We start from the raw sequence: 142936 nt of genomic DNA on the forward strand, positions 1-142936 counted from the left end.
GACAAACTGGCTAAACCAACCGTTTGCTAGCTGTCTCACGTCACCAAAGTCAGCTAAATCCCAACACATAGAGACTCTTTCACCTAGATATTATCACATAGAGACTGTGTCTGTTCCCCGAATTAGTAAATACAAAAAAACATTGTGGCAAGGGGGGGTGTGGTTCAGCGAGGTCTGCAGCGGGAGAGAGAGCCGCGGTACGAGCGGTAAGTGAATGGGTTGGACGCAGATTGATAACACCTGTATCTCGTTTCAGTAATGGGCGCGGGGAGAATATAAAACGCCCGGGGAAACGGAAGCAGACGAGAGAGAGACGGACTGCTGACGCAACCCCTGACACTGAGAACCGAGTGCCCGGATACCGGAAGTATCGCAACCCGGAAGTGAAACCTGAGTTTATGAGAAAGATACACACTGGAGTGTGAACATTGTTTTGAGTAGAAAGATTAATAAAAGTCGTCAGCAGTCCTCCCGAACCCTGTGTCCTCTTCCTTCCTTACCTAAAGAACTTATTACAACCATCAAAACCATTCAACAGTAAAAATGTAATTGATGTCCAACAAATAAACAACAGATATAATACGGATGAACAATTGATAAAGCTTGGGTTGCTGAATATTCGATCCCTTTCTCCAAAAACTCTTATGTTAATGATATGATTATAGATTATAACTTAGATGTGCTTTGTTTGACAGAAACCTGGCTAAAACCTGGCGACTACATTACTTTAAATGAGTGCACCCCCCAAGACTATTGTTATAAACATGAGCCACTTCTGAAAGGTAAAAAAACATACCAATTCACAAGATTAAAGGAATGCATAGCTGATATAAAAAATTGGATGAATAGTAATTTCCTGCAACTTAATTCAGATAAAACTGAATTTTTAATTATTGGACAGAAAAGCTCCACAAGTAGTAACCGAGAATACTGTCTAACACTTGATGAGTGCTCTGTCAAGCCCTCGTCGTCACTGAGGAACCTGGGTGCCCTAATGAAAAAAAAGTATACTTTATTGTATTTCAAATTATATTCTCTTTTCCGATAGTACATTAGAAATATACTTACAAAAAATGTACCATTTCTAAATATATAAAAAATATATTAGCATCATATTTCACAATACAACTTTTAACACACTTTAAGATAATAGTATTTTAGTATATTTTTTAAAAATATATTTTAGAAAAATATACTTTAAATGAAAGTTCAGTCTTGTAAAGTGTACTTATTTGAACATTTCTTTAAAAATATATTTTTTATATATTTTAAACTTATGCTTAAAATTGTCATTGTTAACAATGCACTAAAAGCATATTTTAAAAATACAAAATTAATATCATTAAGCTGTATAAAAAGTTATAAATACTGTTTAAGGTTATTTATTCATGCTTAACTGTTCAAGCTTAAGCATGAATAAACAAGTGATGATAAATTATTATTATATAAATAAATTATTATATGGACTAAAAGCCCATTTTTAAATATATGCAGTGTATGCTATAAGCCCTACTTTAGTTGTGATTTAAGTGTAAATATGTTTATTAAGTTTACACGGGCAAAGAAGAATCCAACAGCACACTTAAAATACAACGCAAGAAAATATGGGTTAAATAGTTGTTTCTTATCGGAATTCAAATGTCTCTTCATCGATCTGTGACCAATCAGATTGTGTTGCTCAATGCCTGCAGCCAATCAGACGGAGAGCTGCTGACGGTCCTCGTCTGTATGACGCTCACTCGCGGGAGGTTTGCAGCCTTGCAGGTGAAGCATAATGTTTCGTTACATTATTTATTTAATAAAACATTGCGAGCGGAAAGTACATTGCTCATTCTTCGGACCAGTTCAATTACGCCACATCGCTGCCTGACCTTGATGGTGACGATAAACTGTTTTGAAATAAAATGGCCAAACGTTACGCGATCCCGAAAAGCACCGGAAAAAGTCCTTCTGTTTGGAGGTAAGTAGCCTAATATGTAATGTCACTAAACGTGATTAAAAAGTTGAATGAACATGCACTTGACCTTATCTCGTATATTCTGTTAACAGATTGGGTTCTTCACGAGTTTGCTGTCAGCTCCCTGATGATGTGTAAGCGGCCATCAGACGCAAGTGTAATGAGCAGCTCACCAGAAATTTCCATTTTCAGTATACTTGAAGTGTGTTAAAGACTAGTTAACTTGAAGTGTGCTATTTTGACACAACTAATTTTGTACTAAGTATATTTAAGTTGTAATTAAATTGTGTTAAAGCACAACTTTAAGTGTATTTAGTATACTTTTGTGTGCTAAATTGGAACAACTTTAAGTTGTACACTTTAAGCATAATGACTAATTACATGCTTTAGTGATATTAAATGTGCTTTATTTGTATTATAAGTATATTTTATTTGTGTTAAGTATATTTTATTTGTATTATAAGTATACTTTATTCGTGTTATAGTACACTTTATTTGTATTATAAGTACACTTTGTGTTATAGCATAATTTATTTGTGTTTTAATAAATTACAAATTAATTACCAGTATATTCAGAACACACAAGCAATGTACTATGAATATAATATATATTTTATTTACCTTGACTCATTCAAATGACTAAAAATATACACTTTGTAGTCCATAACAATACAATGTGTTATTACTTAGCTATACATTGTACAAAATACTTTGAATTACATAATGTCACACAATACAGTATTTTAAATGTGCTACATTACATTTTAATGAATTTCTTACTGACTTACTTTCTCAATGTTGAATGCATTTGTTTTCAAGGACATTACAATAAATGAAATCAAATCTAACACACATAACTAATGAAGAGACATTTCATTAAACAAGCCCAACGATTTTTATAAATGGTTTCACATGGTTTCAGCAAAGCTAAACAAAATTAACTTACTATTATTTTCATTAAATTAACACTGGAAGATGTAGGAAAACATATCATTGAACTAATTCCACTGACCATCTCTATACATAAGTATAAATTACACATTATATTCAAATTTCTGGTGAGCTGCTCATTACACTTGCGTCTGATGGCCGCTTACACATCATCAGAGAGCTGACAGCAAACTCGTGAAGAACCCAATCTGTTAACAGAATATACGAGATAAGGTCAAGTGCATGTTCATTCAACTTTTTAATCACGTTTAGTGACATTACATATTAGGCTACTTACCTCCAAACAGAAGGACTTTTTCCGGTGCTTTTCGGGATCGCGTAACGTTTGGCCATTTTATTTCAAAACAGTTTATCGTCACCATCAAGGTCAGGCAGCGATGTGGCGTAATTGATCTGGTCCGAAGAATGAGCAATGTACTTTCCGCTCGCAGTGTTTTATTAAATAAATAATGTAACGCAACATTGTGCTTCACCTGCAAGGCTGCAATCCTCCCGCGAGTGAGCGTCATACAGACGAGTACCAGCAGCTCTCCGTCTGATTGGCTGCAGGCATTGAGCAACACAATCTGATTGGTCACAGATCAATGAAGAGACATTTGAATTCCGATAAGAAACAACTATTTAACCCATATTTTCTTGCGTTGTATTTTAAGTGTGCTGTTGGATTCTTCTTTGCCAGTGTAAACTTAATAAACATATTTACACTTAAATCACAACTAAAGTAGGGCTTATAGCATACACTGCGTATATTGAAAAATGGGCTTTTAGTCCATATAATAATTTATTTATATAATAATAATTTATCATCACTTGTTTATTCATGCTTAAGCTTGAACAGTTAAGCATGAATAAATAACCTTAAACAGTATTTATAACTTTTTATACAGCTTAATGATATTAATTTTGTATTTTTAAAATATGCTTTTAGTGCATTGTTAACAATGACAATTTTAAGCATAAGTTTAAAATATATAAAAAATATATTTTAAAGTAATGTTCAAATCAGTGCACTTTACAAAAGTACACTGAACTTTCATTTAAAGTATATTTTTCTAAAATATATTTTTTTTAAATATACTAAAATACTATTATCTTAAAGTGTGTTAAAAGTTGTATTGTGAAATATGATGCTAATATATTTTTCATATATTTAGAAATGGTACATTTTTTGTAAGTATATTTCTAATGTACTATCGGAAAAGAGAATATATTTGAAATACAATAAAGTATACTTTTTTTTCACTAGGGCATTTCCATGCGTAAGGAGGGACACAGGCGTGTAGCCAACGCTGGAGGGGACGCATGTGTAACAGTCCCAGTCTGAGCACTAACGATGCCGAGGCCATAAGGCCAAGCATCCTCTGAAAATGTTTCAGGGGAACACGAGTCCCGGCTTTGAATGAAGCCGCCATGTTCTGGACGGATAGTTCTAGGATGGGCCTGAGCCCTCCGTCTTTCTTCGGAACGAGAAAGTATCGGCTGTAGAAGCCCGACTCGCTTCGGGATGGGGGAACGGGCTCCACCGCTCCCTTCTCTAACAGTTTCAAAATCTCGGTGCGAAGCACGTTACTGACGCTGCTTTTCACCGAGGTTTCGACTATGTTCACAACCCAATTCGATACACCGGGCATGGCTTGCCAGGCCTGAGCCCGACGCGATAGTGGCTGGAGCCGGCATGGATAAGGGTCGCCTACTAGAGGGAATTTGGTAGTGCTGCCATTTTGTGCTTGTGACATAGAGGGGGTAATGCTTATGTGTGGCGGCGTGCACTGTGGAGTGGGCGCCGGGACATTTGTAGCATGGGTGGGAGGGGTATATGAGTGTAGGAGTGCAGACTGATAAGTGGGCACATTTACTACAGAGAAAAAGCTCTTTTTGAGATTTATTTGGGTCGCCGTCATAACGGCGTTTGTGTGCAGAAGAGTGCGTTTGACAACGGGCTCATTGGCTGCGAAACTGAGGTCGGCAGTCACCTGGGTGCAGGGAACTGGGAGACCGGGAGGGAGAGATGGGGGTCCGGCCGAGGCGAGACCTGACCATCTCCTCTTTCTCCTTGCGGCTAGGACGGCTTCGGAGGCTCGGGGTTCAACACAAGCTTGGGTCGAGGTCCCCGGCGTTCAGGCTGCCTGCTGCGGTTCGTGGAGCGGGAGCGTTGGCGCGTTCCAGAAGAGGAGCCTGAAGAAGAGCTGGAGCGCTTGGGTAGGAAGTGCCTTATAGCCTGAGAAGCCTTTTGCGCTTCAGTGAAACGCTCTGCGAAGCCCACGACTGACGGACCGAAGAGACCGGTAGTAGAGATGGGGGCGTCCAAGAAGGAGGCTTTATCCGCGTCCTTCATCTCGGTCAAATTCAGCCAAAGGTGCCTCTCTAAGACCGTCAGGTTAGCCATATTATTTCCAATGGCTTGCGCGGTGGCTTTAGTAGCACGAAGGGCCAAGTCCATCGCGCTGCGAAGGTCCCTCAAAACTCGTCCAAAGAGCGGAGAAGTCTGGCCTGGAACACCTGAAGGACAGCCATGGTGTGAAGGGCCGCGGAAGCCTGGCCACGGAGGCATACGCTCGGCCAGCGAGAGCAGAGGTGGTGCGGCAGGGCTTGGAAGGGTGCTGCGCCCTGGCCTGCCATCCTCTGGAGGAGGGTGGGCAGAGGTGCACGGCGACAGCCTCTTCGAGGGGGGGAAGAGACTCGTAGCCTTTTTCCTTGGCGCCGTCGACGGTAGAGAGCGCTGAGGAAAAGGCGGATCTCGCGCGAGCAGAGTAGGGAGACTTCCAAGATTTAGTAAGCTTGTCGTGTACCTCAGGGAAGAAAGGCGCGGGCTTTCTAGGTACCACTCGTCCAGTCTGCTCCGTGTTGGCTCTTCGGGCTGGGACCACTCGAGTCCGAGGTCTTCCACGGCCTTAGAGAGCACGCGGATAAGCTCCGCGTCAGCATTGGTTTTGGAGCTCGTGGCGGTCTGCGTTGAAGCGGGGGGCTCCGAGACAGAAACTGACCACTCGCTACCCGAAGCGGCTGTGGAGAGGCTGTCCTTGTCTTCCTCTGGCGACGGGCCACCGAATGAAACCGAACAAGCCGCTGCATGAGAGGGGCGCTGTTCCTCCTGAGTGAAGGTGACCGGCGAAGGCGAGGCATGCAAATATAAGCACCTTTTACGGCGGGCTTTCTGGAACGCCCCCCATTGGTTCGTTCCTCTCAGCCGCATCACCATAGGCTCCTGCAGTTGCCGCGGCCCGGCCAATCAGAGCGCTCCTCGCGCTGGGCTATGGCCGTACAGCAGCACTACGCTTTACATGGATACCTTTATTAATAAAGTTTTGCTTCATATTCTCGAGAAAAGGAGTTTTCCCCATACGTAATACGAGGAACCTCTCTCGAAAGGGAACTAAAGCAGCGATGAAATGGCTTAGAAGAAACCTGCTGCACAAGTTGAGTCGTGCCATTTTTGTCATCGAGCAGAGAAAGGGTCATCATGAGACTCTCTTGCGGTTTCAGAAGACTTGCACACAATTTGGCATCAGATCCAGACTCAGTCACTGCAAGGAACATCACCATAAATCATCTGTGAAAACATGAGGAAAAAGAAAAAAGGAAAGGGAATCAGTTGTCGGATTTGGTTGGGGACTTTGACGTTGCAACTAGTGATGATACGTCTGACAATGCTCCGAAGCTTGCTTCAAACTCGAACGGTCCTTGAAATGAACCACTGCTCCGGAGCTTGTATCATTACGTCACTTGTCACGTGAAAATGCCTTCTGAGGCAAACACACTGCTTTACTCCTGCAGTGAACCACCTAACTGCTTTGACAGCCCAAATGTTGACAGGTTTGAAACCTGCTGGCTGTATTTCTTGTGTGCTTCCACACATGATACTGCCATGCTAAAAAATATATAAATAAATAAAACAAAAAATAAATAAATAAAAAACACTTTTACTGAAATTCTATTGCATGTAATGATTTTCATGGGAATTTTATTGGTTTACTGATATGTGTTGGGATCTATTGGTGGGGGCATCACATCCTAATGGAATATGTCCCACACACGAAGAAAAAAAAAATCTGTAGTGGTTTAAATGGTAAAAGCCAAAAGTAAAGTATTTTAATAGAAACCATTAGAATTTCTGTGATGGTTTCCAGCTTTTTAAAGCTGGTCTGATCTTCTGTCCTTGTCTAAAGAAATAATTACACACGCACACATCATTAATGTTTTATTATCAAGGTGAACACATGAAATTCATCAGTATCTGTAAAATGCACCGACATAAATGAGTTTCACAGCACTAACACTGTTGCAGCTTTGATCGCCTCGGTAAACACTTAACAAACGGGGCGTGAACATAATCCTACTTGCATTTTATGGTTGTCAGCTTTGTTGCATTACATTTACTAAAGGCACGGAAGATTGTGGCTCATTTCAAGTCTAGCACAACAGCAAGAGATAGATTATTGGTTTTACAAAATCAGATGGGCAAACCTACTCATAAGTTGATCCAGGAGGTGGATACTCGTTGGAACAGCACATATGCCATGTTAGAGCATCTCTTTGCTCAGAGGGAGCCAGTAGGTGCTGCTTTGAGAAGGGTATTCCTGCACAACTGGAGGCTGCAGTTTCAGGACCGCGGTTCTAGGACCCCAGGTCTAGGACCCTAGTTTTTTGTGACAGCGCCACCTACAGAACTGGATATCCATAAACACTTTTTAGGATGGACGACATGGACACCAATGAGACTGTGAGTACCGATAATCATAGTTTTATTTTATAACGTTTAAACGAAGCAAATTTACATAACCAAAGGTAGAGCTGCTAACTATGCCAACTAATAAATAATTCCAACTAATTAAGAATTCGTGCAATGATCTATAGATCTGTGAATTTGTGTGCTAGTTTTATTTATTAATTACTACGACGTACTTAATTCGTGGCCATGATTTAATAAATCATTGTTGATTTTTAATAACTATGGTAAGTAAATCTAGCCAGGACATAAATAAAACTTAAAAAGATGACGAAAGCATGTTGGTGTGAGGTTTACCTGTAGCTTACTGTATGGGAAAACTTGCTTAATATTCATTGTTTTACCATGTTAAATACATATAAAATATTTCAGAATTAAACTACACTGACTGCCTGATTGCACCAAATATGTGATATAGGCCTGTCCTTGGTGTTGTTTTACAATCGTGAATGAGACTTTTTTTTAATAGGCAGTTTTAATAGTTTGTTACAATTTGGCCTAATCTGCAGGTCATACAGTCCATGCTTATCATGTGTTATTTTCTGTCGTGTTCTGCATGGCCAATATGAAGAGATTTAATGGATTTGGTTTGGAGAGATGATTAAAATATTTTCATTGAGATGATCTCATAATATTCTAACAGTCAAGCTCTCTATTTTTCAAGATGCATATAACAATCCAAAAAGGGAGATCCTTGCCCGAATTGAAGAGATGCACCACATGCTGCAACGAATTTCACTGCCCATTCTGTAGTTCAGCTCTGTTCTGCTCAACAAAGTTGAGTAAGGTCAGAACCCATTTAGAGAGCCATTTCCATCGTGCAGTTCTCCATGAAGGTAAAGTTTTCAAACATTCCCTCAGGAAATGCAATGGCAGTTAAAAATGTGCATTAAAAGCAGCATGAATTTTATGATCAGTTCCATTTGAGCAATGATTTAAAACAACTGTCTCTCTGATTTTGTTTTTGGAAACCATACACCTAATTTAGATTTTGGGTACATAATTTCCACATTAAGTGATCGATAGTTATATGTTCTTGTTTAGGGTACACCATTCACAGATGTGGGTTACATTGCCGACCACAGTTGCATTACCATTGTATCCACTGCCAGTCAATGCTGTTACGTAAATCTGACTTCATTAAACACCTGTCTTTGTGCAAGAAGCACCCTGTCGTAACCAGCACAATCCCAGCTCCGACAAAGACCATGTTAGCAGTTCCAGCAACAGCAACCATCACTATCCCATCTCTAATACCAGCAACCATCACCATCCCAATCCCAGATCCGACTACAGACACCACCACCATCACATCTCAAAAAACAACAGCAACCACCTTCGTCCCATCTCTAAAAACAGCAACTACCACTATCCCAGATCCAACAACAAAAACCACCACCATCCCATCTCCAACAGCAACCACCACCACTCTCCCAACAACCCCAAGTGAACAGATGCGAAGGGTCCGTGTGAAGGAAATACTAAAGAAAAAGTGTCCCATATGCCACCTTCTCATGCACAAGACAAATTTAAAGAGGCACATTGAAAGGAAGCACACAAGCAAACATAAGGACATCACAGCATCCTCCCATCTTCAGAATGAATGTATCGATCTGGAGAATGGAATTTATACTGTCCACAAATCATTTCATGGTACCAGTATACCTCTGCATGTTCAAAATAAAATATGGGGGGAAAATAATCATGTGTTCTGTGAATCTACCGAGTGCCAGGTGAACATGGAGTTGGCGTGGAGAAGTGGGCTGAAAGCATATCAGTGCATACACCTTAAATCCATACCATACTGTTCATCTTATGCTTCCTCTCCTGTACTTTCTGAAGATACACTTACTGAGATGGTGAACAGCAAATGGTTTGGTGAGGATAAAAAGAAGGTTTGCGTTAATCTGCAAAAACTTGCCAACAGCAACCATGTACCTCTGTCTGTGAACTGCAAAATTGGAACCCCTCAGTCAGTGAAATATATCTCCATTTATGAGCCTACATTGTCATATAACAGTCGATTGGGAAGAGTCATTGTCTCCTATGACACCAAAAAAAATTCATGGCACTGTCCTTGTCATAGGACAAAGAGATCATGCTTACACAAATATATAGCAAAATGGCACTTATTTCAAACTCACCGTGAACTCTTCAGAAAAGTGCGGAGCACTGAGGAAGTGGAAGTCCTAACATCAGCAGGGGGTGAAAACAGACGTGATGAGACTGATCTGGGTGACATACTGTATCCACCAAAAGATGACCAAAAGTTTAAAGTCATGGTCGAGTATATTCTAAAGAACAAAAAGTTACCCGGTGTACCTCCTGAACATTTGCGGCTTCCATCAGTGGAAAAGGAGTACCCAAGGCATCTTATTCCAGAAGAAATGATGTGCCAGCACTGCCCTGGCAACACACCCCTGAGTGACCCAATCCTTATTACAGAAAAGGCGAAAATCCTCACCAGTTCACGTATTGTTCATGGTAGGTCCGTGATGTAGATTAATTAATATTTGTATTTTTTAAATAATAATCTAATATGGGATATTTGTTATTTACTTATAAAATTAATTCAATGTTTTGGAAACTGTACTGTGATCTGTTGAATCTTTCCAGATGTTTCTACCTACTGTAAGTCTTGTGATCAATGTGGAACCTACTTCCGGTACCAAGAGTGGAAAGACGGCATACACAATTTTAATGATCGGATACTCCTTGACCTCTCTTTATGTATAACCATAAGGAATATGATACAGGTAGTTTTAATTGAAGTAAAGTCTGTAATTCAGTCCAGTATATTTGGGTTTTCATTATTATGCTTCTCTAGGTCCATACTGCTGTCAGCAGAGTGGTGGAGTATTTGGAACGGACTTCAGGGGTGCAGTTTCCCTCAGCTGATACGATTCTGCAAGGATATCTTCACTTTGAAGCTCTTACAGAACATGACTATCAGTATTCGTGTGTGAACTGTGGGGACCATCCACCAGTGGTCATCATGGACCTCCATAAGAAGGGGGCCTTCAATTTGTCAGGTAAGCATTGAATAGAGTGTTACCATCTAGTATTAATTTTCCCCCTGAGTTTTTGAATTTCTTCATAGATTTTACTTTATTGTAAAGTTTTTACATTATTTCTTTAGTAAGTGACCTTTCACCGCCTCCAGAAGACTTCAACGGAGAGGTTGATATGCACATTTTTTGGGAGGCACTTTCAGTGGAGAGGATTGGTCGAGGATTTGTTACAAGTAATTCAAGCCAAGCAAACAATTTGTAAATATGTTAGACTTTTTTTAAATGAGTGCACAATTGTGTGGCAAACAAAGAAAGTAACATAGTAATAAATGTAAACATGTAATGGATCTATTTCCATGTAAATCTTAATCTATTTTAACAATTATTTGATGTGATATTTTCAAAGGTCAACAAAAAAATCCATTTACAGTTCCACCAAGTTTCCACTTTTGGGCACCATGGATAGGTCCAAAAACATGTAGATCAAACCATGTCCTTAATACAGAATACCAAAAAGTTCGTCCTCCAAAACCGACTGAGGTCTCTGAAATAACAATAACAGAAGATCACCTGAGAGAGGAACTATACAAGCAGAAGGTAAAAGCACAATTTATTCTATTTCCTATTTTTAGTAGCCTTTATTTTCTGAAACATGTGTCTCCTTATATTTTTTATTTGTTTTCTTTTATAGGTTCAAGTGGTTAGGAACTTGTGTAAGGAGTGTGGGTTAGATTCGTCTGGATCACGAGCGGACCTCCTTCTGAGATTGTCCAGTGAAATGAAGTCAAGGCAGACATACGACAAGGTTTTTCAAAAGATCTGGGCTGCTTCAGGTAGGCTACATTTTACATAGTTTACATAGAAGCACTTCAAAATTATCTGACATCTTATTTTCAGTGTACTCTGTACGGACGAAACCTTTTTAGTTGGTTAAACAACTTTTTTTCCCCATCTCAGGTGGTTGGGCTGTGATTATGTGCCCGTGTGGCATTGTGTACAGCATTAAGTGTCAGATTCGAGCAGAAAGCCCCCGTGACTTTGCAGACATGTTGCTTTCCTGGAAGCACATGCCAAACATTATCATATATGACTTTGCACGGGGGTTAGCAACCCACATGAACCTTAGAGAACCTGAAAGGTTGCCTTTCAAACCCTTTGAAGGACGATTAAGGCCGCCAACTCCAGACAACTTAGCCAAAGCCAAAGATGGGAAACTGAAGGTCTCACTACCCTGGCTGAATTGTAAAAAAATGATTCCAGACCCTGAAGGCCATCCAGTAACTGGTTCAGCAGAACATTATGCCCTGTATGACCGGTTCCACGAGGACAATACGAAAGATCCCCGTGATGTCCTGCGGAAACTTCACATTGTCCCACAACTGGCTGGAAAAGTAAACAGTCAAGTTGCAGAACAGCTATTTTCCAGAATGAAGAAAAATAATTACTTTTTGAACATGGCTTTACCTTCAACACATCTTTTCCTTATGAGGAATATTATACACCATCATAACATGTACAGAAATGAACAACGGCTAGGGAACATAAAAAGGGCTTTTGGAAATGTCACAATGAACAGGCACAGCCAGGCAGTGTTGGGTAATATATTTTTTTGGGGTAATTTAATGTTTTAAATGCAGCACATTTATTTCTCAATGTTGAAATAATTATTTTATTTTTAGTAAATGGAGTATCCCCAGAGAAGATCTCCACTGTTCCAATGGACATTGATGTACCAACTGGTAAGTAATGAGGGACTCATTCTGCTCTTCTCTTGTCAAGTTCTTAATTTAGTTTTTCTGTATGACCGAAGGTTTATGGAATATCAGTGCTAAGAACAACTTTAATTTTATGGATAAGCTTTTTTGAACATGAACTGACATGTATGAATGGGAACACATATTAATTTTCTGTTTAAGTTTCAGCAGAGCCAGTGCCCCTCGCTGCGCCCAAGCCAGCGCCCCTTGCAGTGCCCAAGCCAGGGCGACTCGCTGTGCCCAAGCCAGGGCCCAAGTCAGTGCCCCTCGCTGCGCCCAAGCCAGCGCTCAAGTCAGTGCCCCTCGCTGCGCCCAAGCCAGCGCTCAAGTCAGTGCCCCTCGCTGCGCCCAAGCCAGGGCCCAAGTCAGTGCCCCTCGCTGCGCCCAAGCCAGCGCTCAAGTCAGTGCCCCTCGCTGCGCCCAAGCCAGCGCTCAAGTCAGTGCCCCTTGCTGCGCCCAAGCCAGCGTCCAAGTCAGTGCCCCTCGCTGCGCCCAAGCCAGCGCCCAAGTCAGTGCCCCTCGCTGCGCCCAAGCCAGCGCCCAAGTCAGTGCCCCTCGCTGCACCCAAGCCAGCGCCTAAGGCAGTGCCCCTCGCTGTGCCCAAGCCAGCGCCCAAGTCAGTGCCCCTCGCTGCACCCAAGCCAGCGCCTAAGGCAGTGCCCCTCGCTGTGCCCAAGCCAGCGCCCAAGTCAGTGCCCCTCGCTGCACCCAAGCCAGCGCCCAAGGCAGTGCCCCTCGCTGCACCCAAGCCAGCATCCCTCTGCTTTTCAGAACAGTGTAAGCCCTGGGAAAAAGAACTCAATCCTATGCAGGACAAATTGGTAAGCTAATTATTAAAATGCGATTCGTTTGACATGTCTCACGCTATTATCTGACACTTAGTTATGAGTGTTACAGGCATATGATGTATGATCTGTATGGGCCACACCCCACAATGTGCATGTTACCCACTCTGTAATTGCATAGTGTAACCATGAAATAGTGAAAGTTTATCATCTACTTTTATCATTGTAATTTTAAGCCATCTGAATGCAAGAATATACAAAAAAGAACTTTTGAACTTACTTTTCTGTATATATTCCTCAGAGTTCAAATTTAGTTATTTTTCACATATTGCTGGACATCAACAATTAATATTGTATCACAATACCCATCTCAGTTAGTATTCTAGCAAAGACTGTCTGTGATCTTGAGTGAGTCTTATTTAAACATAAACATTTGAACAAACAAAAAATAAGAGAAATATTAGTATATTAGATCCCGACAGCAGTTAGTACACAAAGAGAAAACTGCTTTTGACTGAATAACCTTTAGGAGCTTTTAACAAAGATTACCTTTTTTTTGCTCCTGTACTAATAATAGTTATTTCAGCTCAGCTATGTTCTGGACCTGAGACGGCCTGGAGTGGAAATTATTATAAAAGAAGGACCCACATGTCTTATCCGTGAAGAGTTTTGGAGCCTAGGGTTACAAAGAGACATGGATTCCCAGGTGAGTAGTTGGAAGTTATTATTAAAAATAGGAGGGAGAAAGCCATGTTTGTATTAGTTTTTAATGATTGTTTTATATTTGCTTTGGTTGTTTGTTTGTAGATTGGGAATGTCTGCTTTAAATTGATTCAGGAAGCAGCTCAGCAACACGTCTGTATACATGTTATAACATCTCTATATATTATATATACACAAGACCAAAACATAATATATTTGTTACTCTATTCATTCATATTATTGTCTGCTTTCAAAGTAGTTATAAACATTCACAAAAAAATGTTTTTACTATAGGGAAAAGACATATATGTAGAGAACATGTACGTAATTCCTACATGGAAGGACACACCAGAAAACGTGGTTGTCAACTTTCCAGTGAGTACAAAATAAAATATGTATGTGGTTACAAAAATGTAGATCTCCATAATGACAAGACATTTGATTAATGTTAGGAGGATGTTGACATGAAAGACTTGTTGGTGTTTCCAGCATGGACCAAGTCAAATGGACCAGAACACTACGTTCTCTGTGTAAGGGATTGGTACTATTCCAAGATACTAGATAGTACATGTAGTGATAATTATGTTAAATCATGTAAAATCAAACTGTGAATTCCAGGTCTGCTTGTTATTCTAATGACTTCTAAAATGTTGTGTATCTTTTACCAAATACCACATTATAGATCATGAAGCCACTCATGAGAGAGATGGTCTTTTTAGACTCACAGTACGCTATGCATGAGTCTGGATTTGGTGATGCGGAGTACAGAGCAATTTTTAGGTTTCAAAAATGAGGCATACAGTTTGACATGTTCATATAGCAATTTATACTTTGGCTACGTTCTTATAGCCAGTACTGATATATTTTGGCTACGTTCTTATAGCCAGTACTGATATATTTTGGCTACGTTCTTATAGCCAGAACTGATACATTTTGGCTACGTTCTAATAGCCAGTACTGATATATTACGGCTATGTTCTTAAAGCCTTTACTGGTATATTTTGGCTACGTTCATATAGCCTGTATTAGTACATTTTTGCTATGTTTTTATAGCCTGTAATGCTGATATATTTTGGCTGCGTTCTTATTTTTTTAATTATTTTTCTGTAGAAATATTGCACAAAAGATTGATCCTGGGAGCTGGAGTGAAAAGACTGGACATGATATTGCGGTAATTAATAAATAAATATTAAGCTACTCCAAACAAATATTATTATAATATATTCTATATTCTGCATATCATGTAGATATCATAATGTAATCAAGATGGCAATGGCTTTCATCTATTTGACGTTACCTTTTTTGTTGCTTTTAGGAATTGCCACGCCAGAACTATGGAAACGACTGTGGGATTTTCATACTTATGGTAAGGTCTCAGGGTTTTTTGCCAAGTATATAAAAGTTTCTGTCAACATTGTGAATAAAAAAAAATTCTCTCTTTTCTATTGCAGTATACCCTTTGCATGGTGACAGGTGTGGGGTTTGACTTTCAGGAGGTTAGTTGATTTAAAAAAAATCTGTGTGCACACTCTTCATAATGAAGAAAATGGATTCATTATGAACTTAAGATTCTCCTCATCACCGTCACACGTTTCAGATGGACATGCCTTCCATTCGAAAGTGGTGGTGTCTGGTTCTGATGGAGCGCTTCAAAATAGATGGGTATGACACTACACAATATATGTATATTCATTTCTGTAACACTTGCTGGTACCATGGTCACAATTGTTTATAGGTAATGCATTCATTTTGGTGAACAAACAGAAACTATGGTGCTTTAAACGTTTTAAACCACACCTCCCAGTCAATTTGTGTATGCATTTGCCTATGCGGTACTTTTAGATTAATCTTCTTAATATTTGAAAGGCATGGTCAGCGGTTTGCCTTCTGGACTGATGAGGCCAGAAGCTTGCTCCAAGGAACTCTCCCGCCTGTCTACAGAGTGCCAAGACAGAGTGCCATCTCTGTGAAAGTCCCAGCCCACATTAAGGCAGCTGATGACCGCACCGCAGAGGAAACAAGACTGGTGGACTTTATTGTAAAGTCACAGGGATCTGAGGAGCATTTGGTGGTACTTTAACAATGTTCACATTTATTCATCTTTACAGACTTACTCTTAGTTAAGATTCACCAAGCTCCTTAATTATGGAAAACATAAACAAAAAAATAAACTATGCTGCAAATTATTGTATCTTTATCTTAAATGTATTAATTCCTTAAAAATAATTGTTTTTGTACCATGGTTTGCCCATAGGGTGTACTCAACGGGAAGCCCTCTAAATGGTTACGTAAGGTAACCTCTTCCAGAGTGCCTGTCTATCTCGAAAGCGAGGACCAACAGGACATCTTGTGCTCTTATCTGAGGGGAGTGCTGGATAGGACCCCAACACAATTGAGATTCTCAGATGAAGTGCAGTTTATCTGTGGAGTTCTTTTTCCAGAGGTATGCTGAACCATGTAATGTGTTTGTGTGTCCTGCACTTAACAAATGTACTGTATGAACTGCTTGCTAGCGCTACTCGTGCATGGACCCATTAGCATGGCTTGCTGCTCAGTAGTGGTATAATAGTATATTTATATTAATGTTTTTCATAGGCCATCATATATGCCCTGGCTGTCCTCCGGAATATCTCCTTGCAGGAGGCTGAGCTGGTCTTTCTTTCTGGTCCAATTTATCATTACAGGTCAGAGTAGATTATGAATTACTTTTGCATAATGCCCAGTGTACCCTTTTTTTTTACTGATATTTCTGTTAACAAAGCATTGATTATTCTCTGATAACTATTTAAGTGAGGTGGAAGAATTTAACCGAAAGATTGACCAGCAATTGAGGAAAGAAGGGAGACCATTCAATTGGTGGGTATTGCTCTTAGATACTTAATTTGGAGTTTGCAATTAGACACCTGTAACATGAATATTATGTTTGGCTTTCTCTTTCTACAACTCAAACAGTGCATATTTGTTAAATCAGATATATATATTTCATTGAACATGTTAAACACATGTTTCTTATTTAATCTCTCTCTCTCTCTCTCTCTCTCTCTCTCTCTTTCTCTCTCTCTCTCTCTCTATCTCTCTCTCTCTCTCTCTCTCTCTCTCTCTCAGAGTTGAAGCCCACAGCCATTCTGTCTGTGCAGCATCTGATTGTTCTTTTGTTCTGGTTATGTTGTTGCAAAAATGACATGTATATAAATTTACATTCTTGAATCACTCCTGAGTCTTGTCTTGCCTCTCTACAACCTTTAAAATATCTGGCTGTAATTCAATGACTGCATATGCTGATTCCATCTTTATTTTACCTGATAATGAGCTAATTAGATAAACTTGAGGTTAAACAATATACAGTATAAATCAAGAAACTAATACTTATAAGATACTCCACTTTTTCAGTTGTCTAAAGATTGGAATACATTTTTAATGTATATATTTTTTGTATATTAATTGTTTAAATTTTGTTATTATTTTGTAATTACATTAAATATATATATATATATATATATATATATATATATATATATATATATATATATATAATGTAATTTTTGATACAAAATGCTTCAGAGGTTAATTACAAAGTGTGTAATACCTGCTTTGAGTCATAATTTCAAATTTAAACAATTAATATACAGTATATATATATATATATATATATATATATATATATATATATATATATATATATATATATATATATATATATAAAGGTATTGATACAATGTACAAACGGGTCCTAGAACTGCGGTCCTGAAACTGCAGCCGTCGCTATATCATCCAGTTATGTAGGTGGCGCTGTCACAAAAAACTCGGGTACTAGAACTGGGGTCCTGAAACTGCAGCCGCCGCTACGTCATCCAGTTCTGTAGGTGGCGCTGTCACAAAAAACTAGGGTCCTAGACCTGGGGTCCTAGAAATGCGGTCCTGAAACTGCAGCCTCCGGTTGTGCAGGAATATACTACTGGCTGCTTTGGTAACTCTGAAGACAAACCTCACACCTTTGACTTCAGAAGAGTACCAGCAAGTAAATGAATGTCTTGGTGTAATGTGTCACTTCAATGAGGCTTCTACTGAACTGTCAGAAGAGAAGAGAGTGTCAGGGTCAAAGGTGATTCCTCTTGTAAGAATGCTGAGGCATGCAATCAGTACAAAGATCTCACAGGTTCATGATGAGACGGCCTTGCAACTGTGCAACAACCTCATGAGACTTCTTCTGAGAGGATGTCTACATATGAGACTATGAGTGTCATGACTCTTGCAACTCTGCTTGATCCACGCTTTAAAACTATAGGTTTCTGCAGCCAGTCAAATGCACAGACTGCTGTGAGACGTCTCACAGCAGAATGTGCTGCAATCATTAGAGCAGGCCAAAATACCCCATCCACATCCTCTCAAATCCCCTCACCACAACCAGAAACAGCAGAAGCCACAGGCAGCGATGTAACCCATTCAGGTACTGTTTGTTGTGTTGTATTGTGTGTGTGTGTGTGTGTATTTGGCATGCATCATGCATAGCTATTGCAGAGAAATAATTTACATTCCATCAAAGTTTTATTTTGTTCTGTCTATTAGGTCTGTGGGATCTACAGGACACTCATGTTGTGGAAACCAGGAAAATGAAAAATGCAACTGCAGATGCCACAGTTGAAGTGCAACGCTACCTCAGTGTTACAAACATTCCACGCACAGAAGATCCTCTGCATTTCTGGGCTACCCAGAAGGGTGTCTACCCACATCTTCATCATCTTGTCCTGGAATTTTTATGCACTCCTGCCTCCTCAGTCCCATGTGAGAGAATATTTTCAAAGGCAGGGGAAGTAGTAAATAAAAAAGAAATAGACTTAGCCCCTACACTGTTGAACAAGTTCTGTTCCTTAACTTAATAAAAATCTTTGATTTCTTCGATTACCCACAAAATTAAAACTCCCCAGTTCACAAGCACTTCACCATTCTACAATTATTTTCTTTTCTTTTGATTATATATGCCTACATGAGCCTTGCTTATGAATTCATAGGTTTAGGACTAAGGCTAAAGTTTCTTTAAATAAGGCTGCATGTGTTGATCAAAGCAGATTCACAAAAAAAAATTTCTATACATGTTAATTTGTCCCATTTATAAAAATAATAATTATAAATTCATTAATAGGCTCGTTTGTTCACATGTCATAAGTATTCTACTAAATTAACAAATAGAAGAATTTTTTTATTGCTTTTGTGGATTTCACAAAGTAAATTGTTACATGAAACAGTCAAAAAATGAATGGGTCCTCTGGCACAAGCAGCTCTTCAACTTATGACCACAAGATGTCGTTAGCGTGCACTGTGTTGAAAATCTTCGAGTAAAGAACCTTTTTACGATACAGTTGAGGGGAAAGCCTCGGTGCTTCACAAAGCTTCATTTCACCATCACTAAGATAAGCCCTTTCCAAACACAAATCTCCCTCACAGCCATGAGGAGCTATCATCCAAGACCACACAGAAGTCTTTCAAAAACCTGCAACGCTACTCTACAACTTAACTCTGAATCATCTGCACTCATGGCAGCATTATTGAAAGGCTCTTAATAATTGGGATCAGGTTGATTTAGCGCTCACAGGCAATCAGACCCTATTTAGGGGGGAGCCCCGGTAATTAGTCACACCAGGGTTGCCAAAGTGACATGTAACCTACAGGTATATGTAAACTAACGGATAATGTTTGGAATCGTACTATGATCAAGTTATTAATATCTAAACACCAAAAAGGGAATACCTATCCCATGAATTTGTACAATAGATAGATAGATAGATAGATAGATAGATAGATAGATAGATAGATAGATAGATAGATAGACAGATAGATAATGGATTGTAAGTAATTATGAATATATAGGCTAGATTACTTCAGAAAAATTACTAAAGAATTCATTTCAAATCGATTGATCCATCCATCCGACGACCCGGCAGTACAATCTTCTTATCAATTCTCAAAAAAAGTTTTTTCTTTCTATCAAATCTTCAGAAAGATTATTTCTCTGGCCATGGAGAATATCTTCCTGTTCTATTAGAGTATTTATTAACCCAGTCAACACGTGAGATCATGCTATGATCACAGTGCCATCACACCATTGTCATACGGTGACACTCACAGTGGCCCTCATTTATCAATCTTGCGTAGAAACGGGAGTATGTTGGCGTAAGATTATGCTTACACTCCTCTCACCGCCTGATTTATGAAACTGTGCGCACCTCTGCAATCCAGGTGTACGCAATACTTGCCCTTGATAAATGCGGCGGCTGAAAACGATCGTCATTAGAATAACACGCCCCTATATATTCAAGTCTCCGCCTCCCCCACGCCCTCATTTTACGCCATGGACAAACAGAAGACGGCAAAGAAGCAAAACTTCTCCGACGTGGAGATCGCAAAGAAGCGAAACTTCTCCGACGTGAGAGATCGGGCGCGCTCAATCATCTCACTAGTCCACTAGTCAGGGCACTGATTAGGACAGAAGTCAACGGGCTGACTCCCTGATCAGTGCCCTGACTACTGAACTATTGAGATGATTGAGACGCGCCCATCGGGACCATCACCAGGGAAGTGGAAAAAAACCCCGAAATTGTTTTATTTGGGAGTTTAAAGAGTGGGATTAAAGGCACCTACAAAAACAAAATATGGACACAAATAACGAGTACTGTTATAGTGTGGAGGTTGAGAAGCGCACTCCTTAAATAGCTGTTTGGATGATAAATTACCATCACAATGCATTATTTTACAGCACGTTTTGAAAAAAATAGCATTTAATTTCGTATCACGGCACATGTATTGGGGTGTACAATAGTGATGATGATGTGATGTGGAGTAAGATTCATTCTCATTAATAATTACATGACGATTTGTAAGATTCGTCTTATTATTATGATTATTATTCTTAATGACGCTTGTTATTCAGAAGAAGAGTGTCGTTTTTATTGATTTTATTATTAATTAAAAGAAGAAGGTCATTTTTATTATTTTGTCAGTCTGAATTATTTTAGTCCCAGTCCGTGCGCAGCTGCCGGGCCAGGCGGGCCTGAAACGTCAGATAAAGCGCACAGGCTCGCGACTGGAGGAATACATATGCCTAAAAATCAAACGCTTTGGTAAAGTCACACAAATTAAACATTGACGTTCATGTTGCACAAAAATAAACACTGAATGTTGTTGTTGTGGTTTTTAACAGTGGGTCATATAGCATATCTTGCCAGTGCGTTTTGTGGTGTTAGGAATTGTTTCTGCGCATTTTCCCACTAACTCAAACGTGCGTACACCACCTCCTGAGCTGGCGTAGGATTTGAGCGTGCCGTACGCCAACGTCCATATTGATAAATCTCAAAGTCACCGTGGGTTTGGGTGTACGCAAGGTGTACGCTGGAAATTTGGTGTACGCACTTTTGATAAATGAGGGCCAGTGAGAGTAACGTGAATTCAAAATGTTGAGCAGGTTGAGAGGAGGCGACTCAAATGTCAATCTCCGGGGGGCATTCTACTTCCTGTTCCTCAACACTATCACTGTAATATCACAATGGTCTACAGAAGCTCTTTTTGAAAATTAACAGAGGATTAGATGTTGATGTTGTATTAGTTTGTTATCATTATGGAGATCAGTGTTTGCTTTAGTTGGCCTCTTGAGACATCAAGAATCAACGTATGAATCTTAACATTGGTGACAATCAAAAGCTTCATGCGGCAATGCATGCTGGGTATTTTGAGCAGTGAGTTCACTTTGACCTCACATTGGCCCTCATTTATCAAAAGTGCGTACACCAAATTTCCAGCGTACACCTTGCGTACACCCAAACCCACGGTGACTTTGAGATTTATCAATATGGACGTTGGCGTACGGCACGCTCAAATCCTACGCCAGCTCAGGAGGTGGTGTACGCACGTTTGAGTTAGTGGGAAAATGCGCAGAAAAACAATTCCTAACACCACAAAACGCACTGACAAGATATGCTATATGACCCACTGTTAAAAACCACAACAACAACATTCAGTGTTTATTTTTGTGTAACATGAACGTCAATGTTTAATTTGTGTGACTTTACCAAAGTGTTTGATCTGTAGGCATATGTATTCCTCCAGTCGCGAGCCTGTGCGCTTTATCTGATGTTTCAGGCCCGCCTGGCCCGGCAGCTGCGCACGGACTGGGACTAAAATAATTCAGACTGACAAAATAATAAAAATGGCCTTCTTCTTTTAAATAATAATAAAATCAATAAAAACGACACTCTTCTTCTGAATAACAAGCGTCATTAAGAATAATAATCATAATAATAAGACGAATCTTACAAATTGTCATGTAATTATTAATGTAAATGAATCTTACTCCACATCACATCATCATCACTATTGTACACCCCAATACATGTGCCGTGATACGAAATTAAATGCTAATTGTTTCAAAACGTGCTGTAAAATAATGCATTGTGATGGTAATTTATCATCCAAACAGCTATTTAAACTGCTGGAGTGCGCTTCTCAACCCCCACACTAACAGTAGCTACTCGTAATTTGGGTCCATATTTTGTTTTTGTGAGCGCCTTTAATCCCACTCTTTAAACTCCCAAATAAAACAATTTCGGGTTTTTTCCCTGGTGATGGTCCCGATGGGCGCATCTCAATCATCTCAATAGTTCATTAGTCAGAGCACTGATCAGGGAGTCAGCCCGTTGACTTATGTCCTAATCAGTGCCCTGACTAAGTGGACTAGTGAGATGATTGAGCGCGCCCGATCTCCACGTCAGAGAAGTTTCGTTTCTTTGCCGTCTTCTGTGTCCATGGCGTAAAATGAGGGCGTGCGGGAGGCAGAGACTTGAATATACAGGGGCGTGTTATTCTAATGACGATCGTTTTCAGCCGCGGGATTTATCAAGGGCAAGTATTGCGTACACCTGGATTGCAGAGGTGCGCACAGTTTCATAAATCAGGCGGTGAGAGGAGTGTAAGCATAATCTTACGCCAACATATACACCCGTTTCTACGCAAGATTGATAAATGAGGGCCATTGAGACCATAGTATGAACACACAGTGAGAGGGCTGTGAGGATACACTTTTAGATCACTGAGGCCCTGTCCCAAAATTTAAAAAATCATCTGATGGAACAGTAGCAGAAGGTTGGTGGTGTACGTGGGTCTCACACAAACCCCTATCACCCAATGGGCAATGAACAAGTTGGAAGGTTCAACAGGATGCTCTTGTCCAAGAAAGTCCATGGTGTTGAGCTTAGGTTCCTGATTTATAACGGGGTTTTTGCGCAGGTTCTGGTGTATGCATGGTTTTATAAATCTTTTAGGATGAAATCTACGCAAAGTTTTATAAATGAGACCCCCGAACTTGATGCGAGCAGCGAGTGGTAGCCAATGCAGAGTCGAGTCGGTAATATGAAATGAGGATCATGCCATTTTGGCAATATAGAGGTGTTCAATATTTTAAAGACTATTTGATTGGTCTGAACAGTTTCTGCTCGGGCAAAATTACTCCTCAATGGATCGAGTCCAGACCGAATTGCCCTACCTCAAATTTTGTGGCTGCAGCTGGCATCCAGTCTAGTTCAACCCAATAATGAGATGTATAGCTACTACCTCTCACAGTCTCGCTTTAATTTCTGTTCAAAATCAAAGATGGCGCTACTGTGAATAAGGTCTATACTAACCAACCGCAGAAACATATGTCACAGCAGTCTCAGGACAGCAGCTCCAATAAATATTGGGAAAATCCCTTAAAAGTGGTTTTAAACCACACTGATTGACTTTTATTACACTGCAGTTTGAAGAAGAAAATACCAAATTTGCACATGGTTGATCTTGAAGCGCACGATAGACATAGGGTGTTTTCACACCTGAAAGTCCGCACCGAGGTCCGAACCAAAGTTTGTGTTTGGACATTTGGTTCTTTTTGGTTTGCTTTCACATTGCAGTTATATCAGCGCACCAAAGAACTTTACATGACGCACTGGCGTCCTGTCGTCATCATCTATGTGGGCTGCATCTTAACATTGATTGGTTTGTTAGCGGACGTGCGTCTGACGTCAGTGTGTTGTCAATTCAGCGGCTAACTTTGACAGGAATGAATGAACAGACGCATATCGTTGGCAATACTGTTAATATTATGGCACTACTATCTGCAGCACCAACTATACTCGAGGCAAATCCACCAAATGAACATCCTCGTTGTGCAAACATTTTATCGGCGCCGACAGGAAAGGAGGAGCTCCTAGAAGATAGGCTTTTTAGCCAAACAATGTGTTTTATTTTATAGTTATGTTTAAATATTATAATGTTATTTTTAAATTTCATCTAGGCTATATTGATTATGAAACGTGCACAGATGTGCAATATATGTCAAAGACATTGAGTCAGAAATAATTTTGACCACTTCATTAAGATTTGTTTTGTAGAAAGCTTTGTATTTTGTATCTTAATTTTAATAAATGTTTCATCATTTGCCTGAATTTAATAAATAAGCTTAAATAAATAATATAGCAGACATCCCGTGTAGGGGTGTGCTCAAAATATCGATTCTTAGATACATACCGATATAATAAAAAAGGATACAGTATCGATATTATAGCCCTTAGTATCGATACTCCCCCCAGCCGTTAGGGGGCGCAGCGACACCCGCGAGTTAAAAAAAAACTCATGGAAAATGTTGAAGATTTTAGAAGCGCAGTTGTCCCTAAAGGCAGATGTTTGGACACACGCAAAGGAAGGAAACCAAGGGATCGATAAAACAAATGCAATCTGCAAGCATTGCCAGGCTTCTATATGCTACACCGGTAATACAGCGAGCGTACACTGTGCGAATTCGGGCACTCGGGAGCTCGTGAGATATTGCAGACGCTACGAGTCATTCAATTTGATCATCGCATCAAATCAGCTGGTACACGGCACGACTGTTTCTGCACCGCGAGCCGGCCGCGATCACACGAGTTTTCGTGTTAAACACAGACACCGGAGCTTTCAATGTTGCTGCTATAGCTTCAGATAAAAAAAAAATAAAGAAAAAATATGTGTGCAAATGATTTGTTGAAAAGCAGAGAACAGTAGCCATTCCTTTTAACCGAAACAACCAGAGGGAGAGAGAAGGGTGCACGTGAGAGAGAGAAAGTGTGTGTGTGTGTGTGTGTGTGTGTGTGTGTGTGTGTGTGAACGCTGTAGCCTATGTTTGCAGCCACTGAGCTAATAATACTCATAGATTGAGCCTATGTGAAGTGCTTGTGCATGATTTGGCAATAGGGGACAGCCATATGCCAAAATCGGGCCGACTCCCCGAACTTTTTAAACATGTTTAAAAATTATCGTAAGGTCGGGAGGTGCTCGTGAGTTATCCTATCCGTCGTCATAGGACAAAGCTAGCATTACCAAGATTATCCTTTTCTCAACCTGCCTTTTTGAGGACAAACCTGGTCAAAAAGATTTTTAAAAATCCATCCAGTTATGAGGTAGATTAGATTTGTTGTTGTGCCAAATGTTAAAGCAAGATGTAGCATTTAAGTGATTTCATAGTGAAATATTTTATGGCAGTACATGGTGTCACAACAAATGAATTATAAGAAGATATAATAAGAATAAGCGTAATAATAAGATGTTGTATTTGTGTGAGCTCAGACTGTTACCCTTGGAAAGTTAAATGTTGACTTGTGGTAATTTCCAGATTAATACAATTTGTGTACAATTAATCAGAGCACTTAAAGTTGCAAATATTTAAGCAAAATGCGCTTTGTTATAATGCACTTTTGTCTTCCATAAATTGAAGAAAAATGCAGAGTTCTGTTTGTTGAATAAATGTGTTCAGCATTAACTAATTAACTCTGGCCCATGTATTTTTATTGAATCGTATCGAATTTTCACATTGTATCAAATCGTATCGAGACAGCTCTGTATCGAGGTACGTATCGAATCGTGACCTGTGTATCGAGATATGTATCGTATCGCCAGGTTCTCCAAGGTATACAGCCCTAATCCCGTGACGGAGTGATCATTTGCGTTGCACATGAACTGGAGCGGTCTCATAAATAAACCGAAACTCAGCATAACGTTACTTGTCTCACAGACATTAGAAATATATATAGGCCTATATATATATATATATATATATATATATATATATATATATATATATATATATATATATATATATATATATATATTCACAAGCAGAGCACGCCGTTCACGCGAGCTGACATGACTACACAAGCGGTTTTGTTTAAAATGCTGCGTGATCACTGCTGCTCACGTGTGTTGTGAGTTTAATCTGTGTTTTTTCACTAATCCTACACCAGAACTTCCTGTAAATGGTCTGAAAGTCCGAACTATACAGAAAATGCTTTCACACAAGAATCGAACCGAACCTTTGTTCAGTTTGGTCCGGACCGAGACTACCTCTTTTCGTCGGACCAAATTTCGTCTGTTTGGTCCGGACCATGGTCCGAGGGAGGTTTCACATCTGTAATTTTGGTTCGTGCCAAACTGAAAAGTCCGAAAATCCAGACCAAACAAGGTAGGTGTGAAAGCACCCATAGATAACATTAGAAACTTGATTTTCACCCCAGGGGGTCTTTAATCACTCGAGGAATGAATCTTAACTGATTAACCACCACCTGCAATTCATTTTCGCCTCCCTCAATATGTTTCTATTGCCTGATGATAAAGTGTGCTGATGATTAAAAGTGTTTAAATATCACTGCCATTGTCAGCGGAGATGATTGAGAGAAGCTATTGAGCAGTAAACAGCAGTAGATCTTAACAGAAGTTCTGCGAGGTTTCTGAAAGAGCCGATTGATAATCGTTTGGTGTTGGATGATTGCTCTTAATGGCTGTGAGGGAGAGTTGTGTTTGGAAAGGGCTCATTTTAGCTCTCTTCATTTTTGCTGTTGCCGGACAGACATCAGGGCCGTAAGTATCATTTAAATGTTTGCAGTGAAGAGGTTTGTAAAAAAAAAAAAAAAACCTTGTACAAATGCTTAATTGTAACTTATTTTTCCACAGGTTCTTCATGGTGACGTTTCCTGCAGTGATTGAGTCAGGCTCTGATGCCAAATTATGTGTAACACTTCTGAAAGCCCAAGAGAGTCTCAAGATGACGGTTTCTCTGCTTGATGACAAGAACAGGACGACTCAACTTGTGCAGCAGGTTTCTTCTATGCCGTTTCACCGCTGCTTTAATTTCCAGGTCTGTTATCATGAGACATGTGGCTTTTTCTAGTCTGGTTTGTTGTATATCAACTGAGTTTCTCTACAGGCTCCTCGAGTAGATGGAGAATCTGTGCAGAAGCTGAAGGTGGATGTTCAAGGGAGGACCTTCAGAGCGGCCGAAGAGAGGAAGGTCATGTTCAGACGCTACCTGAATTTGACCTTCATCCAAACAGACAAACCCATCTACAATCCAGGACAAACGGGTGAGTAGTTCGTGACCCTTGGTTAAATATAAGGGCTGCAGACAGTCCCTTACGGTACAGGTTCTGATCATCTTCAAATGCATGCTGCAAATCATTTGAGTGTTTATTGCTGTTTTTGCAGTGAATTTCAGAGTTGTCACCATGGATCCCAAATTTGTACCTTTTGATCAGATGGTAAGGCCTGACCATGGACTTCGGTTTCAGTTGTGCACGTTTCACTAATGACTTTGCTGCATCAATGCTTGTGCTTTTAAATGCCTAATATTCCTGTCTTTGTGTCTTGCAGTACAATCTGGTGGTGGTGGAGGTGAGGATTTGCTCCAGTGCAAGTCTTTGAATGGAGCTGAAGCGTTGTTGTTGTTGTTGTTTGTCATCCGTTGGTAGTTTTTCCCTCTGAGCTGTTAATTGTTTTAATAGGACAATAATAATAATCGGATTGCTCAGTGGACAAATGTTTCCTCAACGGGGTCGATCTTGCAACTCTCTCATGAGTTAAACCCAGAGGCTCAGACAGGGATGTATACACTAAAGGCTTTTATTGGTGACCGACTGAGGTCCCAAGTTTTTGAGGTAAAAAAATATGGTAAGTCGTTGTTCCTATAATGTACAGCAGTTCAATGATATATCTGCGGTTGTGATCTAAAGCATCTCTTTTCTGATTTAGTTTTGCCCAAATTTGATGTGACCCTAAACGTACCACAGATGTACAGTGTTGGAGATGTGGGACTGACCGTTCAGGCTTGTGCCAAGTGAGTGAGGCTTATGTTCTCTTGTTTTGTGGTTGGTCAGTTCTTGATCCTGCTCCTTGTGCGGTTTCCCAGATACACATATGGCCAACCTGTTCCTGGTCAAGCATTGCTGGAAGTGTGCCGTGATCCCTTTCCATATGCTGTTCCAAATGATGTGGCTCCGGATTTGACACGTCGGTGTCTGAATAAAACCGCAAAGGTGTGACTGCTGCCTTAGTGCTGAGGGTTTGTCTGCTTGTGCTTGCCTTTAATATGAATCTCTCTCCTGCTACCAGATGAATGCTACGGGCTGTGCCTCTCTTACTGTCGACACATCAGTATTTTTCAACACCAAGTTTGAAAATTATATGCAAGATCTCTTTCTTGTAAATGTGAACGTCACTGAGGAGGGAACAGGTGAGCTATTGGCTGAGCTGAACCAACAGCACATGCTTGAATTGGATGGCTTGATTTATTTGTTCCCTGTCCAGATGTTGTGATGTCAAAGTCTGCAACCGTGTCCATTACATTTGAAGTCGGCAAGGTCACGTTTGTGGACCTCCCGGATTATTTTGAACCCGGATCAGTGATTAATGGAAAGGCAAGTAAAAGTTTATCCCTGGTCGCAGAAGCCTTTAAATTGGTTCCTAACCTTGATCGTTCCCAACAGATATCGGTGTCTCGTTTCAATGGGACTCCAATTGCGAACAAAGCAGTGTATTTCCTGGATGGTAACAGCTGGCCAAACAAACGGCTGCTGAATCTGACCACAAACCAGAATGGGCTGGTCATGTTCTCCCTCAAGACTGCTGATCTTCCAAAAGCTGATCTCAATCTGGTGGTACGATTTGCTCTTTATATTTTGTGACATGAAGATGTATCTCTCTCTTGCAAGAAACTGATTCCGTTCATTGTTCCCCAGGCAAGTGCGACTCCAGAGGTTGTTTATAATTACAAATCACCATACTTCACTACAGATTCAAGGGTTGTTCAACTTTCTACTTCTGACAGCCCATCACTTAGTGAACTGACTATATTGAAACTCGAGCAGCCGCTCAAATGTGGGGCTGTGTTTCCAGTGACCGTGAAGTATTCTTTTGTTGGAGAGACTGGCGACTACATTGCTGACATAATCTATATGGTGAGTGGACATTTTAATTTGTGCTGGTCTGTTTGTTCAGCGCCTTGTATCCACCTGTGTGTCTTCTGTCAGGTCTTGTCCAGGGGAGTGATCGTCCTCCATGGATTTCAGACGGTCAAAGCGAGGGCTTCTGATACCGTCACGAGCGGCTCTGTGTCGTTCCAGCTGTCTGTCAGTGTCGCTATGGCTCCAGCAGTGCAGATTCTGGTCTACTGCGTTCTGCCCAGTGGTGATGTAGCTGCAGCTAGTGTGTCGTTTGATACTGAAATGTGTTTCCAAAACCAGGTATGATGTGCACTAGCATCTGTTTGGCTTATGCGGGGAATGGTGACATGCCCTACAGCGTGTTGGTCCTTGTTTCAGGTGTCTCTACGGTTTTCTCCTGCTACGGCTGTTCCTGCTGAGGGAAATGTTCTGACTGTCTCTGCTCAAGCAGGATCTCTGTGTGGCCTTAGTGCTGTAGATCAGAGCGTCCGGATCTTGGAGCCAGGAAGACGTCTGAGTGCTGAAATGGTATCATTTTTAACAAACTTAAAGGATCCTTTTTCTTTTAGGCTGTAATATTTTATCAGTTCATTAAAGTTGTGTTTAGTGCAACAAGTCGCTGGTTCAAAGCATCTGCCGAATTAATGAATGTAGACCTATCAAATGTGACTGAAGGTGGTCTGCTGGAAGCTCTGCTCTACTTTTTAAAGTTAAATGGATTTCCTACAAAAACCATCAATTTGCTTCAGATGGACTTCATTAACCCCCTGGAGCCATGTGGTTTACTTTTATAATGGCAGGATTCTTAACTTTCATTTGATGACATACCCTTTAAATCTGTTGTCTACTCATAGACATGCTCCCATTTAACTCGGCTTAACTAATGTTTACTAGATTAATGTGGTTAAATGATCCATGTGCTTTATCCCCCCACCCCCTGTTCTCAGGTGTTCAACTTGCTCCCAGTGCGATTGCAATCAGATTATCCATATGAAGTTGAGGATGAACAGGAGTGTCTGAATGTTCGAGCCCGTCGAGCTGTTCCTACAGAACAAGCCTACGAAACCTTCAAGGTAGAAAGTTAATCATTACTAAATCCTCCTTCATTTTTCAAAAATCTTATGTTTGTTTGTTCATTTGGAAGAATGCAGGGATGAAGGTTGCAACAAATTTGCCTATCAGAGCACCTCAGTGTCTGACGTACAGAGGCCTGGAATATTATCGCAACTTCTCTAATGGTATGTCTGTTACTTTGACTCTTGCTCTGGAAATTGCTACATGACTTGCAGATTCAGTTGCTATAAACACAATTGTCCTGCAGTGTTTTTTCGCCGGTTCCCTGAACCTATGGTATTGGCTGCTGCTCTTCCATTAGAAGAAAGTGAGGATGACACATCCTCTTTTGACGTGACCGTTAGAACTTACTTTCCAGAAACGTGGATCTGGCAGCTTGCTCAAGTGGGGTTGGTGTGAATTCTTTTGTTCCATCTCTAAAGCTAGCTGCCCACAATATTTACTTCTCATTCCCATTATTTCACTCTTTTTCTGCTATCCTTCAGAGCCACTGGATCCACACAAATTCCCATCACTGTTCCTGACACCATCACCACATGGGAGACTGAGGCATTCTGCCTGTCCTCCAAAGGTTTCGGTCTGGCTCCTCCTGCTCTGCTGACGGTCTTCCAGCCCTTCTTCCTGGAGCTCTCCCTGCCATACTCCATCGTCCGTGGGGAGTCTTTTGATCTGAAGGCCACTGTCTTCAGCTATCTGTCCAAGTGCATCCTGGTCTGTCATGGTTTATTTTCCTTTATATAATGGCTCTGTATAGAAGGTCCCGACTTTGCTCCATGTGCCGTTTCATTGGCAGGTTAAAGTGACTCCAGCTTCATCCACAAACTTTACTCTTAAAGAATATCCTGATCCGTACACATCCTGTCTTTGTGGCAATGGGAGGAAGACCTTCAAATGGGCTCTCTCAGCTTCTGTTCTTGGTCAGTTTTGGACTGTTTCTGAATTTGAAGTGAATGTGGCGTTGCTCACTTCCTGTCTGTCACCACAGGAACTGTCAACGTGACGGTCAATGCTTCAGCTGAGCCATCCCGGACTCGATGTGGCACTGAGGCCGTGACCGTGCCGACGAGAGGCCGCATTGACGTAGTTACTCGAAGTCTACTTGTCCTGGTAAGTGTTAACCAGCCTTCTGGAGTTTGATCATGGAGCTCATTCTGTTATACTGATGTGCTTTTATTGCCTTTTTTAAAGCCTGAAGGCGTTGAAAGGACAAACACCCAGAGTTGGTTACTGTGTCCAAAGGGTTTGTTTGCACTCAATGATTCCCCAATACATTTCTCCCTGCACGGCCAAAAACATTAGCCTAGCGCCTAATGCTGATCCATTTTGTTTGGTCTGCAGGAAACGTTCTTTCTGAAGATGTGACTCTGACTCTTCCAACAAACGTGATTCCGGGATCAGCTAGATGCTCAGTTTCAGTCCTTGGTAAAGCATTTCTAGTATTAGAAACTGACAGGTGGTGATTTGCAGAATCAATTAGATTTTGATGTGGGTTTTATGTCTGTCCTTTTTGTAGGGGATATAATGGGTCGTGCGCTGAAGAATCTAGATGGGTTAATACAGATGCCATCTGGCTGTGGAGAACAGAATATGATCATTCTTGCTCCCAATATTTACATCCTGCTGTACCTGAAGGTCACGGGGCAACTCACCGCAGCCATTCGAGAGACCGCCACGGGCTACCTTCAAATCGGTATGGCTGAACAGATCCATTAAAGAATTTAAATTCATCATGGAAAACTCTTTGCAGGGCTTCTATTTCCCTGACATAAAGGCTTTCCAAAACTTGATAGTTTGAGGGGATGGATAGGTAGCGCCCCATCCCCCCCCCCCCCCCCCCCCCCCCCCCGGTTGTCAATCATTGCTTGAGACCCTTCCTGACTAATTTTCATGTGGTTTTTGACCTGAACAGGATACCAAGGACAACTGAACTACAGGCACAGTGATGGCTCGTACAGTACTTTTGGCTATGATGCATCCAATACATGGTGAGTTTCATGCTATTGTGGTTTTATGTAACTTGCGTCACCAGCAGTTTAACATGCTTCCTCCATGGCCAGGTTGACCGCCTTTGTCATGAGGTGTTTTGGTTTGGCAACGCAATTTGTTTTCATCGATCCGAATGTCCTTCAGAGTGCAAAGGACTGGCTAATAAGTCAGCAGGGTTCTAATGGCTGTTTCGTGCAACAGGGAACGTTGTACCACAATGACATGAAGGTACATCAATGGTTATCAAATGGACCGTAAACCATAAGCTCTGTCTGAGGCTTTTTTTTGTGTATTTTAGGGTGGAGTTGGTGACAACGTCACCATGACCGCCTACATCGTCGCATGTCTTCTTGAAATAGGCGTCCCTGTCACAGTAAAAACCCTTTCAGTAGTTGTATGAGCTCCTTGCGGTTCTGGCTGTTGTCTGAGATCTGCTTCGCTTTCAGGATCCCATCATTACCAACGCTCTGTCCTGCTTGAGGCCTGTTGTTGGGAACCTGGGAAACACTTATGCCACGGCTCTGCTGGCCTACACCTTCAGTCTAGCTGGAGAGACCACCACTCGATCACAGCTTTTAACTGCCTTGAACAACCTTGCCATTTCTGAAGGTGAAATTCACCAGGATCTTGAGTGGTGTGTGTATAGTCTTAAGCATTGCCTCGAATGTCAACTTTCTTAGTAGAAAGGACTTTTGTAAAGGTAGGAGTTTTGTATAAACACCGAGCAATAGGTTGACATGCACAAAGCCTTTATGAAGTTTAAGTGTATTCTGTACTTTGGTTGCACAAGGTTTAAGCTGCAAACGACACTTTCAATGTGAACATCGCTCAATCAATTTGCTATACAAATGTATCATAGCTCAGTGCATTTTGCATTTAATACTTGTACATTGGCTATGGCAGTTTCCACACTTCATTAAGTTAAGTAGCAAATCAGTATCATAAAATGTATGAAGGATCATGACACTGAAGAATGGAGCAAGCTCCCTTTTCGTTGGCCATTTGAACACTCAAAAAATGGAATAAAATCTTGCACTATTGTTCAAACGGTTGGCGTTCAGGGCGCGTTGCGGCCCTACACCAATATCAGAACTGATTCACCTTAAAACTGACGCTGTCGTTTTTCTCCTTGAATGGGTTTATATTTGAGGTTCTTTGCCATTGACTTTCTCCCCGCCATCTCTTCAGGTGCTAAGCTCCACTGGTCTCAGACGATATTTGGTGATACTCTGGCGGTGGAGATCAGCGCTTATGTGCTGCTAGCGGTTCTCACTGTTCAGCCTCTCACGACTGCTAATCTGGGCTATGCTAACCGCATTGTCAACTGGCTGGTGACCCAGCAGAATCCCTATGGAGGCTTCTCCTCCACCCAGGTGCCTCTGACTACCAAATATGAGCACAATCATTGAGTGGAGTTTTTAATCTGGTGCTCGTTTTCAGGACACGGTGGTGGCTCTTCATGCTCTGTCTGTGTACGCTGCTCAAGTCTTCAGCTTGGACGGCTCAAGCACCGTTGCCGTACAGTCCTCAGTGGTAGGAGGAGACTCTTATAGCTTCACTGTGAATCGGGACAACAGGCTACTGTATCAGGAGAAGCTGCTGAAGAACGTTCCTGGCAAATATACTGTTAAAGCTTCAGGATCCACTTGTGTGTCTGTGCAGGTCTGTATCTTCAGCTCCTTTTACGCTTTCTGTTGCACGCATCAAAAGCCTACTGTGCTTTCTTTGTATTCTAGGTTGCATGTTTCTACAACATCCCAACACCCATTAAAGATACCAAAACGCTGAGCGTTGACGCAAAGGTGACCGGAGACTGCCGACCGCTTGGGGCCAATCTCCTGTTGAACTTCACGGTGAAGTAAGAAAGGCTTTGACTTCATCCTGAAACCAGTTTATGTCTCTGACAAGAGGAACCGCTTGATCCTGTTGACTAAACTTTATTCGTTTTCAGATACAATGGAGCAAAATCATCTACTAACATGGTTCTAGTGGACATTAAACTCCTGTCGGGCTTCACGGCTGATACATCACTGGTACGCAAGACTTGGCAAATCCTGAGATGCTTGAGGCTCTTTCAGATGTAATCGTGTCTCTAAACATTGGTCTCTTCCCCTCAGCTTGGATCTCCACCGGAGTCGTTTGCTCCGCTAGTGGTGCGGGTTGATTCTGAAGAGGATCATGTCCTAATTTATCTGAAAGAGGTGAGACTGGGTATAATCACTAGCTGCCACATTGTCAAATGCTGTTTGTGCTGCTGTTCATCCTTTCTGTCTCGCAGGTTCCCAAAGGTGTCCCCAAGACTTACACTCTTCAGCTGAAACAGGTTCTTGCAGTGAAAAATCTCAAGCCAGCGGTCATCAACATTTATGACTACTATCAGACAAGTATGCTTTCATCCTAATCGAGCTTTGCTCTGGCTGAATTCACTGAACTTGATCCAGCTCACTTCATGTTCCTCTTTCAGGTGATTCGTTTGAGACCACCTACACATCTCCTTGTCCATGACACTGCAATAGGATGTGACTCAAAATAAATGATTTTATGCAATCACTTGTTTGCCTTTTGTTTAACATGACGAGTGTTGCAGGTCACTGTTTTGTTATAGAAGTGGTTTCCTAAACTGAACATCAAGCATATCGTTACTAGTCTTAACCAAAGTTAGAAGCAAACTCTTCAGGGGTGAGAAATGCCAGAACAACAACTCTGAATGTCTTCACGGTCCTTGAGATGAGGGTGTTTCAGAAGGAAGACTGGCCTTCCCACCTGATTATAACCTCACTGGCTTTGCCCTGCCCAAACTGTATCCTGAACCCATGTCACCATGCAATCCGACACCCCCTAATCTGTCAAAGTATGACAGGAGGGTGCAAGTCACCTTGATTTATATAGTGCTTTTTACAATATACAGGTGAAATTTGACTCTTGTGCAAAAGGTCATTTAAAAACAAATATATTGTATCAACTCATTACATGCAAAGTGAGAGATTTCAAGCCTTTGTTACCGCTTACAAACAGCCCAAATTCAAACTCTCAGAATATTGTGACAAGGTTCTGTATCGTAGGCTCACCTGCAAAGGGTTCCTGAGCCTTTGAATGGTCTCTCAGTCTGGTTCAGTATGAGCCACAATCATGGGGTGGACTGCTGACCTGACAGTTGTGCATAAAACCATCATTCACACACACCACAAGGCAGGAAAGACTCAAAAGGGAATGGCAACTGAAGTATTATGGATTTTTTTTTAGGATGTTCTCAAAGTGCTGTATCAAAGCACATTAATAATTGAAAGTTAAGTGGAAGAAAAGGGTGCACAAGCAGCAGGGATGACCAAAGTCTGAAGAGGATTGTCAGGAAAAGGCCATTCAAATGTGTGGGGCAGCCATCTACCAGGACATTTTAGAGCGCTTCCACACTGCCAAAAGTACCAACTTTTTCAATGATCTACTGTGCTTGATTGGCCAGCAGGAGAAAGATGAGTCATGAGACCGAACAATGCAGGCGAGCTGAAGGCTGCTATTGAAGCATCCTGGTTTTCATAACTGAATTTTATTCTAAGATTTTGAATTTGGGGTTTCCATAAGCTATAAGCCATGCTCATCAAAATGATAGCAAATAAAAGGCTTGAAATGTCTCACTTTGCATGTAATGAGTCTATATAATATACGTTTCACCTTTTATAATTAAAACAGTTGTGTAAAAAAAAAAAAAAGTGATACATAGATCCCAATCTGCCTCATTTTAAATTCGGGTACCCTGGTCTGAGATGGAGCAGGTTCGCAATGTCTCCTGGACCTTACAAGTGAGCTCCTGTAGGGGACGTTACATTTGCCCTGCAGGGCCTCCCCTTTCCTTTAGAGTCCGCTTCTTTACGCTATCTGCTACCACAAGCAGAATGAAGCAAAGCACACTGCTCTCCTTTTCCAATCTCTTCTAGTCAGACAGCCCTAACCAAAAATAATAATCAACAGATGTATACAAAATTGAAATATACAGAAAATAATATGATATATAGATAAAATTATCCAAAGATAAGAACAAAGGTGAACCAAAACAGTTATAAAAAAGAATACAAAATATGATGCAGAGATAAAATAAGGTGCAATCAGTCGGACGTACAGTGGCACAGTGCTCACTCAGTGTTTTGAGTCTGGATTTCAATGTGGCTACTGGTGGAAGTTGGTTCCAACTGCGGCTCCCATAATAGCTAAAAGTAGACTCTGCTTGCTTTGAGTGAACTCTTGGTATTTCTAACTGACTTGATCCAGATGGACGAGTGATCTGTTGGGTTTGTATTTAATCAGCATATCAGCAATGTATTGAGGTCCCAGGTCATTGGGTGATTTAGAAACAAGTAATAGCACTTTAAAATCAGTCCTAGATGAAACTGGTTCTGCTCAGAATCGTGGCAGCACCATTCTTTATGAGCTGCAGTTGTCTAATGGTCTTTTTGAAAAGGCCATTACAATAGTCCACCCTGCTGGTGATGAAAGCATGAACCAGTTTCTCTAAGTCTTGCCTGGAAACAAAGCATCCAATTCTTGCAATATTTTTCAGATGATACTATGCTGATTTACTTATTGCTTTGACATAACTACTGAAACTCATGACTACTGGGTGTCGTCAGCATAGCTTTGGTATGCAATTTTGTTTATTTTGTATTATTTTGCTCAGTGGCAGCATATGCAGGTTGAATAGGAGTGGTGCAGGAATTGACCCTTGTGGGACTCCGCATGTCATGGATGTCCACTCAGACTTATGGTCGCCTGTACTCACATAATAACCTCTCCCTTCTAAGTATGACCTGAACCATTTGAGGACCATCCCAGGAAGTATGTTGTGGTCAACAGTGTCGAATGCAGCACGGAGGTCGAGTAGTACCAGAATTGATGTTTTGCCTGTATCAGTATTTAACCGAATATCATTTATAATCTTTATGAGCACTGTCTCTGTGCTGTGATGCGGATAAAACCAGATTGAAAATTGTCGAGCTTAAGGATTTGTTCAGCTGACTGAAAACAACTTTTTCAATGATCTTGCCTATGAAGGGGAGATTCGAGATTGCTCTGTAGTTGCTCAATATGGAGTTATCCAGATTTCTCTTTTTTTAGGAGAGGCTTAACCCTCAGATGCGGCACTGAATAAAACTGGAGAATTTTTGAGAGAACATCTTCGAGCAAGAGCGCATTGAATCAGTGCGAACTTATGGTGCGAACAAAAGTGGAGCTAGTGTTCGAGTGAGAGCAATATTGTCAACGTCAGCGAGTGTTTGCATTAGATTATTATTTTCTAATGGCATCAATAAAGCTTTCCCGCAATGAAGTGTTGGGTTTTCTATTCGCGGACCCTGATTCTAAAGGGGAATATTTGCCTTCAGAAGATGACGGTGATTCTGAAAGTGAAAGTATAGCCCTACAACAAACACAAATGGTGAATCCTTTGCCCAATGTCAGCGGTGGGAACAATGTTTCCCGGGGTCGGAGTGTTGATCGCAAAGTTAGCAGGCGTGTTAGTGTTGTGGGGAACGAGGCGGCCGTGGGAGATTTTTACCGCGCTAGCCATGAAGCGTTGTCTGACCATGTGCCTCTCCGCAATCGCAGCGATAGTATTGTGTTGGAGACTTTGTCTAATGACACTGGGTATGTTAGACGAGGTCAAAGTATTCATAGGACAGTTAGGGGGCAACGTGGAGACAGGGTGGGGAGTCGCAATGACCATGACAGTAACTGTTAGTCCGTCCGAGCTGTGCACACTCGTAGCAGGAGCGGATGCGGTGTGACACGGGGCAGAGGGGCTATTATGCATAATATATAATATATATGTGCCCCATACATGGACTCAGAGTGCCTACTGTATGTAGTGAATGGAACATCTCTACAGCAAAAGGCCAACCGCTACATTCATTCAAACGGTTTGCTTCTACCATTTATTAGTAAAGATTTACACAGTTTGTTTACTATTTACCTGAACATTCAGTACTGTGCAATACAGAAGGTGAGGGACATTTTGCGGGGGAAAGAAGTGCTGCATTTTATCATTTAAACATGTGACTTTTTTATGAAAATTCCATAATACAAGCTGGACACCACCGTATGACGTCATAATATGCAAATTAGATGGGAAAATCTAATCATCCTTAATATTTCTCTAATTTACAGAAAGTCTCTATCTTTTATCACTTTTAAGATTAAGATGTCAAAAATCAAACGTTTAACGCCTAAAGGGTTAACTACTGCGGTTTAAAGGGAGTTTGGAAACGTCCCATAGAGAAGTGAGGAGGTTACAACTTGTAAGGGGGGAATTTTTATTTTCCCAATAAATAAGAATAAACCTGATGTCCTCCATGTTAAATATGGAAATTTGTCTTACACAAATGCATCGATTCGCTTCCCCGCAGCCGTATGGATTTATTTTATGATGGATAGATGCAGTTTTATGGGCTTCAAAAACAGACAAAGACAGCCATTCACTAACATTTTAAAGTTTGGAAGAGCCAAGACATTTTTTGATATAACTCCAATTGTGTTCTTCTGAAAGAAGAATGTCATATACACCTAGGATGACTTGAAGCTGAGTAAATCAGGGGCTAATTTTGTAAACAGAGTGTACGGTAAAACAGGTCAAATGACGCCTGTAATTTCAAAGTGAAGGTTTATGTAGACTCTATACTTAAAAGCGCTCCTTTTCCTTCTTGGACAACCAACCAGGAGCTTTCTGAGAGTATTCTTAGAAGCTTTAAGAATACGGGCCCAGATCCTCACCGGCCATCTCAAACTCGAAGAGTTACTCATTACGGATTCATATAGCCATTCTCAATACCCTTTCAACGATGGCTGCACTGGACCCGCATTATGATCAGCCACACCAGCTTGCCTTACAATGAAAAAGCAGAACTTATGCGTGACCCAAATATCAGCAGAAGTTATGCGTGGCCCGAAGATCAGCAGAACTTATGCGTGACCCAAATATCAGCAGAAGTTATGCGTGGCCCAAAGATCAGCAGAACTTATGCCTGACCCAAATATCAGCACAAGTTATGCGTGGCCCAAAGATCAGCAGAACTTGTGCCTGACCCAAATATCAGCAGAAGTTATGCGTGGCCCAAAGATCAGCAGAAGTTATGCGTGGCCCAAAGATCAACAGAAATTATGCGTGACCCAAATATCAGCAGAAGTTATGCGTGGCCCAAAGATCAGCAGAACTTATGCGTGGCCCAAAGATCAGCAGAACTTGTGCCTGACCCAAATATCAGCAGAAGTTATGCGTGGCCCAAAGATCAGCAGAAGTTATGCGTGGCCCAAAGATCAACAGAAATTATGCGTGACCCAAATATCAGCAGAAGTTATGCGTGGCCCAAAGATCAGCAGAACTTATGCGTGGCCCAAAGTTAGCTCTCTTTTTGGCATGCTGGGGCAACTAGGAAAGAAGGGCACCATCACCACAAATTGCAGTGTAGAACCCATGTCTCTACACTGTTGGGGGAATTGCTGCATGATCTCAGATCAATTTTCTACCAGTTTCTGAATGGTTGGAGTATGAAATCCAAACACAGGAGGACACTTCAAGGTTTGTAACCAGTCAACATAGATGGCCTAATGCATGGAGCACAAGTCTTCTCATACGAGTGCTAACAATCTGCACAACACTGAGACAACACTTTCATCATCTCCAACCATGAAAGCTGTTTCAAAGCCTTACTGCCCCTACTGCGAAGACACTAAGCACTCCTCGAATAACTGTTCAAATTTCATGCAACCCACCACAGATCAGGGGCCGTATTTACAAAACATTTTACCTTACCACTAAGAGTTCTCCAAAATAGCAGTAAAAGTTCTTATTTAAGATTTTTCTCTTAAAAAATAAACTCTTCCCAAAGCTGCTGAGGCCAACTTTTATTAAGGAATAGAGAGAAGTCTTAAACTAAGAGTAAGGCAGGATTGACCTAATTGCTATGGATGATGTTATCACGCTTATTAACTAAACACACAGTGATTGGCTGATAGGGGAGGGGTCTCTGGTTTTAAAACAATAATGTTGCCATATTCATATTTAAATTAGTAGGCTACGTCTCACTAATTCAACAAGTAAATCATGCTGTTGTAAGAATGGATTTCACCTGAGAACAAACTAAAGGGATTAAAGCTGAAATAAAGATAATAAAACTTCACTATCCGAATGCAAGAGTAAACAAGACTGCACCTGGCCCAATCCTATTTCCTCACCCCTGCCGAGATATGACCCTCTCACCCTCTGGGTCACATGCAAATATCACAGATACTGCCACAAGCTGTTTCTGTATGGTCAATATAAATACTTTTGGTGTGATTGGTAAACAGGTTTCATCCTCACATCAGGGGAACTGGTGACATTCCAGCTCTAGTAAAACAGATCGTAAAAGAAGGACAACCGGGTTTGTTCCTCTGGTGTGGGGAGATGCTCATAAAGATCTTTTGATAAACATTTGCTGTCAGGCCTCAAGGATAGGTGGGACCATTTGGGTCTGAGAAAAGAACCAAGATCTGCATAAATATTTGGGTGCTAAATGTTTATTGTTCTTTGATCTGGTGGAGTATTTAAGGGAAAGGAGCAAACCGCTCAAGGAAGCATCTGTATCCAGAACTTCCCACACTGTTCCCGTGTGTTTCTATAAGCCAGGTAAAATGATGACTCTTTGAAACTATGTTTATATTATTTTATACTTGAGTAACATTGTATGCTGATCCGTTGTGTATCATTGTCTTTTAATTTGACTATATTTTGATATTATTTTCCCCCAACACAACAGAGAAAGACTCTTCGTTACCCTGGAAACCATCTGATAAGATGTTTTATGGCCCAAAAGAATTTGGCCACATGAAGTTTCAGACACAAAGAGTTTAAGACACAGAGCTTTTGCCTCAAATTATAGACAAACCATCTATAAATGAACGGTAATGAATGGTATTTTACATCTTTTTGTCTTTGTCTTAACCAAGTACTAGTTCAGATAACCTCATATATGTCATGTCTCCTATCAAATTAATGCTCACTTCACGACTTACACTTCCATGTATATCACTTATTCAGAAAATGCAGTGTGTGTTTGTTGCATTAATTAAAATATGAATGGCCAGAGACCCACTGATTCGAGCCTTGGAACAAAGGGCCATAAAATCTGCTGAGGAATTTCCCGCCTGGAAATCCCAACAATCTCATTGGTTAAGTCTAACCCTGGAGGGTGGGACTACTTCTAGACCTTAAAAGACCAGTGGAGACAATCTGAAACTCTCTGACTTAGTTCTCTTACTTCTCCAACTCTCTCCCTGTGGGAGCCAACACCCACGGTGGCTGGCACTTAAGCCATGCCACCAATGCAGGCCCTCCAAGCAGGCCCCAGCTCTTCCTCTCTTCCCCTCTTCCCTGGTTCTCCTCGCTTCCCTACTGAGTCATCAACTTACTAGCCCCAAGGGCATTCTTCAGAAGGAGGACACGGAGCGTCTCCTAAAAGCAACCAGCTGCTCCCTCTCGACCTCGGAAAGAACCACCGGACACGCAGGGCATTTGAAATCGGAACATGCACACACGCGAGAAGCCACAACTAGAGCAAGTATTATCTTCCAAACTCAAACTGCTGTAAAGAGGGTGTGTTATTTTCCCGTTGGGACAAGTTAACTCCGTGAAGGTTGTATTTGATGAACTGAAGGAAAGTTGTTTCTTATCCCCCCACTCTCTTTGTCTCTCTCTCTCTCTCTCTCATCCCCCCTCTCTCTCTCTCTCTCTCTCTCTCTCTCTCTCTCTCTCTCTCTCTCTCTCTCTCATCTCTCTCTCTCTCTCTTTTATCTCTCTCTAATTTCAGTCTATTCATTATTCACTTTTATGTATTCTTTCGTTAATATCTATATTTCTACTCTCTTGATGCATATTTAGTGTGTACTTTCTGTGTGAATCGTAGTGTTATTTTTAGTCTGTGTTTATTAAACCTCCAAAAGACATTTAATGAGTTGAATCTGTTATTCTGCCACATACACAAAGTCAATGAAACTTCCGATCTAACGTTACCTAACTGCTTATGCTACTATGTTAGTAAAGTAAACTGTATGACCATTTGAAATATTGAACTTGTCCTGATCAGTAAAGTTAATGTTTCTTATGCGCTCGTAAAGCAGTAATCCCTTATTGAGAATTGATTTGAAAAGTCTATAACTAATTTGCAGGACAAACTTAGTAGGATAATTTCAAGCAATTCCGTAAAGGGTTACTTGTATATAATTAAACAATTTTCCCTATCGGAAAATTTTAATACGTAATGAATGACTGGCAAATTATATTCATAAATTCATGAATATTGAATATTAAATCCCTTTTGAGTTAATTATTCCCCGAGACATTAAACTCATAGTCATTGTTGTTACACTGACTATCACTGTATTAGCAAGTTGCTGTTCCTGTGATTATTATTCCCATTACACTTTAAGATGAGTAAGCAGGCGCAACCACTTAAAGGTAAAATATTCACTCTGCAATCCTCTGACTAATATCAGAACCGGCTCGTCTGTGTTTGAGAATGTATTTCGCGAAACATATCTCTAAGAGATATCGGGTCCCTTGATGAACGAAGATAGTGAGAAGTAGAGATACTCAGAGAGATCAAAGATCTAAATTAAATCACAACTAATCATACGATCAGCTGTAATTATAAACGTAACAAACTCAAGGAAACTACATACAATTAGAGTCAGATTAAATTAAAACATGGAGTCAGATTTAAAATTGGATCTTCACACTTTAATAAATTACAGTGTCCTTTATAGAAGCGCCTGAAAAGACGAACACGCAGTATTCCTTCGACCAGCTGTTGGATTCCTACGTTGGGCCAAACAGGTGGAGTTTACAAAGAGGTGACCCCGCCCTACGTGATCTCCCAGTCTCAGGCGAGTGACGTCTTTTGGCGCGACAATTCAGATCCACCCGAGTGAGCATGAGGTTTGAAGTTCTACTTTTCTGTCTACAAATGTCCTGGTAAGTCCATTTTTGTTTACCTTTTAGAAAGTGTTGAGGGAAAGCCTAGACGCACCCAATATAGACACATTTGTTGAACGGGTCGGTATATCCACAATAGACCGGAGACCGTAGAAATCCGGTGGTGTTTAAGGTTATTAGAAAACAACATGGCTTATCAGGGAAGCGGCAGTTTGAGTGTAGATAAGGAGATAATGGAAACGCTTGGAGTGAACATTAAAGATCTCCTCCTTAGCTTGCGCAACAAAGGTGTAGATTTTGAGTGGAACAATGATAAAATTCTAGCTTGGTACCAGACTGAGGGCCGTAAATTGGAAAAAAAGGCTCCTTTTAAGAAAATTCTGGTCGCGATCGTTTATCTGCTGCGTCGAAATGATTTGGAAACTATTGCAGAAAACGAACGTGTAATAGCCCATATAAAAGAGCTAGAAATGCAACGATCGGACGAGTTAAAGAAGCTAAGAGCGCAGGTCGAAGCATTTGTGTATGATAAACAAACATGGGCAAGACAGGGCAGCGCGATCGAATCACAAATGAAAAAGCTTGAAAAGAAGCTTAAATTAGATAAAGATTACACATCCGCGCTTGAGGATTGCTGCGAATCAGCAGGATTTCCTGTATCTGCGGTAGTCGCGGCGATAAGCAGTAAAATGGGTAACGCTAACGGGCAAAATAGCGATAGTGACGAAGATGATGTTGCACTTCTGTCGAGCAGTTTGCAAGGCCATCTGGACCTGAGAGAGCGTGAGCTTTCTCCAGGACCCGCGAAAGAGCAAAAACTACCCGATGAGCGAAAACAGCGCAGTCCCATAATAACTCGAGTTAAATCAGGCTCGGTTCTCCGGAAACCGGTGAAAATTGCTGTGCTTAAAACAATGACGAATGCAGATGATGAAGTCACTACCATTAGCCGCCCTTTAACTTGCGAAGAATGCACGAAACACAAAGAAGTTGTGGGAATGATGCCACGAAAAGGTCCTTTCCAACCCTACTGGGACAACTTAATGCTACAGGCATCGGTGTACAAATTAGAGATCAGAGATGTTTGGCAAGTAGCCCTTCTTACCATTCCAGACGAGCTAAAACCAAAAATTCCCCGCGAATTAAGAAATGGAGAAATCATAATCAAACAGGAAGATGAAGATGACGACGACGTGTATGAAAGATTAAAGGAAACTTTATTAGAGTTAAGGGGACCAACACACGCTGAGTGGAATAGGATTTTAGAGATTAAACAGACTAACAAAGAACCGTTTGAAATTTATGCCGAACGTTTATGGGTGACATACAAAGAGCATTCAGGTTTAGAGGATGCACAACGCGATCAGGAAGTTTTATTACAACTCCTGAAAAATAACGCCGGTCCCCATATACAGCAGGCATTAGTTCACGGAGCCGATCCGCCAGAGAATACCTACCGGTCATTGGTGGATTGGGCTTCCAAAATAGAGGCCAGGCTAAAACAAAACAAAACCCGTTCTGTGGCAACAACACAATGGTTAACCGAAGGAAGAGGTGCTAAAAATCCTGACCCTAAATTTCAACCTCGATGCCAGTTTTGTAAGAAAAACAACCATACTATCAAAACCTGTTTTCAATTAAAACGCAAACTAAATCAGGAAACGCATTCTAAGGACGACAATGGAATACTCAGGCGTTTAGGGGATTTGATTGCAAAGAATAACACTTCAGAAAACAGCGCAAAGCAATCTGAAGAAAGAAAATTGACCCAAGATGACGCATTCCAAACAGAGCTCGCTGCCCTGCTAGAAAAACATAAAAGGCCCCAATAGGGGTGCGTGGCCTCCATTGCTATGGGAAGCGTTGTCACAAGCGGTAACAGAATCAAAATAAGAGCTAATCTCGGAGGCCGGTTAGTTAACATTCTCATTGATTCTGGAGCCGCCTGCTCTTGTACAAACCTTCCGTTACCCCTAAACACGAGAACTATTCAAATTAAAGGCATAGGCGATACTTTGATGACCGCAACGCAAACACAACCAGTTAAACTTGATTTGGGCGTGGTTATGCTAACAGAACAATTCTGGTATTTACCAGACAATAGTGAAGGAACTGTGCTGGGAATGGACATTATGAGAAAGCATGGATTTGTGATTCATTGTTTTGAAAAACAAATTGAACTACGAACATATAAAACTACAAAGGGAAGTTTGCCTAAAGGCAATGCAAACATTATGTCCATGTCCAGTACAGATCCAATTCAACGTCTCATCAGCAAACACAGCAATGTTTGAGCTAATCATGAGCACGATTGCGGCCTTGTTGACTTTGAGGTATGCATCGAGGGAGAGCCCCCTCCCCCGCAAAAGCAATACCGCATCAAGCCAGAGGCAGAGGTCGCTGTTCATGAGATAGTACAACAGCTTGAGGCAAGAGGAATAGTTCGACGATGCAGTTCCACTACGAATTCACCGTGCTTGCCAGTGCCAAAACCTAATGGAAAATGGCGTCTGTGCATAGATTATCAGCGTCTTAACAAAGTTCTACCTAAAGCGACACCAATAGTGGCAAATCCAGCTACCATCTTATCACAAGTTTCAACCGATGCTTCATGGTTCACAGTGCTTGACATCAAAAATGGTTTTTGGTCTCTTAAAGTTAAACGAGAAGACCAATGGAAATTGGCATTTACTGTAAATCAAATGCAGTATACCTGGGAGCGGATGCCACAAGGCCTACACAACAGCCCAGCCATTTTCCACAGAGCTGTGGCAGATGTCCTCGGTCCCTTACTAGGGACTGGCCAGGTCGTTCACTATGTGGATGACATTTTGATAGCTACAGGAAAACAAATTGAGAACCATTTGCAGCTGGTTGACGAGGTGTTACAAAGGTTAGGTGACGCAGGCTTTAAAATGAACAAAGATAAAGCCCAAATTGCACTAAAAGAGGTACACTATTTAGGGTACACTCTGACGAAAAGCCACAGAGCCTTAACAGACGATAGAAAGAAATGCATCGCCGAACTGCCTCGACCACATACTTTAAACTCGTTACAAAAAGTATTGGGAACAGCAAACTATTTACGAGACTTCATCCCTGATTATGCAAACACCGCTGCGCCGTTGTATTCGCTTCTAAAAGGAAAAACAAAACCAAATGATGTCCTTGAATGGACTGACGAGCATGAACAAGCATTTAGTGATTTAAAACAGCGTTTGTGCACCGCGCCTGCCCTTGGATTGCCCAATGTATCAAAAGTTTTCCACATTCAAGTAGACACGCATGAAATAACACTAAGCGGAGTCTTAGCTCAGGAATATGGGGGAAAACTGCGTCCAATCGCGTATTACAGTCGGAAAAAATCTCTGGTCGAGCAAGGATTCGACCCATGTACGCAACACGTGCTAGCGGTGCATTGGATGCTAAAAACAACAGAGCCCATTGTCGGTTTTCAACCTGTTGTTGTGCACACAATGCACACGCCTGTACGAATGTTGTTACAGGGCCGAATCAAGGGAGTTTCTTCCCAAAGATTAGCGAGATGGCTAGCCGACATTCAAGCGCGTGACATTACCATAAAAAACACACGAATTTTGCCACATCTGCTCGGGGATGTTGAGGGAAATCCACACACATGCCAGCCTGTAAAAGAGGCACAAAGCCTTGTTCATGACCAACCATTACCAGGCCAAGCACCTGTATACATAGATGGTTCACGATTCTGTCAGAATGGTCATTTTTATGCTGGATGTGCAGTGTGGGCCCCCAATCTTCCAGACACAGATGCTGGACAACAATTGTTGTTTAAATTACCGTCTAACGTATCCGCACAGGAAGCCGAGCTCATTGCATTGCTAGAAGCGATTAAGGCACACCCTGAACCACTTTGCGTGTATACAGATAGTCGGTATGCGTTTGGGGTTGTAACTGATTTTATGGCTCAATGGCAATTGAGAAAATTCCTCACTTCTGCTGGAACGCCTATAAAACATTTCAACACCATAACGTCAATATGGAAAGCAGTCCAAGCGCGAAAAAACCCCATGTCCATTGTGAAAGTACGCGCACACATAAGCAAAAATCCAGATGTGCACGAGAAAAACAATAATGTTGTTGACCAACTGGCTAAGCTGGCCGCAGTCAAAGGCGACCAGTGGCAAAAAGAGACATCCTCTGCTTCTGTAGCAAGTGCTGCCCAAGTCACACCCATTGACCTCAAACAGTATCAACAAGAGCTGTGGGTCTCTGAGGGAGAACTTGTGCCACACTTGAAACATGATCAGATGGTGAATGTAATTGAAGGCATAGTACTCCGAGATGGAAAATTTGTCGTTCCGGAAGCCCTCCAAAAACCAATAATCAAATTCACCATAACATTACGGCCTGGGAACAACTTAAAGTTTTCCCAGATTCAGAAATTGGTAAACTGCACACATTTTATGAGAAGAATAATTATGGCACAGATCCTAAAAAATGTTATTCAAGTACGGATCTGGAACCAGCAACATATAGGTGCACTCACACAACATCGCATAACGACACACATTTGAAGTTTACGGAACTTTTGTTCAATCTGACAAAACGGACACCGAGCAGTATTGTAAAAACATTTGTTTGGACTAGTCGGAAAGAAGGAACATACTGTGTGGGAAAATGTGAGGCAAATCTGGACAATTTTACTAGCCCTCACAATTGCTCATGGACTTTACACCATTGCTTTAATTTGACTACCTGTGGATACAGGAAACCCACACAGTGTCCAAAATTACATCCCACTCCTCCAGGTGGTCTGATCAGAGGAAATGTGAATAAGACTTTGCTTCATGATGTCAATCTTGTGATAACACATGTGACGTATAACATCTCTAATATTTTGTCTGCCTACGAAAAGCACTGTGATATTAATGACAAAACATACACATGGCTACAGTCACGCATCGATGATTTAGTTTCTGATTACAAAAATAGACTTGCAGTCCAAATTCCACCTGTTCGCACTAAACGAGCTATATCCAACAATTACAAAATAACAGGTCAATCTCAATTTTCAACATGGTTGGCAAATCAGGTGGCCACTGGTTTTCAACACATCACTAATAGTAATGAAAATATTATTAAAGCGGTCAGATCTGAGGCGCAGGCGCTTCTGACGACCAGCCAGACAATTTTCAATCAGACCCGTACCATCGAGCATGACTTAGCCTGTAGGTTGTATGCACAGGATTTGTTTACTGCAGCGAGACAAGAGATTTTAGATCCTCGTCTCTATAAAACACCTAGACATGTTCTAAATGATCTTATTGAAATCTTAGATCTGCATAGATGGCTTGCATCAGAGAAAATGAAAAATATTAAATACTCTGAATTATTATCAACGTTAATGATGTATACTGGAAATGAATGTACTGGCTGTATTGGGTTCTTTGCCACTTTCCCTTTAATTCACCCAGATCAAGTTTACTTAAATTCCACTACCATACGCTCTATTGGCGTTGTAGTGAAGGATCAGATCATAAAATGGGACTATCTTACGGGGTATATGACTTTGAGGGGCATTGAAACCTTGTTTACCACTCGCAGTTGTTGTCATGAAACATCAAGTTACGTTATTTGCACCTGCAACACTTTACAGCCTTTTTCTGCCAATGACTCTAAGCTTGTTAACGTCCAGTCATTGCATGGACATTCTGATGCTGTTCAAGTGTCTCACACACAGTGGTGCATCGTCAGTGAGATGAATTCCTTCACCTACGGAGGTCTGACCTGCCCTGCTAACCACACTTTCTGTTTAGAAGTGAAAGAAGACTTTTCAATGGGTCAGATCAACATCCTGGGAAGGGTACCAATGGACGCGGATGTTTCCCCCTGGTGGGAGGACACTTTTTATGAACAAAGCACACAAGATTTGGTCAACACAATGGACTTAGTACAAGAAATGATCCTGCAGACCGAATACCATCTCAACCAAGCACAAGTGGAGGCAAATCTGGCGAAAAAGACTGCCGAGATCCTGTCCAGTTCTTCTACGCGTTCAGCACAGTATGCGTACACATGGTGGGACTGGATGTTCCGTGGATGTGCCATGGCCAGTGTGTTCATCTTTTTATTCACACTCTGTCAGTGCTTTTACTTCAGAAGTCTTCTTCGAGCAATGCGCACTTCAACCAACATGGCCATTGCACTCAGCCCATTACAGATACCAGCCCTACGGAAAGTGCAGCTGTAAAAAAAAAAAAAAGAAATCCCTGGTGGGGGCCCCTCGGAGACTGCTCTGTCTCTGCTCCAAGGGACCAAGTGCGGAACTGTAAGAATGGATTTCACCTGAGAACAAACAAAAGGGATTAAAGCTGAAATAAAGACAATAAAACTTCACTATCCGAATGCAAGAGTAAACAAGACTGCACCTGGCCCAATCCTATTTCCTCACCCCTGCCGAGATATGACCCTCTCACCCTCTGGGTCACATGCAAATATCACAGATACTGCCACAAGCTGTTTCTGTATGGTCAATATAAATACTTTTGGTGTGATTGGTAAACAGGTTTCATCCTCACATCAGGGGAACTGGTGACATTCCAGCTCTAGTAAAACAGGTCGTAAAAGAAGGACAACCGGGTTTGTTCCTCTGGTGTGGGGAGATGCTCATAAAGATCTTTTGATAAACATTTGCTGTCAGGCCTCAAGGATAGGTGGGACCATTTGGGTCTGAGAAAAGAACCAAGATCTGCATAAATATTTGGGTGCTAAATGTTTATTGTTCTTTGATCTGGTGGAGTATTTAAGGGAAAGGAGCAAACCGCTCAAGGAAGCATCTGTATCCAGAACTTCCCACACTGTCCCCGTGTGTTTCTATATGCCAGGTAAAATGATGACTCTTTGAAACTATGTTTATATTATTTTATACTTGAGTAACATTGTATGCTGATCCGTTGTGTATCATTGTCTTTTAATTTGACTATATTTTGATGATTTTGCCTGGCTAAATAAACATTAACTTTGATTAATCTTGTATTATTCTAAGGCCGCTTCTTTTAGTACGATCAATCGGTCTCCAAGTCTGGTATTTCCGCAGGCGTTGTCTCGGCGTAGATCAAACAGCAGGACTCAATGAATTGGAGCATAGCGCACAACATTAGGGATAATCTGATTTCTGACTATCACTGTATTAGCAAGTTGCAGTTCCTGTGATTATTATTCCCATTATGCTTTAAGATGAGTAAGCAGGCGCAACCACTTAAAGGTAAAATATTCACTCTGCAATCCTCTGACTAATATCAGAACCGGCTCGTCTGTGTTTGAGGATGTATTTCGCGAAACATATCTCTAAGAGATATCGGGTCCGGTCCCTTGATGAACGAAGATAGTGAGAAGTAGAGATACTCAGAGAGATCAAAGATCTAAATTAAATCACAACTAATCATACGATCAGCTGTAATTATAAACGTAACAAACTCAAGGAAACTACATACAATTAGAGTCAGATTAAATTAAAACATGGAGTCAGATTTAAAATTGGATCTTCACACTTTAATAAATTACAGTGTCCTTTATACAAATGTTTTTTTATTGATTTTCCTTATGCAACATTTATACATACAACATTAATTCAGATCCATATACATATACCACATCTTAACACATACCCACACAGACGCACCCCAACAACCCAAAAAAATAAAATAAAATAATAATAAATAAATAAATAAATAAATAAATAAATAAATACAAATAAAATAAATACAAAGAAATAATAAATTATATAATAATATGCCAACAGGGGGGGGGGGGGGGGAATTATACTATTCCACCCCTAATGAAAATTCAAAATAGGATAAAAAGGGTTGCCAAACCGCATAAAACTTTCCAGAGGAACCTCGGATAGTATATTTAAGGTGTTCAAGTTTGAGATATGACATCACCTCTTTCACCCAGTGTTTATGAGATGGGGGCATTGCCTTTTTCCAACTAAGAAGAATCAGGCGTCTAGCCAATAAAGTGGAGAAGGCGATGAGCTCTATTTGATTAGTGGTTAGATGCATTTCTTCTGGCACTACACCAAAGATGGAAGACAGAGGATTCGGATCGAGATCTTTCTTGCATATAAATGAAAATGTTCTGAAAATGTCTGACCAGAATTTTGTTAATCTGGGGCATCCCCAGAACATGTGACTCAGATCTGCTGGTTCAAGACTACATCTGGGGCACATCGAGTCTAACCCTGGATATATTTTAGCCAACTTACTTTTAGACAGATGGAGCCTATGGAGCACCTTAAACTGCAAGAGCCCATGTCTAATACATACTGAAGATGAGTGCACCAATTTTATTGCCCACTGCCAAGATAAATCTGAGATTTCCAATCCCAATTCCTCCTCCCATTGCCTCCTTATACGATTGAGAGATGGGGAAGCGGTTCTTTGGATGTTCTCATACAGGATTGATACCATGCCCCTAAGTGAAGGGTCCATGTTTAGCAGATCATCTATCCAGCCACCATCTGGTTGGTTTAAAGAAGGAGAGAAATGTTTTTTGACAAAGCTACGGACCTGTAAATACCTAAAGAAATTGGACTGAGGGATCTCAAAATCGGTTTTTAACTGCTGGAATGAAATAAACGTGCCGTCTTTGAAAAGGTCCTTAACATATTTGACTCCATTTCTGGACCATAGTTGAAAAGCAGAGTCTATAAGGGAGGGAGGAAACATAGGATTCGATAGGATAGGTGCAGAGGGCAGAGCCTGTTTACTTTTAAAGTGAAGTCTGAACTGTGACCATATTTTGAGTGATGCACGAATAATTGGGTTATTCGTAGAATAACATTTGCTTAGGGGTATTGGGGCACAGAGCAGCGTAACGCAATGAAACTGGATTACATGAATGCTGCTCCATAAGTGACCAAACTGGAGCTTCCTCACTCGATGTATCACAGAGCCAGAATGTCAATTTATGAAGGTTAGCTGCCCAGTAATAATACAAAAAATTTGGCATAGCCAATCCACCCTCCTCTTTTTTCCTTTCCAGATATTCTTTCCTTATGCGAGGATTTTTTTTATCCCAAATAAACATAGAAATACAATTACTCAGATCCTTAAAAAATGATTTAGGGATGAAGACTGGCACTGTCTGAAATAAAAATAGGAACCTTGGTAAAATTGTCATTTTAATGGAGTTTATCCTCCCAGCCAGAGATAAGGGTAGGGTTGACCATCGTACCATGTCTTTTTTAGCCTTTTCTAATGCTGGCTTAAAATTGCTTTTGAATAGATCCTTATACCTGCGTGTTATACTCACACCTAAATAAGGGAATTTGTCAAGACTTACTGAAAATGGAAAAGATTGGAATGACAATTGATGTGCTTTTTCATTAATGGGAAAAAGAAGACTTCGTTAAATTAATTTTATATCCCGAAACTCTCCCAAAATCAGAAATAATTGAAAGAGCAATTGGTATAGAGAAATTTGGATTAGACAAAAATAGGAGGAGATCGTCCGCATAAAGCAGAAGTTTATGCCTGTGTCCCTCCCTTTGTATTCCAGTCAGACCAGCCGTATTCCTTAGCATAATTGCGAGGGGTTCAATAGCTACATCAAAAAGCAATGGGGACAGAGGGCATCCCTGCCTTGTCCCCCTAGAGAGAGAAAAGTATTTAGATGTTGTATTGTTTGTTCGAATAAATGCTTGAGGCCTGGTATATAGAATCCTGATCCAAGAACAGAACATGGGACCGAAGCCAAAACTTCTAAGTGTTGCAAACAAGTAGTCATATTCAATTCTATCAAATGCCTTGTGAGCATCTAAGGATATTAGGATCTCTGGAGTAGTATTATCTTTGGGTGAGTAGATCACATTAAATAAGCGACGGAGATTACTGAATAACTGTCTACCAGCAATAAAGCCAGTCTGATCAGGATGTATTATCGTACTCATGACTGGCTCTATTCTGGTCGCCAGCACCTTGGTTAGGATCTTATAGTCACAGCAAAGTAAACTGATCGGGCGGTAAGATTCACATTTAAGTGGGTCTTTGTCCTTTTTAAGAAGGACTGATATGGTTGCCTGTGTCATGGTTGAGGGAAGAGACTTTGAATCAAGGACTTCCTCAAATACTTTACTCAATAGAGGCGTTAATTTGGCAGAAAATTTCTTATAAAATTCGGCCGGGTAGCCATCAGGACCCGGTGCTTTTCCAGATTTTAGTTTCTTAATTGCACTGTCAATCTCGAGAATTGTTATATTGCCTTCCAGCGCGGATTTGTCCGATTCATCAATTGATGGCAACTCTAAGTTGTTGAAAAACTCTTCTATTCGCTTAATGTCACTCACCTCAGAAGTATATAGCGCCTCATAGAAAGATTTAAACTGATCATTGATACCCTGCTGGTCTGTAATAATGTTGTCCTCACTGTCTCCAATTGCCGGAATAAAACCTTCTGCTCTAGATTGTTTCAATTGATAGCACAAGAGCCTGCCAGCCCGTTCACCATGTTCATAATAAATCTGACGTGATTTCAAATAGAGATCTTCTGCATGCTCACTAGTCAGGGAGTCAAATTCCGTTTGTAACAGGAGTCTCTCCTTGTGCAGGTCATCAGAAGACAATGTTGAATGTGGCTGATCAATTGTATTTATTTTATTTATTATTTCTGTAATCCGCTTTGATTTCCTTTTTTTTTGCGCTAGCTTGATAGGAGATAATTTGTCCCCTTATAAATGCTTTCAAAGTATCCCATAGAATACTATAACTTATTTCTGGGGATTCGTTTGTCTCGAGAAAGAAGTCATTTTGAGCATCTATGAATTTAACAAAAGAGTCATCTGCCAGAAGCCTTGAGTTTAAGCGCCATGTACGCTGGGGGATTACATTACCTGGGAAACAAAGCTTTAGTACTACTGGACTATGATCCGAAATAACTATGTTGCCATACTCTACTTGTGTCATTAGGGGGAGTAGTTTCCTGTCCAACAGAAAGTAATCAATCCTGGAATACGTTTTATGTACCGGTGAATAGAAAGAAAATTGTTTCGATGATGGATACTTAAATCTCCAGGGGTCACTTACACCATATGTCTGGAGAAATGAATTGATACATTGCGCCGATTTACTTTCTGCAATAATTTTGGAACTAGAGCGATCCAGAATTGGGTGTAGGACACAGTTCAGATCCCCTCCTAAAATTAAATTATATGTGTCAAGACTGGGTAAAAGTGAGAAGAGATCACTAAAAAATTGTACATTATCCCAATTGGGTGCGTACACATTGGCCATGACCACGGGCATGTTGAAAAGTTTGCCTTGAATTATTACATATCGACCATTTTTATCCATCAAAGTGGCCTCTTCAACAAACTGTACGTTCTTATGTATAATAACAGCAACCCCCCCACTCTTACTATTAAATTTAGAATGGTATATTTGTGTAAAGCCTCCTCTGTGTAGTTTGACATGGTCCTTGTTCAATAAATGAGTCTCTTGTAAATATACTATGTCAGATTTCAAATTGTTAATGTGGGTGAATACCTGGTTTCGTTTCACTGGGTGATTTAGCCCCCGTACATTCCAACTGACTAGCCTCGTTTCGCCTCTACTTATGTTGGTTCATCAGCAGTACTAAGAAGGCCATGGTTTTGTGAAGAAAGAGAAAGAAAAAGAAAAAAGGAGAAGAAAAAAAATACACCGATGTATTGGGGTCCCTAAACACACAGACAACACAGGCATGATTATCCACAACAGAACAAAAGACTGACATTAAACAAAATATATTATTAATCCTTGCGTTTGAAACCGCAGTTTCTTCCAGTTAACCCTACTCCCAAATAGCTTACCATGTGAGCCCTCACTTAGAAAAAGAATAGTATAAGGCTCTTATAATAGTTAAACTTCCAAGCTGAACCCCAAACCCCAGAAGTGATGACATTGAACATATGTGTTAGTTAGAAGAACGAGCAAAAAGGTGATGCTGTTAGAAGTAGCGTCTTTCCGTCAAAGTTGTAAGTTCGGCATTGGCGTTAAACGCTTCATTAGCCACGCGGCTGCTGATCACCTCCACTGGCTAGGCTCTTCAAACCAGAATCCTTAGCAAACATTGAGCCGCAGTTGTCAGAGACGGAAAACACGCATCCGCTTGTAGTGTCCCCTAGATACAGCGTTTATATAGCATATAGCGTCGGCTGCTTACCCAGGACTCAATATCAACGTAGGGTAAATAATACGCAGACAATGAGCAAGATTTAACATCGGGTAACCATAATAATGTAACATAACCTGAATATAAACTTGGACTACCCAGTCAATAACCTGCTGCTCATGTTTAGCCAACCGCCAGCGTCTGGTATATGCACGATCGTCACTTGTCCTTACTAGTCAGGTTCTTCAAAATGAAGTCTTTAGCTTTTACCGGGTCCTTGAAGCTTGTCTCTTTCCCATCCCGTGTCGTGATCCTCAAAATTGCAGGGTATCTCAGTCCAAAGCGAACCCCCTCACAATTGCGGAGTAAGCTCCTCACCTCGTTGAAAGCTGCTCGCTGTTTGCTCACCATCTGGGTGAAATCGGGGAGGATCCGTATTCGATCGCCGTGGACTGTAGTGACTAACTTCATTTCCGTGGCTTTCTTCAAAATGTCTTCTTTTTCAGGGAAATAGTGACACCTCACCACAAAGGCGCGCGGTGGTTCATTGTCGTCAGTTGGTCTGCTGCGAAGGGTACGATGTGCTCGGTCTAAGAGTGGAGTTTTCTCGAGGTTGAGGGCCTCTTTCAAGAGACCGGCCACAAACTCAGTTATCTGTTTGCCGTGCTCTCGTCCCTCTTTTACTCCTGTAATGCGAATGTTTGAGCGTCGTGACCTCGCCTCCAGATCCTCACTCCGTTCTTTCAGTACGGCCAACTCCTTTTTCATAGCGATAAACTCCTTCTCAAGGGTAGTAATGGAGTCCGAATATCCCCCCATCGCGGACTCCAGTCCAGTCACACGTTCCTCCGCTGCTTCCACTCTGGTATTGACGTGCTCCACGGCATTGCGTAACTCGGTCCGGAGCTGGTCAACTTGGCTGCAGAGTTCAGATGATTGGGCAGCAGCGTTTTCTTCGATTTTTGCAATCAGGTCCTCTTTGAGTGAATTGATTGCTTGGAGAACAACGTAGTTATCGCTCGTTGCGTCCTTCTTTGAAGTAGTTTGGGGTTCGACATTAGCATTTGTGCTAGCAGCAGATTCTGCATCTCTGCGGTTACTCCGGCTCTTGTTCATTTCGCTTCAAAAGTGGCTCAAACTGGATTAAAACCGACTGTTAAGCCCTTACTTGCACACAAAGGCAGCTTTAGGATGCTAGTACATAAAATAAGAGCTATATAAAACGGAATTTGAAGTCGTTTGTGGGGAGCTCGACAACTCTACGTCTTTACATGGCGCCGCTCCAACCGGAAGTCCAGTGTCCTTTATAGAAGCGCCTGAAAAGACGAACATGCAGTATTCCTTCGACCAGCTGTTGGATTCCTACGTTGGGCCAAACAGGTGGAGTTTACACTGTCAACGTTTGCTAGGAGGACTGAAAAGAAATAGGGTATAATTGTAAGTGCCTAACCACTCAAGCAATGTACATTAATATCCTACATTATGCTTAAGCGCCATCACTGCGACACACCACCACTTACACTCACCACACAGGGAGCATTCCGAGACTGATCCTGGCAATGTTACTAGGTCCCCATCCCGGGATCGATTCTGGAATCAATGAAAAAGCTCTCTGTGATGGTACCACAAGCCGTCGTTCCCCAAAGAGGAGATTGTTTCACAGTTGGACAGTGTTTCTGAGGATGATGATCGAGATTCTGTGAGTGAACCTGAAGTGCCCTACATTAAAACACCACCTTATGGAATCTAACTCAATATAATTTCATTAGCCAACATTATAGTTCACTGGATATTTTTCATCAACACTCCGTATCTCCGGGTGTTCTGCAGTTACGTAATTATCATTGCAAACCATCTAGATATTAAACAAAACACTTTATCGTGACAGATAAAAATTCACTAAATAAATTAAATCACTTGTTTTTCAACTGAAATGATTCCTCTATAAAATGCAAGATCCTCCTCAGGATTTAACTGGCAAAAAAACACAAAATAAAAACTGTGACAAAAACTCGAAAATGGACATGATTGATTACTCTCATGCAAACAACAGAGGATTTTTAGTTTTTGCCCTTATTCTTTCGTTGTTTTGGATTAAAAAGTGAGATTTTGAAGAGTGGACTCTTACACGGACATGTACTATGCTGTTGTTTCTTGGACTCGTCCGATCTGATCTGCACAAAAGGGAGATTAAAGATGAGTACCGCGTTTATTACGCTAACGTTTAAATAGCTAGTGCTTTAGCATTTCATTAAACCCTTTCCTCTCTGGTGTATTTATTGCAAAAACGAGTTGAGAAAATGAATCTTGTTTTAGCTTTCAAGTGATGCATAGTTTGGGATAGCTGATTGAATAGTTTGTATAATTAAAAGTAGAGACACGCCCACTTGCGACAACCTTCCCGCCCACGATCCGGCTGAGGTTAATTTGGTTAAAGAACTCAAATAATTTGAGTTTAATTTGATTTATTTGGTTAAAGAACTCAAATAAACCACAGTCACAGGCAGTCGTGGGTTTCTAGCTTCATATTAGAGATTCCCTGAACATGTCATTATATTACTTCTGACCTATTAAATTGATCCTAAAGCCAAATATATGCCGTTGCTACAACAGACAAGAATGAAAAAGACATGCCCTAGAATGAAAAATTCGCTCAGCATCTTGCAGGAATATGGTTGGAATCGGCCCTTCAAGCAGCAAGTACTGATTTTATCCACTTCTTGACTGTCAAACCCATTTCTGATTAAATTGAAAGTTTCTTACCAAGACAACATTCCGATGATATCCCGTGTTGTCTCGATCGAACGCAAGATGCTAGTATTGGAAACTTGCACACAACAGTTTGTCAAATGACAACCGGTAATTTTCCTGCCAGTGTTGTCATAAAATACAACAGTAGAGACACATGTCGATCCCTTTTGACGGAGTGAAATCTAAATTAGCCTACATTTCATCATTAACACAGTTTAGAAGCCAACAACACTACTACTACTGTTTAGTTGCTTAGAGCGCTCACTCAATCCTTGAAGCTAATGTCACCTTCTCCACCATTGAGAACTGAAGCATGTTTATTTTGCAGCAGGTGAGTAGTAGACATGACACTGACTATTTTGAGTGGCTTCTACACCACTTGGTTTGGCTAACTCAAGCAATTTTTAAATCAGTACTCTACGGTCAAACTGTAAAGTTACTGTACAAACAACATTTACACACTACCCAGTTCAGTTCGCGATTCAAAGTCAAGCTGTCATTGTCAAATCATTGCCATGACAGATGGTATAGATGTGTTAGCTGAGCAGTGAAACAGCCAATAAGAGCAGAACTCTGCATTAATAGTCACAGCCCTTCCAAATAAGGCGAAAACAGAGCATTAGATCCTAGGGAGAATTTCTAGGGATGTAAACGGACCCGTAAAACCGTATCTGGACAAGCTGACCTTAAATAAGCCACATACCCTCTATTTAGATATCAGAACAATTTGAAATATTGTTTCAAATCATTCTAGGGCACCTTTAAAACCATGTAATCATGCATAAATCTTTAGACAATTTGAGTGCACACGAGGCAACAAAGACTGATTGTATAAAATCAATTTTATTTGAGTCATGTCTTGCAGCCAGTACCGAGTCAAATCATGGACAGGGTGACGTGTAGGTGGTCTCAAACGCATCACCTGAAAGAGGAACATGAAGTGAGCTTGATCAATTTCAGTGAGTTCAGCCAGAGCAAAGCACGATTAGGAAAAAAAGCGTACTTGGCTGATAGTAGTCATAAATGTTGATGACTGCTGGCTTGAGATTTTTCACTGCAAGAACCTGGTTCAGCCGAAGAGTGTAGCTCATGGGGACTCCTTGGGGAACCTACGAGACCGAAAGGATGAACAGTATTCGAAGATGGCAGCTAGTGAATATACCCAGTGTACAAGGTCTCACCTCTTTCAGATACACTAGGACATGATCATCATCTGCGTCAACACGCTCCACTAGCGGAGCAAACGACTGGGGTGGAGATCCAAGCTGAGGGGAAAACCATAGTTTACAGACAGACAATTATATTTGAAGGAGCTTCTAGCATCTTGGGACCAAATCATCTTGAACACAAACCGGTGACGTATCTGCAGTGAAGCCTGACAGGAGCTTAATGTCCACGATAACCATGTTAGTGCTTGCTTTTACACCGTTGTATCTGAATGTGTAATGGGGGAAATAAGTGGTTTAGTCAACAGGATCAATGCAAGAGTCAAACAAGAGTTGGTTTCAGGAAACCAAGCCAAAGATAGCCTTACGTCACTATGAAGTTCAACTTGAGATTGGCTCCAAGCCGTTGGCAGTCTCCCTTAACCGCCGCTTCAACACTCAGTGTCCTGGTGACTTTAACGGGTGTTGGGATGTTGTAGAAACATGCAATCTATAGTACGGAGAGCTTTTTAAGAAATTGGATTTGCACAAGACACAGGAGGTGAAGATACAGACCTGCACAGACACACAGTTGGATCCTGAGGCTTTAACACTATATTTGCCAGGAACGTTCTTCAGCGGTTTCTCCTGATACAGCAGCCTGTTATCCCGATTCACGGTGAAACTATAAGAGTCTCCTCCTACCACTGAGGACTGTACAGTAACGGTGCTGAAGCCGTCCAAACTAAACACTTGAGCAGCGTACACAGACAGGGCATGAAGAGCCACCACAGTGTCCTGAAAACAAGCACCAGATTAAAAACCCCACTTAATGAGCGTGCTCATGTTTGGTAGTCAGAGGCACCTGTGTCGAGGAGAAGCCTCCATAGGGATTCTGCTGGGTCACCAGCCAGTTGACAATGCGGTTAGCATAGCCCAGATTAGCCGTCGTGAGAGGCTGAACAGCGAGAACCGCTAACAGCACGTAAGCGCTGATCTCAACCGCTAGAGTATCACCAGATGTCGTCTGGGACCAATGGAGCTTAGTGCCTTAGGAGGAGATGGAGGGGAGAAAGTTGATGGCAAAGGCGATAACCAATATCAAGAGGCTGGTGTAAATGTCACCTTCAGAAATGGCAAGGTTGTCCAAGGTAGTTAAAAGCTGAGATCGAGTGGTGGTCTCTCCAGCTAGACTGAAGGTGTAGGCAAGCAGAGCCGTGGCATAAGTGTTTCCCAGGTTCCCAATGACAGGCCTCAAGCAGGACAGAGCGTTGGTAATGACGGGATCCTGAAATCAAAGTAAGCGTCAGGCAGCAAGGTCACCTGCAAGGAACACATACAACTACGAGATGTTTTACCGTGGCAGGGACGCCTAATTCAAGCAATGACGCCACAACGTAGCCAGTCATGGTCACGTGGTCGCCAACTCCCCCCTAAAAAACAAAAGATTTAGAACATACCAAGTCTATTGGTTCGAGCATTAAGAAACGTATAAGGCACCTTCATGTCACTGTGGTACAGAGTTCCCTGTTGCATGAAACAGCCATCTGAACGCTGCTTGCTGATCAACCAATCCTTTGCAGTCTGCAGGACATTTGGATCAATGAAGATGAATTGCCCCGCTAGACCAAAAGACCTCAGGACAAAGGCAGTCAACCTGGCCGTGAAGAAGGTGGTGACAAACTGAACTTAAACCGAAAGTGCCATAACAGCTCATACACTCACAACAGTAGAACAGGAAGCAGCTCACCATGTATTGGATTCGTCATGACCGAAGGTGCTGTATGAACCATCCTCGTGTCTGTAGTTCAGTTGTCCTTGATATCCTGATTAGGTCAAAAGCCACATGTAAATTAGTCAGGCAGTTAGACAGTCTGATAGCCTAAGGGGAAGAGCAGGACTAAACCTTCTTGTCATTTAGGCTCCTAGACATTTAAAGTGGATTGGTCGTCCATACCGATTCGAAGGTAGCCTGTGGCGGTCTCTCGAATGGCTGCAGTGAGTTGCCCCGTGACCTTCAGGTACAGCAGGACGTAAATATTGGGAGCAAGAATGATCATATTCTGTTCTCCACAGCCAGAAGGCATCTGTAACAACCCATCTAGATTCTTCAGTGCACGACCCATTATATCCCCTACAAGAGGAGAAGCATAAAGCCCACATCAGAAACAACGTTATTCAGACAAACATAATGCGTCACTTTCTACTCCATGAAATGCTTTACCAAGGACTGAAACGGAGCATCTGGCTGATCCCTCAATTACATTTCTCGGAAGTGTCACAGTCACGTCTTCAGAAAGAACGCTTCCTGTAGACCGAACAAAGGATCAGCGTTGAACACTAGGCTAATGTTTGGCTGAACAGGGATAAATCATTGAGTGCAAACAAACCCTTTGGACACAGTAACCAACTCTGGGTGTTTGTCCTTTCAACTCCTTCAGGCTATAAAAAGCAATAAAACACCACATCAGTAAAGCAGAATGAGTTCCAATGTCAAACTCCTGAAGGCCGTTTTACACTTACCAGGACAAGTAGACTTCGAGTGACAACGTCAACGGGTCCTCTGGACGGCACGGTCACTGCCTCAGTGCCACATCGAGTGCGGGATGGCTCGGCTGAAGCGTTGACCGTCACATTGACCGTTCCTGTGGTGACAGACAGGAAGTGAGCAACACCGTTCACTTCAAATTTAGAAACTGCCGGTACAAAACTGACCGAGAACAGAAGCTGAGAGAACCCATTTGAAGGTCTTTCTCCCATTGGCACAAAGACAGGATGAGTACGGATCAGGATATTCTGTAAGAGTGAAGTTTGTGGATGAAGCTGGAGTCACTTTAACCTGCCAATGAAACGGAGCACATGAAGCAAAGATGGGACCTTCTCTATACATATCCATTATATAAAAGGTAAATAAACCATGACAGACCATGATACACTTGGACAGATAGCTGAAGACCGTGGCCTTCAGATCAAAAGACTCCCCACGGACTATAGAGTATGGCAGGGAGAGCTCCAGGAAGAAGGGCTGGAAGACCGTCAGCAGAGCGGGAGGAGCCAGACCGAAACCTATTGAGGACAGGCAGAACGCCTCAGTCTCCCATGTGGTGATGGTGTCAGGAACAGTGAGGGGAACTTGTGTGGATCCAGTGGCTCTGAAGGACAGCAGAAGAGCAATAAAGGGGAATTCGTGAGTTTACTAGTACGTACTTCAGAAGGAACAAGATCCTTCACTAACCCCACTTGAGCAAGCTGCCAGAACCAGGTTTCTGGAAAGTAAGTCCTGATGGTCACATCAGAAGAGGAAGCGTCGCCTCCAGCACTTGCTTGTAAAAAAAAACACGACGATTCACCAGTGAAAGGGACAAGCAATTTCACACACTCTTGGTATATTAGAATATTTATTCTGCAGACTATGCAAATATATCACAAAGAATGAGGAATAAGCTCCAATAACTGAAGGCAAGTTCACCAGGTCATTGACAGTCTCACTAAAATAACCTACCATCTGGAAAGCGAGAATACAGCCGGCATGGAGGGGCTCGTACAGCAAGATTTGTTGCGATCTTCATTCCCAGGCTCTGTAATAGTAACGAGTCAAAACAATAGTCATTGACTTGAGTCTTATTCAGTGACTACATGGCTATGAATATTTTCTACCTTGAATGCTGTGTAGGCTTGATTTGTAGGAACAGTGTAGGGAGGATAAATCCTCCCTACAGCAGCCTCAACAGCTCGACGGGGTGGAAAACCAAAACATGGTTCATCCTCAACACTGTACGGGTAACCTGATAGTGAGCGCACTGGGAGCAAGTCAAACACCTGGGACCATGAAACAATTGCTTTCTGTAAAAATATTGCACTAAAAGCCTTTTGGCATGTTATGTTCAGAGTTTATAATGTAAGGCGTTACAGCGCAAGGTACAACACTGCTGTAATCATAACAGCCCTATAATAGCATAGGTTTGTCAGCATTACACAAATTCTAAAGCTGAACCTGAATGTCAAGCAAGCTCAAGGATTTAAAGAGCAACTGCACATGGATACCATTTCAGCACTCAGGCGTCTTCCTGGCTCCAAGATCCGGACGCTCTGATCTACAGCACTAAGGCCACACAGAGAGCCTGCTTGAGCAGAGACCGTCAGAACATTTCCCTCAGCAGGAACAGCTGTAGCAGGAGAGAACCGTAGAGACACCTGGAACAAGGATCAATGCTCTGTAAGGCACGTCACCATTCCCCACATAAAGCCAAAATATGCTAGCGCACATCATACCTGGTTTTGGAAACACCTTTCCGTCTCAAAAGACACCGTAGCTGCAACTACATTCTCACTGGGCAGAACGCAGTAGACCAGAATCTGCACTGCTGGAGCCATAGCGACACTGACAGACAGTTGGAACGACACCGAGCCACTCGTGACAGTATTAGAAGCGCTTGCTCTGACTCTCTGAAATCCATGGAGGACAATCACGCCTCTGGACAGGACCTGACAGAAGACAATACAAGATGCTGAACAAACAGACCAGCACACAAATTAAAATGTCCACTCACCATATAGACGATATCAGCGCTGTAGTCGCCAGTCTCTCCAACAAAAGAATACTTCACGGTCACTGGAAACACAGCACCACATTTGAGTGGCTGCTCGAGTGTCACTATAGTCAGTTCACTAAATGATGGGTTGTCAGGAGAAACGGGTCGGAGAAGTTGAACAACCCTCGTATCTGTAGTGAAGTATGGGGATTTGTAACCATAACCAACCACTGGAGTCACACTCGCCTGGGGAACAGTGAATGGAATTGGTCTCTTGCAAGAGTGAGTGGTCGACAGTCACAAAATATAAAGAGCAAATCGTACCACCAGATTGAGATCAGCTTTTGGAAGATTAGCAGTGTTGAGGGAGAACGTGGCCAGTCCGTTCTGGTTTGTGGTCAGATTCAGCAGCAGTTTGTTTGGCCAGCTGTTACCATCCAGGAGATACACAGCTTTGCTTCCAATTGGGGTGCCATCAAAACGAGACACTGATAGCTGGTAGGAGTGACCAAGGTCAGGAAAGGAAACCAGTGTAAAGGCTTCTGCAACCAGGGATAAAAGTTACCTTTCCATTAATCGTTAATCCAGGTTCAAAATAATCTGGGATGTCCACAAACGTGACCTTGCCGACTTCAAATGTAATGGACACCGTTGCAGATTTTGACATCACTACAGCTGAAAAAACAAAACAAAAAACAAAAAAACTAACAAACAGGTCAACTCCCGCCATAGAGAGCCGTTGGCTCAGATCAGCCAATAGCTCACCTGTTCCCTCCTCAGTGACGGTCACATTTACAAGAAATGTGTCTTGCATATCATTTTCAAGCGCAGTGCCAAAAAACACTGATGTAGCGACAGCAAGGACAGCACAGCCAGTAGCATTCATCTGGTAGCAGAACAGAAGTGGTCACATTAAAGTCAAGTAGAAGAAAAACCCTCCATTGTAAGGCAGGAGTCAAACCTGTGCAGTTTGAGCCAGGCAACGACGGCTCACCCCAGGAACCACAACATATGGAAATGGCTCACGACACACTTCCACCAACACTTGACCAGGTACAGGTTGGCCATATGTGTATCTGGGAAACATCACAACTAACGTCTAGAACTGACCAACCACAAGATAAGAAAATAAAAAGCTTCACTCACTTGGCACAAGCCTCAACTTTCAGTCCCACATCAGCAACGCTGTACGTCTGTGGGATGTTTACGGTCACATCAAACTTCGGCAAAACTAAAGTAGGAAACAAACTTGAACAGGAGCTCAGATCCGTCGTTGAACTGCTGCACATTAGAGGAACAACGACTTACCATATTTTTTCACCTCAAAAACATGGGAGGTCATTTGGTCACCAATAAAAGCCTTTAGTGTATACATCCCTATCTGAGCCTCTGGGTTTAACTTGTGAGAAAGCTGCAAGATCCACCCCGTTGAGGAAACGTTAGTCCACTGGCCAATCCGGTTATTATGATTGTCCTATGAAAACAGTTAGCAGATCAGAGGAAAAACTACAAACAGAGTACAAAAACCTTCATCACCTCCATTCAAAGACTTGCACTGGAGAAAAGTCTTACCTCCACCGCCACCAGATTGTACTGCAAGACACAAATACAGGAATATTAGGCATTTAAGAGAACACTGATGCAGTAGTCAGTGAAGAAAGAGGAAAACGCTGCACATAAGAATAATTTGCAGTTTGATTATGGTCAGGCCTTACCATCTGATCAAGAGGCACAAATTTAGCATCCATGGTGACAACTCTGAAATTCACTGCAAAAACAGCAACAAACGCTCACATAAATAGCATTACACAAATTATCAGAACTGGTGCTAGTGTTTTTTTTCTACAGCGCCAATATTCAACCATGGGTCATGCACTGCTCACCTGTTTGTCCTGGATTGTAGATGGCTTTGTCTGTTTGGATGAAGGTCAAAGGCAGGTAACGTCTGAACATGACTTTCCTCTCTTCGGTCGCTCTGAAGACACTCCCTTGAACTTCCACCTTCAGCTTCTGCACAGATTCTCCATCTACTCTAGGAGCCTGTAGAGAAACTACAGTTAACATACAACAAACCAGACAAGAAAAAGCCACAAGTCTCATGATAACAGACCTGGAAACGAAAGCAGCGGTAAAATGGCTTAGAAGAAACCTGCTGCACAAGTTGAGTCGTGCTGTTTGTGTCATCAAGCAGAGAAACGGTCATTGTAAGACTCTCTTGCGGTTGCAGAAGACTTGCACACAATTTGGCATCAGACCCAGACTCTGTCACTGCAGGGAACATCACCATAAATAATCTGTGAAAACATGAAGGGAAAAAAATAAATAATCCTTGAACATGGAAAGGGATTCAGAGTTGTTGGAGACCTGTGAAGGAGAAGGGGGAGAGGAAAAAAAAAAAACAGTTCACTTCAAAGCCCATGGTACTTACGGCCTTTTCTGTCCATCGACAGCAAAGAGGAATAGAGCTAAAAGGAGCCCTTTCCAAACACAAACCTCCCTCCCCGCCATGAGGAGAAATCAACCAAGACCACACAGAAGGCTCTCAAAAACCTGCAGCACTTCTGTACAGATTCACACTGCTCTACAGCTTAACTCTGAATTATTTGTTCTGATGGCAACATTATTGAAAGGCTCTTAATAATTGGGATCAGTTTGAATTAGCACTCACAGGCAATCAGGGCGTATTTAGGGCGGAGCCCCGGTAATTAATCACAGGGTTGCCAAAGTGACACGGGCTGCGTTCGGAACTGCATACTCATTGACTAGGTGCTCAATTTCAATAAATACTTACTTAACGAGCGCTAAAAGAGTAGGTACTATATTTTCAGGGGTGCTTTTTAATATCCCTCCTCGTTTCCTCGCTCCTCCGTCCTCCATCCTATGACCCGGAAACTGATGGAGATCAGCCATCTTGTAGATCTCAATTCTCTAATTGCACCGTGAGGAGTCGAGGATGGAGGAGTGAGGATGCCTCCTAAGGAGTCATGAGCGAGGATACACTGGAGTATCCTTTGCGGAAGGGTTTTATCGACTAAACGTGACGCAAGCTTTAATTCTCCTCCCCCTTCACATCGTGCCACATTTATTTATTAATTTATTATCATATTTACATGTACAAGACACAAATTTTTGTCAAATAACAACACCTGACAGTTGCAGAATTATATCAAAGCACAAGAAAATGAAAGAAACAAATAGAAACTAATATTATACAACGAAAAAGCAGTTAATAACTGGAATTCGTTGTTAATAATAACTGGTAATATTGATTAAAATATGGACAAATATGGTATTTTGTGGAGGCTGAAGCTTACAATATAAATAGTTATCTCTAATGTTCAAGAATCCCGACTAAATCCAGCTGTCATCATTAATTGACGCCGCTTTGAAGTGACGTTAAAGGGAGCGAGGATATATCTTGATTCAATTCCTCCGCCCTCGCGTCTTTTCCTCGGAAGCTAGGAAAGGAAATGAGGTTGCACAAATAAGAATTGGGAAGCACCCCAGATCTCGTTAAGTATGAATGCGATCCGCACTTTATGCGCCATGTTGACGTTATCATGTGACCCATGACGATATCACAAGCGCGACAACTTGTGTGACAGGTTTAATTCATCTATCTTCTATATATTAATATTGGCTTAAACTTGCTCATTTTGTGGTCTTGTTTAAGAAACAGCTGCCCATTTATTTTGTCTTTGTAGCATAATAAATACATTTTAACCCTACTAATCTGACCGTTGCATCCTTTTTTATCTTTGCAAAAACCCAAAATCGTGATCTCTTGAATATGTTGTCAATTTCTTTATTTTATATGCACATTAAGTTCAGGAATTTGTATGTTAAAGGTTCCCTAGAATGAAAAATTTAACTAACCTTGCCATAGTTAAATAAAAAGAGTTCAGTACTTGGCCATCACATACAGTGAGTCTCAAACACTATTGCCTTCTCCTTTATATGTAAATCTTGTTTGTGAAAAACACCACGGAAAAAAAAGTCCATTTTCAACCTAACGCCACCTGTGACGCAATCGCTGGGATCCTTAATATGTACGCCCCTAAGATTTGCATGTCAGCCCATGTTAATTTTCAGGCGGAATTCAGCAGATAAACAAGCGTCACGCGAGGATAGCGAAAACGGCAGATCATGGAAATAAATGTCATGTTCCAGGCTGTGCAGGGGATGTGAGGACTTTTCATCCTCTTCCCACAGATAAAAAAAAAAAAGTCAACAGTCATGGTTGATGTTTATTGGATACTGCAACAATTTAATTCAAAGTTGTTTGTTTGCTAAGCCCATTTCACCACGGAGAGTTTTTTCTAACCTGGGACAATATCAAGCAGGATTCGCTCAGTGTCTTGAAGAAAGGGTCGATAACAACCAAATTCCTGCAAACAGTAAGTAGTGATTGTATCCACTTCTTGACTGACGAACCCATTTCTGATTAAATTGAAAGTTTCTTAGTAAGACAACATTACAATAATATCCTGTGTTGTCTAGATCTAACTACTACTGTTTAGTTGCTCACAGGTCGCTCACTCGATCCTTGTAGCTAACGTCACCTTCTCCACCATCCAAGTTGAAACAATAGTCATTTGACAAGGCTTTAGCCAACTTGTGAAATAAATATACATTTGAGGACTGAAGTATGTTTATTTTGCAGCAGGTGAGTAGCAAACATGACACTGACTATTTTGAGTGGCTTCTACATTACTTTGTTTGTCTAACTCAAGCAACTTTTAAATCAGGACTCTACTGTCAAACGGTAACGCTACTGTACAAACAACATATTTACACGGTACCCAGTTCAGTTCGTGATTCAAAGTTAAGAAGCTATCATTGTCAAATCATTGCCATGACAGATGGTATAGATGTGTTAGCGGTGCAGTGAAACAGCCAATCAGAGCAGAACTCTGCATTAATATTCACGGCCCTTCCAAATAAGGCGAAAACAGAGCATTAGATCCTAGGGAGAATTTCTAGGGTTGTAAATGGACCTGTAAAACCGGATCTGGACAAGCTGACCTTAAATAAGCCACATACCCTCTATTTAGATATCAGGACAATTTGAAATATTGTTTCAAATCATTCTAGGGCAACTTTAAACCATGTAATCATGCATAAATCTTTAGACAATTTGAGTGCACACGAGGCAACAAAGACTGATTGTATAAAATCAACTTTATTTGAGTCATGTCTTGCAGCCAGTACCGAGTCAAATCATGGACAGGGTGACGTGTAGGTGGTCTCAAACGCGTCACCTGAAAGAGGAACATGAAGTGAGCTTGATCAATTTCAGTGAGTTCAGCCAGAGCAAAGCACGATTAGGATGAAAGCGTACTTGGCTGATAGTAGTCATAAATGTTGATGACTGCTGGCTTGAGATTTTTCACTGCAAGAACCTGGTTCAGCCGAAGAGTGTAGCTCATGGGGACTCCTTGGGGAACCTACGAGACCGAAAGGATGAACAGTATTCGAAGATGGCAGCTAGTGAATATACCCAGTGTACAAGGTCTCACCTCTTTCAGATACACTAGGACATGATCATCATCTGCGTCAACACGCTCCACTAGCGGAGCAAACGACTGGGGTAGAGATCCAAGCTGAGGGGAAAACCATAGTTTACAGACAGACAATTATATTTGAAGGAGCTTCTAGCATCTTGGGACTAAATCATCTTGAACACAAACCGGTGACGTATCTGCGGTGAAGCCTGACAGGAGCTTAATGTCCACGATAACCATGTTAGTGCTTGCTTTTACACCGTTGTATCTGAATGGGTAATGGGGGAAATTAGTAGTTTAGTCAACCGGATCACCACAGCTCCCTTTTGCAAGAGTCAAACAAGAGCTGGTTTCAGGAAACCAAGCCAAAGCCATCCTCACTTCACTATGAAGTTCAACTTGAGATTGGCTCCCAGCCGTTGGCAGTCTCCCTTAACCGCCGCTTCAACACTCAGTGTCCTGGTGACTTTAACGGGTGTTGGGATGTTGTAGAAACATGCAATCTATAGTACATTACATTTACATTTACATTTACATTGATGCATTTAGCAGACGCTTTTATCCAAAGCGACTTACAACTCAGGAGAACAGGAAGCGATCCGTCAAGAAGAGGCAACGAAACACAAAAAGTGCCCTAAATACTAAGATTTGTACACGGCTCAGAGTAGCAAAGACCAGAAAAGGAAAGAAGAAAGGAGAAATAGAGGGGGAAATTTTTTTTTTTTTTTTTTTTTTTTTTACGTACGGAGAGATTTTTAATAAACTGGGTTTGCACAAGACACAGGAGGTGAAGATACAGACCTGCACGGATCCTGAGGCTTTAACACTATATTTGCCAGGAAAGTTCTTCAGCGGTTTCTCCTGATACAGCAGCCTGTTGTCCCGATTCACGGTTAAACTATAAGAGTCTCCTCCTACCACAGAGGACTGTACAGTAACGGTGCTGGAGCTGTCCAAACTAAACACTTGAGCAGCATACACGGACAGGGCATGAAGAGCCACCACTGTGTCCTGAAAACAAGCACCAGATTAACCTGTTAACCTGAATCACAACTTTTAAAAAAAATCCTAGGAAATGCATACTCAGACTGAAACAAATACAGTTGGTGAATCCTTTGCACTAAAAGCATAATTATGGTCTCATTTGAAAGCAGACACCTGGCAGTTTACTGTACAGTCAAAATGATAATATTTTTTATAATCAAAAAAATCTATAATAAGCTTCAAAATTTTGTAAAGTTATTAGAAATGTATTTGTATGAAATATCTTTATGAAAATAAAATTGAAGTTGGCCTTGGAGGAATCTAGAAATGCACTACAGCTAAAGCCACAAGTCTGACCATGTTATACTGTATTTCAGATCTGAAGATGATAAGTCTAAAACTCGGAATGTTATTAAACGTTTTACAAGATCGTTTCATGTGATTTTATTTTGAGATATCTCTAAAATATCAACTGATGTTTATTGCCATGTCTTCTCAGCTTTCATTCAGTATATTGCCTCTATTGTTTTGAGGTGCAAACTGCCCCATTCAGTTTGTCTCCCCGGCACACATTCACACTTCTGCGGACTGGTTGTGGCTCTAATTATTATTCTTTTGTCTGCATTATAATTACTAACGACTCTCTATTCAAACTGTTCTATTCAAACCTCATTTCTAAATCAAACCTCTTACTTTACCCCCACTGAGACTCTATCGAATGCATTTCGTCCAAATAAGCATTTCAGTAGTTTTACATTTAGAAAATGTTCATAAAAATTAAGTATTTACTCAGTGGCAGGTGCATCTAGGGCAAGCGATTTTTTTTACGATTAAATTTATACGATTAAAATCATGTTTTATTCAAAACTTAATAATAATAATAATAATAATAATAATAATAGATTTTATTTATAATGCACTTTTCATTCCGAAGAATCTCAAAGTGCAACAAAGGGGGGGGGGGGAATAACAACAAAAAATGAATAACAAGTAAAAATATAGAATACTACAAACAATCAACCAACACAGAAAACAGAACAGAAACAGAGCTGATGGTGAACAGAAACAGAGCTGATGGTGAACAGAAACAGAGCTGATGGTGGACAGAAAACAGCTGATGGTGGAAGTCTCTGTTAGCTCCGCAGCACACTGTTAGCTCCGCAGCACACTGTGGTCCACTCCATGTTTCAGATTTCTCCCAGCGGCAGTGTCCCGATGACATCGCCGAGGCACGACAGCTGAAGACCAGATGATGGGTCTTCTTCATGATGATTCAAACGATGGGGATCGCTGCAGCACCATGCAGGAGGCAGAACATTCCTCCGGGCACTTCTGTGGACACACCGGGGCCGGCGCAGATGTCCAAGCCGTTCCACGGTCGCAATGCAGGACGGAACAGCGGCGCAGCCGAGAAGCAGAACATCCCAACATCATGCCGGACGCCGACGACGAGAGCCCGGATGACGCTAGCCCGGTGCAAACTTCAGCCACCATGCAGCCCAAGCCCAAGGGAGACCACCAGTGAGCACCAGTGGCGAGAAACATCAAATGTCCTCCAAACCAGAAACCAACCGCAGCAATTCAAACGTAAACATTAGAGAAGCGGTTGAAAACGGCGAAACGACGAACAACGACCTCTCAACGACCTCTCAGTGGCTGCCAGCAATCAGCAACAGTCCCAATTGTAGCTCTGACTGTTAGACTAGTCACAAACATAAGGACATAAAATAAAATGTAAATCTAATAGTACATTAACATGATTTGTTGTGGGTGGAGAAGCGGCGAACAGACAACGCCAGCGTCCTCTCCCCCACGTTGCCTAGCAACCTTGCTTCAAAACTTGCTTCATATCACTTTATAATTTATAAGTCGAGTGTTTTATATAACAATATGTGATCTCATGTAACTTCGGGTCAAAAAATCTGACAGAAAATATACAATGCTAAAAGCTATGTGGAATAGCATTGCATTATAAATATAATCTATTATGAAACCACCCAACATGGCATAAAGAACACAGACCAACCATATATTGCCGCGATTGTGTGTTTATTGTCTTAAAACGTGTCTATCATGTCACTGTGGTACAGAGTTCCCTGTTGCATGAAACAGCCATCTGAACGCTGCTTGCTGTTTAACCAATCCTTTGCACTCTGCAGGACATTTGGATCAATGAAGATGAATTGCCCCGCTAGACCAAAAGACCTCAGGACAAAGGCAGTCAACCTGGCCGTGAAGAAGGTGGTGACAAACTGAACTTAAACCGAAAGTGCCATAACAGCTCATACACTCACAACAGTAGAACAGGAAGCAGCTCACCATGTATTGGATTTGTCATGACCAAAGGTGCTGTATGAACCATCCTCGTGTCTGTAGTTCAGTTGTCCTTGATATCCGGATTAGGTCAAAAGCCACATGTAAATTGGTCAGGCAGTTCGACAGTCTGATAGTCTAAGGGGAAGAGCAGGACTAAACCTTCTTGTCATTTAGGCTCCTAGACATTTAAAGTGGATTGGTCATCCATACCAATTCGAAGGTAGCCTGTGGCGGTTTCTCGAATGGCTGCGGTGAGTTGGCCCGTGACCTTCAGGTACAGCAGGACGTAAATATTGGGAGCAAGAATGATCATATTCTGTTCTCCACAGCCAGAAGGCATCTGTAACAACTCATCTAGATTCTTCAGTGCACGACCCATTATATCCCCTACAAGGGAATAAGCATAAAGCCCACATCAGAAACAACGTTATTCAGCCAAACATAATGCGTCACTTTCTACTCCATGAAATGCTTTACCAAGGACTGAAACGGAGCATCTGGCTGATCCCTCAGTTACATTTCTCGGAAGTGTCACAGTCATGTCTTCAGAAAGAACGCTTCGTGTAGACCGAACAAAGGATCAGCGTTGAACATTAGGCTAATGTTTGGCTGAACAGGGATAAATCATTGAGTGCAAACAAACCCTTTGGACAGAGTAACCAGCTCTGTGTGTTTGTCCTTTCAACTCCTTCAGGCTATAAAAAGCAATAAAACATCACATCAGTAAAGCAGAACGAGTTCCAATGTCAAACTCCTGAAGGCCGTTTTACACTTACCAGGACAAGTAGACTTTGAGTGACAACGTCAACGCGTCCTCTTGACGGCACGGTCACGGCCTCAGTGCCACATCGAGTGCGGGATGGCTCAGCTGAAGCGTTGACCGTCACATTGACCGTTCCTGTGGTGACAGACAGGAAGTGAGCAACACCGCTTCAAATTTAGAAAATGCCGGTACAAAACTGACCGAGAACAGGAGCTGAGAGAACCCATTTGAAGGTCTTTCTCCCATTGGCACAAAGACAGGATGAGTACGGATCAGGATGTTCTGTAAGAGTGAAGTTTGTGGATGAAGCTGGAGTCACTTTAACCTGCCAATGAAACGGAGCACATGAAGCAAAGATGGGACCTTCTCTATACATATCCATTATATAAAAGGTAAATAAACCATGACAGACCATGATACACTTGGACAGATAGCTGAAGACCGTGGCCTTCAGATCAAAAGACGGACTATGGAGTATGGCAGGGAGAGCTCCAGGAAGAAGGGCTGGAAGACTGTCAGCAGAGCGGGAGGAGCCAGACCGAAACCTATTGAGGACAGGCAGAACGCATCAGTCTCCCATGTGGTGATGGTGTCAGGAACAGCGAGGGGAACTTGTGTGGATCCAGTGGCTCTGAAGGACAGCAGAAGAGCAACAAAGGGGAATTCGTGAGTTTACTAATACGTACTTCAGAAGGAACAAGATCCTTCACTAACCCCACTTGAGCAAGCTGCCAGAACCAGGTTTCTGGAAAGTAAGTCCTGATGGTCACATCAGAAGAGGAAGCGTCGCCTCCAGCACTTGCTTGTAATAAAAAAACAACGATTAACCACTGAAAGGGACAAGCAATTTCACACACTCTTGGTATATTAGAATATTTATTCTGCAGACTATGCGAATATATCACAAAGAACGAGGAATAAGCTCCAATAACTGAAGGCAAGTTCACCAGGTCATTGAGATTCTCACTAAAATAACCTATGTCTGGAAAGCGAGAATACAGCCGGCACGGAGGGGCTCGTACAGCAAAATTTGTTGCGATCTTCATTCCCAGGCTCTGTAATAGTAACGAGTCAAAACAATAGTCGTTGACTTGAGTCTTATTCAGTGACTACATGGCTATGAATGTTTTCTACCTTGAATGCTGTGTAGGCTTGATTTGTAGCCTCAACGGGGTGGAAAACCAAAACATGGTTCATCCTCAACACTGTACGGGTAACCTGATAGTGAGCGCACTGGGAGCAAGTCAAACACCTGGGACCATGAAACAATTGCTTTCTGTAAAAATATTGCACTAAAGGCCTTTTGGCATGTTATGTTCAGAGTTTATAATGTAAGGCGTTACAGCGCAAGGTACAACACTGCTGTAATCATAACAGCCCTATAATAGCTAGGTTTGTCAGCACTACTCAAATTCTAAAGCTGAACCTGAATGTCAAGCAAGCTCAAGGATTTAAAGAGCAACTGCACATGGATACCATTTCAGCACTCAGGCGTCTTCCTGGCTCCAAGATCCGGACGCTCTGATCTACAGCACTAAGGCCACACAGAGATCCTGCTTGAGCAGAGACCGTCAGAACATTTCCCTCAGCAGTAAAAGCTGTAGCAGGAGAGAACCGTAGAGACACCTGGAACAAGGATCAATGCTCTGTAGGGCATGTCACCATTCCCCACATAAAGCCAAAATATCCTAGCGCACATCATACCTGGTTTTGGAAACATCTTTCCGTCTCAAAAGACACCGTAGCTGCAACTACATTCTCACTGGGCAGAACGCAGTAGACCAGAATCTGCACTGCTGGAGCCATAGCGACACTGACAGACAGTTGGAACGACACCGAGCCACTCGTGACAGTATTAGAAGCGCTTGCTCTGACTCTCTGAAATCCATGAAGGACAATCACTCCTCTGGAGAGGACCTGACAGAAGACAATACAAGATGCTGAACAAACAGACCAGCACACAAATTAAATGTCCACTCACCATATAGACGATATCAGCGCTGTAGTCGCCAGTCTCTCCAAAAAAAGAATACTTCACGGTCACTGGAAACACAGCACCACATTTGAGCGGCTGCTCGAGTGTCACTATAGTCAGTTGAACAACCCTCGTATCTGTAGTGAAGTATGGGGATTTGTAACCATAACCAACCACTGGAGTCACACTCACCTGCGGAAACAGTGAATGGAATTGGTTTCTTGCAAGGGTGAGTGGTCTACAGTCACAAAATATAAAGAGCAAATCGTACCACCAGATTGAGATCAGCTTTTGGAAGATTAGCAGTGTTGAGGGAGATCGTGGCCAGTCCGTTCTGGTTTGTGGTCAGATTCAGCAGCAGTTTGTTTGGCCAGCTGGTACCATCCAGGAGATACACAGCTTTACTTGCAATTGGGGTCCCATCGAAACGAGACACGGATATCTGGTACAAATGACCAAGGTTAGGAAGGGGAACCAATTTAAAGGCTTCTGCAACCAGGGAGACATTTACCTTTCCATTATTTGTTAATCCAGGTTCAAAATAATCTTGGAGGTCCACAAACGTGACCTTGCCAACTTCAAATGTAATGGACACCATTGCAGATTTTGACATCACTACATCTGGGAAGGAAGAAAAAAATAAAAATAAAAAATAAAGTCAACTCCCTCCATACACAGCCATTGGTTCAGATCAGCCAATAGCTCACCTGTTCCCTCCTCAGTGACGGTCACATTTACAAGTAGTGTGACTTGCATATAATTTTCAAGCGTAGTGCCAAAAAACACTGATGTGTCGACAACAAGGACAGCACAGACTGTAGCATTCATCTGGTAGCAGAACAAAGGAGGTCAAATTTAAGACAAGCAGAAGAAAACCCTCCATTCTAAGGCAGGAGTCAAACCTGTGCAGTTTTATTCAGGCAACGGCGGGTAACGCCAGGCACCGCAACATATGAAAATGGCTCACGGCACACTTCCACCAGCACTTGACCAGGTACAGGTTGGCCATACGTGTATCTGGGAAACGTCACAAGTAACATCAAAAATTGACCATCCGCAAGATAAGAAAATACAAGCCTTACTCACTTGGCACAAGCCTCAACTTTCAGTCCCACAGCGGCAACGCTGTACGTCTGTGGGGTGTTTGCGGTAACATCAAACTTGGGCAAAACTAAAGCAGGAAACAAACTTGCCCAGATTAGGAGCCCAGATCTGTCGTTGAACTGCTGCTGTACATTATAGGAAAAACGACTTACCATATTTTTTCACCACAAAAACATGGGAGATCATTCTGTCACCAATAAAAGCCTTTATTGTATACATCCCTATCTGAGCCTCTGGGTTTAACTTGTGAGAAAGCTGCAAGATCCACCCCGTTGAGGAAACGTTTGTCCACTGGCCAATCCGGTTATTATGATTGTCCTATGAAAACAACTAACAGATCAGAGGAAAAACTACAAACAAAAAAGACACCCATTCAAGAAAAACATCAGCTCCATTCAAAGACTTGCACTGGAGCAAATTCTTACCTCCACTGCCACCAGATTGTACTGAAAGACAACTCCATGTGTAAATGGATTCTCTACAACTCTAATATTCAACCATGGGTCATGCACTGCTCACCCGTTTGTCCTGGATTGTAGATGGGTTTGTCTGTTTGGATGAAGGTCAAAGGCAGGTAACGTCTGAACATGACTTTCCTCTCTTTGGTCACTCTGAAGACACTCCCTTGAACTTCCACCTTCAGCTTCTGCACAGATTCTCCAACTAGTCGAGGAGCCTGCAGAGAAACTCAGTTAACACACAACAAACCAGACAAGGGAGAGAAAAAAAAGAAAGAAAAAAAACCCCTGACGTCTCATGACAACAGACCTGGAAACGTACTCGGTAACTTTCGTAACCTCGGTTCCCTGAGAGAGAGGAGCTTTATGGTCGCGGTCTGGAGTGGCTCGAAGGGGGGACCCTTCATAGCGTCTAAAACCACCGCGAGGTCCCAAATAGGGACCGAAGGAGGGCGAGGGGGGTTCAATCTCCTAGCCCCTTTAATAAAACGTACAATGAGCTCACTTTTCCCTAGTGAATGTCCCGCGATCTGAGCATGGTTAGCTGCTATGGCGGCGACGTAAACTTTGAGCGTGGAGGGGGAACGACCCGCGTCCAGTAGCTCTTGGAGAAAAGCGAGCTCTTCTGCTGTTTCACATGAGCGTGCGTCGATATTTCGGACGGCACACCAGTTAGAAAACTCCGACCACTTCAGAGTATAGAGCCGCCTAGTCGCGGGGGCTCTAGCTTCCGCAATAGTGTTCATAACTCTGTCAGAGAGGTTTCCCAGTTGATGGGCCATATGTGGAGGGCCCATAGTTCGGGACTGGGATGCCAGATCTTCCCCTTCGCCTGCGTGAGGAGGTCTTTCCTCAGCGGAATGGGCCATGGGGCTGTGTCTGACAGCTGGATCAGATCGGAGCACCGTGGATGCTGTCTCCCTGATTTTCTTGATGGTTTGCGGCAGCATCGCGATCGGGGGGAAAGCATATAGCGGGAGACTGGGCCAGACATGGGCCAGGGCGTCCCTGCATTTGGAGAAAAATATTGGGCAGTGAGTGTTGTCTTCTGAGGCGAAGAGATCCACCTTCGCTCTGCCGAAGGTGTTCCAAGTTAAGAGAACCGTTTGCGGGTGAAGAGACCATTCCCCTGGGGGAATGGGTCCCCTGGATAACATATCCGGACCCAGATTCAGAATACCTGGCACGTGAGCCGCCCTCAGGGAGCTCAGGTTGTGCTCTGCCCATAAAAGGAGATGCTTCGCCATGCGGTGAAGAGAATGTGATCGCAGGCCGCCCTGGCGATTTATATACGCTACCACCGACATGTTGTCTGTACGAACCAAGACGTGGTGGTTCTTTATATGTGGAAGGAAGGCTCTCAGCGATAAGGCGACCGCTTTCATCTCTAGACAGTTTATGTGCAGCCGTTTCTCTGTTTCTGTCCACAGGCCAGAGATCGGCTTGCCCTCGTGTAGGGCTCTCCACCCTCGAGTGGAGGCATCTGTCGAGACCACTTTCAACTTCGTAACCGTGCCCATAAGCACGCCCCTCCGATACCACTCTGTCCCCGTCCAAGGAGCCAAAGCTTTGACAACGCTGTGGTTCACTTTGACGGGAAGACGGCCCCACCCTAGTGAAAAAGAAGTATACTAAGTATACTTGCGGCCGACTCATTTTCAGTATATTTGAAGTGTGTTAATGACTAGTTAACTTGAAGTGAGCTATTTTGACACAACTAATTTTGTACTAAGTATATTTAAGTTGTAATTAAATTGTGTTAAAGCACAACTTTAAGTGTATTTAGTATACTTTTGTGTGCTAAATTGGAACAACTTTAAGTATACTTAGTACACTTTAAGCATAATGACTAATTACATGCTTTAGTGATATTAAATGTGCTTTATTTGTATTATAAGTATATTTTATTTGTGTTAAGTATATTTTATTTGTATTATAAGTATACTTTATTCGTGTTATAGTACACTTTATTTGTATTATAAGTACACTTTGTGTTGTAGCATAATTTATTTGTGTTTTAATAAATTACAAATTAATTACCAGTATATTCAGAACACACAAGCAATGTACTATGAATATAATATATATTTTATTTACCATGACTTATTCAAATGACTAAAAATATACACTTTGTAGTCCATAACAATACAATGTGTTATTACTTAGCTATACATTGTACAAAATACTTTGAATTACATAATGTCACACAATACAGTATTTTAAATGTGCTACATTACATTTTAATGAATTTCTTACTGACTTACTTTCTCAATGTTGAATGCATTTGTTTTCAAGGACATTACAATAAATGAAATCAAATCTAACACACATAACTAATGAAGAGACATTTCATTAAACAAGCCCAACGATTTTTATAAATGGTTTCACATGGTTTCAGCAAAGCTAAACAAAATTAACTTACTATTATTTTCATTAAATTAACACTGGAAGATGTAGGAAAACATATCATTGAACTAATTCCACTGACCATCTCTATACATAAGTATAAATTACACATTATATTCAAATTTCTGGTGAGCTGCTCATTACACTTGCGTCTGATGGCCGCTTACACATCATCAGGGAGCTGACAGCAAACTCGTGAAGAACCCAATCTGTTAACAGAATATACGAGATAAGGTCAAGTGCATGTTCATTCAACTTTTTAATCACGTTTAGTGACATTACATATTAGGCTACTTACCTCCAAACAGAAGGACTTTTTCCGGTGCTTTTCGGGATCGCGTAACGTTTGGCCATTTTATTTCAAAACAGTTTATCGTCACCATCAAGGTCAGGCAGCGATGTGGCGTAATTGATCTGGTCCGAAGAATGAGCAATGTACTTTCCGCTCGCAGTGTTTTATTAAATAAATAATGTAACGAAACATTGTGCTTCACCTGCAAGGCTGCAAACCTCCCGCGAGTGAGCGTCATACAGACGAGTACCGTCAGCAGCTCTGCGTCTGATTGGCTGCAGGCATTGAGCAACACAATCTGATTGGTCACAGATCAATGAAGAGACATTTGAATTCCGATAAGAAACAACTATTTAACCCATATTTTCTTGCGTTGTATTTTAAGTGTGCTGTTGGATTCTTCTTTGCCAGTGTAAACTTAATAAACATGTTTACACTTAAATCACAACTAAAGTAGGGCTTATAGCATACACTGCGTATATTGAAAAATGGGCTTTTAGTCCATATAATAATTTATTTATATAATAATAATTTATCATCACTTGTTTATTCATGCTTAAGCTTGAACAGTTAAACATGAATAAATAACCTTAAACAGTATTTATAACTTTTTATACAGCTTAATGATATTGATTTTGTATTTTTAAAATATGCTTTTAGTGCATTGTTAACAATGACAATTTTAAGCATAAGTTTAAAATATATAAAAAATATATTTTAAAGTAATGTTCAAATCAGTGCACTTTACAAAAGTACACTGAACTTTCATTTAAAGTATATTTTTCTAAAATATATTTTTTTTAAATATACTAAAATACTATTATCTTAAAGTGTGTTAAAAGTTGTATTGTGAAATATGATGCTAATATATTTTTTTATATATTTAGAAATGGTACATTTTTTGTAAGTATATTTCTAATGTACTATCGGAAAAGAGAATATATTTGAAATACAATAAAGTATACTTTTTTTCCACTAGGGCATTTCCATGCGTAAGGAGGGACACAGGCGTGTAGCCAACGCTGGAGGGGACGCATGTGTAACAGTCCCAGTCTGAGCACTAACGATGCCGAGGCCATAAGGCCAAGCATCCTCTGAAAATGTTTCAGGGGAACACGAGTCCCGGCTTTGAATGAAGCCGCCATGTTCTGGACGGATAGCGCGCGCTGTGTCGTTAGCCGCGCGTTCATGCGTCTCGAGTCTAAAATTATGCCCAGAAAAGATATCTTTTGAGTGGGGGACAGTGAGCTCTTGGCGATATTGATCCTGAGACCCAAACAGTCTAAATGGTTGAGGAGCCAGGATCTGTGTGTAAGTAGTTGTGCTCGAGACTGGGCTATCACTAGCCAGTCGTCGAGGTAGTTGAGCACCCGCATCCCTTTCAGCCTGAGCGGGGCTAATGCCGCATCCATACATTTTGTAAACGTGCGGGGCGCCAGGGATAACCCGAATGGCAGGACCGTGTACTGATAAGCCTGCCCCTTGACGGCAAATCTCAAGAATGGCCTGTGGTGGGGGGCTACCTGAACGTGAAAGTACGCATCTTTCAGATCTATCGTGAAAAACCAGTCCCCGGGGCGAATGTGCGCGAGGATCTGTTTCACCGTCAGCATTTTGAAAGAGCGAGATTAGAGCTTTGTTCAAATGCCTTGGATCTAGGATGGGCCTGAGCCCTCCGTCTTTCTTCGGAACGAGAAAGTATCGGCTGTAGAAGCCCGACTCGCTTCGGGATGGGGGAACGGGCTCCACCGCTCCCTTCTCTAACAGTTTCAAAATCTCGGTGCGAAGCACGTGACTGACGCTGCTTTTCACCGAGGTTTCGACTATGTTCACAACCCAATTTGATACACCGGGCATGGCTTGCCAGGCCTGAGCCCGACGCGATAGTGGCTGGAGCCGGCGCGGATAAGGGTCGCCTACTAGAGGGAATTTGGTAGTGCTGCCATTTTGTGCTTGTGACATAGAGGGGGTAATGCTTATGTGTGGCGGCGTGCACTGTGGAGTGGGCGCCGGGACATTTATAGCATGGGTGGGAGGGGTATATGAGTGTAGGAGTGCAGACTGATAAGTGGGCACATTTACTACAGAGAAAAAGCTCTTTTTGAGATTTATTTGGGTCGCCGTCATAACGGCGTTTGTGTGCAGAAGAGTGCGTTTGACAACGGGCTCATTGGCTGCGAAACTGAGGTCTGCAGTCACCTGGGTGCAGGGAACTGGGAGACCGGGAGGGAGAGATGGGGGTCCGGCCGAGGCGAGACCTGACCATCTCCTCTTTCTCCTTGCGGCTAGGACGGCTTCGGAGGCTCGGGGTTCAACACAAGCTTGGGTCGAGGTCCCCGGCGTTCAGGCTGCCTGCTGCGGTTCGTGGAGCGGGAGCGTTGGCGCGTTCCAGAAGAGGAGCCTGAAGAAGAGCTGGAGCGCTTGGGTAGGAAGTGCCTCATAGCCTGAGAAGCCTTTTGCGCTTCAGTGAAACGCTCCGCGAACCCCACGACTGACGGACCGAAGAGACCGATAGTAGAGATGGGGGCGTCCAAGAAGGAGGCTTTATCCGCGTCCTTCATCTCGGTCAAATTCAGCCAAAGGTGCCTCTCTAAGACCGTCAGGTTAGCCATATTATTTCCAATGGCTTGCGCGATGGCTTTAGTAGCACGAAGGGCCAAGTCCATCGCGCTGCGAAGGTCCTTCAAAACTCGTCCAAAGAGCGGAGAAGTCTGGCCTGGAACACCTGAAGGACAGCCATGGTGTGAAGGGCCGCGGAAGCCTGGCCACGGAGGCATATGCTCGGCCAGCGAGAGCAGAGGTGGTGCCGCAGGGCTTGGAAGGGTGCTTCGCCCTGGCCTGCCATCCTCTGGAGGAGGGCGGGCAGAGGTGCATGACGACAGCCTCTTCGAGGGGGGGAAGAGACTCGTAGCCTTTTTCCTTGGCGCCGTCGACGGTAGAGAGCGCTGAGGAAAAGGCGGATCTCGCGCGAGCAGAGTAGGGAGACTTCCAAGATTTAGTAAGCTTGTCGTGTACCTCAGGGAAGAAAGGCGCGGGCTTCTGAGGAGAAGAGAGGCGGCGGCTTTCTAGGTACCACTCGTCCAGTCTGCTGCTGCTCTTCGGGCTGGGACCACTCGAGTCCGAGGTCTTCCACGGCCTTAGAGAGCACGCGGATAAGCTCCGCGTCAGCATTGGTTTTGGAGCTCGTGGCGGTCTGCGTTGAAGCGGGGGGCTCCGAGACAGAAACTGACCACTCGCTACCCGAAGCGGCTGTGGAGAGGCTGTCCTTGTCTTCCTCTGGCGACGGGCCCCCGAAAGAAAACCGAACAAGCCGCTGCATGAGAGGGGCGCTGTTCCTCCTGAGTGAAGGTGACCGGCGAAGGCGAGGCATGCAAATATAAGCACCTTTTACGGCGGGCTTTCTGGAACGCCCCCCATTGGTTCGTTCCTCTCAGCCGCCTCACCATAGGCTCCTGCAGTTGCCGCGGCCTGGCCAATCAGAGCGCTCCTCGCGCTGGGCTATGGCCGTACAGCGGCACTACGCTTTACATGGATACCTTTATTAATAAAGTTTTGCTTCATATTCTCGAGAAAAGGAGTTTTCCCCATACGTAATACGAGGAACCTCTCTCGAAAGGGAACTAAAGCAGCGATGAAATGGCTTAGAAGAAACCTGCTGCACAAGTTGAGTCGTGCCATTTTTGTCATCGAGCAGAGAAAGGGTCATCATGAGACTCTCTTGCGGTTTCAGAAGACTTGCACACAATTTGGCATCAGATCCAGACTCAGTCACTGCAGGGAACATCACCATAAATCATCTGTGAAAACATGAAGAAAAAGAAAAAAGGAAAGGGAATCAGTTGTCGGATTTGGTTGGGGACTTTGACGTTGCAACTAGTGATGATACGTCTGACAATGCTCCGAAGCTTGCTTCAAACTCGAACGGTCCTTGAAATGAACCACTGCTCCGGAGCTTGTATCATTACGTCACTTGTCACGTGAAAATGCCTTCTGAGGCAAACACACTGCTTTACTCCTGCAGTGAACCACCTAACTGCTTTGACAGCCCAAATGTTGACAGGTTTGAAACCTGCCGGCTGTATTTCTTGTGTGCTTCCACACATGATACTGCCATGCTAAAAAATATATAAATAAATAAAACAAAAAATAAATAAATAAAAAACACTTTTACTGAAATTCTATTGCATGTAATGGTTTTCATGGGAATTTTATTGGTTTACTGATATGTGTTGGGATCTATTGGTGGGGGCATCACATCCTAATGGAATATGTCCCACACACGAAGAAAAAAAAAAATCTGTAGTGGTTTAAATGGTAAAAGCCAAAAGTAAAGTATTTTAATAGAAACCATTAGAATTTCTGTGATGGTTTCCAGCTTTTTAAAGCTGGTCTGATCTTCTGTCCTTGTCTAAAGAAATAATTACACACGCACACATCATTAATGTTTTATTATCAAGGTGAACACATGAAATTCATCAGTATCTGTAAAATGCACCGACATAAATGAGTTTCACAGCACTAACACTGTTGCAGCTTTGATCGCCTCGGTAAACACGTAACAAACGGGGCGTGAACATAAGCCTACTTGCATTTTATGGTTGTCAGCTTTGTTGCATTACATTTACTAAAGGCACGGAAGATTGTGGCTCATTTCAAGTCTAGCACAACAGCAAGAGATAGATTATTGGTTTTACAAAATCAGATGGGCAAACCTACTCATAAGTTGATCCAGGAGGTGGATACTCGTTGGAACAGCACATATGCCATGTTAGAGCATCTCTTTGCTCAGAGGGAGCCAGTAGGTGCTGCTTTGGTAACTCTGAAGACCAACCTCACACCTTTGACTTCAGAAGAGTACCAGCAAGTAAATGAATGTCTTGGTGTAATGTGTCACTTCAATGAGGCTTCTACTGAACTGTCAGAAGAGAAGAGAGTGTCAGGGTCAAAGGTGATTCCTCTTGTAAGAATGCTGAGGCATGCAATCAGTACAAAGATCTCACAGGTTCATGATGAGACGGCCTTGCAACTGTGCAACAACCTCATGAGACTTCTTCTGAGAGGATGTCTACATATGAGACTATGAGTGTCATGATTCTTGCAACTCTGCTTGGTCCACGCTTTAAAACTATAGGTTTCTGCAGCCAGTCAAATGCACAGACTGCTGTGAGACGTCTCACAGCAGAATGTGCTGCAATCATTAGAGCAGGCCAAAATACCCAATCCACATCCTCTCAAATCCCCTCACCACAACCAGAAACAACAGAAGCCACAGGCAGCGATGTAACCCATTCAGGTACTGTTTGTTGTATTGTGTGTGTGTGTGTGTGTGTGTATTTGGCATGCATCATGCATAGCTATTGCAGAGAATTCATTTACATTCCATCAAAGTTTTATTTTGTTCTGTCTATTAGGTATGTGGGATCTACAGGACACCCATGTTGTGGAAACCAGGAAAATGAAAAATGCAACTGCAGATGCCACAGTTGAAGTGCAAGTGCAAAGCCCAGAAATCCTCTGCATTTCTGGGCTACCCAGAAGGGTGTCTACCCACATCTTCATCATCTTGTCCTGGAATTTTTATGCACTCCTGCCTCCTCAGTCCCATGTGAGAGAATATTTTCAAAGGCAGGGGAAGTAGTAAATAAAAAAGAAATAGACTTAGCCCCCACACTGTTGAACAAGTTCTGTTCCTTAATAAAAATCTTTGATTTCTTCGATTACCCACAAAATTAAAACTCCCCAGTTCACAAGCACTTCACCATTCTACAATTATTTTCTTTTCTTTTGATTATATATGCCTACATGAGCCTTGCTTATGAATTCATAGGTTTAGGACTAAGGCTAAAGTTTCTTTAAATAAGGCTGCATGTGTTGATCAAAGCAGATTCACAAAAAAATGTTTCTATACATGTTAATTTGTCCCATTTATAAAAATAATAATTATAAATTCATTAATAGGCTCGTTTTTTCACATGTCATAAGTATTCTACTAAATTAACAAATAGAAGAATTTTTTTTTTTCTATTGCTTTTGTGGATTTCACAAAGTAAATTGTTACATGAAACAGTCAAAAAATGAATGGGTCCTCTGGCACAAGCAGCTCTTCAACTTATGACCACAATATGTCGTTAGCGTGCACTGTGTTGAAAAGCTTCGAGTAAAGAACCTTTTTACGATACAGTTGAGGGGAAAGCCTCGGTGCTTCACAAAGCTTCATTTCACCATCACTAAGATAAGCCCTTTCCAAACACAAATCTCCCTCACAGCCATGAGGAGCTATCATCCAAGACCACACAGACGTCTTTCAAAAACCTGCAAGGCTACTCTACAACTTAATTCTGAATCATCTTCTTCTTCTTCTTCTTGTATTGTTTAATGGCGGTTGACAATCCAACTTATGGTGTATTACCGCCACCAACTGGACTGGAGTGTGAAGCATCAACAGGGACTTAAAAAAATAAATAAATAAAAAAAAAAAAAAAAAAAAAAGGAAATTAAAGGTAATTAAAAAAATAAATAATATTTATGCCATATATAAATTTTAAATTCTGCTATCCAATCCTGTTTCTTTGAGATAACTAAGTATTTCCCTCTGTATCCTTGATTCTCCTGAAGCACAACTTAATAGATTTGATATACTAAAATTTACTAATCCTATATCTTTCAATTTATTAATAAACTCTTCTCTTTCCCTGCTAAATACTACACAATGTAAAAGTACATGTTCAATAGTCTCTACTTCACTGCATGCGGTACACAATCCAGTTTGGTGTTTCCCTATTATAAACAATGAATGATTTAATCCAGAATGTCCTATTCGGAGTCGTGAAATGATGATATCTTCTTTCCTACTATTAAAACACTCTCTCCCTTTGCCAACTCGTTTTTGAATATTGTAAAGATGTCTGCCTTTTATTTCCCTGTCCCACTCTTCTTGCCACTTTTTATTCATGTATTCTTTAATTCTTCCTTTTATTTCAACCCTACTTAGTGGAATTTGTACTTCAATATTGTTATGTTGTAATGCCTGTTTTGCCAGTTTGTCAACTGTTTCATTCCCATGTACTCCCACATGTGCAGGTACCCATATGAACTTCAGGACTATACCCATTTCCTGTATTCTTAAAAAATTTATTAGAATCTCATATATTAATTCTGTTCTAGTTGTTGACTGCCCTGATATTAAACTATTTAATGCTGACATAGAGTCTGAACAAATAACTACCCTTATTGGCTTTACATCCTCCACCCATTGAATCGCCAATAGAATTGCTATCAACTCAGTTGTAAAAACAGATGCATAATTAGTTATTCTTTTCTGAATGTTGACCTGGAATCTCTGAATGTATACAGCTGCTGCTGTGTATCCTGTTATAGGATCCTTTGACCCATCTGTATATATATGGAGCATTGAGGAATATGCTTGTTCCAAATACTCTTTTACAACAACCTCCTTAGGTATGGATTTTTCATTCTTGAGTTTATATTGAAGACAAAAATCGACTTGAGGTGTAGGAAGCAACCAAGGAGGAATATCTGAAATAACAATAGATGGACTAACTGGAATTTCCTTAATACCTAAAGTCAAAGCATCTTTGTTTGCTGTCCAACCAAAACTAGTAATACTATTATTTCCATACTCCCAACACTCTTTTAATATTTCTTTGACTGGGTGTGTCTCTGAATGCCCTTTAATATTAATCCAATAATTCATTGATAATTTCAATTTACGTATATGTATGGGCATTTCTCCTACCTCAACCTGTAACGCTGCTATAGGAGATGTTCTAAAAGCCCCACAACAGATTCTTAATGATTGTGCCTGAATTGATTCAACTTTTTTAATAAGCGATTTTGATGCAGATCCATAAATAATACATCCATAATCGATTACTGACCTGATCAAGGCACAATATATTCTTTGTATCGACTTTCGACTAGCTCCCCATTCCATCCCTGATAAACATCTTAATACATTAATACCCTTTTTGCATTTTTCTAACAATTTCTGTACATGTGTATTAAAATTCAACCTAGAATCCATCCATATCCCTAAATATCTAATAACTTTAACTTGTTCCAGAACCTGATCATACAGCTTCACTTTTATTTCAGGGATATTATTTCTCTTCGCAAAGCAGACTAGTTGGGTTTTAGCAATTGATAATTTAAAACTCCATTTATTGGCCCATTTTTCCACGTCATTAACGGCTGTTTGAATGATTTGTGTTACATATGATACATTTCTCCCCCTCTTCCATATTGCTCCATCATCAGCATAAAGAGATCTTCCTATATCTAATTTGACATTTTGAAATACATCATTTATCATTATATTAAACAATATTGGACTGCACACACTTCCTTGTGGAGTACCATTATCTATTCGGTATATTCTAGAACATGATGTTCCAACCCTTACCTGGACTGTTCTATTCAGCAAAAAATCTTTTACCCAGTTAAACATTCTTCCTTTTATCCCTAATTGTTCTAACTTTATTAATAGCCCTTCCTTCCAAAGCATGTCATAAGCTTTTTCAATGTCAAAAAATATACCTATTACCACCTCCTTATTGACTTGAGCCTTTCTTATATCCGTCTCTAAACATATGGCAGCATCTAAAGTACTGCGTCCTTTCCGAAATCCACTTTGATGAGGTGAAATAATTCCTTTCCTTTCTAATAAATAGCTCAATCTGAATACAATCATACGTTCCATTATTTTACACAAATTCGACGTTAACGCTATAGGTCTATAATTTGTAGCATTATGCTTGTTCTTAGCTGGCTTTAATATAGGAATAATAACCCCATGTTTCCATGATATAGGAAGTCTCCCTGTTCTCCAGACTTTATTAAAAAGACGCAATATATAATTCAAAGACACATCGGATACATTTTTTATCATCGTATAGCATATCTCATCCTTTCCTGGAGATGTTTGCTTAACTCCCCCAACTGCTCTCTTTAATTCATACAATGAAAATTCCACATCAAAATTATCATTGGATGTCTCTTTCTCCATCATAATATTTGGATGTTCCTTTATACTTTGCTCTCAATTTATTTTCATTTCTTCTGATATGTTATTGTGGCAAGGGGGGCGTGGTTCAGCGAGGTCTGCAGCGGGAGAGAGGGCCGCGGGACGAGCGGTAAGTGAGTGGGTTGGACGCAGATCAATAACACCTGTCTCTTGTTCCAGTAATGAGCGCGGAGACGGGATAAAACACCAGCGGAACCGGAGACCAGAGAGAGAGAGTCGGACTGTTGGTGCGAGAACACAGAGACTGAGTTTACCCGGAAGCCGGAAGTGCCGCGAACCGGAAGTTATTGTTGCTTATGAGTTTGACTGAGAACACACGAAGAAGTGTGTTATTGACATTGAGAAAGAGAAAATAAAGATACGCATCAACAGTCCAGCCGACCCCTGTGTCCTCTTCCTTCCTTACTATATCGAACTTGCTACAGTTATCATTACTGTGTACCTTAACAAACACCTCTGCTAACATTTCTGCCTTTTCTACATTAGTCACAGCTATTCTATCCTCATTATTCAAAACAGGTAGACTGTTATCTACTTTCTCCCCTATGGAATCACAATAACTTCTCCAGTAATTCTTTTTAGCAGCTCTTATAACCCTTCTCACATTGGCTTGTGTTTTTTTATATTGAATTAGGTCATCAAATTTATACTTCTTTCTAACCTTTTTAAAAGCCTTATTTCTAGCTTTAATTGCTTCACTACATAACTCGGTCCACCATGGAACTGACTTATTTCTTTTTATTCCTTTGCTTCTACCAATAATTTGTTCAGCTGTACTATACAGAATTTGACATAATTTCTCATTATGCATTTCTACACTGTCCAATTCCTCATTAAAAAACAACTTTTGTAACTTTACTTCACTAACATATTTAAATGCCTCCCAATTTGCTTTTTTAAATTTCCATCTACACATCTTATCCTCTATAATTTCACTAACCACCACTCCTATTTTACAACTAATAGCATAATGATCACTTCCTATTGTAGAGTCCTCCCAAACATCCCAATCGCACATCCCTGCTAAACATTCCGACACCAGTGTTAAATCTATATGTGAGCAAGTACCCCGAGTTACATCAATTCTTGTAGCTCTACCATCATTCATGCATACCAAACCCTTTAAATCCATCATTTCTTCTATTACTTTACCATTGTGATCAGTATTACCACTTCCCCATAAAGTATTATATGCATTAAAATCCCCACACCATATTACTTTTTTAATCCCCATATCGATTATGTTTCCTAACACTTCAATACTTAACCTATTGCAAGGATTATAAAAATTAATTACTTTAACACTATGTTTCCTTAAAAATATTTCTACTGTAATGGATTCATATTCTTCATTTATTTCTAATATTCTATATGCAATTTCATTTTTAATAAATGTTGCCACCCCTCCACCATTACCTGCCTGTCTATCCCTTCTAATGCCTGTATATCCTTGCATCACAAAATCTAAATGAGGTTTCAGCCAGGTCTCTTGTATGCATATAACATGAGGTTTGCATTCCTTATCTTCTATTACCTTTTTAAACTCTTGCCCATTTGCGATTAAACTCCTTGCATTCCACTGTAAAACTAGTAAAAACATTAAGAGCCTCCACATGTTGCCTCTACTACTTGACCCTTGAGTTTTTCGTTTACTTGCTCCAGGGAGACATCTCCAAACTGTAGATGCTTTTCAGCTGCCTTAATTATTATTTTTATCCTCTCCGTTCTGCTTTCGGTTTGTGCAGCACAATTTATTACCTCAGCTAAAAATGTAATGAATTCAACTTTTCCAACTTTGAGAAATTCCTCATTTATTCTAGGTTGCGATACTGATATATTTTCCTGATTCATTGGAGCTGTTTTCTCATTTACTTGACCCACTTTTGTCTGTTTCACTTTTTTAATTGCCTCAGCATATGATATTCCCTCTTGCATCCTGACATTCTGAATTTTTACAGCGTTCTTATGTACCTCACATCCCCCAAAGCCAGCACTGTGTTCGCCTCCACAGTTGCAGCATTTTAGCTGTGTCCCTTGTTCACATTTTCCATATTCATGGTTACCACTACATCTAGCACATCGTTGATTTCCCTTACAGACTGCAGCTACATGCCCATATTTTTGACATTTAAAACATCTGATTGGAGGAGGTACATATGCTCTTACCACATAACTGACATATCCAATGTACACTCTCTCTGGCATTCTTTCCTCATCAAATTGAATCATTAGTGAAAGACTATCTACTTTCTCTTTGTTTCGTACACATTTGAGTCTTTTTACTTCAAGCACCTTGGCCCCTGATATGTTGCTCTTTACTGTTTCATTGGAAACCTCAATTGGTATTCCAGAGATCACTCCCCTTAACCAAGCTCTCTTACTCGGTATTGTACAACTCACTGATTGTCCACATATTGATTTTATGCCCTGGGCAGCTTTCTGTTGTTTTTCATTTTTACAGAAAATTAGAAGATCTCCGTTTCTCAAATTCTTGGCACTCTCTATATTGCCTATTGCTTTCTTAAGTGCCTTGGTTAATTTAACCGGATTGATTACATTGCTCTCTGCAAACTTCATCATTACCTTCAAATCCTCCTTGCTTGTACATGCCTGCATCCTTTCTTTTCCTTTTCCACTATCAGTTCCTGATTCGTTTCTAGAGATTTTCTTTCTCTTACGGTTGGCAATTTTACTCCAATCCATTACTTCTGTACTCCTACCACTAGATTCTCCCTCCATCTCCAGATCACTTCCGGTACTACCGTCACTTCCCTCCATCAATGCTCCAGTCACAGTCCAGTGTTGCCACCCGCCTCGAAGCCGACTGACACACTCACCTCGTGGGCTTTTGAATCATCTGCACTCATGGCAGCATTATTGAAAGGCTCTTAATAATTGGGATCAGGTTGATTTAGCACTCACAGGCAATCAGACCCTATTTAGGGGGGAGCCCCGGTAATTAGTCACACCAGGGTTGCCAAAGTGACATGTAACCTACAGGTATATGTAAACTAACGGATAATGTTTTGAATCGTACTATGATCAAGTTATTAATATCTAAACACCAAAAAGGGAATACCTATCCCATGAATTTGTACAATAGATAGATAGATAGATAGATAGATAGATAGATAGATAGATAGATAGATAGATAGATAGATAGATAGATAGATAATGGATTGTAAGTAATTATGAATATATAGGCTAGATTACTTCAGAAAAATTACTAAAGAATTCATTTCAAATCGATTGATCCATCCATCCGACGACCCGGCAGTACAATCTTCTTATCAATTCTCAAAAAAAGTTTTTTCTTTCTATCAAATCTTCAGAAAGATTATTTCTTCTGGCCATGGAGAATATCTTCCTGTTCTATTAGAGTATTTATTAACCCAGTCAACACGTGAGATCATGCTATGATCACAGTGCCATCACACCATTGTCATACGGTGACACTCACAGTGAGAGTAACGTGAATTCAAAATGTTGAGCAGGTTGAGAGGAGGCGACTCAAATATCAATCTCCGGGGGGCATTCTACTTCCTGTTCCTCAACACTATCACTGTAATATCACAATGGTCTACAGAAGCTCTTTTTGAAAATTAACAGAGGATTAGATGTTGATGTTGTATTAGTTTGTTATCATTATGGAGATCAGTGTTTGCTTTAGATGGCCTCTTGACCACTTTTGTTATGGCAAGGAAAGCCAAAAGGGAAAGCATCCAGGTGGGGTTGGTTTCTTATTGATGATATCAACATAATCAGTCTTTGTGAGGTGTTATTCATTTTAAAAGATTGAATAATATTTGCCCTGTGATTGTGGCATGGGCTTCAGCAGTTTCATAATCATTTATGAAGGATTTTAAATGCCTAAGATACAACCTGTGAGCTACTTTTGAGCTACTGTGTCATTTAGACACAAATAGACATCAAGAATCAACGTATGAATCTTAACATTGGTGACAATCAAAAGCTTCATGCGGCAATGCATGCTGGGTATTTTGAGCAGTGAGTTCACTTTGACCTCACATTGAGACCATAGTATGAACACACAGTGAGAGGGCTGTGAGGATACACTTTTAGATCACTGAGGCCCTGTCCCAAAATTTAAAAAATCATCTGATGGAACAGTAGCAGAAGGTTGGTGGTGTACGTGGGTCTCACACAAACCCCTATCACCCAATGGGCAATGAACAAGTTGAAAGGTTCAACAGGATGCTCTTGTCCAAGAAAGTCCATGGTGTTGAGCTTAGGTTCCTGATTTATAAAGGGGTTTTTGGTTTTGGTGTATGCATGGTTTTATAAATTTTTAGGATGAAATCTACGCAAAGTTTTATAAATGAGACCCCCGAACTTGATGCGAGCAGCGAGTGGTAGCCAATGCAGAGTCGAGTCGGTAATATGAAATGAGGATCATGCCATTTTGGCAATATAGAGGTGTTCAATATTTTAAAGACTATTTGATTGGTCTGAACAGTTTCTGCTCGGGCAAAATTACTCCTCAATGGATCGAGTCCAGACCGAATTGCCCTACCTCAAATTTTGTGGCTGCAGCTGGCATCCAGTCTAGTTCAACCCACTAATGAGATGTATAGCTACTACCTCTCACAGTCTCGCTTTAATTTCTGTTCAAAATCAAAGATGGCGCTACTGTGAATAAGGTCTATACTAACCAACCGCAGAAACATATGTCACAGCAGTCTCAGGACAGCAGCTCCAATAAATATTGGGAAAATCCCTTAAAAGTGGTTTTAAACCACACTGATTGACTTTTATTACACTGCAGTTTGAAGAAGAAAATACCAAATTTGCACATGGTTGATCTTGAAGCGCACGATAGACATAGGGCGTTTTCACACCTGAAAGTCCGCACCAAGGTCCGAACCAAAGTTCGTGTTTGGACATTTGGTTCTATTTGGTTTGCTTTCACATTGCAGTTATGTTAGCGCACCAAAGAACTTTACATGACGCACTGGCGTCCTGTCGTCATCATCTATGTGGGCTTCATCTTAACATTGATTGGTTTGTTAGCGGACGTGCGTCTGACGTCAGTGTGTTGTCAATTCAGCGGCTAACTTTGACAAGAATGAATGAACAGACGCATCGTTGCCAATAATGTTAATATTATGGCATTACTATCTGCAGCACCAACTATACTCGAGGCAAATTCACCAAATGAACGTCCTCGTTGTGCAAACATTTTATCGGCGCCGACAGGAAAGGAGGAGCTCCTAAAAGATAGGCTTTTTAGCCAAACAATGTATTTTATTTTATAGCCTAGTTATGTTTAAATATTATAATGTTATTTTTAAATTTCATCTAGGCTATATTGATTATGAAACGTGCACAGATGTGCAAAGACATCGAGTCAGAAATAATTTTGACCACTTCATTAGATTTGTTTTGTAGAAAGCTTTATTTTGTATCTTAATTTTAATAAATGTTTCATCATTTGCCTGAATTTAATAAATAAGCTTAAATAAATAATATAGAAGACATCCCGTGACGGAGTGATCATTTGCGTTGCACATGAACTGGAGCGGTCTCATAACTAAACTGAAACTCATATAGTCAAGCAGAGCACGCTGTTCACGCGAGCTGACATGAGTACACAAGCGGTTCTGGTTAAAATGTTGCGCGCTCCATCACTGCTGCTCACATGTGCAGTGAGTTTAATCTGTGTTTTTTCACTAATCCTACACCAGAACTTCCTGTAAATGGTCTGAAAGTCCGAACTATACAGAAAATGCTTTCACACAAGAAACGAACCGAACCTTTGTTCAGTTTGGTCCGGACCGAGACTACCTCTTGACGTCGGACCAAATTTCGTCTGTTTGGTCCGGACCATGGTTCGAGGGAGGTTTCACACCTGTAATTTTGGTTCGTACCAAACTGAAAAGTCCGAAAATCCGGACCAAACAAGGTAGGTGTGAAAGCACCCATAGATAACATTAGAAACTTGATTTTCACCCCAGGGGGTCTTTAATCACTCGAGGAATGAATCTCGTTGACTTAACTGATTAACCACCACCTGCAATTCATTTTCGCCTCCCTCAATATGTTTCTATTGCCTGATGATAAAGTGTGCTGATGATTAAAAGTGTTTAAATATCACTGCCATTGTCAGCGGAGATGATTGAGAGAAGCTATTGAGCAGTAAACAACAGCAGTAGATCTTAACAGAAGTTCTGCGAGGTTTCTGAAAGAGCCGATTGATAATCGTTTGGTGTTGGATGATTGCTCTTAATGGCTGTGAGGGAGAGTTGTGTTTGGAAAGGGCTCATTTTAGCTCTCTTCATTTTTGCTGTTGCCGGACAGACATCAGGGCCGTAAGTATCATTTAAATGTTTGCAGTGAAGAGGTTTGTAAAAAAAACAAAAACCTTGTACAAATGCTTAATTGTAACTTATTTTTCCACAGGTTCTTCATGGTGACGTTTCCTGCAGTGATTGAGTCAGGCTCTGATGCCAAATTATGTGTAACACTTCTGAAAGCCCAAGAGAGTCTCAAGATGACGGTTTCTCTGCTTGATGACAAGAACAGGACGACTCAACTTGTGCAGCAGGTTTCTTCTTTGCCGTTTCACCGCTGCTTTAATTTCCAGGTCTGTTATCATGAGACATGTGGCTTTTTCTAGTCTGGTTTGTTGTATATCAACTGAGTTTCTCTACAGGCTCCTCGAGTAGATGGAGAATCTGTGCAGAAGCTGAAGGTGGATGTTCAAGGGAGGACCTTCAGAGCGGCCGAAGAGAGGAAGGTCATGTTCAGACGCTACCTGAATTTGACCTTCATCCAAACAGACAAACCCATCTACAATCCAGGACAAACGGGTGAGTAGTTCGTGACCCTTGGTTAAATATAAGGGCTGCAGACAGTGCCTTACGGTACAGGTTCTGATCATCTTCAAATGCATGCTGCAAATCATTTGAGTGTTTATTGCTGTTTTTGCAGTGAATTTCAGAGTTGTCACCATGGATCCCAAATTTGTACCTTTTGATCAGATGGTAAGGCCTGACCATGGACTTTGGTTTCAGTTGTGCACGTTTCACTAATGACTTTGCTGCATCAATGCTTGTGCTTTTAAATGCCTAATATTCCTGTCTTTGTGTCTTGCAGTACAATCTGGTGGTGGTGGAGGTGAGGATTTGCTCCAGTGCAAGTCTTTGAATGGAGCTGAAGCGTTGTTGTTTGTCATCCGTTGGTAGTTTTTCCCTCTGAGCTGTTAATTGTTTTAATAGGACAATAATAATAACCGGATTGCTCAGTGGACAAATGTTTCCTCAACGGGGTCGATCTTGCAACTCTCTCATGAGTTAAACCCAGAGGCTCAGACAGGGATGTATACACTAAAGGCTTTTATTGGTGACCGACTGAGGTCCCAAGTTTTTGAGGTGAAAAAATATGGTAAGTCGTTGTTCCTATAATGTACAGCAGTTCGATGATATATCTGCGGTTGTGATCTAAAGCATCTCTTTTCTGATTTAGTTTTGCCCAAATTTGATGTGACCCTAAACGTACCACAGATGTACAGTGTTGGAGATGTGGGACTGACCGTTCAGGCTTGTGCCAAGTGAGTGAGGCTTATGTTCTCTTGTTTTGTGGTTGGTCAGTTCTTGATCCTGCTCCTTGTGCGGTTTCCCAGATACACATATGGCCAACCTGTTCCTGGTCAAGCATTGCTGGAAGTGTGCCGTGATCCCTTTCCATATGCTGTTCCAAATGATGTGGCTCCGGATTTGACACGTCGGTGTCTGAATAAAACCGCAAAGGTGTGACTGCTGCCTTAGTGCTGAGGGTTTGTCTGCTTGTGCTTGCCTTTAATATGAATCTCTCTCCTGCTACCAGATGAATGCTACGGGCTGTGCCTCTCTTACTGTCGACACATCAGTATTTTTCAACACCAAGTTTGAAAATTATATGCAAGATCTCTTTCTTGTAAATGTGAACGTCACTGAGGAGGGAACAGGTGAGCTATTGGCTGAGCTGAACCAACAGCACATGCTTGAATTGGATGGCTTGATTTATTTGTTCCCTGTCCAGATGTTGTGATGTCAAAGTCTGCAACGGTGTCCATTACATTTGAAGTCGGCAAGGTCACGTTTGTGGACCTCCCGGATTATTTTGAACCCGGATCAGTGATTAATGGAAAGGCAAGTAAAAGTTTATCCCTGGTCGCAGAAGCCTTTAAATTGGTTCCTAACCTTGATCGTTCCCAACAGATATCGGTGTCTCGTTTCAATGGGACTCCAATTGCGAACAAAGCAGTGTATTTCCTGGATGGTAACAGCTGGCCAAACAAACGGCTGCTGAATCTGACCACAAACCAGAATGGGCTGGTCATGTTCTCCCTCAAGACTGCTGATCTTCCAAAAGCTGATCTCAATCTGGTGGTACGATTTGCTCTTTATATTTTGTGACATGAAGATGTATCTCTCTCTTGCAAGAAACTGATTCCGTTCATTGTTCCCCAGGCAAGTGCGACTCCAGAGGTTGTTTATAATTACAAATCACCATACTTCACTACAGATTCAAGGGTTGTTCAACTTTCCGGACCTACTTCTGACAGCCCATCACTTAGTGAACTGACTATAGTGAAACTCGAGCAGCCGCTCAAATGTGGGGCTGTGTTTCCAGTGACCGTGAAGTATTCTTTTGTTGGAGAGACTGGCGACTACATCGCTGACATAATCTATATGGTGAGTGGACATTTTAATTTGTGCTGGTCTGTTTGTTCAGCGCCTTGTATCCACCTGTGTGTCTTCTGTCAGGTCTTGTCCAGGGGAGTGATCGTCCTCCATGGATTTCAGACGGTCAAAGCGAGGGCTTCTGATACCGTCACGAGCGGCTCGGTGTCATTCCAACTGTCTGTCAGTGTCGCTATGGCTCCAGCAGTGCAGATTCTGGTCTACGGCGTTCTGCCCAGTGGTGATGTAGCTGCAGCTAGTGTGTCGTTTGATACTGAAATGTGTTTCCAAAACCAGGTATGATGTGCACTAGCATCTGTTTGGCTTATGCGGGGAATGGTGACATGCCCTACAGCGTGTTGGTCCTTGTTTCAGGTGTCTCTACAGTTTTCTCCTGCTACGGCTGTTCCTGCTGAGGGAAATGTTCTGACTGTCTCTGCTCAAGCAGGATCTCTGTGTGGCCTTAGTGCTGTAGATCAGAGCGTCCGGATCTTGGAGCCAGGAAGACGTCTGAGAGCTGAAATGGTATCATTTTTAACAAACTTAAAGGATCCTTTTTCTTTTAGGCTGTAATATTTTATCAGTTCATTAAAGTTGTGTTTAGTGCAACAAGTTGCTGGTTCAAAGCATCTGCCGAATTAATGAATGTAGACCTATCAAATGTGACTGAAGGTGGTCTGCTGGAAGCTCTGCTCTACTTTTTAAAGTTAAATGGATTTCCTACAAAAACCATCAATTTGCTTCAGATGGACTTCATTAACCCCCTGGAGCCATGTGGTTTACTTTTATAATGGCAGGATGCTTAACTTTCATTTGATGACATACCCTTTAAATCTGTTGTCTACTCATAGACATGCTCCCATTTAACTCGGCTTAACTAATGTTTACTAGATTAATGTGGTTAAATGATCCATGTGCTTTATCCCCCCACCCCCTGTTCTCAGGTGTTCAACTTGCTCCCAGTGCGATTGCAATCAGATTATCCATATGAAGTTGAGGATGAACAGGAGTGTCTGAATGTTCGAGCCCGTCGAGCTGTTCCTACAGAACAAGCCTACGAAACCTTCAAGGTAGAAAGTTTATCATTACTGAATCCTCCTTCATTTTTCAAAAATCTTATGTTTGTTTGTTCATTTGGAAGAATGCAGGGATGAAGGTTGCAACAAATTTGCCTATCAGAGCACCTCAGTGTCTGACGTACAGAGGCCTGGAATATTATCGCAACTTCCCTAATGGTATGTCTGTTACTTTGACTCTTGCTCTGGAAATTGCTACATGACTTGCAGATTCAGTTGCTATAAACACAATTGTCCTGCAGTGTTTTTTCGCCGGTTCCCTGAACCTATGGTATTGGCTGCTGCTCTTCCATTAGAAGAAAGTGAGGGTGACACATCCTCTTTTGACGTGACCGTTAGAACTTACTTTCCAGAAACGTGGATCTGGCAGCTTGCTCAAGTGGGGTTGGTGTGAATTCTTTTGTTCCATCTCTAAAGCTAGCTGCCCACAATATTTACTTCTCATTCCCATTATTTCACTCTTTTTCTGCTATCCTTCAGAGCCACTGGATCCACACAAATTCCCATCACTGTTCCTGACACCATCACCACATGGGAGACTGAGGCATTCTGCCTGTCCTCCAAAGGTTTCGGCCTGGCTCCTCCTGCTCTGCTGACGGTCTTCCAGCCCTTCTTCCTGGAGCTCTCCCTGCCATACTCCATCGTCCGTGGGGAGTCTTTTGATCTGAAGGCCACTGTCTTCAGCTATCTGTCCAAGTGCATCCTGGTCTGTCATGGTTTATTTTCCTTTATATAATGGCTCTGTATAGAAGGTCCCGACTTTGCTCCATGTGCCGTTTCATTGGCAGGTTAAAGTGACTCCAGCTTCATCCACAAACTTTACTCTTAAAGAATATCCTGATCCGTACACATCCTGTCTTTGTGGCAATGGGAGGAAGACCTTCAAATGGGCTCTCTCAGCTTCTGTTCTTGGTCAGTTTTGGACTGTTTCTGAATTTGAAGTGAATGTGGCGTTGCTCACTTCCTGTCTGTCACCACAGGAACTGTCAACGTGACGGTCAATGCTTCAGCTGAGCCATCCCGGACTCGATGTGGCACTGAGGCCGTGACCGTGCCGACGAGAGGCCGCATTGACGTAGTTACTCGAAGTCTACTTGTCCTGGTAAGTGTTAACCAGCCTTCTGGAGTTTGATCATGGAGCTCATTCTGTTATACTGACGTGCTTTTATTGCCTTTTTTAAAGCCTGAAGGCGTTGAAAGGACAAACACCCAGAGTTGGTTACTGTGTCCAAAGGGTTTGTTTGCACTCAATGATTCCCCAATACATTTCTCCCTGCACGGCCAAAAACATTAGCCTAGCGCCTAATGCTGATCCATTTTGTTTGGTCCGCAGGAAACGTTCTTTCTGAAGATGTGACTCTGACTCTTCCAACAAACGTGATTCCGGGATCAGCTAGATGCTCAGTTTCAGTCCTTGGTAAAGCATTTCTAGTAGTAGAAACTGACAGGTGGTGATTTGCAGAATCAATTAGATTTTTTTTTTTTTTTTGAACTTTTTTTTTATTAAGCTTTTGTTATAAACAGAACACTGTTACATTACATATACATAGAATATTAATCAAAGTAAATAAATGAAGAGAAAAAAAAACAACAACAAAAAATAACCAACAACAACACAAAAAGAACACACAAAAAAAAAACACCCAAAGTTAAAGAAAATAGCCCATGACAGCACTTCAAAGAATATATCATATACCAGTACATTATCTGCGTAGTTCAATCATTAAACTTTATTAACTATTTCCTTCAAGCAAATATTTTTCAATTCGTGCCCACTTCTGTCGAAAAAAGTCAGATTTTAACTGCAAGTCTGCAGTCATTTTCTCAAATATATATATCTGTTTCAGTCTATGTGTCCATTCTGTCACAGTGGGTTCGTGCACCTTCATCCAGTTCACAGTAATTATCTTCCTAGCTGCCATTAACAATATATGCAATACAAATAAGTGGGATTTACTAAACAGATCTGGGGGGAACCCCTCAAGTAGAAAAAATTCTGGGTGCATTGGAATATCTCTTTCTAAAACTTTATTAATTTCCCTTCTAACCCTCTCCCAATATATTTGTATTTTAGGGCATTCCCAGAATATATGCACATAGTCCCCCACCATCCCACATTCTCTCCAGCATTGTGATAGTGGCGAAGTACTGTCAAATTTGGCAACCACCAGTGGGACCCTGAAGAATCTCATTTTCATTTTCCAATCAAATTCCTTCCACATTTGGCTGTTGATGCCTTTATGGCAGCTAGCACATATATTTATCCACATCTCATCTTCTATTACAGTATTTAACTCTAGTTCCCAGTTTCTTTTGATATGAAACGTGTCATCAGATTGATCCTGCATTAATTTTCCATAAATATGTGCTATATGATTTTTAGTGGGTATATCATGTTCAATAATATTGATAAAGTATTTTTCAACATTTGTTGGAGATCTTTTAATTATGTCCCAATGTTTATGAGTTGTGATATAATGTCGTAATTGTAAATATCTAAAGAAATCATTAGATCTCAGTGTAAACCTATCACGCAATTGGGAAAAAGATCTTATGGTTTCTCCGTCAAAAAGTTGATTAATTATCTTTAATCCTTTCTCTTCCCATCTACTGAAGGCATTATCCCATTTAGAAGGGAGAAAATCTGGGTTACCTTTAATAGGTATTGCACGTGATATGGGTATTACTCCTCTTAACTTTTTTTGTATTGTGGACCAGATTTTGACAGTATGCTGTATCCATATATTTGTTTTCTTCAATCTTTTCCGTGCTTCCAAGTCCATGAATGGTAGAGTGGTCAGAGAGACTCCAGGAAGTGAATTCTGTTCAATATTAACCCATTCTGCCTCCTTATCAATGCCAAGCCAAGCCGCCATAGCCCTAAGCTGAGCAGCCCAATAGTAGTATCTAAGATTAGGAAGGTTCAAACCCCCCCTGTCTTTATTTGACATAAGTATTTTAAGTCTTATTCTTGGCCTTTTATTTTGCCAAATAAACTTTGAAATCAAATTTTCTAGTTTATTAAATGCTGAAACTGGAACCAGAACAGGAAGAGATTGAAATAGGAAGAGAAGCCTTGGTAGTATATTCATTTTCACTGTTTCAATCCTTCCGAACATAGAAAGAGGGAGTACCTCCCATCTTGCCAAGTCTTTTTTTATGATTTCAAAAAGCTGTGTGTAATTAGCTGAATATAAACGAGATGCCATAGGTGTAAGGATAACACCTAAGTACCTGAAACCCTGACTAGACCATCGAAAAGATACTTCATTATTTAACTGAGTGGGCCAATGTCCTGAGATCATCATCGCCTCTGATTTCTCAGTATTTATCTTATATCCAGAGACTAAGCCATAGTCTCTAAGGCACTCTAAGAGGGCTGGGATAGATGAAACAGGGTTTTCAATGAATAATAATATGTCATCGGCGTATAGCGATATTTTATGACACTTCCCTCCTTTATCTGCTATCCCCTGTATTCTAGGGTTGCTCCTTATTAACTCCGCTAGTGGCTCAATACTAAGAGCAAATAAGACTGGGGACATCGCATCTCCCTGACGAGTTCCCCTACCTAGATTAAAGAACTCCGAGCAATGACCATTAACTCGAACTCTTGATTTAGGGTTTTTGTAAAAAATATTTACCCATTTAACAAAAGTTTCATGAAACCCCATATAATTAAGAGTCTGTTTCAGAAACACCCAGTCCACCCTATCAAATGCCTTCTCAGCATCTAAGCTGAGAAGCATTGAGGGTGTTTTACTATCTTTTCCAATTTGCTGTAAGTTTAAAGCTCTTCTTATGTTATTTGTTCCATATCTTCTATTAATAAATCCAGTCTGATCCGGTTTGACCAACTTTTTAATATGTTTCTGAATTCTGTTTGCTATTATTGAAGTTAAAATTTTCATATCCTGACATAGTAAGCTTATTGGTCTATAAGCCATACATTGTGGAAAAAACTTTTCCAGTTTTATGAATTACAGTAATTATTGCGTCAGACCATGAATGTGGGGGGTCTTCATTATGTAGCACATAGTTAAATACCTTACATAAATTAGGAGCCAGTTCCTCTACAAATGCCTTATAAAATTCCCCGGAGAATCCATCTACCCCTGGTGACTTATTGTTTTTTAAATTTGCGATAGTCTCCCTTATTTCTTCTTCTGTGATGGGGGATATCATTTCCTTTGCTTCTTGATCTGTTAATTTGTTTAATTCAATTGGTTGTAAAAAACTTTTAATTTTGTCCTCCTTATTTATTAACTTCTGGCCTTCGTATAATTTTTTATAATAATTTTCAAATGCATTAACTATATCATTTGGTTGTGTTAGCATTGTTGAGGTATTTGGGTGTTTGATTTTAGGAACAACCCTGCTTGCTTGAGCCTTACGTAATTGAAAGGCCAAGAGCCTACTAGCCTTATTACTCATCTCATAATATTTTCTGCTTACAAATCTGAGTGCCCCCTCTGCTTTATATGTGAGCAAATCATCCAAATTCTTCCTTTCCTGCTTTAAACATTCTAAAATTTTAATTTGACCTTTTTGTTTATGTTCAGTTTCCAGCTTCCTGATTTTATTCTCTATCTCATTTTGTTTGGCTAATCTCAATTTTTTGTTCCTGGACGTTATTTCTATTATTTTACCTCTTGTCACTGCTTTGGCCCCCTCCCACAAAATAGAAGGGGTAACCAGTCCATTATCATTAATATCAAAGTATTCAATCAGTTGTTGTTTTATTTCCTCCTTCGCCTTACAGTCATTTATTACTGAGACATTTAATCTCCAGTATTTAAATTGTTTATCTTGTCCTAACTGAAGTTTTAGCCTAACTGGAGCATGATCTGATATAGTTATAGGATCTATATTACATTCTTTGAAATGATGTAAATCTACTCTAGATGTACAAAAGAAGTCTATTCTAGAATAACTACCATGCACATGTGACATAAAGGTAAAATCCTTTTCTTTAGGATGCAAGTGTCGCCAAATATCCGTTAAGCCTAATTCACTCATTATTCCTAAAAGAGCTTTTACTTTTTTTGGCTGTGGTCCCCTTTCTGCTGGTAACCTATCAACATAGCTATCTAATACACAGTTAAAGTCTCCACCAATTAAATAAATTCCCTCGCCTTTCTGTGCCAAAAGAGAGAAAACATTTTTGAAAAATTTTGGGTAGTCCTCATTAGGTGCGTAAAGATTAAGAATAGTAATTTTTTTGCCTGAAATCGTTCCAACTACCATTACATATCTCCCTTCTTTATCTTTGTATACTTGCTCCATATTAAAAAAGACAGACTTGGCAAACATGATTGCGACACCTCTTTTCTTCCCCTTGTTATATGAGGCACTGTAAACTTCGTCCACCCATTCCCTCCTCAGTTTTAAATGTTCCCCATCAGACAGATGTGTCTCTTGAAGCAGTGCAATAGAGCATTGCATTTTTTTAAGCTGATTAAATATTTTCTTTCTTTTAATTGGGCTGCTAAGTCCTTTCACATTATAACTGACACAAATTAAATTATCCATTTATATTATTATAGATATTGTGTGTGCTATTCGCCAGTGTGTTCCAGTAATTTATAAAAACAAAAAACACGTTAGCTGTCAAGGGCAAATAATTAACGTAGGCAAAAACAACAACAGAAAAAACTATATACATGAACAAGACTTCCACACATCCATTCGGCCAAGTTCTTGTCTTGTAGGCCAAATCCCGATGTAAGAAGGGCAGGGAGTTGTGACGTTTTCTCCCTGGGGTATCAAAAGTGCACCAAGTGCGTGCAGCCATTTTCGAACCACGGCCGCCTCCAAGAGTGATTTCCACTCAGCGAAATGTCAGCAAGCATCCGTCAATTAAAAATAACAATTATTATTGTCCCGAAAGTAAAAATATTTTGTATTTCTATAAAGAGCCAGTCTCTTTTATAATTTAGTCAGAGTTTACTCACATTCTGAAGCAGAAATATCCAGTTTAGATGTAACTCTTTGTTGAGCGAATTTACTCCTTCTGCAAAAATGCTTGAAGATCCGCATCGGACAACATTGCTGTGCCCGATCCACGTCCACCTTTACCTTGCACTGACCATCTTGCCTTCGATATTTCTCTTACTTGTCGGTCTCGTTCATCCACTTGAACTTTAATTCCCAGATCCCGCAGTGGTGGTAAAGCATCCATCAGGGTAGGAAAGGTTTTTACGCCGGTCTCTAGGTAAATTCTTATCTGTGCTGGATAGACACACTGGGCTCGCACATCCTTCGTCTTGAGCTGTTTCATAACGTCTCGAACCTGCGATCTTTTCCTCTGCAACTCAGGCGAATAGTCATTGTCAAAGTAGATCCGTTTCGCGTTGTACAGGACCTGTTTCTGTGACCAGGCTTGTCGTAAGATTGCATCCTTAACAGCATAGTCTAGGAATCTCACTATTATCGATCTCGGAGGTGCGGAGGGGTCTTTTGGTTTGGCTGCAAGGGCCCGGTGTGCCCTTTCGATCTTTATATCCATGTCCTGAGGTAACTGTAGAACTGTGGTGAGCAGACCCGTAACAAATTCCACTGTATTTCCTCCTTCACTACCCTCTGGAACTTGATATATTCTTAGATTATTCCGGCGAAGTCTATTTTGCAAGTCATCGCATCTACCTGTGAGATCCGCCTCACGTTCCAGTAGATACCGTAGCGCTCTTTCGTGTCTCATCCCACTCTCCTCAGCAGCGCTGATCCGTTCCTCCGTTTCCCCGACTCTGCTCTCCAAACCATTTATTTGGCATTTTAAGTCCTCAACTGAGGTCTCCAATTTAGTCAGTGATATTTTCGTTTGTTTATGCCCCTCTTGATTTTCTTTTCTTAACGATTTCAATTCTTCCATCACCTCAGTAAGTTCGGGAGCACGCGGGTTAGCTTTAGTAGGCCTAGGGCTAGGTGATCTTTTCTTATCGTCTCTTTCTCTTGAATTTTCATTCTTGGAGGTATTCTTTTGTCTTGTTGCCGCACTCATTCTGAAAAACTCTGAATTTATCTGAACTGGTTATGTAAATCGGGATTTATTGCAATAATCCGACGGAGCTTAACTTTCACGCGTCTGCCATCTCTCTAACGTCACCGGAAGCCCAATTAGATTTTGATGTGGGTTTTATGTCTGTCCTTTTTGTAGGGGATATAATGGGTCGTGCGCTGAAGAATCTAGATGGGTTAATACAGATGCCATCTGGCTGTGGAGAACAGAATATGATCATTCTTGCTCCCAATATTTACATCCTGCTGTACCTGAAGGTCACGGGGCAACTCACCGCAGCCATTCGAGAGACCGCCACGGGCTACCTTCAAATCGGTATGGCTGAACAGATCCATTAAAGAATTTAAATTCATCATGGAAAACTCTTTGCAGGGCTTCTATTTCCCTGACACAAAGGCTTTCCAAAACTTGATAGTTTGAGGGGATGGATAGGTAGCGCCCCATTCTTCTCTCCCCCCCCCCCCCCCCCCCCCCCTTCCTGACTAATTTTCATGTGGTTTTTGACCTGAACAGGATACCAAGGACAACTGAACTACAGGCACAGTGATGGCTCGTACAGTACTTTTGGCTATGATGCATCCAATACATGGTGAGTTTCATGCTATTGTGGTTTTATGTAACTTGCGTCACCAGCAGTTTAACACGCTTCCTCCATGGCCAGGTTGACCGCCTTTGTCATGAGGTGTTTTGGTTTGGCAACGCAATTTGTTTTCATCGATCCGAATGTCCTTCAGAGTGCAAAGGACTGGCTAATAAGTCAGCAGGGTTCTAATGTCTGTTTCGTGCAACAGGGAACGTTGTACCACAATGACATGAAGGTACATCAATGGTTATCAAATGGACCGTAAACCATAAGCTCTGTCTGAGGCTTTTTTTTGTGTATTTTAGGGTGGAGTTGGTGACAACGTCACCATGACCGCCTACATCGTCGCATCTCTTCTTGAAATAGGCGTCCCTGTCACAGTAAAAACCCTTTCAGTAGTTGTATGAGCTCCTTGCGGTTCTGGCTGTTGTCTGAGATCTGCTTCGCTTTCAGGATCCCATCATTACCAACGCTCTGTCCTGCTTGAGGCCTGTTGTTGGGAACCTGGGAAACACTTATGCCACGGCTCTGCTGGCCTACACCTTCAGTCTAGCTGGAGAGACCACCACTCGATCACAGCTTTTAACTGCCTTGAACAACCTTGCCATTTCTGAAGGTGAAATTCACCAGGATCTTGAGTGGTGTGTGTATAGTCTTAAGCATTGCCTCGAATGTCAACTTTCTTAGTAGAAAGGACTTTTGTAAAGGTAGGAGTTTTGTATAAACACCGAGCAATAGGTTGACATGCACAAAGCCTTTATGAAGTTTAAGTGTATTCTGTACTTTGGTTGCACAAGGTTTAAGCTGCAAACGACACTTTCAATGTGAACATCGCTCACTCAATTTGCTATACAAATGTATCATTGCTCAGTGCATTTTGCATTTAATACTTGTACATTGGCTATGGCAGTTTCCACACTTCATTAAGTTGAGTAGCAAATCAGTATCATAAAATGTATGAAGGATCATGACACTGAAGAATGGAGCAAGCTCCCTTTTCGTTGGCCATTTGATCACAAACCACATTTGAACACTCAAAAAATGGAATAAAATCTTGCACTATTGTTCAAACGGTTGGCGTTCAGGGCGCGTTGCGGCCCTACACCAATATCAGAACTGATTCACCTTAAAACTGATGCTGTCGTTTTTCTCCTTGAATGGGTTTATATTTGAGGTTCTTTGCCGTTGACTTTCTCCCCGCCATCTCTTCAGGTGCTAAGCTCCACTGGTCTCAGACGACATCTGGTGATACTCTGGCGGTGGAGATCAGCGCTTATGTGCTGCTAGCGGTTCTCACAGTTCAGCCTCTCACGACGGCTAATCTGGGCTATGCTAACCGCATTGTCAACTGGCTGGTGACCCAGCAGAATCCCTATGGAGGCTTCTCCTCCACCCAGGTGCCTCTGACTACCAAATATGAGCACAATCATTGAGTGGAGTTTTTAATCTGGTGCTCGTTTTCAGGACACGGTGGTGGCTCTTCATGCTCTGTCTGTGTACGCTGCTCAAGTCTTCAGCTTGGACGGCTCAAGCACCGTTGCCGTACAGTCCTCAGTGGTAGGAGGAGACTCTTATAGCTTCACTGTGAATCGGGACAACAGGCTACTGTATCAGGAGAAGCTGCTGAAGAACGTTCCTGGCAAATATACTGTTAAAGCTTCAGGATCCACTTGTGTGTCTGTGCAGGTCTGTATCTTCAGCTCCTTTTACGCTTTCTGTTGCACGCATCAAAAGCCTACTGTGCTTTCTTTGTATTCTAGGTTGCATGTTTCTACAACATCCCAACACCCATTAAAGATACCAAAACACTGAGCATTGACGCAAAGGTGACCGGAGACTGCCGACCGCTTGGGGCCAATCTCCTGTTGAACTTCACGGTGAAGTAAGAAAGGCTTTGACTTCATCCTGAAACCAGTTTATGTCTCTGACAAGAGGAACTGCTTGATCTTGTTGACTAAACTTTATTCGTTTTCAGATACAATGGAGCAAAATCATCTACTAACATGGTTCTAGTGGACATTAAACTCCTGTCGGGCTTCACGGCTGATACATCACTGGTACGCAAGACTTGGCAAATCCTGAGATGCTTGAGGCTCTTTCAGATGTAATCGTGTCTCTAAACATTGGTCTCTTCCCCTCAGCTTGGATCTCCACTGGCGTCGTTTGCTCCGCTAGTGGTGCGGGTTGATTCTGAAGAGGATCATGTCCTAATTTATCTGAAAGAGGTGAGACTGGGTATAATCACTAGCTGCCACATTGTCAAATGCTGTTTGTGCTGCTGTTCATCCTTTCTGTCTCGCAGGTTCCCAAAGGTGTCCCCAAGACTTACACTCTTCAGCTGAAACAGGTTCTTGCAGTGAAAAATCTCAAGCCAGCGGTCATCAACATTTATGACTACTATCAGACAAGTATGCTTTCATCCTAATCGAGCTTTGCTCTGGCTGAATTCACTGAACTTGATCCAGCTCACTTCATGTTCCTCTTCCAGGTGATTCGTTTGAGACCACCTACACATCTCCTTGTCCATGACACTGCAATAGGACGTGACTCAAAATAAATGATTTTATGCAATCACTTGTTTGCCTTTTGTTTAACATGACGAGTGTTGCAGGTCACTGTTTTGTTATAGAAGTGGTTTCCTAAACTGAACATCAAGCATATCGTTACTAGTCTTAACCAAAGTTAGAAGCAAACTCTTCAGGGGTGAGAAATGCCAGAACAACAACTCTGAATGTCTTCACGGTCCTTGAGATGAGGGTGTTTCAGAAGGAAGACTGGCCTTCCCACCTGATTATAACCTCACTGGCTTTGCCCTGCCCAAACTGTATCCTGAACCCATGTCACCATGCAATCCGACACCCCCCTAATCTGTCCAAGTATGACAGGAGGGTGCAAGTCACCTTGATTTATATAGTGCTTTTTACAATATACAGGTGAAATTTCCAACCCCCGGAAATGTCATCTGGCTCTCGCCGAGGCTCAGTACCTGGGTTTCCGGGTGGGTAGAGGACTGATGTGCCAAGTCTCCCGAGCTCTCATCAGCGTCGCCCTGGCAATTGATTGAAAACACCTGCACACGATCAGCATGGGCCCGATTGTCACAGCTGCAGGCCATCAGGCCCGGGCATAAAAGCCTTCACTCTGGGACACCAGTTGGAGCACGATCTCCATGCAGCACTACGCTAATCCTTGTCTCTCTCACCCAGACTGCAGCCTGTGACGCTCCGGCCACCTCGCCACACCTACGTCACCGCTAGCACCAGGAAGAAGGACACCTACAGCGCACCTGCACCTAAATCACCACGTTTGTCACTGTTCATACAAATAAATCCACCCTCTGGGGGCTTTGCACCAATTTCATTGTTGCGTGATCCTTCACCCTGCCACTATATATATAAAAAAAAAAATATTATTCCTTACATAACCCTTTCCCAGTAAGTTAGTGCCACACAAGAGCACTATAGGGTTAAAAATAGGAGCACATGTGACATGAGAAATCTTGCGGAAATACTTGTGCAGGTATAAGCATGTCTGCGTGTGACACAAAGCAATCACCACACTGTGCATTCATTTTATTTAACTAACAAGCAAATCTCAAACTAAACAGCATCTCCGGCACCTTTAGTGTCAGAATTCACTCACTCGTATTCATTCACTCCTTTAAGTGACCTAGTGGAGTAATAGGGAATGAATGAACGCTCGACTCTTACAGTGCGTTGAGAGTGAGAGCGATTCAAAAAGCATAAGGAGTCGTTTGCTCTCGAAACGCTCTCGCGGTATTTATGAGCCGATTGGTCTGCGCAGCGCTGCTGCATCGAACAAGCCTCTTCCTCCATTGCTCGTAGCCTACTACATCGCCTGTACACCTGTACACTCATTATTGCGGTGCATTGTGGGATTGGATTAGTGCACTCAAAAACGTCCACTATGGTTCGGACACCACTACAAATGGCTGTCCCCTCAAATAGTGCCCTATTTAAGGGTATAGGGGGCGATTTCGGACACAGCCAAGGACTAAACAAGGGGGTGTGGTAACAGGAAACAAGGAGGTGGGACACAAGGAGCACAGGGCAAACACATACTAAGACAGAGACGTGTTCAAGCACAACACAAACAAAGACACTAAACAGAGACAAAATAGACAGAGCTGTCAGAGGAGAACCCTGACAATTACAGTTTGGAAGTAACTTACCTCTAAAATAATACTTATAACACAGAGTTGGATCGTCATGATTTCTTGCATTGTCTTGAGCATTCACTTTTTTGCCAATTCTCTATTGTTAGCCTGGATAGCCCATGTCATTATGCTTCATCATATCGCCTTCTACTGGATGTAAAATGCTCTCTGCCTACATTTTAGAATGTTAAGAGCTATTTCTGTAGTTATTTTGGTAAAAGTAACTCAAAAGTAATACAGGAGTAATGTAACGCATTACAATTCTGAGACAGTAATATTGTAATGTAATGAATTACTTTTAAATAGCAGTAATAAGTAATCTATAATATATTACAGTTTAAAAGTAACTTGCACAACACTGGTGTTTACATCCTGGAGGTAAGAGCTACTGGTGGCAGCGGTAGTTTGAAATATGTTTGGAGGGTTAATTTGACACAAATGTATTTCACAGTATCGCTGAGGAGTGTGCTAGACGCATCGAGCGACTTTATCGCTGCAAAACAGTGCAGCTTGCACGCCATTGAATACGCGGGGTGGTGTGAGTCATTGTCTGCAGGTATGGTTTATGTATTTTCATGCTCGGGTTAACAGGGCAGTAATGTGTATTTTTTTAATACATGTTTTATGTTTTACTAGTCACATGGGGGCCAGGTGAAGCAGTCGATTCTGTTCCCTTCGGAATGTCTGTTTCCCTTTACGCAAACATACTGCAAGTCACTCGTAGTTGCCGAGTTACCATGCGTACCATCAGAAATAACGTGAGCATGAAGCACAACTGGATGTACGGGAAGCCGAAAGGTTCAAAAAGGTGTTTTTTTTTTTTTTTACTTTTTAGAAGCGAGGGTTGTAATGGCAGCTGCCAGTTTAAACCTGCTTATTTCTTGTCAGTTTTAAAATGTATTATCGATTTCAATGTATTGTTTTCTAAGGCTTTGGTTAGATGTTCACAGGTGTTTGCCACGTTTTATATTTGGAAAGAAAAGACATACTGCTTGTTTTCAAACACTGATTTTCAGTGACAGATATGCATTTATAACCTTGACAAACATAGCAAAATTAAACATGAATACAAAATATTAATGTGCATATGAAAGGCTTAGCTGTTAAAAATCAACTAAATGTGTACCTCACTCTCCAACTCCTTCCCAGGGCCGATCTGCAAGTCTTTATAAAATAATTTATACGGTCCCACTCTGGACAGCAGTACATAGCTGTTGTTTCCAGCCCAGGCACTTTTGATATCTACAGAGGATAACCAAAAAGCATTGCATCTACCACCATACAAATATATTAGAATTCAGACTAATATGGAGCTTTTCTAAGATCTGACTTTACATTACTTACAGCTATGCACAGTGTCTGTGTTGTCAGCTGGCACAACTGAAGTGGTGTGGGACACAGGTGAGGAACGTGGCATTTCCAGTGTTGAGTTTTTTTACCAGTCCAGTGGAGACAGGGGAGAGGAAATGGTAGATTGTGTGGATGTAGGTGATTGTGGGGGCTGGTTTTCTTGTGACTTAGTGATGGTGAGGTCTACAGGTGGGAGTGAATGGCATGGTCCAGTTTCTTTGTGTGATTTTTTATGTTGTGATTCTTAGGTAATTCTGTGGGGTATCCGGGGGGAGTCTTCTTTAAATGGTTTGAGGTGATCAGTGTTAATTTTGGGGAATTGCTTCCCTTTTTCATCCCTTAATTTGGCACTTTTTTCCCAACATGAGTTATTTCATTATATTCCCAACCAGCTGCGCTCGAGCTTGCCCCTTTCCTTTGCTGGACCTTATGTTTTTTCTCTTAGGACCTTCTGGCCTACAGAGAATGGTGCCTGTTTTACCACCTTCCGTGTCCTGTTTTTTTTTTTACGTTTTTTTTTTACAATGTTGTCCATTTTCTCATTTAGAGAAATGGCCTTAGATATTGTGTCCTCTGCAATGACAGATTCCACTGTGCTGTTGATCTTTTCAGAAACAATATTGAAGATTGAAATAATTTCATTAACTTTTAATTGATACTATATGATATTTATATGGAACATGTAAATTATAGCATACCTCATATGTCTCAGGAACCTCACAGGGATATCTTGCCTCCATGCCAAACATTAAGAAAAACAGTGAGTACCTAGTTGTCAGCTGCGTCTTGGTTCTAAGACCAAACATTACCGCATCTAAGTACTCGTCCCATTTTTCAGGCCTTGTATCCACTAGTTTACATAGGGCTCTAGAGTCAGAACCAAAATAAGTTGAAAGTTATGAGTAACCAGTTTCAAAGACAACTATTTCCTTGAATATCACACAGCCACAAAGCAACCTGTTAATGAAGATTTACCTCTGAATGGTTCCATTTCATTTTTCCACAAGCCCATTTGTTTGTGGATGGCATGGGGCACAGAGGCTTCTCCCCACACTGAGGAAGGTGCATAGTTCTTCATTGAATTCAGAGAATATTTGTGTAGCAAATATCGATAAGGAAGGAAGGAAGAGGACAAAGGGGTCGGCTTTGGACTGCTGACATCTTTTATTAAACTCTAAACAACAACGCGCACACTTCAGTGTGACTCTATTCTTCATTCACTCAATAACAGTTTCACTTCCGGGTCTCGGCACTTCCGGGTTCCGGGTCAACTCAGAGTCTCAGGGGGTGCGTCAGCAGTCCGTCTCTCTCTCCCCCGCTTCCGATTCTGCCAGCGTTTTAACCTCTCGCCATGCCCATTACTGGAACAAGAGACAGGTGTTATCAATCTGCGTCCAACCCACTCACTTACCGCTCGTCCCGTGGCTCTCTCTCCCGCTGCAGACCTCGCTGAACCACGCCCCCCTTTCCACATACCCCCCCCCCCCCCATTTCTGGAGAGGAAGTCGGCCACAGCCATCTGAGCACCCGGCCTGTGGACCACCTTGAACTTGAACTTAAAAGGCTGGAGAGCTAGATACCAACGGGTGATCCGCGCGTTGGTATCCTTCATGCGGTGGAGCCATTGGAGAGGAGCGTGGTCCGAACAAAGGGTGAACTCCCTCCCCAGGAGGTAGTAGCGGAGGGTGAGAACGGCCCACCTGATGGCAAGGCATTCCTTTTCTATGGTGCTGTACTTAGCCTCTATCTTGGAGAGCTTGCGGCTAATGTACAGCACCGGCCGCTCTCCCCCCTCCACCTCCTGGGTCAGGACTGCACCCAACCCCCTGTCCGACGCGTCAGTCTGCAACACAAAAGGGAGAGAAAAATCAGGGGACTGTAAAAGCGGCCCGCCACACAGAGCAGCCTTAACTTGGGTGAAGGCCTGCTGGCACGGCTCCGTCCACTGGACCGTATCTGGTAGCCCCTTTCTAGTAAGGTCAGTCAGAGGGCTGGTGAGGTCCGAATAATTGGGGATAAACCGCCTATAATATCCCGCCAGCCCCAAGAACTGCCTTACCTCCTTTTTGGTCTTGGGCCTCGGACAGGTTGCAATCGCGGCGGTCTTATCAATTTGGGGACGCACCTGTCCATGGCCCAAGTGCGTACCTTACCTCCCACAGATACCTTACCTCCACCCGCCCAATTGCACACTTCTTCGGGTTGGCCGTGAGCCCCGCTCCTCTCAGCGACCTCAGGACCGCCCTGACATGCTGCATATGCCGCTGCCAATCGTGACTGTAGATCACGATATCATCCAGATAGGCAGCAGCATATGCGACATGGGGACGCAAAATCCTGTCCATTAGCCGCTGAAAGGTGGCGGGAGCCCCGAACAACCCAAATGGAAGTGTGACAAATTGGTGTAATCCAAATGGCGTGGTGAAAGCTGTCTTTTCTTTGGACAACGGAGACAAGGGGATCTGCCAATAGCCCTTCGTTAAGTCCAATGTCGAATAAAATCGAGCCGTGCCCAGCCGATCAAGCAACTCGTCAACCCGCGGCATTGGATAGGCGTCGAATTTCGACACAGCATTCACCTTGCGATAGTCCACGCAGAACCTGACCGAGCCGTCGGTTTTAGGAACCAAAACTATCGGGCTCGCCCAGTCACTGTTGGACTCCTCTATTACACCCATATCGAGCATTGCACCCAATTCTTCCTGAACCACCTTTTTCTTGTGTTCAGGTAATCTATACGGCCGGCTACGAACTACCACGCCCGGCTCGGTCTCGATATGGTGCTGAATCAGGTCGGTACGTCCCAGTAGGGGCGAGAACACGTCGGCGAACTCCACCTGTAACTTAGATAAATCAGCGAGTTGGAACAGTGAGAGGTGATCTCCACCAGGGGCCAGCGCGACTGATTGTGCTTTGATGCTCGCCTCTGGCCCGAGATCATCCTCTCCCCCGATCACCGTTGCCAACAACACTGATTCCACCTCATTCCATTTTTTAAGGAGATTGAGGTGATAAATTTGACGAGCCCTGTTCCTATCGGATCGTATCACCTCATAATCGAGATCCCCTATTTGTCGTGCGACCTCAAACGGCCCCTGCCACTTTGACATTAATTTGGAGCTCGACGTAGGGAGTAATACAAGTACTTTCTCTCCCGGTGTGAATTTGCGTAGTTTAGTACCCCTGTTATACGACCGGCTCTGGCAGTCCTGGGCTTGCAACAAATTCTCCCTGGATAGCCGCCCCAGTGTGTGGAGTTTTGTTCGCAAGTCCAGTACATACTGAATTTCGTTTTTCGCAAAAGATGGTCCCTCCTCCCAAGTCTCTCGCAGGACATCCAGCACCCCCCGAGGCTGGCGTCCGTAGAGAAGCTTGAAGGGGGAAAACCCCGTGGAGGCTTGCGGGACCTCCCGCACGGCAAATAAGAGGGGTTCTAACCACTTGTCCCAATTTTTGGCGTCTTCCTGTACGAACTTACGGATCATGGATTTAAGGGTGCGATTAAACCGCTCGACCAAGCCATCCGTTTGTGGGTGATAGACGCTTGTTCGAATGGATTTAATGCCCAATAATCCGTACAGTTCGCGTAATGTACGTGACATAAACGCCGTGCCTTGGTCGGTGAGGATTTCTTTCGGAACCCCCACCCGGGAGATAAGACGAAACAGTGCGTCCGCAACACTCTTTGCCGAAATGTTGCGGAGAGCCACTGCTTCCGGGTATCGTGTTGCGTAGTCCACGATGACTAACGCAAAACGATGCCCGCGTGCCGATCGCTCTAATGGCCCGATGAGGTCCATCCCAATTCTTTCGAAGGGGGCCTGCATTAATGGGAGGGGGCGCTTTTGGAGCGGCCAGTGGATTTACCAACTGACATTCCAGGCAAGACGTGCACCACCTGCGCACGTTGTCATGAATGCCTGGCCAAAAAAATCGGGTCATGAGGCGATTCAGCGTGGCCGCCTGTCCCAAGTGGCCCGCCATCGGATTGGCATGAGCCGCCCGGAAAAGCATTTCCCGGCGGCTCTTAGGAACTAACAACTGGGTTGTATCCATTTTTGTCTGGGTGTCTTGGGTCACTCGATACAACCGGTCTTTTAGTATGGCAAAATAGGGATAGGTGACAGGCAAGGCAGGTTGGAGAGACTGGCCATCGATGGATCGGACCTGTTGGAAGGCGTGTTTGAGGGTCTCATCCTGTGACTGCTCCAGAGGAAAGTCATCGCGGTCCGAGAGAATTAGTCTCTCGATCCCGCTCAGTTCCTCAGATCCTGCACTCGCGCCGTCCCTATCCGAGCCGGAGGTGAGGACTAACCGCCACCTCTATGCTATGCTTTTCTCCCCTAAACTGAATCGTAATTGGGACAACCGGATACTCCACCACATCCCCGTGCACAAACCGCACCTTAACCACGCGGCTTGTATCCAATGCCCCCGGCTGCATCAGGCTTTGATGGATCGAGGTTTGGTTACATCCTGAATCCACCAAGGCCTGATATGTACCCCCCTTGATACTCACGGGTATTTGGTACTCTCCTGCCTGATCGGGGGTGGCCTGCGGGACGTCCGGAACCCGGAACATTGTCCCGATGTCCATCATCGGACACCAGTCCACAAAATGATCCGGGTCGCCGCAACGCCAGCAGTCCAGCCCAGGCCTACCCGCCGCCCCAGTGGCGGGGAGTGGGTTAGACAATGGACGTGGAGAGAAGGAGGAACCGGAAGCATGGTCCCCTCCCGCCCCCATCAGCCCCGCCCCCCCTCGAATTCCCGAACTGCCCCGGGCCCATACCTCCCCGGCCTCGGGGAGGAATACGACGGTGGGCGGGACCTAGGGAGAGGGACAGGGCGAGAGAGAGAGACAGAAGGGAGAGAGAGAGAAGCAGAAGGGGGAGAGAGAGAGGCAGATGTTAGAGGGGGTTCGCCAACCCCAGGGCACGCCACCATGTGGTCCTCCGCCAGATGGATGGCCGTCTCCAGCGACGTGGGCCGGTGGCACTGGACCCACTCGGCTGTTCGCTTGGGGAGCCGAGCGATGAACTGCTCCAGCACCACCAGATCGACAATGTGGTCCACGTCGCTTCCGCCGGCCAATAACCACTTGCGGCAGGAGTCCCGGAGCTGCTGGGCCATCGCGAAGGGCCGGCCGGTCTCGCCCCATTCCAGGGAGCGGAAGCGCTGACGATGCTGCTCCGGCGACCGACCGACCCGCTGGATGATGGCCTTCTTCAGATCTTCATAGACCAGGAGGTTCGCCACCGGAAGTTGTTGGGCAGCCGCTTGGGCTTCTCCGGATAGTAGGGGGATGAGGCGCACCGGCCACTGTGCACGGGGCCACACGCAGGCCTCCGCAGTCTTTTGGAATAATTCCAGGAAGGCCTCAGGATCGTCCTGTGGCCCCATCTTGTGCATCGGCACGTGAACCGGTGCGCCGGTCTGCCCGGCGGCTTCGGCGCGAGCCTCCTGGTCGAGCCAGCTCCGGAACCTCTCGCGGTCCTCCTGCTGGCCTTGGACGATTGCCGCGAATCTTCGTTCCTGGTCCGTCCTAAGGTCCAGCAGTGCCTGATGTTGCTCGCGGTGTAGGACCGCGAGGGACGAGATGATCTCCGCAAGTGGGGTGGAGGATGGTGTTTGCATGGCAGCGGCTCAGTCCTACTTCCTTCCCGGGTTTCGGCACCAGTGTAGCAAAGATCGATAAGGAAGGAAGGAAGAGGACAAAGGGGTCGGCTTTGGACTGCTGATGTCTTTTATTAAACTCAAAACAACAACGCGCACACTTCAGTGTGACTCTATTCTTTATTCACTCAATAACAGTTTCACTTCCGGGTCTCGGCACTTCCGGGTTCCGGGTCAACTCGTCCCATCAACAATTCTCAGGGGGTGCGTCAGCAGTCCGTCTCTCTCTCTCCCCTGCTTCCGATTCCGCCAGCGTTTTAACCTCTCTCCACGCCCATTACTGGAACAAGAGACAGGTGTTATCAATCTGCGTCCAACCCACTCAATTACCGCTCGTCCCGCGGCTCTCTCTCCCGCTGCAGACCTCGCTGAACCACGCCCCCCTTTCCACAATTTGGTTGGCCTCTTTTTGTCCAACGACCACTTTTCGTCTTACATTTTTGGAGGAAATGTGGAAAAGTTGGCCATCTAATGAAATAACTTTGTTGTTAGTAAAATCTAAACAGGTAACCTGCAAGGAGGTTTTGAAGGCCCAATGGAAGAAAGAGGCTCAATTAAACTGAAATTAAACAACATGTTATTTTTAAACGTTTTAGTTGCTAACAAGTCCATTATACGTATAGTTCATTGACAACTATTTACTTTTTGATTGTACCAAGTCTTGGTGTATCACTATACTTCTGCAATGTGTGGAGGAATTATCATTTATTTTAAGTATTTAGAATTTTGAACTTGAAAATTGTAGCAACGTCTCCGGATAACATATTTATGCTCTTCTTTTATGCCAAACGGATATGTGCCTTGAGTTTTATAATTAATGATCTCCTCATACATTTTTGGATCCATTGTTGGAGTCCGCCAGCAAGAATAGAAATTCAGGTGACAATGTTGTGTGGTCATCTCCCCAATTTATAACACCATTTATTTACCTTTTTGATTGATTGTTTAATTGATTTCATTAGTGCCCTCTGAAGCTGTATGGTAATTATGATAAGAATGTTATGTTGCACCCTTGCATCTTGCATGTGACAAATATTAAAGGTAATAATAGCCATATATGGTTTTATTCAAATGTATTTATTTATTTATTTATTTCATTTTAGACAGGGAACAAAACACTGAAATTAAATGAGCAAAAAGTTATCACAACATGTGTTTTTACATTGTATTACCTCATCAAAGCAATTTCAATTTTTAAAAAAAATGTATATAAGGTTCAAACTCATTTCAGGTCAATTTAATGTAATTTACATTGAAAAAAAACTTAAACATCTGAATATGTGTGTCCCTTATGACAATAATATGAGGCATTGAGTTTTGAAGTCAGCGTGGACAAATTAGACTAATTCGTATAGGTAGAATTCAACTACATAAATCCAGACATAATAGGCCTACAATATATGTACAAGTGCAAAATTAAATTCACAGAATAAATGGAGTGTGTATGAGAGAATCATTTTATTATTCTGCAGTGCGTTTGACATTTGGAAGTAACGCCAACACTTTTGGCCTTTTTCGCTTTCCGTACACCCAGCTGTGCTTAGCTGCTTCTGCATCCGCTATCAACAGACATGCTTCGTTGAGGGGGAACAGGAATTCCGGAAGGGAACGGAATCGACTAGGACAGTCACCATTTGTGACATTGGTCCTTCTGATAGCCTGTGACAAGTGTCTGTTTGGCCGAATCATAACGTGGGCCGTGTGTTTATTAGTGTGTGTGTGTGTGTTTGTCTCATCCTCTTTTCTCTTTCCCTTCAGAATTGGGGTGCCAGTATTACCCGTGTCCTTTGTGTGTGGTGGTGGTTCGGCTGTCGGCCTGCAGTGTTAACAGCGGTGTGTTTTGGTGCTGTGTTGTGAGAGCACGAGTGATTGCTGTGTTTATCCGATAGGCAAGATAAACTCCCCAGTTCTGAACTGGTAAAGTTATATTGCAGGGATATATAAGCACTTTTATGAGTGATTGTACTCTCTTTATATATATATTAGGGCTGGGCAAGTTAAAGCGTTATCGCGTTAATGAATTATACACATAAGTACGTCTAAATATGTTTAGATCTTCACAGTGAAAGGTAACACTTCCCAAATTTCTGTGTAAACAATGAGAGACGTACACGCGCGAGAGATCCACTTCCGGCGCTTTCCGCGCTTGCGCAGACTAAAGCCAGAACGCGTGAATGCAGAGCCGATCCTGAACTCCCTGGGGCCCTAAGCAAAATTCTGCTAAGGGGCCCTCTTACCTGACCCGTAAGCTATTTAAACCATTTGCCGTTGCCATGCAGTTACACCTGAAACCTTACAGTCCCTGTGTCAACCAGAACAGTTTGTCGGATTCTGTCTCGAAATGGCCTCCATGGTCGAATCAGTGCCAAGAAGCCAGCACTAAACAAAAGACAATTGAAAAACCGTGTGGCATTTGCCAAGGCCCACAGCCTGCTAAAAGGATGGACGCTGGAAAAGTGGCAGAAGGTGGATTTTTCAGATGAATCTTCTGTTGAATTACACCACAGTCGCCGCAAATATTGCAGGAGACCTACTGGAGCCAGAATGGATCCAAGATTCACCCAGAAAACAGTGAAGTTTGGTGGCGGAAAAATCATAGTCTGGGGTTACATCCAGTATGGGGGTGTGCGAGAGATCTGCAGGGTGGAAGGCAACATCAATTGTCTAAAATACCAAGAAATCTTAGCTACCTCTTATATTCCCAACCATAAAAGAGGCCAAATTCTGCAGCAGGACGGTGCTCCATCGCATACTTCCATCTCCACATCAAAGTTCCTCAAGGCGAAGAAGATCAAGATGCTCCAGGATTGGCCAGCCCAGTCACCAGACATGAACATCATTGAGCATATGTGGGGTAGGATGAAAGAGGACGCATGGAAGACGAAACCAAAGAATATTGATGAACTCTGGGAGGCATGCAAGACTGCTTTCTTAGCTATTCCTGATGACTTCATCAATAAATTGTATGAATCCTTGCCAAACCGCATGGATGCAGTCCTTCAAGCTCATGGAAGTCATACAAGATATTAAATTTGGATCTCACAGCACCACAACTTCATTTGCTGACATATTTTTGTATTTGCAGTAAATGTGTTCAATTTCTGTATAGGCGACAAAACTTTTGTCTTTCCAAAATTTGACCTTTCTGTCTTGATTAAATGATAAATATTTTTTCTGTGAAAATTATTTATTTCAGTGCATTAAACATCATTTGGAAGGGTTTTAGCTTTTCATATGAGCTATTTCTAACACCAATTGATTAATTAAAAGTCAGGTTAATATCAGGTATTTCTAAAAAATAGATAAGCGACAAGTCTTTTTTCAGGGACTGTAGTGCTCCCAATACAATCCTCCCTCCTTTGAACAAAACAGTCAAAGAATTAGGTTCAAACAGACAATATTTATTAAAGAGTTTTTTCTATAGAATCTTAAGATAGTACTTGCTGAAGACGGCTTTACTGTTGGTGAATCTGTACTGGCTGTACTGGTCTGTGCTAGTACTGGCTGAGACTCTGGGTGTGGATCATCTGGATCATCTGCTTGTACTGGCAGATGATCCAGCATCTCCTCTACGTACAAACTTAAGCATAGCACTTGCAAATTATAGATACATTTTATAAGCAGCATCAGACCCATTCAAACTGGCTCCCCCAGATTTCCTTTTACACATTTTCTAATAAAATACTATTTATACTATGGCTTGGCTCTTGTAATGTTTAACTAGTGAACTAGCGATTCAGATATCAAGAATCTGTGGGTGATGACATCATTGTTGATATCAAGAATTCACTTTTGTGCAAGTGAACATGTAACCCCTGATATCAAAAAGACATTGTTACTAGTAAAAACTCCATACATATCGTAAATAGTGAACATTTATTGACATTAAAAATGCATAAATTGTGAATAAATAAAAGCTAAAATGGCTTGCCATAGGATGCTACTGTGTTTTATATTATGCATGTAAAAGCAATTTTGATTTATTGTTATTATTTACTGAGGGATGTGCATCCATATTTACCAGTATGTCCAGCTAATTAATATTTTTATTTCCATTTTACATTCAATACAGCCTATAAATCAATAGTCAATCAATGTCTAATGTCAAATTGTCAATACATTGCTTTCCATCTTGCATAATTTGTGCAGTAGTTTAGAGTTGTAACTAAACATTGACTTAAGTATTGATTACTTGATAATCATTGTCTTATTATGTAGCCTATATGCACTTATGATGAGGAGGAGGACCATCATGCCCATATATTGTTCTGTCGGTCTGGTATCCACACAGATATTTCTGCTGGAAAATACACGTTTCATTTCGTGCACGCGCATATGAACGCATGTTCATGCGCGACGCAGATCTTTTCCGAGCTGCAGTAAACAAACACCGTTCCCGTTTATCAAAACAAAAAAAACAAAAAAAAAACACTTAATTTTATTTCTGAGGCACAAAGACACAGAACACAGCCCTGAAAGCGGCTGGCATTAGCTAGCTAGACAGACCAAGAGATGCATAGCCTGCCTGTCCAGCTTAGCAAGACAACAGAAGAGATGCACATCAACTTAACTTTACTGTTATTTGCCGACATCAAACTTGGAGAGGCGAGAACACAAGTTTACCTGATTGCTGTTCCTGCCATTCACTCTCGTGGTGTTTTTTCCCTCTTTTCATGGCCAGAAGGATAATTCCGCTTAATTTTATCATCAGTGTTTACAACATTGATTGACGCGCTTTGACACGAGGGGGAGGCGGGGCCTTGAGTAAATTGCGGGGCCCTACACAGCTCGCGTAGTGAGCGTATAGGGCTGTTCGGCTCTGCGCGAATGTCACAACAGGAAACACGCACGTGCCCCCTCGGATCAGTCAGACGTAGTGGTGTACAAGCGGTAAAAACGATAGAAATACTGTTTGTTTTCTCACACAAACCGCTCGTCTCGTGTCTTAGGCCATCAGTGTGCACTCACGATGGGGGATTGTTTAATTTTGACTTCTCTGTGTATGCTCTTTGAGGTGGTGACCATAGACCTGCATTATGTGAGGCACAGACAAGAACGGTTTGACCTAAAATGATCAAAATTGAAACTACTGGGGAAACAAATACTCCTACATCTCGGATGCCCATGAGGTAAGCTAAAACATATCAAAATTTAATTTCAAAGTGAACTATCCCTTTAAAATATTTTTTTGCCTACATATAGTGAGCTGCAGTAATCTAACCTTATCAATACAAAAGCATGAGTGACTTTTTGGAGATCACGCTTGGACAAAAATGGTTTTGCCTTCACTATTAATCTAAAGTGATAAAAACAGGACTTAACCACAGAATAAATCTGTTTCTCAAACTTGAGATCACTGTAAAAAGAGCTCCTAAATTTCTTACAGAAAGGGGCTAGATCTAGCCTGGTCCTACCAGACTTTCCTTTGTACAGAGAGTCTGGCCACTCTCCATTGACAAGCGTTAACTTCCTTGAAGACGGGAACTCTGTTGAAGTTTAAAACTATTGGATCTCCCCAGAGCCACTCTAGATCAGCCATAACCATTCGCTAATGTTTGGTCATGTTGTTTGTCATCTCAAACTAGCGCAACATCAACGTCATCGTTCTCAGCCACTCCCTCTGTTTGCTGACTGGAACGGTTCAAATTTGACCGGAGAAAACCAGAGAATATACCACAATCCCAGACGGAGTACTTAAGGAAAATTTAAATTGAAGTAGGAGGGCGGAGCCAGGCTAGGCTAGACCGCCCAGATCAGCAAAATTATTTGCGACTCCAAACCACACAACTTTAGTTTTATCTTCGTTCAGTTTTAAAGAAATATAAAGATAACCATGATTTGTTGTCATGTATATAGTCCCACAATGAGCGCACAATGGTCACCATAGGTGAAACGGGAGCGAGCACCCAGATGGCAGGTAATTGGGGCCATATCCTTTCTGCGTGCGTTCCTGTACCTCCGTCCGTTGATGATTTAAGATCCAAAAGCATTTGGCGGTCAAACGTTAACAAGACAAAGAAGTTTATCACACTGAGAGACGTAATCACAAATAGAACAAAGACATTATGCCATAGGGGTTCTAAATTCACTTTTTTTGATCACCAGCCGATCCGAATTTCCACTAGCCAAATTTTTTTTTTTCTGTGAAAATAAGAGAAATTATGAGTGTCACTGAATGCATTTGATCATTTTATTAACATTGTTGGAATGAAAAACACATATAAAGTACACAGAGGTAAATTAGAGTACTCAAGTAAATTACAGGGCTCGACATTAAGCCTTTCATTCATTTGTAAGAGTAAAAAATGTGCTTGTCCGGATTTTGTTTTTTGTGTGTGCGTGTGTTGTAAATATAATTTATTCTGAAGCAATATTGTCACCAGTGTTCATTCAGTTTTGACATATTTTAAATCTGTATATTTGTGTAGTGATGTTAACAGTGACACCAAAGCTCCGAAGCGTGTGTCAAAAAAATGAAACTATTTTCTGTGAAGCTTTGTATCGATGCTTGATTCGTTCTATCAAAACCACGTGACCAATGACGTCCGAAGCTTCGTTTCACAAACACCCACGTGACTGATTCAGAAAGGTTTAAAAATGCGCGACACAGGGCGCTGCCTGTGAGGTGTATTGCGTTGCATTGAGCGGGTTTTTTGTATTGCGCGAGTTTGTTATGGACCCTGTTGCAAAGAGAGGGCGTTCTGAAATGTATTAACACTTTCATTTGATTTCGCCCAATAAGGTTGATCATTTATTTGGCTTTTGTTCTGTAATTTATTTAATCCGCACTAGCCTATGACTTCATACATTAGAGACAAGTATAGGCTTATCCTTCTATAATCATATGAAAGTGTGTGTATGTTTTTCCTTGTGTGCATGCATTTATTTTGCATACTTCCTTTATTCGTGAGTTTTATTGTTTACAAACAGGAAAAATGTTCACATTCACAATACAAAATCATATCTTTATTGGTTTAAGTTACTAGGAGTATGCAATGGAACAGATTGTGTCATATAATGTCATATATAATATATTGATTAACTCATTAATTTATTAATCAATCCATTAATTCACTTTTTGCTTCTAGATAATGCGTCGGTTGCAAAACATTTTGCGACACAGCGCTTTCCCTCACATTCACCAGCAGAGGTCCTCGTTGAGCTCTGACTTGAAAAGCTTCGAGTAATGAACCTTTTTCTGATACAACTGTGCTGAAAGCTTCACTGGTTCAGAAAGCTTCACTTTGCCATCACTATATTTGTGATATCTTTTACCTTTTATAAAGGGCATTTTTCCATTATCTAATTAAATATTGGCTATGCTTTCAATTTATTTTTTCATTTAATCTAGAAATTAAATTAGAATAAGGCACTATAGGTGTAACGACTGCTCTGAGACAGAAAGTAGGATCCAAACGCAGCTTTATTTAAAGGACAATCCACAATCGTTGTCAGAGAAAAGGCAAAAGGTCATACACAGGTAGGCAGTCCAATCAGGCAAACAAAACAAGGGACGGAGGCAAAAGGGTAATCCGTAGGGATGGGTAGCTCGACACCCTGTGTCGACACACATCTCAAGTTTTCGAAGCACTAGTGCTTCGAAACTGTTTCGGAGCATTGCTTTGAAATGAGGCTGTCACGTGACCTGTGGAAATGAAGCTTCGTTATGTCACTGACACGTCATCATGACGTGCTCAAATACAGAGCGCGTCGATTGTGCTGTCCCATATCTGCTATCCATTTAGTGCGATATTCTAATTAGCTTAATAATGTAATCATTTTTAACTTGGTGCGTTGTTGCTAATTAAAGGGCTACAATTAAATACATCTGAATGAAATTGTCTGAATGTAAATTAAAACATCATGCAATTAAGCTCAACCACTGTTCCCAGAAAACTGAATAAAAGTCATTTCTCAACGACAAACTTATTTGCTGTTTGTAAACGCTATCCTCAGTTGTCAACAGCTCACATTGTGTTTGATTTCAATATGGAGAATGCACGAAAGAGACCACGTTCTCAAGTGTGGGAACACTTCAGTCTCGACACTCCTAATAAAGTATCATGCATGATATGTGACCAAACTTTATCTTATTCTAATAATACATCCTCAATGCTTCGACATCTACGCTCCAAACATCCAAATGCTCTGGCCAACGAGACTCCTACAACAGAGCACCAGTCTGCTCCAACTGAAAAAGGTCAAATTTGGGACTAAAAAATATTATGTACTTTCCCCAAAGAGTGATAAAGTAATTAAAATGCATGAAAATTCACCCTTTTGAAGGTCAAGTTTTCATTTTCTATTCCGTTTCTTTATGTGGTGGAATATATGTATATTCAGAAATATTAACTAATCACAAATAGTGTAGCCAAAGTTTCAAAGGAACTCAACCAATCCTATTTCTAATATTCATGTCTTTCACAATGACCTTTATACACATAATTGTTACTTTTAATATCCAACTGTATGTCTCCCTGTGTTTATGAAATGTAGGTCCTTTGCCCACCTCCAGGGGCGTGGGACTGGGGGGATAAAGGGTACTGAGTAACCAGGGCCTGAGGCAGGGGGGGGGGCCTTAGAAGTCAGTTTTCTATACATACACATACATGGTACGGGGGCCCAGCAAGATGGTTTGTACCCAGGGCCTAAAATTTGGTGCTACGCCCCTGCCCACCTCTGTATTATACTTTCCATTAGTGGGGTGGGTTGAAATAGGTTATGTTGGATTTTTAGGCCAACTCCAAACAAACACTTTTGTATTGCCAATGAAATATTTTTTGTTACTTGGTTAAACACTGCATGGGCTTAGTTTGCATTAATTACTTTTACTTACACTGCCAATATGAATGAATGGTATAATTGTGCTGTGTATTATTAGGAAGGAAGAAGGAGCTTGATGAGGCCCTTGTCAACATGGTTGTGAAGGACTTGCAGCCTTTCTCCATCGTGGAAGACGAGGGATTTAGAGCATTTGTGAACAAGTTGGACCCCACCTATGTTCTGCCAACCCGGAAAACTGTTAAGACGATGGTCAGAGAGAAATACAAAGAGGTGAAGCAAAAGGCTATGGCACATCTGCAGAACATCCCATCTGTCTGCCTCACAGCTGATATGTGGACCTCCCTCACTATGGAGTCCTATCTGGGGGTCACATGCCACTACACTAACAGCAACACAGAACTTGGGTCAGTCATGCTGGGAGTATCAAAGTTCCCAAAATCACATACAGCTGACAACATCAAAGAGGCTTTGTCGGATCTGATATCTGACTGGGGGCTCACTGGTTCAGTTGCTGCCATGGTGACAGACAATGCGGCCAACATGGTATCAGGAATTCAGAAGCTGGGACTACGCCATCTCCCTTGCTTTGCTCATACCATCAACCTCATTGTTAAGAGGGCAGTTGAAGAGCATGAGGTGTTTGCAGACATCCGTAAAAGAGCCAGGAGAGTGGTGTCTTTTTTAAGGCCACTGAAAAACCTAATCCTTGCCCAAGAAAGGATGGGCAGGCAGCCCCTGAAGCTTCTCCAGGAAGTGGACACCAGATGGAACAGCACGCATGATATGCTGCAAAGACTCATTGACCTCAGAGAGCCTGTTGGTGCTGCTTTGGCTAGTTTGTCAAGTGACATCATGCCACTTTCAAGTGCTGATTTTGACATCATTTCTGAAAGCCTTGAAGTACTGGCACCCTTCAAGTATGCCACTAAAGAGCTCTCCGGTGAAAAGAGTGTGTCAGCTTCAAAGATCATCCCAATCATTAGGATGATTCAGCACAAGGTGGCAGAAAAAACAGCCCATGCAAGAAATCCATCTGCTTCATCCTTAGGAATGGCTCTTCAGCAGTACATCAACAAGCAGTGCAGTAATGTTGAATCCATCCGTGTGCTTGCACTGGCCACATTGCTAGATCCCAGATTTAAGACCCTTGGGTTTGGCAACCAGGATAATGCCCGTGAAGCTGAACGGTTGTTGACAGGTGAATGTGCTTCAATGATACGGCTAACCAGTGAGAAAGCTTCACAAGCAGTGGAATCATCATCTTCATCTTCATCTCAGGCAGCTCAGAAGCCACCATCCTCAGATAACCTGTGGGAGCTCCTGGATAGCCGGGTCAGTGAGACACAACAGCATCATAGCTATAATGCTGATGCCACCATAGAGGTCAAGAGATACATCAATGATGCATACCTCCCTCGAAGTGATGACCCTCTCAAGTACTGGCAGGCCCATAAAGTATACCCCAATCTTTATGCTTTGGCCAGTAAATATCTAGCCATTACAGCCACATCTGTTCCGTGTGAACGATTTTTTTCTAAAGCTGGGGATGTAATTAGTAAAAAAAGGAGCCGCTTAAACTCCAGCACAGCAGAACAAATAATATTCTTGAATAAAAATATGTAATTGCATTTGTAATTCTGTATTTGTGTGTTTTGTTTTGTTTTTACAAAATGCATGTTTGTGTTGGTTTTGTAAGGAACACAAAAAATAGTGCAATGAAAAATCACCTAGGCCTCATTTATTGGCATATTTAACATTCTATTTAGAAGTTTATGTGAGTAAAAATGAAGAACAGAAAGTCTTTATTTGTCATTCTATTGTGCAAAATACAATGAAAATTATTAAATATACAAATAAACCTTCCCAATGAACAACATCTGAATGAATGACACAGTTGGTGTAGGAATTTTTATTGACCACCAGATGGCAGAGTAGAGCACTGTGTCAAAAGCTTCGACGCACCAACACAGTTTGTTGTAAAAGCCTCACTGCTTCAGAAGCTTCGTTTGGCACATCCCTAGTAATCCGAGACAGGCAAGAATTCCAACGAAACCGAGAGACATGAAACCAGGGATAACGCTCAGAAATGCAGTGTGAGACAAAACAAGAGTGAACAAGGTGTATAAAGGCAGAGGTAATGAGGTGATGAGACACAGGTGTAAACAGTGAGTTCTAATGAGTCTGGGCAAAGGATTATGGGTAATGTAGTCTATGATAGGATGACGAAGTCTATGAAGTCCGGGTTGGAGTGCCCTCTGGTGGTGATCACGGGCACTCACACTGGTGAATTGTGACAATACAGCTGTTACCAATCAAACTTAATTTACTTAAAAAAAATAAAAAAAATAAAGACAACTGCATTAAATAATGTTATAAGATTGTTTAAAATATGTTTAAATATACAAATAGGAAATATTGGAAAGATGAAACCACCTCCAGTAGGTGGCAGCAGGTGAGTCATTGAGTCTTTTAAACGATACATTCAAACGGGTGATTCATTCAAGAATGAAGCTTGGAACATACGCTGCAAGAACAAAGAAATGTGTTGGTTTTCTTGAAGTGGCAAGAACAAGAACAAAGTTCGTTCTTGCCAGTATATTCCATAATTCACGAGAAAAGCAGGTCATGGAATCTGATTCAACCGATTCATTCAAATGCTGAATTGTTCAGTGACACACTATTGCTTTGAGATGTGTTTTGGTTCTGCAGTGATCTTTGTTTGGAATTGTTTTTGCTGCTAAAATCTAACAAAAACTGTCAGTATTGCATATAAAATGTAAGTGACTTAAAGAGGTGATGAATTGAGAAATCAGCTTTCCCTTGAGCTTTTGATATATAAAAGGTCATGGTAATATAAGAATATCCTCTAAGTTTCAGAGTTGAAAACTTCCTTGTTAGACAAAGAAAGGCTTTTATAGACACCAGGCCCAGAAAAACGGTCCTGTGCTTCATACTTACGTCATTGCGCAACAGAGGTGGACAAAGTACAAAACTCTATTACTTGAGTAAAAGTAAAAGTACTACTGGTCAAATATTACTCTGTTACAAGTGAAAGTTGTAAAAACAGATTTTTACTCAAGTAAAAGTACAGAAGTATTTGTTTTCAAAAGTACTTAAGTATCAAAGTAAATTTCCTTTTTTATGCCAATGCATTATTTTATTATTGTTGTATAAATGCACATTGTCATCATGGTTTAAGTCATATAGTGATGCTCCATCTGACATACTAGCATACGACTAACTTAAACTAATTTAAATACTTGTACAGGGAGTGCAGAATTATTAGGCAAATGAGTATTTTGACCACATCATCCTCGTTATTCATGTTGTCTTACTCCAAGCTGTATAGGCTGGAAAGCCTACTACCAATTAAGCATATTAGGTGATGTGCATCTCTGTAATGAGAAGGGGTGTGGTCTAATGACATCAACACCCTATATCAGGTGTGCATAATTATTAGGCAACTTCCTTTCCTTTGGTAAAATGGGTCAAAAGAAGGACTTGACAGGCTCAGAAAAGTCAAAAATAGTGAGATATATTGCAGAGGGATGCAGCAGTCTTAAAATAGCCAAGCTTCTGAAGCGTGATCATCGAGCAATCAAGCGTTTTATTCAAAATAGTCAACAGGGTCGCAAGACGTGTGTGGAAAAACCAAGGCGCAAAATAACTGCCCGTGAACTGAGAAAAGTCAAGCGTGCAGCTGCCAAGATGCCACTTGCCACCAGTTTGGCCATATTTCAGAGCTGCAACATCACTGGAGTGCCCAAAAGCACAAGGTGTGCAATACTCAGAGACATGGCCAAGGTAAGAAAGGCAGAAAGTCGACCACCACTGAACAAGACACACAAGCTGAAACGTCAAGACTGGGCCAAGAAATATCTCAAGACTGATTTTTCTAATGTTTTATGGACTGATGAAATGAGAGTGAGTCTTGATGGGCCAGATGGATGGGCCCGTGGCTGGATTGGTAAAGGGCAGAGAGCTCCAGTCCGACTCAGACGCCAGCAAGGTGGAGGTGGAGTACTGGTTTGGGCTGGTATCATCAAAGATGAGCTTGTGGGGCCTTTTCGGGTTGAGGATGGAGTCAAGCTCAACTCCCAGTCCTACTGCCAGTTTCTGGAAGACACCTTCAAGCAGTGGTACAGGAAGAAGTCTGCATCCTTCAAGAAAAACATGATTTTTTAATGCAGGACAATGCTCCATCACACACGTCCAAGTACTCCACAGCGTGGCTGGCAAGAAAGGGTATAAAAGAAGAAAATCTAATGATATGGCCTCCTTGATCACCTGATCTGAACCCCATTGAGAACCTGTGGTCTATCATCAAATGTGCGATTTACAAGGAGGGAAAACAGTACACCTCTCTGAACAGTGTCTGGGAGGCTGTGGTTGCTGCTGCACGCAATGTTGATGGTGAACAGATCAAAACACTGACAGAATCCATGGATGGCAGGCTTTTGAGTGTCCTTGCAAAGAAAGGTGGCTATATTGGTCACTGATTTGTTTTTGTTTGGTTTTTGAATGTCAGAAATGTATATTTGTGAATGTTGAGATGTTATATTGGTTTCACTGGTAAAAATAAATAATTGAAATGGGTATAAATTAGTTTTTTGTTAAGTTGCCTAATAATTATGCACAGTAATAGTCACCTGCACACACAGATATCCCCCTAAAATAGCTAAAACTAAAAACTAAAACTTCCAAAAATATTCAGCTTTGATATTAATGAGTTTTTTGTGTTCATTGAGAACATGGTTGTTGTTCAATAATAAAATTAATCCTCAAAAATACAACTTGCCTAATAATTCTGCACTCCCTGTATATAAGTTTCAAAGCTCTTTACAAAGCTGCTGTCACTTTAAGGCCGAATGCACCGATCCAATACACTGATACACTTCTGATATTCTCCCAACTTTACTCTTCTCTTTCTCCCATTTTATATTTTCCTGTTTATATTTTATAAGACATGCACCAAGTGTATGTCAACTATGCTAATCTTTATTTATTTTTTTAACTGAAACATACTTTCAAAGTATGGCTATGGGTGCACACACTTGTGCCTAAGAACCGTCTTCTTCCATTTTGCTATGAACTGATCAGTGTTCAAAAAAAGTTGGGAAAATGTATATGACCCTATAAGAGTGATTCCCGACAGACTGTCTGAAACAACAACAACAAAAAACCTTTTAAAGAAGGAAAAAATCATCCTCCGACTTTCAGAGTTGCTACAGAAACGACTTTCGACCTAAATAGAAATGTAGTGGTGTAAAAAGTACGATATTTGTCTTTCAAATGTAGTGAAGTAAAAGTTATACGTTTCCAGAAAAGATATAGATATCCAGTAAAGTACAGATACTCAAAAAGTGTACTTAAGTACAGTACTTAAGTAAATGTACTTAGTTACTGTTCACCTCTGTTGAGCAATGAAACACCTCCTCTACAGCGCGTCTAATCCAGTAGCCCCGCCCACCGACTCATGGAGCTGATCGGCTCGTGCTAGCTGGTCAACAACAATAAACATGAGAAATTTTCTGGTTCCGGTTCCGACTAACAATTCCAGTTCCGATTCCATTAAAATGATTAAACAAATAGTGGTAAATGAAAAAGGCACAATACGTAACTTAAACAATACTTTTTGTGTTTATTACTTGATCTCAAATGAATTTACAGGTTGGCAAAGAGATTTTCAACAAAAAGTCCTGTACCATACATACAGTATATTACAGTATTAATTAAGCCATATGGAATTTATGGAAATTAAAGTTATATTTATTAATTAGTTGTAGTTGTAAACACTTACCTAATCTATGGTGACTCAATGGTGGAAAAAGGATGTAAGCCTTTCACTATAAATTAGGTCGTCATTTTCCCTTTACTGGCTAAAGTAAACAGATTTACCGTCTCCGAAGTTCCAAGATGGGGTGTGGGAGTGGGACATTGTTTAACATCTGAAAAATCGTAAATAATATTTCTCTCTATATATATATATATTGATAGTATATAGTGTATTACTACTAAAATAAAATGTACCTGTGTATGAATTCCAACCTGGCGATGGGGACGTGCAAGGTGTAGCAGCCTTCCTTAAAGGGGGGGTGAAACACTCAGTTTCAGTCAATCTCATGTCAATCTTGAGTACCTATAGAGTAGTGTTGCATCCTTCATATCTCCGAAAAGTCTTTAGTTTTATATATTTATAAAAGAAATATAGGCTGTAATGAGTCTTTCCGTAAAAAAACTGAGCGCCTGGAGGCGTATCGTGTGAGTGGAGCCAAAGAATGACGATTGCGAACAAAGCGGTGACGTCCTCAAGCGTGAAGAAACCCATGTATGCTATCGATCGGATTCAGCTAATACAGATAATGATCCAGAATCAGGCTGTAATAAATTGAACAGGAGAAACAGCAACAGCAGGACGCCCGTCTCTGTGGTATGTACTGTATTTAGTGGCCTGTCAACATTTGTGTGTTTACTCGCAGTTTATGAGGACATGATTCGGTTTATGGACTATTGTATGCGACTAAACCTTAGCAGTAGCAAGCAAAACGGTTTTGCACGTCAGACTAGTGTAACGTTATACATAGAACAACAATGGAGTAACCGTTAGCGCATTTGAATGACGAAGTACGCGATCGTGTCGTTTACTGATGTTTACTCACTCGACGATAGCCAACAGCATAGACATTTGAAGAAGTTTTACTCACCGACTGCTTCCAAAGCAGGACCGAACCTTTATCACTGGGACCGCTCCGTCAAAAACACACTTCTTTGGTATGATTTGCTGAAGTCCTGTGACAGCAGTGACAGTGGAGATTCGCGATGTTGTGAAGCTTCCCGTCATTTCTGCGTTGAAATCGGTTCAAATGCAGCGCTGCCTTCCCGGAATGCTGTGCTGAAGCGTTGAAGTCGTTTGATGTCACCCATAGGAATAAAGTGGAGCGCGGCACAGCATTTCACCCCCCCTTTAAACACTTGAACACATTGCATGTTTTTAGGTTGATTCCGTGCTGTAGGAAATGTTTTGTCAAATTGCAACTGCAGTAGGACTGTCATTTTTGAAAAATATCTAATTTGACCGGATATCAAATATCTAGCAATGTATTCTATGTATATCAAATGAATATATATATATAAAAAAAAAAAAAAATACAGACATCGCCGTAACAGAGAATCAATCAGAAATGCATTAGTCGGACAATCATAAACAGGACTCAGGCCACAGGCTGTATGGAAAAATAAATGGTTAATGTTTGAAGCAGCAGGTTATCAACTTAATCGATATGAAGTGCCACTATATGCAATCATCGCAGCTTTCAGTTTGTCTACCGCATCAGATGTCGACGCAGTCCTCTCCAGCCGCTGGAGTTTGTTTACGGATGCCATAGCAACTCTCAACGGCCACCAGGACTTTTACGGTTTTATAAAAGAAATTGATTTGTTGTAAAGTGTAATAATCATCTCAGAATTTTTTTTTTCTAAAGACAGGCGTAGTTGAAGTAGTTGACTGTTTGCTTACATGGGTAGGTTTAGGGACAGTGTCATTATGCCAACATTATCTTCATAACTCCTTATGAAATAAAAAGTTTATCCCTCAGAAAAATGTACTTTCCTCTCTTCAACAGGTTTGGTGCATGAGCGCGACGTGTGCTCTTCAGTGGTGAGGGCGCGCGGTGTGTACGTCACATAAGGACGCACACTCAAAAGTAATCCGCTCAGGTCGTTTACATGGGGAAATGTTTCGTTTGATCGATTCATGAAAAGGTTTATCCAACCCATCTCAAAATGATTACAATTTCATTCAGTGTGGGCATTTTTATTACGATTGAGGTGTTTATATGGAGCATTTTCATTCAGATTGGACTTTTAAACCGATTACAGTGCTCCATGTAAATGCACCTGACTGTAAAAAATTGTGCTACATGGCACTTTACAAACCGGAGAGCTTATTTATAGTTCGATTACGGATATTTCACGTCATGTTCGAATGCATATTCGAATATCGAATAAAAGTGACAGCCCTATAGTGCAGCCTCCTTAGCATGTTATTATATTTTCACATGTTACATTTTGCTTCATCATCATTCATTCTTTGGAAATCAATTCATACTTGTGACTTTCTCTTTGCCATGCTGGTGGTCAACAAGAAAATATCTGATGAAAAACCCTAAATATGTAGCACGAGAGCTTTCAGTGCTGAACTGCGTTAATTGGTTGCACTCCTAGAAAGCGGCAGGCAACGTAATTAATATTGCTGATGAGGTGAGCTGTCGCTCGCTATTAAAGGATACGCTCCCAGCGTTTAGCACACGTATTGCACCAGAACCGTTTTCGGAACCGACACTTAGGAATTTTGCGTGGTTCCGATATTTATTCCGATAAAAAATCAGTATTCGGTTCTCGGTTCCAAACCCTATCCAAGAGTGTGCTAAGCTGTGGCTATGTGCAAACGAGACCGAACAGTGACTGTGAGCGTGGGGCTAAAGGGCTGGCTGTGATGAGGACTGCAAGGTGGCCGGAAGTCCTCAATTTTTAAATGGGAGCCAATGGCGAGCTCCGGCAAATTGGGCGTAGAGGAGAGATGAAATCAGCTCAACTTTATGGTAATGAGCTATGACGCGGTTTGGCTGCAACCAATTGGAATGTAGACGTGCTCCGCTTGAGAGAAATCCAGAGAACGCAGGCCTGCAAACTTTGGTTCCGACCACATTAGTTCCCAAGCCAAATAGAGGAGAAGTTGATCATTGCTTTGCGGGTTTCCCTATAATTTTTGGACGTGATCATTTATAGTGATGTGTAATTTGTTAAGGCGGCACGAAACACTATTTTATTCCTTTCAATCAGAGACCATGTATGGCTGCAATTGATATGATTTTGTATCAAAAAGTCACTCAAAGAAAAAAAACATCCTTCAGTTTACATGCAAATGTATTTATTTATGCACAAACACTTTCAACACCAAATGTCACATTGACTTAAAATAATTACATCCAAATTTCTGGAAAACCATGACAAAATGGAAGTATTGACAACCAACTTTTTACATTTTCTTTTTAAATTAAGACTTTTTTTTTAGCACAAATTGTTAGCCTATTTATCATCCTTGACTAAATTGATATATTTTATTTCGTTTATTTATTTAATTTTTTTAGAAAAGTTTTGGGTGGAACTATTGAAATGTGGGTGGGCCTAGGCCAGTCAGGTCACCCATAATGCCATACCTAGTTTAAACGCCTTTTCAGCATCAAGTGGGCAAATTGCCATTCTGAAGGCAATACTATTCATATGTCTATATGTTTTTTACACTCATAGTGGCTCTCATAGAAATACACATGCATTATACGAGCAACAGTTAGAGTTAAAAATCTTCATTTGTGTTCGGCTGAAAAAACAAACACATATTGGATGCCCTTTCGGTAAGCAGATAAACATCACATTTTCATTTTTGGGTGAACTATCCCTAACAATAAAAAACATATACACAATTTAGTTCTGATTTTAAAGCACGCAATTCTGACTGTATATCACGCAATTTTAACTTTATATCACACAATTCTGACTTTATATCACATAATTCTAGGTGTCTTCTATTCAAAGGTATGGGTCATGTGAAGTCTTCATAAGAGGCTGGATCCAAGCTGGCCTGACGTGGTCATACTCAATTCTAGTCAGAATATGAGTCTGAAACTGCTCCATTGGGCTGTGATTATGGGGCGTGTTTCAACCGAACCAGGAAAGACATACAACGAATGAGAGCAATGAAGCAACTTATTGTCAAATGTCAACAGAGCTCAACTGCACTGTTACCAAGTCTGTGTTTTTTTCCCCGGGTTGTTTTCTATGTCTAAAGGTTGAAGCGAATATAATGTGATATTGTTGGACTTTTTATTCCCCAAAGTCCTCCCCAAGTTCAATAATCGGCCAGGAGTCGAGTTATCAATTAAAAGTATAAATTTATTAAAAGTAACAGCGAGTAAAAAAGGTTTCTGAGCTCAGGATTCAGAACAACAGATATAAGCATCAGGGCAGTCCTGAATGCCGCACAACTTTTTCATCTATGTTTATATTCTTGTTCTTCCATCTCCTCCCCACACCACGTTTCCTCCAATCTGGGTGTACTGTGTCATCAGTCTCCAGGCAGTATTTCTATGAACACAGGTTAACCACACACACACAAAGAAAGTACAGCTCTGGTATTTTTCCATATTATAAGACATATCCTTCTGCATCTTTGTTTCATCTTTAACCTGTTTCACTTGTAGCTATGTGGTTCTCAGAAATTCTCTACCCCCGCTGTCTCACCCTTGCTTGACCTCGTACCGCATCTACTTCTCCTCAGTTTCGTTTCACACCTTTTATAGCGCTTCTGCAAAATCATCTGCACATCTGCATGTTAAATCATCATAAACAAACATAAAAAATACATAATGAACATTATATTCAATCATTAATACTTCATGGTGAAAGATACAATTAATACTGTATACTTAATATTGTGGACAGTGAAACATCATCTGCAACATGGTTAATACTTAAAATCATAAAAAGCAACTTGCATGAAAATAATAAACATTTCCTTAAAATAAATGAAAATTTCCTTCAATTCCCTCTCTTGATCTCTTAAAAAAAGAGATCACATCACCTCCACTTCACTGTCTATATCATCACATTCCACCTCTGCTCCCAGAAGTGGCATTGCATAGGCTGGAGGTCGGTCATCTTTCCTTTCAATTGCAGCCACAATCATCCTGTTACAAAGAGACCTTATGCATGGTATACAACAACACCCACATGTTACAATTATTCCCTAAACATATTCCCAGGGTATAAAATATTGAAATTATTACCCCCTTCCAATTTCCAAACATGTTAGTCATCCATTTGTCCACTGGGTTATCTATACCAGAGTGTTTCTTCATTTCACTTGACAAAGCCCTCAATCCTGCTAAGGCCTTAGTCACACTCCCATCAGGAGCAGTATTGTTTGGAATGAAGGTACAGCACATCTCTCCTATCATAGATTTTAGATTTTTCAGTTTTAGTTAAATTGAAACATGTATAATTTCCCTCTCTTGGGGTAAAGGGCCCTATTTTTGTTTCCAGGTTGCTTTCCCTGCTGTTTTATTTTGAACACCCCGTATCTCTCACAAATTTGTTTTGCTATCCCTGCCTCCAATGCACAGTCTGCAGTTATACAATGAGCAATTGGTTCTGATTCAGGTGTGTCAAAAATGTCTCCTGTTTTGAATTGTATGTTAGAGTGAGTTGGTGTGATCTTCAATTGAGTTATTGTGTCGGTCAGTTGTGGTGCCAAACCTGTTTCCTCAGAATTTCCAGGAGTTTGCACTCCAATAGTTATCTGTTTCTCTGTTTGTTCTTCTTGTGCGTCCCCCTCTTGGACCTGCGCAGTCAGGTCCAACCTGGTTTCAGTCAATGACCTGCTGGGTGAAGCACATTCAACACAAGAAGAAATATGATACTAAGTGTCACTACTCCAACTGGACACAATGTGATGTCCTGGCTTTAACACGCAGTGGGGCAGACCACTGCAAGGCGGACCACTTCCTCCGAAACTGTCTCAGGCGGACCCACTCCGAGCTGCAGGGCGGTGGGTCAGGGAGCTTGCCAGAAATCTGAAGGGGAAAAATACTTATCAAAGAAGTTAGTTTATCAAAAAATGGTTTGGCAGCCAGTGTTAGTGTATCTCCACACTGAAGTCCTGCTGCTGGACCTGGAAATTGTCGGCCAGTCAATAACTCGTAATGGGCGGAACCCTGTACATCTGTTAACAGAGGAACGAATAGTCATTAGTTCAATTTGTAAGACATTTAGCCAGTTCAGGCCTGTGGATGCAGATATTTTCTAGTATAGTATTGACCATTCACAGCCACAACTACAGCATACCCTGCACATAAAGACTCTGGGGTATGTCTTTAACAGTAGCCGTCAGTAAATAGTTCCATCAGTAAATAGTTCCAATAGTTCCAATAGCCCCTTTTCCTGTCAACTTGTCTGCCTTTAAGTCTGGTCTAATTTTTTAATCAACTTTTAGTAATTGGTGAGCAGTCATATAACTCCCCTTCACACATCAACTCTGCCATTTTCACTCCCTCATGTGTATAGCTGATGTTAGGGGCTGTCAAATTTTTTATCATACATCTTTGTCTCAATGGTGAGAAAGTGAAGGAGGCAGAGCCGATGAACGACCGATGAATGACTGGTCGATATTGTCAGCTGATGGCCCATGACGATATGTGAACTTTTTGTGACCACCTTGGCCAGCCCTGCCACAAACCTAGCACACGGCGGTTGTCTCTGCTCCACCAGATCGAGCAGCACACTGATATATTACCAAATGCGCCTATTCCCCTGTGCTTTCTGAAATAGAACCCCATGCGCACTTGTTCCTGTCTCTGACACATCTAGGTAAAATGGCTTTGAGTAATCTGCACTTTGTAGGTTTGCTGCCATTGACAGTTTCTGCTTCAATTCTATGAAAGATTGCTCCCCTTCCATTGTCCACTGTAACTGCGCTCCTGAGTTTTTCATTCCCTTTTCATTGACCATCTTTCTCAATGGTGCTGTTAGGTGGGCATACATTGGAACATAGTGCCTGCTGAACCCTGTTAACCCCAAAAATGACGACATGTCTTTGACTGTAAAGGGTTTTGCATGATTTTAAGATTTCTGTCCTATGATTTGAGGACAGTCCACTTCCCCCAGCAACAATTGTACATCCCAGGAAGGTAGCCTGCCGTCTGCACACCTGTACCTTATCCTTACTGACCTTAAAGCAAGAGTCCAACAGCTGTTTTAATATCAAACTTTATTTTTATTTTTTTTAATTAATTTTTTCCTTCCTACACAATCTTTCCTTGTTGTGGCAGCTAACAACAGGTCGTCTGCTGTGTCTGTTAGGTTGTACCAATTTTCCTGTTCTGAAGTTAGTAAAACTGAGCCAACTACCCCATTTTTTCCCTATCAATAACCCTTGTCCTTTTACTTCCCATTTCTGTCCCTCTATTAGGCTAAAAGATTCTTCATAAATTATGTCACATCCTATCATAATTTCACGAGTTCACACTTACAAATAATTCAGATAGAATAAATGGTATGCGTATTTGGCGTGCTGTCCGAGGAGAGGGCTCCGAGCTCGGTATTTGGCCCGAACCCAGAGTACTCCCCCCGTATTTCTGGTTAGGAAAGTTAACCAGGTGCGTGTGAGGTAGAAGGGGTGGTGGAGGGATGCTGCAAACTTTGTCAAGGAACGTTGGTGAGTTGACTGGGTATTTATGTGATCCTCCACTTGAGCTGATTGGTAGACATGTTGATTACTGATTGTTGACAGCTGGTTGGAATGACATCATGATTAGGTAGATCATTTGAACGTGCTTCTCCCGAACTTAGTTTTTTAAGAAACATCATTTCACGAGTTCACACTTACAAATAATTCAGATAGAATAAATGGTATGCGTATTTGGCGTGCTGTCCGAGGAGAGGGCTCCGAGCTCGGTATTTGGCCCGAACCCAGAGTACTCCCCCAAAAAATTGCTACTAGCATAGGACAGCAGCCAGTAAATGATGTTGATGCCCCCCAAAAGTTGCAGAGCATGAACTGGTGCTGTGCCAATCGAAGGGGGGGATAGTCACTGGATCGGGAGATCTTGTTCATTATTGTCTGAGGTTTGTATGGTCGTGATATCAGAAAGGTGAACCTCGTTGGTAGTCAGCTGGGGTGGTTGCGTGTAGGCGAGAGGAGATAGCAGTGCTGTGGCAGTGGAGACGAGCTGTTTCAGCATATTTTCAAACGTATCCAATGAGCTGGCTGTACAAAGAATTAGGCTCCTGTAGGAGTTGAGAAGATGACACTGCTGTGGGGGTGGGACAAGTTTGGATGGAGGAACAGAACTCCTGCGGGAGTGAGGTTGGTGATACTGCTGTGGCAGTGGAGATGAGCCCTTTTAAATCTGCTTTCCAAACTATCCGAAGACCCAGTTGTACAGAGAATTGGGCTCCTGTGGGGTGGAGAAGGTGAGACTGCTGAGACAGTGAAACAGGTTTTGAAAAGACGTATCAGAGCTCCTGCGGGAGCGAAATTGACTATAACTGCTGCGGCAGAGGATACGAGACGTTTCAACTTGCTTTCCAACTATCCAAACGAACAATTTGCACGGATGATTGGGCTCCTGTGGGAATGGAGATGACGACATTGCTGTGGTATTGAAACGAGTTTCAATGGAGTATCGGGCTTTGCGAGAGCCGTGTCGATACTGCTGCAGCCGTGGAGACGAGCCATTTTAACTTGTTTTTCGAAACCAGTGAGCTGGGTTGGACGTAGAACTGACACTCCTGCGGAAATATGGAGAAATCACTGCTGCGGCAGTACAAGCAAGTTGAATGGAAAAAACGGAACTCTTGCGGGAGCTGAGGCGGTATCACTGCTGTGGCAGTGGAGGCCTTTGGGTGGAGGAACTGGCTTCTGTTGGAGCGGAGGAGATGACACTGTTTTGCAGTAAAGTCGGTTGGAGAAACTGGGCTTCTGCTGGAGCGAATGAGATAACACTGCTGCGGCAGTGAGAACTAGCTGGATGGAAAAGCTTAGCTTCTGTTAGAACGGAGGAGATACTGCTGCGGCAGTGAGAGCCAGCTGGATGGGGAATGCTGAGCTTCTATTGGAGTGGAGGAGATAACACTGCTGCGGCAGTGAAAACCAGCTGGATGGAAAAGCTTAGCTTCTGTAAGAACGGAGGAGATACTGCTGCGGCAGTGAGAGCCAGCTGGATGGGGAATGCTGAGCTTCTATTGGAGCGAAGGAGATAACACTGCTGCGGCAGTGAGAGCCAGCTGGATGGGGAATAATGAGCTTCTATTGGAGCGGAGGAGATAACACTGCTGCGGCAGTGAGAGCCAGCTGGATGGAGAATCCTGAGCTTCTGTTAGAGCGGAGGAGATAACGCTGCTGCGGCAGTGAGAGCCAGCTGGATGGAGAATCCTGAACTTTTGTTAGAGCGGAGGAGATAACACTGCTGCGGCAGTGAGAGCCAGCTGGATGGAGAATCCTGAACTTCTGTTAGAGCAGAGGAGATACTGCTGTGGCAGTGAGAGCCAGCTGGATGGAGAATCCTGAGCTTCTGTTAGAGCGGAAGAGATAACACTGCTGCGGCAGTGAGAGCCAGCTGGATGGAGAATCCTGAGCTTCTGTTAGAGCGGAGGAGATAACACTGCTGCGGCAGTGAGAGCCAGCTGGATGGAGAATCCTGAACTTCTGTTAGAGCAGAGGAGATACTGCTGTGGCAGTGAGAGCCAGCTGGATGGAGAATCCTGAGCTTCTGTTAGAGCGGAAGAGATAACACTGCTGCGGCAGTGAGAGCCAGCTGGATGGAGAATCCTGAGCTTCTGTTAGAGCGGAGGAGATAACACTGCTGCGGCAGTGAGAGCCAGCTGGATGGAGAATCCTGAACTTTTGTTAGAGCGGAGGAGATAACACTGCTGCGGCAGTGAGAGCCAGCTGGATGGAGAATCCTGAACTTCTGTTAGAGCAGAGGAGATACTGCTGCGGCAGTGAGAGCCAGCTGGATGAAGAATCCTGAACTTCTGTTAGAGCAGAGGAGATACTGCTGTGGCAGTGAGAGCCGGCTGGATGAAGAATCCTGAGCTTTTGTTAGAGCGGAGGAGATAACACTGCTGCGGCAGTGAGAGCCAGCTGGATTGAGAATCCTGAACTTTTGTTAGAGCGGAGGAGATAACACTGCTGCGGCAGTGAGAGCCGGCTGGATGGAGAATCCTGAACTTCTGTTAGAGCAGAGGAGATACTGCTGCGGCAGTGAGAGCCAGCTGGATGGAGAATCCTGAACTTCTGTTAGAGCAGAGGAGATACTGCTGCGGCAGTGAGAGCCAGCTGGATGGAGAATTCTGAACTTTTGTTAGAGCGGAGGAGAAAACACTGCTGTGGCAGTGAGAGCCAGCTGGATGGAGAATTCTGAACTTTTGTTAGAGCGGAGGAGAAAACACTGCTGTGGCAGTGAGAGCCAGCTGGATGGAGAATTCTGAACTTTTGTTAGAGCGGAGGAGAAAACACTGCTGCGGCAGTGAGAGCCAGCTGGATGGAGAATCCTGAACTTTTGTTAGAGCGGAGGAGATAACACTGCTGTGGCAGTGAAAGTCAGCTGGATGGGGAATACTGAGCTTCTGTTAGAACAGAGGAGATAACTGCTGCGGCAGTGAGAGCCAGCTGGATGGAGAATCCTGAGCTTCTGTTAGAGCGGGGGAGATACTGCTGCGGCAGTGAGAGCCAGCTGGATGGAGGATCTTGAGCTTCTGTTAGAGCGGAGGAGATAACACTGCTGCGGCAGTGACAGCCAGCTGGATGGAGAATCCTGAGCTTCTATTAGAGCGGAGGAGATAACACTGCTGCAGTGAAAAATTTGAGGTGGGTTCCTGCGGGAGTGACTGGAGAGATGCTGCTACGGCAGTGAATATTATTGATTCATTTAGTGAATTTGGTGATGTTGAATTGGAGTGGATGTGGTGATCCTGTAGGATTGAGTGTATGGAAACAAGCTGAAGCTGAAACAATTTTAGCTGATGAGGGTCTGTTGGGCTTCTTTGATGTGGGAGCGATTGGAGCGGATGTAGCTCTTGAAAGCCTCTGACGACCAGCGACCAAGTTTTTGGATCTGGTGCTGGGAGAGACCTTTTTGAGCAGTTGTGGTTGCTGCACCTATGCGGAATGAATGGCTAGAAAAGTTGTCTGCCGAGATGCCGGATAGAATCAGTATAGACTTGAGGTGTTTTTGGAACCAGAAACGTGTGACAGGGCGGTTAGCATCGTCTGTGAAGAGTGGTTCAGATAAAAGTTTAGTCTGCAAACTTCTGAAATGTAGGTTGGCTAAAATGGATTGATACGGCTGGATTGGTGATGGAAGGTTGAAAATGTAAATGGATTGCCCTTTTTTCATTTGATCCGTCTTGCTTTGTTTGATGAAGTAAGAGATTGTTTCGTCATCTAGCACTGCTAGGTCTG

At 42.0% G+C, this 142936-nt stretch overlaps 9 protein-coding genes across 10 annotated transcripts; 6 read left to right on the plus strand and 3 right to left on the minus strand.

The window, feature by feature from the left end:
* The first annotated feature begins 8842 nt into the window (after positions 1-8842).
* Positions 8843-13229, plus strand: LOC137049200 (uncharacterized). Its single transcript, XM_067427654.1, has 9 exons — positions 8843-10118; positions 10251-10390; positions 10462-10666; positions 10774-10878; positions 11052-11242; positions 11337-11478; positions 11603-12241; positions 12325-12384; positions 12562-13229. The coding sequence occupies exons 1-9, from the start codon at positions 8843-8845 to the stop codon at positions 13227-13229; spliced, it is 3426 nt and encodes a 1141-aa protein (XP_067283755.1).
* Positions 13230-14358: 1129 nt separating this feature from the next.
* LOC137055528 (PWWP domain-containing DNA repair factor 3B) lies at positions 14359-17084 on the plus strand. The gene is made up of 10 exons (XM_067429343.1): positions 14359-14416; positions 14997-15057; positions 15202-15252; positions 15338-15382; positions 15484-15548; positions 15753-15957; positions 16141-16329; positions 16482-16570; positions 16677-16742; positions 16992-17084. Coding segments are annotated over exons 1-10 (798 nt in total). The 5' UTR covers positions 14359-14390; the 3' UTR covers positions 16993-17084.
* Positions 17085-26569: 9485 nt separating this feature from the next.
* LOC137047236 (alpha-2-macroglobulin-like protein 1) lies at positions 26570-34759 on the plus strand. The gene is made up of 34 exons (XM_067424806.1): positions 26570-26795; positions 26889-27072; positions 27142-27298; positions 27420-27472; positions 27585-27605; positions 27716-27881; positions 27963-28047; positions 28120-28246; positions 28323-28443; positions 28518-28627; positions 28697-28867; positions 28949-29167; positions 29240-29452; positions 29531-29680; positions 30100-30225; positions 30297-30390; positions 30474-30615; positions 30712-30937; positions 31020-31143; positions 31212-31333; positions 31415-31466; positions 31565-31648; positions 31740-31916; positions 32136-32211; positions 32284-32440; positions 32511-32585; positions 32659-32821; positions 33401-33585; positions 33653-33874; positions 33949-34070; positions 34164-34245; positions 34330-34413; positions 34491-34596; positions 34677-34759. Exons 1-34 carry the CDS (start codon positions 26713-26715, stop codon positions 34715-34717), a joined length of 4320 nt encoding a protein of 1439 aa, XP_067280907.1. The 5' UTR covers positions 26570-26712; the 3' UTR covers positions 34718-34759.
* Positions 34760-43354: 8595 nt separating this feature from the next.
* Positions 43355-49395, plus strand: LOC137049206 (uncharacterized). The gene is made up of 2 exons (XM_067427668.1): positions 43355-44361; positions 47913-49395. The coding sequence occupies exons 1-2, from the start codon at positions 43355-43357 to the stop codon at positions 49393-49395; spliced, it is 2490 nt and encodes an 829-aa protein (XP_067283769.1).
* Positions 49396-58869: 9474 nt separating this feature from the next.
* On the minus strand, positions 58870-66335 carry LOC137047252 (alpha-2-macroglobulin-P-like). Of its 2 annotated transcripts, XM_067424811.1 has the most exons (34): positions 66152-66335; positions 65834-66017; positions 65607-65763; positions 65439-65491; positions 65296-65316; positions 65032-65197; positions 64870-64954; positions 64685-64799; positions 64489-64609; positions 64289-64398; positions 64048-64218; positions 63742-63969; positions 63464-63676; positions 63236-63385; positions 62849-63010; positions 62694-62769; positions 62427-62514; positions 62118-62343; positions 61907-62030; positions 61715-61836; positions 61582-61633; positions 61416-61499; positions 61149-61325; positions 60942-61017; positions 60692-60848; positions 60550-60624; positions 60317-60479; positions 60057-60241; positions 59768-59989; positions 59581-59702; positions 59399-59480; positions 59228-59311; positions 59050-59155; positions 58870-58968 (listed from the first exon to the last, which is right to left on the minus strand). In XM_067424811.1, the coding sequence occupies exons 1-34, from the start codon at positions 66229-66231 to the stop codon at positions 58928-58930; spliced, it is 4278 nt and encodes a 1425-aa protein (XP_067280912.1). In that variant the 5' UTR covers positions 66232-66335; the 3' UTR covers positions 58870-58927. The 2 variants fall into 2 exon arrangements, with proteins under 2 accessions (XP_067280912.1, XP_067280921.1); XM_067424820.1 differs by lacking the exons at positions 58870-58968; positions 59050-59155; positions 59228-59311 and having other exon boundaries at positions 59407-59463.
* A 2608-nt stretch (positions 66336-68943) lies between these two features.
* LOC137049218 (uncharacterized) lies at positions 68944-78347 on the minus strand. The gene is made up of 18 exons (XM_067427694.1): positions 78008-78347; positions 77322-77455; positions 76962-77045; positions 76889-76918; positions 76522-76687; positions 76352-76436; positions 76168-76282; positions 75973-76093; positions 75537-75886; positions 75272-75457; positions 74267-74345; positions 72796-72914; positions 70029-70238; positions 69609-69730; positions 69414-69495; positions 69243-69326; positions 69065-69170; positions 68944-68984 (listed from the first exon to the last, which is right to left on the minus strand). The coding sequence occupies exons 1-18, from the start codon at positions 78345-78347 to the stop codon at positions 68944-68946; spliced, it is 2454 nt and encodes an 817-aa protein (XP_067283795.1).
* Positions 72244-73896, minus strand: LOC137047265 (alpha-2-macroglobulin-like). The gene is made up of 6 exons (XM_067424832.1): positions 73703-73896; positions 73492-73615; positions 73304-73425; positions 73005-73222; positions 72531-72914; positions 72244-72437 (listed from the first exon to the last, which is right to left on the minus strand). The coding sequence occupies exons 1-4, from the start codon at positions 73703-73705 to the stop codon at positions 73121-73123; spliced, it is 351 nt and encodes a 116-aa protein (XP_067280933.1). The 5' UTR covers positions 73706-73896; the 3' UTR covers positions 72244-72437; positions 72531-72914; positions 73005-73120.
* A 16347-nt stretch (positions 78348-94694) lies between the features above and the next one.
* On the plus strand, positions 94695-108500 carry LOC137047272 (alpha-2-macroglobulin-like protein 1). Its single transcript, XM_067424845.1, has 34 exons — positions 94695-94897; positions 94989-95172; positions 95242-95398; positions 95520-95572; positions 95685-95705; positions 95807-95972; positions 96054-96138; positions 96211-96337; positions 96414-96534; positions 96609-96718; positions 96788-96958; positions 97040-97264; positions 97337-97549; positions 97628-97777; positions 98197-98322; positions 98394-98487; positions 98571-98712; positions 98809-99034; positions 99117-99240; positions 99309-99430; positions 99512-99563; positions 99662-99745; positions 105485-105661; positions 105860-105935; positions 106008-106164; positions 106235-106309; positions 106383-106545; positions 107142-107326; positions 107394-107615; positions 107690-107811; positions 107905-107986; positions 108071-108154; positions 108232-108337; positions 108418-108500. Exons 1-34 carry the CDS (start codon positions 94815-94817, stop codon positions 108456-108458), a joined length of 4326 nt encoding a protein of 1441 aa, XP_067280946.1. The 5' UTR covers positions 94695-94814; the 3' UTR covers positions 108459-108500.
* A 16368-nt stretch (positions 108501-124868) lies between these two features.
* LOC137049227 (E3 SUMO-protein ligase ZBED1-like) lies at positions 124869-133603 on the plus strand. The gene is made up of 3 exons (XM_067427706.1): positions 124869-125332; positions 126014-127399; positions 133539-133603. The coding sequence occupies exons 1-3, from the start codon at positions 124996-124998 to the stop codon at positions 133601-133603; spliced, it is 1788 nt and encodes a 595-aa protein (XP_067283807.1). The 5' UTR covers positions 124869-124995.
* The last annotated feature ends 9333 nt before the right edge of the window (positions 133604-142936 follow it).

This window comes from Pseudorasbora parva, chromosome 2 (assembly GCF_024679245.1).
Source record: "Pseudorasbora parva isolate DD20220531a chromosome 2, ASM2467924v1, whole genome shotgun sequence".
Classification (NCBI taxonomy): Eukaryota; Metazoa; Chordata; class Actinopteri; order Cypriniformes; family Gobionidae; genus Pseudorasbora; species Pseudorasbora parva.

Excerpts from the sequence above, each read along its gene's own strand:
- LOC137047265 (XM_067424832.1), bottom strand. Across the intron at positions 73,426-73,491 it reads TCTCTCAGCTCCTGTTCTCG|GAACGGTCAATGTGACGGTC; the intron begins GTCAGTTTTGTA and ends CTGTCACCACAG. Across the intron at positions 73,223-73,303 it reads CTCAAAGTCTACTTGTCCTG|CCTGAAGGAGTTGAAAGGAC; the intron begins GTAAGTGTAAAA and ends TGCTTTTTATAG.
- LOC137049218 (XM_067427694.1), bottom strand. The coding sequence starts at position 78,347 with ATGGGCACGGTTACGAAGTTGAAAGTGGTCTCGACAGATGCCTCCACT. Across the intron at positions 75,458-75,536 it reads AAGCTGATCTCAATCTGGTG|GTGAGTGTGACTCCAGTGGT; the intron begins GTACGATTTGCT and ends CTGTTTCCGCAG. Across the intron at positions 69,496-69,608 it reads AAGTTGAACTTCATAGTGAA|ATACAACGGTGTAAAAGCAA; the intron begins GTGAGGATGGCT and ends TTACCCATTCAG.
- LOC137049227 (XM_067427706.1), top strand. The coding sequence starts at position 124,996 with ATGCAATTAAGCTCAACCACTGTTCCCAGAAAACTGAATAAAAGTCAT. Across the intron at positions 125,333-126,013 it reads GTCTGCTCCAACTGAAAAAG|GAAGGAAGAAGGAGCTTGAT; the intron begins GTCAAATTTGGG and ends GTGTATTATTAG. Across the intron at positions 127,400-133,538 it reads CAATCTTTATGCTTTGGCCA|GTTTGGTGCATGAGCGCGAC; the intron begins GTAAATATCTAG and ends TCTCTTCAACAG.
- LOC137047252 (XM_067424811.1), bottom strand. The coding sequence starts at position 66,231 with ATGGCGGGGAGGGAGGTTTGTGTTTGGAAAGGGCTCCTTTTAGCTCTA. Across the intron at positions 63,011-63,235 it reads GACGCCTGAGTGCTGAAATG|GTGTTTGACTTGCTCCCAGT; the intron begins GTATCCATGTGC and ends TCATGGTCCCAG. Across the intron at positions 60,242-60,316 it reads CAACCTTGCCATTTCTGAAG|GCACTAAGCTCCATTGGTCC; the intron begins GTGACATTTACA and ends TCTCCTCCTAAG.
- LOC137049200 (XM_067427654.1), top strand. The coding sequence starts at position 8,843 with ATGTTAGCAGTTCCAGCAACAGCAACCATCACTATCCCATCTCTAATA. Across the intron at positions 11,479-11,602 it reads AAAGATCTGGGCTGCTTCAG|GTGGTTGGGCTGTGATTATG; the intron begins GTAGGCTACATT and ends TCCCCATCTCAG. Across the intron at positions 12,242-12,324 it reads GCACAGCCAGGCAGTGTTGG|TAAATGGAGTATCCCCAGAG; the intron begins GTAATATATTTT and ends TTTTATTTTTAG.
- LOC137047236 (XM_067424806.1), top strand. The coding sequence starts at position 26,713 with ATGGCTGTGAGGGAGAGTTGTGTTTGGAAAGGGCTCATTTTAGCTCTC. Across the intron at positions 27,299-27,419 it reads CTACAATCCAGGACAAACGG|TGAATTTCAGAGTTGTCACC; the intron begins GTGAGTAGTTCG and ends CTGTTTTTGCAG. Across the intron at positions 27,606-27,715 it reads ACAATCTGGTGGTGGTGGAG|GACAATAATAATAATCGGAT; the intron begins GTGAGGATTTGC and ends TTGTTTTAATAG.
- LOC137049206 (XM_067427668.1), top strand. The coding sequence starts at position 43,355 with ATGGCTTATCAGGGAAGCGGCAGTTTGAGTGTAGATAAGGAGATAATG. Across the intron at positions 44,362-47,912 it reads GATGAAGATGACGACGACGT|GAAACCCACACAGTGTCCAA; the intron begins GTATGAAAGATT and ends CTGTGGATACAG.
- LOC137055528 (XM_067429343.1), top strand. The coding sequence starts at position 14,391 with ATGGACCAGAACACTACGTTCTCTGT. Across the intron at positions 15,383-15,483 it reads TGGGGTTTGACTTTCAGGAG|ATGGACATGCCTTCCATTCG; the intron begins GTTAGTTGATTT and ends CACACGTTTCAG. Across the intron at positions 16,571-16,676 it reads GGTCCAATTTATCATTACAG|TGAGGTGGAAGAATTTAACC; the intron begins GTCAGAGTAGAT and ends TAACTATTTAAG.
- LOC137047272 (XM_067424845.1), top strand. The coding sequence starts at position 94,815 with ATGGCTGTGAGGGAGAGTTGTGTTTGGAAAGGGCTCATTTTAGCTCTC. Across the intron at positions 95,973-96,053 it reads TTTTGAGGTGAAAAAATATG|TTTTGCCCAAATTTGATGTG; the intron begins GTAAGTCGTTGT and ends TTTCTGATTTAG. Across the intron at positions 99,241-99,308 it reads TCTCTCAGCTTCTGTTCTTG|GAACTGTCAACGTGACGGTC; the intron begins GTCAGTTTTGGA and ends CTGTCACCACAG.